The sequence below is a fragment of the Rhinolophus hipposideros genome (assembly GCF_964194185.1).
Source record: "Rhinolophus hipposideros genome assembly, chromosome: 8".
Lineage (NCBI taxonomy): Eukaryota > Metazoa > Chordata > Mammalia > Chiroptera > Rhinolophidae > Rhinolophus > Rhinolophus hipposideros.
The window spans coordinates 49,999,981-50,144,159 of record NC_138054.1 but is presented as its reverse complement, the minus strand read 5'-3'; the positions used below and the strand labels follow the sequence as shown (position 1 = coordinate 50,144,159).

The 144,179-nt window shown below is 36.3% G+C and overlaps 2 protein-coding genes across 8 annotated transcripts; both read left to right on the top strand.

The window, feature by feature from the left end:
• Window positions 1-22,792: 22,792 nt before the first annotated feature.
• Window positions 22,793-24,017, top strand: LOC308501503 (putative elongation factor 1-alpha-like 3; the record flags this gene model as incomplete). The annotated part of the gene is made up of 2 exons (XM_081058037.1): window positions 22,793-23,416; window positions 23,667-24,017. 2 exons carry the CDS (start codon window positions 22,793-22,795, stop codon window positions 24,015-24,017), a joined length of 975 nt encoding a protein of 324 aa, XP_080914163.1.
• A 20,272-nt stretch (window positions 24,018-44,289) lies between these two features.
• Window positions 44,290-109,216, top strand: ATG4C (autophagy related 4C cysteine peptidase). Of its 7 annotated transcripts, none has more exons than XM_081054865.1 (12): window positions 44,290-44,450; window positions 53,111-53,213; window positions 64,557-64,700; window positions 69,414-69,500; window positions 77,021-77,254; window positions 79,134-79,464; window positions 81,320-81,390; window positions 82,965-83,101; window positions 87,639-87,717; window positions 88,378-88,454; window positions 94,572-94,691; window positions 108,070-109,216. In XM_081054865.1, the coding sequence occupies exons 3-12, from the start codon at window positions 64,625-64,627 to the stop codon at window positions 108,235-108,237; spliced, it is 1,380 nt and encodes a 459-aa protein (XP_080910991.1). In that variant the 5' UTR covers window positions 44,290-44,450; window positions 53,111-53,213; window positions 64,557-64,624; the 3' UTR covers window positions 108,238-109,216. The 7 variants fall into 7 exon arrangements, with proteins under 7 accessions (XP_080910991.1, XP_080910992.1, XP_080910990.1 ...); XM_081054863.1 differs by having other exon boundaries at window positions 44,411-44,564; XM_081054866.1 differs by lacking the exon at window positions 53,111-53,213 and having other exon boundaries at window positions 44,379-44,450.
• The last annotated feature ends 34,963 nt before the right edge of the window (window positions 109,217-144,179 follow it).

The window sequence follows — 144,179 nt, the reverse complement described above, 5'->3', positions numbered from 1 at the left end:
GAATGGAATGGGGGCTAGCAAGAACGGATTGCAGAGAGGCGGATGCCGCCAGTGAGAATATAGTGGTATGACTCCCCTACTTACGGCTTCATGGGTATTCCTTTTTGGCCTTACCGTGTCCTGCATTCTTGGGCGGGGAGTGGGAGCTGAGACCCTGCACCACAAATGGCGCAGCGAGCAGGGTCCCCTCCACGACAGTCCTGAAGGTCACAATCCCTCTTGACACAGTTGGAGCAGGGGACTGGAAATCAGAAAGACTGAGATTTTAGTTCTGACTTTGCCACATTATTACTATACAACTTTGAGCAAATCATAACATTTTGGTGCCCCTTTTTTCTCGGCTATAAAATAAAGGTGATGAAACTAGATGATTGTTAAGGTAAATAAAAATTCTCTGTTATCAGTATCATATGGTATTGGCGCAAGTGTGAAAAAGAGTTGTAGAATATTATTTTTCTAAATATAATAGAGAACTGCATAACTTGCTCTGTTTGGGGACTACTAGATGTAGCCTTGCTTAAAGGTAGGGAGAAAGCAGATTACCCCTTAAGAATGCTGCCAAACTCCATAATTACGTGATTCTAAAATAGAACGTCATCCTACCCTTTAGCTTTGATATTTGCTGTTTAACATATCTGCAATTTGTTTTAAAGTTCACTGCTTTCTTTATTGTTTTAGCTCTGTAATATCACACAATTGTTCTACAATAGATGGGATATTCTATTGTTGGGGCCAAAGACAGGTACCCAAAATATCCCATAATGGTATACTGATTACTTTGAAATAGTTACCTGACAAGCAGCCAGTGCCAGAGCATACCTTGGCCCTCCCTTGTCTCTTTGAATACAGGAAATAAATCTGTCCTGTAAAAGGTGCCTTCCCTGCTCCAGGATCGTTGAGACAGCCTTATCACGTGGCTAAAGAGTCTGTATAAACAAAACTTATTGCCGCTTTATTAATTTATTTCCCAAGCCCAAACTTTGTGTAGATTCTTCACTAATGAATACCCAAACCTTGCTTAGATTCCTTTCGAATGAGCACATTTTTTTTCTGTCCTATCAATTCACCAAAATTTAATATTTCTCTGTTTAAAAAGTAAAACACTGTCTGATTCATCATTTCTCTGAACATCATTTATGATTCTCCTGTGAGTACATATTAAATTGTTTTTTCTCCTGTTAATCTGGTCTTGTGTCAATTTTATTGTTAGTTCAGTTGTAAGAACTAAAGAAGGGTAGTGGCAGGAATTCTCCCTCTTCCTGACACTAGTAAGACAATTTTGAATCAGATTCTGACTCGGCTTTTGTCTCTACTGCTGGCTGTAATAAATTACCTAATGCAATGTTGTTATTTATAAGAAATAAATATATATATGAAATAAATATATATGAAATATAGATATGTATTTATTTATTTATGCAGATGACCAAAATGTATTTCTCAGTCTTTATCTACAGTTCCTGGCTCATAACTCCTCAAACCCTTGCAATTTCCTGAGTGATAAAAACAATGGGAGCATCTTTTGATATAATATTTGGCCCATTATCCTCAGCTCCTGAAAATGTTTCAGAGCCATAAAGGTGAAATAGGTGTCTTGTTATTCTTGACAAGACCTTTCTATTACAACTGCGTTTATGTTAATGAAGGTGACTTTTGCAAAGCACCTAAGCATTGGGGCTTGTTTTTGGAGGAACCAACCATGAATAGAGGATTGGAACTTCCTGTCCCACCCATTGACTTATAGGGAGGAGAAAGGGAATAGAGGTTGAATCAATCACCAGTGGCCAATGAGTCAATCATGCCAATGTCATGAATTCTCCATAAAAACCCAAAAGGAGTGGGTTCAGAGAGCGTCCACATTGGAAAAATAGACCACTTTCACTTGCCACCATGCCGGGCCCTAAGCTCCACAAAGCCAGAAGCTCCTTTGTTGGGGACCTAGCCCTATACATCTTTTCATCTGGCTGTTGATTTGCATGCTTTGTAATAAATCGGGAATCTAGTGAGTAAATGGGTTTTCCTGAGTTCTGTAAGCCATTACAGAAAATGAATCAAACCCAAAAGGGGGTTGTTGGAACCTCTGATTTATAGCTAGTCAGTCAAAAGGACAGGTAACAACGTCAGCTTTTAAGTGGTGTCTGCAGTAGAAGGTGGTCTTGTGGGACTGAGCCCTTTGCCTGGGGAATCTATTTTTATCTCCAGGTAGACAGTGTCAGAACTGAGTTGGATTCTTGGACACCGTGCTGGTACCTGAGAATTCCTTGTTGGTGTTGAGAAGCCTAAACACACACACACACACTGAGGAATTGGGTCCAGGAAAGCTTTTCACCTAATATCACTGAATTTCACATTCTCTACTTCTCAAACAGAGATAACAATAGGTATTTATTACATATTTTGTGAAATAATTGATTCTACAAAAAAAATTGTTTAAAAACTCTAAGTAGGAAGAACTTAAATATTGCTGTAAAAGTTCACTTTTATTTGACATGTTTTTTTCAAAGTACATTTTTTAGTACAAGAATTACTCAGCCAGCCCCTTACAGTTGTCAGCTTTATAAGTTTGCGTACCTTTACTTATCCCTGTATAATGTATTTGTAAATCATAGACCTGGAAGGAAACTGAGAACTTATCCAGCTCAATTGAAGTGGAGCGAAATGATTTCAATTAAAACCATCCAGGATCTGGCAGAGCCAGGTACACAATGCAGATCTCTGTAGTCCATTCAAATGCTTTTTTCATGATTCCGTGGTATCCATTCATTCACTGACTTCTTCACTCACTGAATGAATATCTTTTGAATGTTCATGCATGGCAGGGTCTATGCTAAGGTATGGGATACACTTAATGAGAAAATAATCCTTGCTCTCCAGGAAGTTGATAGGGAAGAAGGAGGGAGGGAAGTAAACAAACAATTCTTTGATAAAAGTATGCACAGAATACTTCAGAGGGAACTATAACCAATTCTTGGGTGGGCAAGAAAAACTTCCAATAGGAGGTGATCTGCTTCCTAAAGGACAAGGAGAAACCAGCCAGGCAGAGGTACTAATAAGGGTGGGACTGGGCACCTAGGTAGAGCAAATAGCATGTACAGATGCACTGAGGTACGAGAGCTTTGCTTATTCTGTGTTCTATGTTATTTGAGCTTGGCATACAAGGTAGGGAATGATAAGAAGTGAGACTGGAGAGATAAAGCAGAGGCCACCTTAATAAAGGGTTGGTGTGCAGGCTATGGCGTATAAAGCACACACTGAAAGAAATGGCATGGGAAAGGAGAGGATGACAGGGAACAGTCTGATCAATGATTACTCTGACTTTAGTGAAGAAAACAGATTGAAGAGAAGTTAAAGGTGGGGGCAAGAAGACCAATCAAATGGCTGTTGTATCAATCCAAGGGTATTAGTCTATAGACCTGGTTACTCTAACAGAAACTCACATAACAGGCACAAGATAAAATTTTATTCCACACTGAGCCTGGGCATAAGCAATTCAAGGCTTGTAGAGCAGTTCCAGGTCATAAGGGATATATTTCCCTTTAAGTTTATGATGCGGAAGGTCCACATCACTTTGGAAGGTCCACATCACTTCTGTGCATATATCATTAGCCAAACTGAGACACATGACTATTGCCTTGCTACAAGGATAGCTGAGAAATGTAGTTTTTATCCTTTGAGGCCATATGCCCAGTTAAAAAACAGGAGTTTATGACCATCAACAAAAGGATAATGAATTTTCTGGAGGACAACTAACGGTTTCTATCATACTAAGTAAGAAAAGAAAAGGACCTGAACTAAGGTAGTGGTGGTGAAAATGAAGAGAGGTGGTCCAGTTTGAGAGGTAATTAGAAGGTAGAGTTGGCTCTTCTATTAATTGGCTATGGGAAACGAGGGACAGGATGGTGCTCGAGATGATACCTAGCTTTCTGGCTTGGGAAACTGGGTGGATGATGGTGAATAACATTGACTGAGTAAGTGCATATACGAAGAAGAAGAGATTTAGAGAAGAAGTAAAGAATTCAGTTTTGCACAGAGTTCAAAGTTGTCTGTAAGGTATTCAAGTAGAAATGTCCACCCAGTGGGCCAACTTTAGAATTACCAGAATCTACATGGACATTCAAGGTATGAAAGTAGATGTTATTTGAGGTGTGAGAGTAGAGAAAATTTGTCAACTGAGAGAAAGAAGAAAAGGCTGAGGGCAGAAACCAAATTTTTAAAAAGAGAAGTGGAGAAGGAATAGCAAGGAAAATGGTAGGAAGAAAGGGCAGTGGGATTAGGAGGAGAAAGAGGAGAAGTGATGTCATAGAAGCCAAAGAAGGAGAGCTTCCAAAGAAGAAGGAACAATAAAAATTATTCAGGGGCACTATGGTAGAAATTTCCAAGGAAATTGATGAGCAAGCTGGAGATTTCTAATAAGATGGTTTATCCATTATTTCCTAAAGTCAGGGAACATAAATGAGAGCAATATGGCACCTACTTTATAGACTGTTGGGAGGATAAAATTAAATAATTCAGGGACTTGACACTTAGCAAGTGCTCAACAATGTTAGCTATTTTTGCTATTGTTGTTATAATTATTAGTAGTATTATTTGGAATCTATTAAATAACTATTTGTTATCCACCTCCTATTCCATATCCCTCCAACCTCCTCCCCTCTCATTATTTCTCATTTTTCTTTATCACAATGAATAATGCCTAGTGTATTAACAGCACCGGGGAAATCTAAACTCTATTTGCAACCCTCTTGTATTGGTACATCAAGTCAGTGTATCTGGCTATCATTCAAATTCATATATAATAAAATCAACTACTACATATCAAGTTTGGCTGAGTAGATTCCAGCCATTTTAAAAGCTTTTCTCTGCTGAATCCTTGTTCTTTCTGTAGTTAGACATAGCTGTACTCTGAGTCCCCTTACATATTTTAAAAGACATCACATTAACTAGAGGATTTTATAGCATAATAATTAAGAACTTGGGGTCAACACTGAGACATTCTTGTGTTATCACATTGGAAATGTTTTTTTTTAATTTCACTAAAGTTCAGTAGCTTTATCTATAAAATTGGAATTATAATCACACAAGAGGTAAAAACATCATAGAGTGATACGAGGACTAAATAGATAATGTATATAAAGTGCTTAGTACAGCACCTAACACAGATGTTAGCATCTGTTACTGCTCTGATTCCAGCCTCCCCAACTCTCATTACAGTGTTTTTCCCTTTTGGAGTTCACTGTTCCATGTGTTGTATTTCAAATCTTTAAAGAAAAAAATTTCCCAAATTCTCTTGAGATAGAACAAATGTAAAAAATAACGTTCTCCCTCTCCATGTAGACATAGTTCTACTGTTCCATAAATGATGCTCTTTTATTGTGCAGATGACACAACCAACTTTTGGCGTCCTTTCTACATCTGAAAGAAAGATCGTGGATAGGAGTCTGAGTGGGGAGTTGATAAAATTGTATCTTCTGTGTGGATTAGTACCTGAGTTTTTCCCTTAATAATAATGAATTTGTACTGGTATATCCTTTCCCTTAGAACCTTTATGACAAAGAACACCCGTTCGAACACTACTACATGCTGTTATGTCGCTAGTAAATAAGGCTGAGTAGGAGAAAAGATCACCATAGACAGAATATGTAAAACTGAAAACTGAGAATAACTAGGAAGTTAGTCAGACTAAGCTGCATGCTAAGGCCAACAGAAAGGAAAGCAGAGTGGAGCAATAGCAAGACATACCTTCCTAATGCATTGTTTTAACCTGCGCTGTCCAATATGGTAGTCACTAACCACACACGACTAGTCAGCACTTAAAATGTGGCTAGTCTAAATTGAGATGTGCTATAAGTATGAATTCATGCTGATTCAAAAGATTTAATGTGAATAAAAGAATGTAAAATTTCTGGGGTGGCCGGTTAGCTCAGTTGGTTAGAGCACAATGCTCGTTAACACCATGGTTGCCTGTTCCATCCCCACATGGGCCACTGTGAGCTGTGCCTTCCACAACTAGATTGAAACAACTACTTGACTTGGAGGTGATAGGTCCTGGAAAAACACACTTAAAATAAATAAAAGTTAAAAAAAAAAAAAGAATGTAAAATTTCTCACTAATATTTTCTGTTAATTACATGTTGGAATGGTATTTTGGATATATTGGGCTAAATACAATACATTAGAAAAAATAATTTCACCTTTTTTTTTTGTGTGTGTGTGGCTAATAGAGTATTTTAAATTACATATGTGGTTCATATTTGTGGTTTTTTTTGCATTTATATTGAACAGAATTGGTTTGAGTACTTGCCTCCAGCCATGCCTAAAGTTGTCTATGTCTGACTAACGTAAGCCAGTAAAGTTTCATTTTTGCTTAAGCCATTTTGAGTTAAGTTTTTGATGCTTGCCACAAGAAGAGTTCTAATTAATATGTTCAGCTAAATAAGTTCAGTAAATATGTCATTCCTCATAAGGAGAAACTAGAGAAAATGCTAGAGACAAAGCAGTCTGAAAACCTGGGAGCCAATAAGAGAACATTTTGCTTAGGCAAATTGCTCAAGAGTAGGGAGAAAAAAATCACTTGATTTTATTATGCTAGTGTCAAAAATCAAACTGAATTCAATGACTAAAGTATCCCTGGTCATCTGAATTGACCAGATATATGTTTGCAGTCATTTATTTGATGCATTTGATGTATTCTCCTGACTTCCATTTTGGCTGAGTGCTCTCGTCCAAAAGAACGCCCTGTCTGCATAGCCTGGCTCCTTCTATGACCCCTCCATAATAGAATGCTAAACCATAATCTAGAAACTGCTCATTAGTGCTTTGCAAAAACACATGGTTTCCACTTGTGAGCACAAAAAATTTATTTCATTTTTTAAAATTCTAGTTTTATTTGTGCTGTTGCTGATGGGTAGATTTTGTTTAAGAATGATATAAATTATGAAAGCACTAACAGACAAAAGGAAAATTCTTACCTGCTTTATACCTAAACAATCGGTTTGCAGAGAAAATATTCTAAATATAAGCTTGCAGCACAGCTAAGAAAATATGAAAAGAGTATCCTCATAACAAATAGCATAATCTAAATTAAATCAATTTATGTTATTTTTCAGTAGAGTTATAGGTCACAAATTGATATAGGAGTTTTTTTATTTATTTGAGCTAAACATGAAAATCTCTAAACCTAATGAACCTTGGAAAGCATGCATCAGAAAAATAATAGAAACATATCTGGATTATTTTCATAAATCTCTTATCCAACCACAAAACACTCCACACCTTTGCCAGTGATGAATTGAAATCAGCAGAGATAGGCAAGGATGATAAAACTATGTTCAGAAAGATGCCTATGAGGGGAAAAAAAGCAAATATCTTATGTTGACTCACAGACAATTCCATACATGGAACATTAACTTTAAAAATGAGGGGACACAAATAGTCTACAGAAGTAACATGCCTGATTTGTTCTTTCCCAGCACTCCTCTCATCATGCCTGACTTAAAGGAAGACCTTATTACTAGCAAAGTTTTTCTCTACGATAATCAAAACTGATTACTAAACTGGAAATAACCACATTCACTCCAATTGTCCTCATTATCTCTCCTGAATTCCAAAGAAATTATTGAGTGACCAAATGATTTTAAAGCATGCAATGTTGTATATGAGAAATGAATTTTTTAGATAATTCATAAAAAAATTAAACATAAAAAGTTTAATGTTATCCTTAAAGAGATAAGTTTTCAGGAAAGCAGAAATACTTTTGTAACTATCCCAGTGTTGGGTACCCCAAATCACCACTACCATCATCACCACCACCACAACCAGTTACTGTTTATTAAATGCCAGTCATTGTACTTAGTACTTTACATATGTTATCTGTCATCTTTGCAATAGTACTAGACATAGTATTCTCCGGGTATCAAAGAAGAAATGAGATTTCTCCGTGAGTAGGTGTCTTAACTAAGACCTCACAGCCAGGATTCAAAATTCAGGGCTGATGTCAGAGCTTGGGCTCTTTCCATTGTCTTACATTTTTCTTTACTTAATTGTTGGGACAATTGTTACTTAATTTGAAAGGCCAATAATTAGCCCTTTTTCCTCATCTGATTTCTAAATCTATGGGAAAATAAGACATACGAGTAAGACAGAGGGAGTCAAAATAAATCACTTTTATTACGTATAAAAATTAGGTTGAGAGCTGATGTCTGATCAAGTGGGCTTCCTAATACTGAATCCAGGATTGTTCAGACGCACCAACCCAGTTGCAGGCAGTGCCAGAACTGGGCAGAACCCTCCTTTGCCCCCAGCATGAGCGTGCCTGTTCCTAGAAAAGCAGGGAGGTAAACACACACTCTCTCTTCAATTTCTTCAGCTCTATCCCAAGAGGAAGAAGCTGTGCTGTTCATGCACAGTTTCTTTTTACAAACGTCACCCCCAGGGTGGAATGAGGGCAGAGTTGGCAGGAGATCAGAAGCACTATACTGATATATATACTAATGGGCTCCTGTCAAATGGAAGAAACATCAGGAACAGGTAAGAAGTATCTTCAATAACACTAATAGCATACGCACAGGTTAAATACACCTATTTGTCTATCTAGAAGGTCCCAATTGATTGATTTATAGCTCTTTATAATATTCTTGATAAAAATTTATTTTTCCATTGCCTTATAAAGTTCAAAAATTGCTCTGCCTATACTCAGAGTTTTAATAGTATCATTACTTTATCATTACAAAGCAATTGTACTAAGCACCCACTTGTATGTAACCTTGAGATAGACACTTTAATCTGCCATTTTACCACTGCTATGATTTCAAGAGAGGACATTTATTTTAATAGATTATGAAACATGATAATATAGATGAGCTCAATACTAATGAAAGCTCCCAAGGGCCTTTATCTATCTTATTCAGCACTGCTCCCAAGCTTAATGCATGGCACATAAAGGGTCTCAATAAATATTTGTTGGATAAATGAATGTACTTTCTAAAAAGGAAAATCCCACATTTATTTAGATGGTCTATATCAAGTTAGCGTTTATAGAAGAGCGCTAATATTTGCAACAAAGTGTGTTCTGGAAGATTTTTCAAATGGGAAAATCCTTAGCACTGAATGGATATCTTAGAAGGAGAAGAAAGCTAAAAAGAGAAGAGGTAGTTAGAAGAAAAAGTATGATGCTCCTTTTCCAAATGGACATTTGCGCATCTCACTCTCCCCAGCATTGTCTATTCTCCACACACTGTTTTCCCCTTCTCCTTCTTTCCTTTCTTTGTACTGTGCTTCTGCTGCTGCTTTTCTTCCCTGCTACCCTTCTCTTCTTCTTCATGGAAAGAGGGGCAGGAGCTACAGATGAAAGAGTTGTACCTATTTAGAGAGACTGATCTGCATTAAAAGAGTCAGGGGTTTTCTGGACCAGGAATTTTGAGCAGATTGCAGAAGATTAAAGTTGCAGCTTTCTAAACCAATAGTTATATCAGTATTCTCAGCATACACCTTGTTCACAAGAGATAGATAAAGAATTATATTTAGGTCCATGATGGCTCCTACCAGGACCATAGGCAAAATTCACCAAGTAGGCAAACTTTGGTGATTCTCATTTTCCTTCATATTTGCTTCTTCACCCCTGCTCCTCCAAGGATTCATGTTCTTTATACTGCTGTTCCCCTGTCTAAGGTCTTCCATCCTTCCTCTGGTTTGTCCTCACCAAAGCACCATGATAAATACTCCCTTCTTTCTTCCTACTTCTATTAGTCAATGATATTAGATAGGCCATGTAGGAATATATTCTAGTTAGTTTAAGCAGAAAAGAAATTTATTAAAGGACATTAAGAACACGGAATCTTCTGGAAGGTGAGAGAACCAGGCTTGGAGGACCAATGCCCAAATGACATGGCAGAACCATCACAGCTTCTACGACTGATTCTAATCTGGGGCATGGACTCTCCAAGTAGAACCTCTGCTACTGTTCCCCAGGAATCCAAATGTACCTGCTTTGCTCTTGCTAAACTGGATCTTGCCTGCTTCTTTACTTCTCTAGCCTCCATTTCAAAATCTGGTGCAACTGTATTTGATTAGAGGAGCCTAACCGCAAGAGAGACTGAGAAAGTGAAGTTTGACTTCTATTTAATAGGGTAGAGAAATCATCAAATATAAGAAGAATATTCAAAGGTGCTGGGCAGCCAATAAGAATAACAAAAATATACTACTGTATTCCAGTTAACCTCTCAACTCCTGCGATCTAAGCCAGGTATTCAGCAGCTTGAAGTAATTCACACTGAAGTGTGGATGACAGATGGTTTTTCTCTTTGAGAGTTGACAATGAAAAAAAGAAGCTTAATAACCCAAGTAACCCCCCAGTTATTGAAATATTTATGTGGAGAAAAATATTTTTAAAATAAGGGAACATCTATGTAGCTCTTCCTTTCCATGCTGAGAGCACTCTCACAAATATGAAGTTCCTAAAACCTGCGGGACTATCTGTAAGAAATGTGGCAAGCACCATCCCCACAAAGTGATACAATATGAAAAGGGCAAGGATTCTCTGTATGCACAGGGACAGTGGCATTATGACAGGAAGTAGAGTGGCTATAGTGGGCAGACTAAGCCAATTTTCTGCCAAAAGGCTAAAACTACAAAGATTGTGCTGAGGCTTGAATGTGTTGAGCCTCGCTGTTGATCTAAGAGAATTCTGGCTATTAGAGATGCCAGCATTTGAACTGGGAGGGGATTAGAAAAGAAAGGGCCTGGTGTTCCAGTTCTAAACTTCATATTTTGTTTTATTATGAAGACAATAAAATCTTGAGCTTATGTTTAAAAAATAAGGGAATTTCTAGTATTCCTTTTACTTCTTCATTTAATACACTTTTTTCTTTTTCTTTTTTTGAGATTACAATGTGCCATATAGTAGGTTAGGAACTAAGGAGACCTGGGTTCATGACCTTAGAATATGATCGTCTCATTGGGCACAGATAAAAGTTAATAAACATAAAATAACACAGTCAATGCAGAAATGATGATGTATATACAGGGTATTATGTACGTATGTATATACAAAGCATTCCTATGATACAGAGGGTGCCAAAAAAATCTATACACATTTTAAGAAAGGAAAAAACTGTATTCAATATATACCTATAACAAAAGATGAATAAAGTCACGTTTGAATTCTGCAATAACAAGAGGTACTCAAAGTGGTTACCATCAGCATAATTTTAATACAGTTTTTTCCCTTCTTAAAATGTATATACATTTTTTGGCACACTCTGTATGTACAGTAAGGAATATACATTATCCTAAATGTATATGTTATATATAATATTTTCATATATTTGAAGAGAGGCAGTTAGGGAAGATTTCTCAAGGACAACATAAGCACAGATATAAAAGAAAAATCATTTGGTAGTGAAGAAGGGCAGAGAATGTGTATTAGAGGGAGTCTCATGCAATTTGGTCTCACTAGAGGGAAAACTAACAGGAAAGAAGGGGTGAAAGATGAAATGGCAGAGACATACGCAGGAAGAAGCTCAATAACCACTTTCATATTCTATGTTAATGAGTTTATATTCTATCTTGTGGTTGAGGGAAAGACTTTAAGAACTCAAGTTAGGGATAAGATGATCAAATTGGTGTTTTAAATGAATTACTCTGGCTAGTGGGTGGAAGATGGATTTGAAATGTTTCAACCCTAGAGACTTGAAGAATGTAGGTTGTTGGAAGTCATTCAGCCAAGAAATTTTGAGGGTCTGAGCTGTGACAGTGATTTTAGGAATGGAGAGAAGGGGAGTTGGCTAATAATGCTTGGCTTTGAAGAATGACTAGGAGTCAACCAGGCAAAGAAGTAAAATAAGGACATCCTTAGGCAGCTGTAGAGGCAGGGAGGTGTGGAAAAGCAAGATATGTTCTGAGAAGTGGAGAATAATTCAGTGTGACTACAACACAGGTGGATCACTACAGGGGAATGTCAAAGGAAAACCAGTGCTGGACAGTAGTTAAAGTGGTAAAACAGATTTTATTTAGGAACTATTGTGATAGGGGGGAAAAGACCTCAGTATAGAGCTGGGCTCAATTTGGACTGTAAGGAAAAGCGGGGATGTGTAGGCAAGGTGCAGAATGGAGTGGGGTTGGAGATAGGTGGTGTTGTCAGTCAGTGATTGGAAAATTACTAAGGGGGTAGGATCATTTTTGCTCCACTGATCTAATAGGCTTCTTGCTGAATGTAGGCCAGGGTGATCAGGTATCACCTGGGAGATGGTGACAGAAGAGGAATTTGATCAGACATCAAGGGTGGGGGATTCTCTCTAAACTGACTTAACAGGATTCTTGCTAAAATTGGGCAATGCAGGCCGACAAAGACAGACACTGAAGCCCAAGGTCAAGGACTAGTTGAGAAGAAGACTTAGAGGAGCATAACTAAAATTCGGTCAAGGAGAGCAGCTTTGTCAAGATGAGGCAGAAGGAAAAACTGTTGGTGAGTCAAAATTCAATTCATGAAGGCTCTTCCGTTTTGTGCTTAGGAGTTTGATCTACTTGCATACTATCCTCACCCACCTGTTTCTCCTTTGTAAGAAAGAGGCTCTGAAATCCATAGGGTGCAATAAAAAATCAAGGAGTTGTTCAGAGGAGGGCCATAGCCCCTCCAGAAATATTCACAACTATAATCAAGAATCCTCACCCTGGGAGGGCTTGTAGTTCCCTTTGTGGTTTTGTAACCCTCATAGCCTAAATTACCAGTCAGTACTGGCTGCCCTTCAAGTCCCTAATTTCATTGCATTGACTGAAGCTTGAGTGTGTCTATTGTTGGAAAAGGAAGCATTTGTTCCTCAAGTACAGGAAATCATCAGACAATCAACTTCCAGGGGCTCGTGCAGCCTGGGTCAAAGGCCTCAAAGTGATTGTCTTTGTTTCTTGTCAGGCTTATTGAGGAAATGTTTTGTAGGCCAGAATTTTGGCTTTAATGTGTTGCTTGAGTCAGTGGAGTCAGCTGTGAGACTTCAAACAGTGATAACTATAGCAGAATCTGAATATAGCAGTCAGAGGCCTGCCACAAGGACAAGATGTTTTCAGAGAGGCAGAGTTTTCTCTAAAATACATTGTAACTTTGATATTCAGGCTGGGAAGAACCACTTATGCAGACCAGAGAGAAACTGATGTGGGAAGAAAGGAAAAGGAAAATAGTTATTACATTTTGTGGCTGGGGAAGACTAACCCCTTGAGAAGCTGATGTGCGTTGGAGACAAGGCCAGCCTTATAACAGAAGCAGTTGAGGGGCACTAGAAAGACTTCCCTGACCCAGAATATGCCTCAGAAAGAAGTGTCAGAGATGGTCCCCAGAGGAAAGATAGAGAAGCACAAAATGCAGTGAGACGACAGCAAGGATGAGCTTCTACAATTCCACAATATGTTCCAAGAAACCATTTTGAATGGATTATTTTGCTAGCTGAGGAAAACCATATTTATACTCTGGGGAAATATTGTCTATTAAGAAGGTGGCAACTGATTATTATTACTGTTTTTCTTTTAAATGAAAAAGGTAATGGGAGCTAAGGGCATAGGCTTAAGATTAGACAGACCTGGGTACAAATCCTGGCTCCATTACATATGAACTGTCACATTTGACAAGTTATTCAACTTCTCTTATGCCACTTTCCTCATCTGAAAAGTGGGAATAATGACTCATCCATTCCAAAGTATTTGCTGAGCAATGCAGGGGAGGAAAAAATTTATTTTTCCCTCTACCTATCTTTGGTTTATTATGTTACAGGAGAGTGGGTCCTTTTCAGTGTGATGTCCAGGTTCTTGACACCTGGAGCAAAGAATTGAACGAGATACCAAGGTAAAGTAGTGAAGTAGTGAAAAAGCAGCTTATTAGAAGAAAACGTACACTTCAAAAAAAGTGGACCCAGGCCGGAAGCAATGGATGAAGGCCATTATTAGAAGAGAAAGTATATCCAAAGTGTTTGGAGCAGCCGAGCAAAGGCAAGGCTCAAAAAGATGTGGCTCACAGGAGCCTGTTGGGGGGGTCTTACCTGGGATGTGCTGTTCCTCTCCAGGTGTGGGACCACTTGATTGACACCTGTGATTGACAAGGGGCTATTACGTTCCCTCTTCAGACTGCGCATGTTCACTGCAGTTTGAAATTGTTAACTACAAACTGATTGGCCCTTCCCCCCTACACCTGAGCTGATATTTTTGATGGACTCTGCAGCTTGGATCTATTAGCTAGCTATTAATGTTATTTCCTCTGGCTTTGTTATGGTCTCCACCTTAATTCCCTCTACCACGGCCATTTTTTTGATTGCCTATAATTTTTCTATCGCAATTGGCTGAGGCTATATAAATTAGACTGAAAAAAGACAGGTTAACAAGGGCAAACAAGCAGAAGTTTATTAACATATGCATCATGCATATACATGGCAACACTCAGAGATAACTCAAAGAGGTGGTTAGAATTTGGGCTTATATAGCATCTTAACAAAACACCAATAATTTGTAGAGAAGCAACAAGACAAAGGAAAGGACTTAGAATTTTTTTTTTTAACATTTTTGGGGAAGCGGAACAGGACTTTTATTGGGGAACAGTGTGTACTTCCAGGACTTTTTCCAAGTCAAGTTGTTGTCCTTTCAGTCTTAGTTGTGGAGGGCGCAGCTCAGCTCCAGGTCCAGTTGCTGTTGCTAGTTGCAGGGGGCACAGCCCACCATCCCTTGCGGGAGTCAAACTGGCAACCTTGTGGTTGAGAGGACACACTCCAACCAACTGAGCCATCCGGGACACAGCTCAGCTCAAGGTGCCGTGTTCAATCTTAGTTACAGGGGGCGCTGCCTACCATCCCTTGTGGGAGTTGAGGAATTGAACTGGCAACCTTGTGGTTGAGAGCCCACTGGCCCATGTGGGAATTGAACCGGCAGCCTTTGGAGTTAGGAGCATGGCACTCTAACCGCCTGAGCCCCCAGGACTTAGAATTTTAAGGGTGACAAACTGTGGGAAGGCAAACATGTGAGGGAAACTAATGCAAGATAAGGGCTAGTTAGTAGTTTGTTAGTAGATTCTTCTGATGCCTCTCTGGGCTAATAAGAGTTATTTCCAGTAATCAACTTTTGTCCTTCTTGGGCGAGAGGGGAGGGAAAATACCTTTACAAATTTACAACCTGCTTTTAGGCAAACAGCTGGAGGGCAGAAATCTTTTCTTGTATCAGCTCCTTATGCATGACATAAAATTGTAACTGTGGTCTTGCTAGGTGCTATCTATCCTGTGGCTCACTTGATGGTTTTGATGAAATAATAAGTCACCATGTGGGAAGACCCACGTGGGAGGAACTGAGGAAAACCTCTAGTCAACAGTGGGAGGTGCTGAGGGCCTCTGTCCAACAACCTGCAAGAAAGCTGCCAACAATGATGTGAACTTGGAAGATCCTTCTCCAGGAGAACCTCAGGTGAGAGTTCAGCCCTGGCTGACAATTGACCACAGTCTTGTGAAAAGTCCTGAACAGAGGATTGAGCTAAGCTATGCCTACATTCGTGACCCAGAAAAAATTGTTTTATAAAGGAGTAACATTTTAAGCCTTTAATAAATGAATAATGTTTTAAGCCACTCAGTTTGTGATAATATTGTTACACAGCAATAGATAACTAATCAAACTAAGGTGTAGGAAATACCACATTTCATTATTTTCCTTGATTCAGTGAAATCCTTTGGGCTCTCACCTATCAGGGTTGGTAATTCAATAATAGCTATTGTTACAGGGCCCTAGCTCATTCTTCATAAGAACTCTGAGATGTATGTAATCCAGGAAAAAGGATGTAGGGAAGAGGTGTGGAGACAGTCCTCAATGCATTGATTTGCTGCGGAAACCCACATAGTCCAAATAGTCTATTCAAAGGTGAATAGACTGCCTCTGCTGAAGATAGTATCTACCCTCTTTGTGTCAAATTTGGCAACTGGGACCCTTCACTACAGAGGAAAGGTTGCAACTTAGTGAGCAATCCCCCCCCCCCCCCCCCCCCCACAAAGCCACAGCCCATCAACATTTCTATGACTTCCAGGCCACTATAAGGAAGCAGAGTGCAGAGCCCCACAGCTAGAGGGCCTAGTCCTGTCCACCTGCCTGCTCTGGATAATCCATCTCTGCTCCAGCTCTTCCTCTCTTAAAACGGGAAGCTCTCCCCCTTTAGGCCAATTCAACAAGTCTCGAAGAACTTAGATTTCAAAAACAACATTCTCTTAACTAGGTGAAGGAAGCCTAGACTTCACCAAACAGAACACATATAGTCCTGGCTACTTTCCCCTCTTCCATCCCCGCATTCCCCCCAGAAAGGGAGGAAAAATGGTATTTCATTCTTTTGTTCTAATTCTACAGCAACTGGAGAATCATTGACTTTGTCATTTAGGTTGCTAGCCACGCGGTCAGTCAGGGCAAGATGAAATACACACTCAATCATGTTCTCAGTAGGAAACAGTGAAAGATTGTTTCCTTAGGAAAAACAGTACTCTTCCTGGCTCTAAATCCTATAGGGGTTTTTTCTTTTTAAGAAATAAAAGGTTACATAAAAGGTTTAAGTTCTGGTCCACTTAAAGTCCAGATGTAAGGCAAATCCTCAGGCCAGTGACCCTGAGCTGAGCTCAGGTTGCTATAGGGTATAGGACCCAAACACATTATGTTTAAGGGAAGGAGTGGACTGAATAAGTGGTAGAAACCATATTGTGGAGGGACTTGTAGGAACCATAAAGAAGATATATTAAAACTGAACCACATGTAAACATTTATATTTTACAAGCTCTAAAAAAGATCTATACTATTTACCCCTGTGGTCTTGGCTGTTATGATTTCTGATGCTCTTTTTATTTTTTCCCTTTGAAATGCATTGAACAACATTCCAAATTATCTTCTTAACCAAATCTGGATTCTGCCACAGAAATATGAATTTAGTTTTTAGCAGTTCATGAAAAAATCCCCTCCACCTTTTTTTTGCCATTATCTCTGACAATGCTGTATTATACCTCCCACTCAAAAGCCAAAAAAGACAATCTAACTACTTCCTCCTCCAACATACTTACAAGAAAAATAGAAACAATTCTATCAACTCCAGCTGGGACAGCACAAATGCCAGGAAGCTTTTCTTAGATTTTTGAATCCTGCGTGACTCTCTCTGTAGGTGCTTTCCAACAATTTGGTTTTATTTTTCTTGAATTCTGTTCTTGCTGCAGAAACCTTCAATAGTCTAACGCTAGTGGCATTTAGTAATCTTTGCCAAGTTTAATTCCAATTCACTTGCTTGGAAGGTTTCAGTAACCTTGGAAGAAGGTTTTGTAAACCTCTTTGTTTTGTGCAGTGGGAATTTGCTCAGGAAGTATTAGTCAGGCTCCCTCCCAAACTATTTAGATTGATTTACTTCCTTTTATTTCAGGGTGCAAATGGAAGGCAAACCTAAAAATATGACCATCACTATTGCTCCTACCCCAGTACAAGTTAAATCTGCAGCATTGTGAGAAGCTGTGTTTGCCTCAGGAGGTTTACCTATCTCTGATAGTACCTAAGGTCATTTTAGTTGATAAGCAGGCAAATTTTTTATTTTAATAATTATGCATTCATTTTACTATGTATTAGAAGAAGATAATATATCAACCCATCATTTCATGGATATTATTGTTTCAGAATAGGCTAAACAGTAACAAAAAAGGTCCAAGATAAATATGAAGTAAATGATAATATAAATGGCATGCAAATATGGCCAAATCCTGAAAATAATATGTGAACAATTGTGTATAAAACAATTGATGTTTAAGAAACACTGTCACATTAAAATACACAGGGATTCATCTAACTCAGAACTATCTGGAATCCCAGTATTGCTACCTTAGGCTGTGAACTTTAGGCAAGTTCATAAATCTCTCTAAATCTCAGTGTCTTCATTGGTAATGTAAGAATGGCTCCTACCTTATAGCACTGTTGACAGAAACCAAGGTACTTGATTTAAAGCACTGTTTTGCACTAGGTTTTTTGGGCTCATTAAATGATAGACATCATTATGTGATTCCCTCTGACTCTGTTTATTGTCATTTATCTTCAGTAAAAATCTTGCAGCCACAAAGCAAGAAACCAGCTCTGCTGTCCAAAATTAGTGTCAGAAAATACGGGTCCCCCCGAGAAATAGGGAATCTAATGAATAGGGCACTGTTTTAGGACTCAGGAGATCTGGCTTTCACCCAGGACTTTCTGCAGCAAGTGACTTAACTTACAAAGCAACCATGAAACACAAGCCTTGTGACTGAAAAAATAAGCCATCCTTTTTCTCGATGTGTTTGTTGATCATGGGATGGCTTTTCAGAATTAGAAGAATATGATTCAAGTTCAAGTCAGGTCAGCAAACAGCTGTTTGCAGGACTTAATCTGTGTCAGGCACTGTGCTGGTTCTCGGATATAAAAATGAAGACGGAAGAGACCCTGTACTTTCAATCATTCATTCAGTAAATGTTTATGGAGTACCTACGGGGTGATAGAAACTGTGTGAGGCCTGGGGAATAAAACCAAAACAGTTACTGCCCTCATGGATTTTATAGCATAGGAAAAGTTATAGACAGTGGTAAATGTTTAAGAACTAGCTCTCCCAAAAATAAATCAAAAAGGTATGTGTGTGTATTAAATTTTACTAACATAAAGGATGTGTAGCACACAATTTATAAATAACAATATGTACTTTATTCTAAAATCATTATAGCCAATTGATTCTCACAGAATGATGTTGATTTTTGCAGAATTCTTGTATCCATGCCCAACCTACGGTTGCAATTGACAAATGCGTGTGGGTCTGACCTGAATGTTGGCTGATCTTTTCATTTAAAGAATAAGATGAAAGTGAAACAAAAAAGAAGAATATCAAAACTTCACTTTTTTCAGTGACTGAGTGATTTCTTGGCTGACTGAGAGAATAGTTTTCAAATAGTGGAAGAATATATCCTCAACTTTTTGTACTATTCACATTCTAACTGCCACAGACACAACACACTTTTAAGTTTAATTTGAATTATTAATATTTTTCTCCATCACTTTCCTAAGTCTAGACAATGAAAAGAATAATATCAATGTGTCACTTGTAGCTTTTCTTGATTTCTGTGGTATAAATACTCCCACTGCGACCACTTTCAAGCTACTAATATGATTTCATTGAACATGGAATTAGAAAGTGATATTATCACACATCATTACATAATATTACACTAAAATAATGAGGAAGTGATGAGTTTTGAGTATTTATTATTTTTGTTTTTAACATAATTAATTTCATTCCAAGGTTGTAAGCTATATAAAAAATTGTAAGGTTATTTATAATGGTTGTTTAACAACTGGGTCACAAAATTCCTGAAAATAAAACCATCCATTTTGTGAGCCAATATGAGCTGGTTTCTGCACTGTTGGAAATATTATAAGATAATATCCTGAGATATTAATATTTGCACTTTTTCTTTTCTCCATTCTTTGTACTTGATCTTTTCCCTGTAACTCAGAGGTATCCATGTTACCTTGAAACGGTTACATGTGGGAACTAATCAATGGTAGTGATTATACATGAAGGGTTGAACACGAGCATTCACCACAAAGTTACCCAAAAAAGGCATGAACCAAGAAGGACCAAAAGAATGAAAAAGAGGGCCAGCCCGGTGGCTCAGGTGGTTGGAGCTCTGTGCTCCTAACTCCGAAGGCTGCCGGTTCGATTCCCACATGGGCCAGTGGGCTCTCAACCACAAGGTTGCCAGTCCAATTCCTGGAATCCCAGAAGGGATGGTGGGCTGCGCCCCCTGCAACTAGCAACGGCAACTGGACCTGGAGCTGAGCTACACCCTCCACAACTAAGACTGAAAAGTCAACAACTTGAAGCTGAACGGCACCCTCCACAACTAAGATGGAAAGGACAACAACTTGACTTGGAAAAAAGTCCTGGAAGTACACACTGTTCCCCAATAAAGTCCTGTTCCCCTTCCCCAATAAAATTTAAAAAAAAAAAAGAATGGAAGAGAAAGCAACACAAAATTTGAAGCATGAAAGTAGATGAGTGAGAACTAATATGCTAGTGTAGATAAAGCTCAAATCTAAACTTGCAGAGCAGAAAGGTGAAGATACTTCTCAACTTATGATAGAGTTCTGTCCTAATAAACTCATCTTAAGTTGAAAATTTCATTAAGTCGTGAATGCAATGAATACACCTAACCTACCAAATGTCGAAGCTTAGCCTGGCCTACCTTACATGTGCTCAGAACATGGACAGTAGCCTACAGTTGGACAAAACCTTCTCGTTGCCACTGCCCAGCATCACAAAAAAGAGTATTGTACCACATATTGCTAGCCCAGGAAAAATCCCAAATTTGAACTTTCTACTGAATGTGCAGATTTTATTGCTTTCACACCATTGTAAAGTTGAAAATTCATGAGTCAAACCATTGTAAATCAGGGATTGTCTGTAACAACAAGCTGATTCATGCTGTGAATTTCCTAAAATCTCAGGGACTGGTAGATAAAATTGGAGGAAATCTCTGAAAAGTAGAATAAAAAAATAAAAATGTAACAGTGATGGATGGAAAATAGAAAACATCAGAAAATTAAACAGTTCAGAATCTAAATTATAAGAGTGTCGGGAAGAAAGAGTAGAGAAAACAGAGGGGAGGCGATTATGAAAAGTGTAATTCAAGAAAATTTTCCCAAACTGAAAAACATGACTTTCCAGCGTAAAAGAGCCCAAGAAATGCTAGCAAAACAGATTTAGAAAGATCCACACCAAGACACCGCATGGGAAGTTTTATTTAGTAGGAAAGAAAGAAGTTCCTAAACATTTCCAAAGAGAAAACAGAGACCACAAACAAAGAGCTAGAACTAGGAAATAATTGACTCTTCCAGCAATGCTCCATGCAAGACGACAATGGAGCAACGCCTTTAGAAATTCAAGGAAAATGATTTCAACCTAGAATTTATATTCAGGCAAACTTTCATTCTAGTGTGAGGCTAGAATAAAGATATTTTCAGTTCATGTTCTTAAAGATTGTACTTAACATGTACTCTTTCTTAGGAATTACTGGAGTTTGTACTCTACAAAGCAAGGAGGCAAAACAAGGAAGAAAGATAGAAGATCCAGAAAATAGGGGATCCAACACAGGGTGGAGAAGGGGATCCCAGGATGAGCATGAAGTAGATCCCAGAGAGGTACCTGCACAACATTTCTAGAGAATAATGTGTTTGTGTTGGGCCAAGGCGGAAGAGGGCTCCGTCAGGGATATTGCCACAAAATGAATAAAAATAAAAAACAACCAGATGTATCTGAAAATTATGAGAGGAAATTTATAATTCTGGAGGAATGTTTGAGGATGAATTAGTTACATAGAAAACTAAGCAAAGACAATTATTAATTCCAGAAAAAAAACTTCAATGGTTTTATTACAGTTGAGCTTTCTGAGGGAGAGATGGCATCTTGCTCTCATGGGGCCTGGCATTGAGGAGGTGATTCTTATTTATTTATTTATTTATTTATTTATTTATTTATTTATTTTAAGTTTTTTTGTTTTTTTTTAATTGGGGTAGGGGAACAGGACTTTATTGGGGAACAGTGTGTACTTCCAGGAAGTTTTTTCCAAGTCAAGTATGTCCTTCCAACCTTAGTTGTGGAGGGTGCCGTTCAGCTTCAGGTTGTTGTCCTTTCAGTCTTAGTTGTGGAGGGCGCAGCTCAGCTCCAGGTCCAGCTGCCGTTGCTAGTTGCAGGGGGCGCAGCCCACCATCCCTTCCGGGACTCGAGGAATCGAACTGGCAACCTTGTGTTTGAGAGCCCACGCTCCAACCAACTGAGCCATCCAGGAGGCAGCTCAACTCAAGGTGCTGTATTCAATTTTAGTTGCAGGGGGCGGAGCCCACCATCCCTTGTGGGACTGGAGGAATCAAACTGGCAACACTGTGGTTGAGAATCCACTGGTCCGTGTGGGAATTGAACTGGCAGCCTTCGGAGTTAGGAGCATGGAGCTCCAACCGCCTGAGCCACCGGGCCGACCCCTGTTTTTTCGTTTTTTTGTTTTTGTGTGTGTGTGTTTTTTGGCCCTGAGGAGGTGATTCTTGAGTGACCATGTTTGGACTGACTGGATGAATGAGCTAGAAGAAATTTTAAGGGTCATCTAGTTGAAGCCCCCGGTCTTATTTTATTACATATTGTATTACAAATATGGAACCTGAGATCAGGAAAGGGGAAGGTTACACAGTGACAGGGCAGAACTAGGGCTTAATTCTTATCCCTTAGGTCCTCAGACAAGGGGTCTTTCTTCTATAGAGAACGAGAAAAAACAAAAATATTGTACAAGAAAGGAAGTGTAATTGTATACTGCATAGGAATGTAAAGTTAACCAATAGTTATGGATAATATAATCATATAGGGAGAAATGGAGGAGGAAAACAGTGTATGTGAAAGTGTGTGTGATGGGGGACAGAGTGGGCAGTCTCGTGGAAAGCCAAAAGATATGAAACTGAACAATCTTAAAATAGCAGCAATACAAGGATGTTATTTATGAAAATGGAGGCAAGCACCAGAAGAATATTCAGCTAACATAATGGAAAAAATATTGCTTTTCAGAAGTGGGAATTGGGGGCTTTTTCGCAATAGGCTTGTGGCCAGAACACAAGTGCTAAATCTAAACCAAAGTGGGAAAGGAAGAGACTCATATCAACATTGTCATCATTGGATTCTGGCTAGTCTACCACTATTGGTCATTTGATCTACAAATGTGGTGGGATTGACAAAAGAACCACTAAAAATTTTGAGAAGGAGGCCGCTGAGATGGGAAAGGGCTCCCTCAAGTGTGCCTGGGTCTTGGATAAACTAAAAGCTGAACATGAGCGTGGTATCACCACTGATATCTCCCTGTGGAAATTTGAGATCAGCAAGTACTATGTGACCACTACTGAAGCCCCCGGACACAGAGACTTTATCAAAAACATGGTTATGGGCACATCTCAGGCTGACTGTGCTGTCCTGATGGTTGCTGCTGGTGTTGGTGAGTTGGAAGCAGACATCTCCAAGGATGGGCAGACCCGTGATCACGCCCTTCTGGCTTACTCACTGCGTGTGAAACAACTAATGGTTGGTGTTGATAAAATGGATTGCACTGAGCCACCCTACAGCCAGAAGAGGTATGTGAAAATCATTAAGGAAGTCAGCACCTACATTAAGAAAATTGGCTGCGACCCTGACACAGTGGTATTTGAGCCAATATCTGAGTGGAATGATGACAACATGCTGGAGCCAAGGGCTAACATGCCTTGGTTAAAGAGATGGAAAGTCACCCGTAAAGATGGCAAAGCCAGTGGAACCACGCTGCTTGAAGTTAGAGATTGCATCCTGCCACCAACTCTTCCCACTGATAAGCCTCTGCATCTGCCCCTCCGGACGTCTACAAAATTGGTGATATTGTGCTGTCCCTTAGGGGGGAGTGGAGACTCAAACCCCACATGGTGGTCACCTTTGTTCCAGTCAATGTTACAACGGAAGTAAAGTCTGTTGCAATACACCATGAAGCTTTGAGTGAAGCTTTTCTTGGGGACAATGTGGGTTTCAATGTCAAGAATGTGTCTGTCAAAGATGTTTGTCGTGGCAGTGTGGCTGGTGACAGCAAAAATGACCCACAGTCGAGGCAGCTGGCTTCACTGCTCAGGTGATTATCCTGAACCATCCAGGCCAAATCAGTGCCAGATATGCTTCTGTGCTTGATTGTCACATTGCTCACATTGCCTACAAATTTGGCGAGCTGAAGGAGATTGATTATTGTTCTGGGAAAAAAGCTGAAAAATGGCAGCAAGTTTTGAAATTTGGTGACACTGCCATCGTTGACATGGTTCCTAGCAAGCCCATGTGTGTTGAGAGCTTCTCTGACTACCCTCCTCTGGGCCGTTTTGTTGTTCGTGACAGGAGACAGACAGTTGCTGTGGTGTCATCAAAGCAGTGGACAAGAAGGCAGCGGGAGCTGGCAAGGTCACCAAGTCTGCCAGAAAGCTCAGAAGGCTAAATGAATATTATTCCCAATGCCTGCCACCCCAGTCTTAATCAGTGGTGGAAGAACGGTGTCAGAATTGTTTGTCTCAATTGGCCATTTAAATTAATAGTCAAAGACTGGGTAATGACTGTAAAGCATTGTAAAACCTCCAGAAGGAAAGGAGAATGTTTTGTGGACCGTGTGTGTGTGTGTGTGTGTGTGTGTGGCAGTTTTTTAAGTTATCAGTTTTTAAAATGATTACTTTTTAATGGAAACAACCAAAAAAATCTGTCACAAAATTTTAAGACCCACTAAAACAAAGTTTAATCAGGAAAAAAAAAAAAGTGAAATTGGGAGTTGAAAAGGAAGAACAGTGTACAGCTTTTTAAAAAAAATAATATGTTTTATGGTATTATTTAACTTTTTTTTAAAATTTATTTATTGGGGTGACAATTGTTAATGAAATTACGTAATTTCAGGTGTATAATTCTGTATTACATCATCTATAAATCCCATTGTGTGTTCACCACCCAGAGTCAGTTCTCCTTTCATCACCATATATTTGATATTATTTAACTTTTAAGTCTCTGTACAAAGATATTGTTTTAATAAAAGGGCAAGAAACACCCAATATTCTTTTTTTCTTTTTTTCAAATGATCTTTCAAAAATAAAGGGAATGCAGTGAAGAAAGTGATAGAGGTATGTAAAGGAAAGCTTCAGCCCAAATGGTTATGTGGTTAGTAATGGAGAGTGGTAATTACCATCCCTGTTTCAAAAATAATCACACCCATCAGTGTTATAACGAAAAACTGTAAGGAATCATGGACGCTTGTAATAGGGGAACTCATTCTCGTCAGGGGTTTATGAAGGGTTTCCATACAAAAGCTTGCGGGTCATCCAAAGAGATATAAGCGGATAATTTCAACACACGGTGGTAAGTAGAAATAATAGAAATACGCATAGTAGGGCTTAGAGCATGTGGGAGGGCATTTAATCCAGTCTGGATGGGTCAGGAAGGACTTCTAAGAGTAAAGAATGGCTAAACATACGCAGGAGGATCATGAAGGATGTAGAACAATAATCAAATGTTTCAAAAGATTTTGAACTTTTGCATGCATAGATTGGAAGTTACTAAACATAAGTTTTGACCTAACAAAAACATATCTGGTTTTAATATTTTAATATCTCTTTATAGATTTGGTGAAGACAGGGGAAAGTAAACCAAATAATAGTAATGTTTTTAAATAGCAGGTATAGAAAACCTTTATTTATTTGGGCCTTAACGTATTTCTTTCAAGTTATAGTTTTTGTCTTGTCCTGGAGATATAAGAAAGTAGGAGAAGGCAGGGGGCATTGGGAAATATTCACTCTAATTCTTACTCTTTTTTAAAAAAAATTTTAAAGCATTTATTTCAACTTCACTCACATATCATACTCCTTGAAATGAAATGTATACATTATTTACAAATAAATGCTTAATGCTTTAATTTACAATTACTGTATTTGTGGAAACTTGAAAATCATTCCATTAAATTAAAAATATACAAAATTATCTCTGTTACTCTTATAATTCAAAGTATATTGAAAATAACATTTTAGAGGGAAAGGGGAGGGGGATTCCATAAGAGGGTAAATGGGGTCAAATATATGGTGATGGAAAGAGTACTGACTTTGGGTGGTGAACACATAATATGAGATATAGATATAGATGATGTATTACAGAATTGTACACCTGAAATCAATGTAACTTTATTAACAATTGTCACCCCAATAAACTTTAATTAAAAGAAAAATAAAGAAAATAACATTTTTACAGCAGCTAAAACATTGAATAAAAAATTCAGAATGCAGTTTTATACGCTTAACAAAATGGCCACATTCTAAGTTTTATTATCTTGATAACTTTATCCTAATCTGATTAAACCAAGAATTTACAGATACTGGACAATAAAAAACAAGCTAAGGGAATTCTAGTCCTGTTTCTAACTATTAGCCAGAGCTCTCTAGGTTTGTTTCAGTCACCTTCTCAATCAGATCCATTAGCCAGAAGCTTCTGGCCTTTGTCTCCTCTTTCTGGCCATGTGTTTCATTGCCTCCTGGAATTGAGGATGAAATCTGCCTTCCTCACTTTGACGCTTGGCCCATAATCTCACTTATACTGGCCCCGTGGAACAATAAGGAAGAGATTTCATTCTGTTCAACCAGTCACCTGATCAAGTTTCTTTAAAGATAGTCTTTCGGGTCTACCCCCTACCTTCTCCTACTTTTTTATATCTCCAGGGCAAGACAAGAATTATAACTTGAAAGAAATACTCTAAGGCCCAAATAAATAAAGGTTTTTCTATATCAGTTGTCTAAAAACATTACTATAATATTATTTGGTCTATTTTTCCCTCTCTTCACCAAATCTATAAAGATATATTAAAATCAGATATGATTCTGATAGTTAGGTCAAAACATTTCTTTAGTAACTGCCAATCTATGCATGCAAAGGTTCAAAACCTTTCTGAAACATCTGAAAACTGTCCACAGTTTTCTATGTGGCAGAATTGTTAGTGATTTTTTTTCTTGTTCTAATTTTTCTCTAATAAACACAGGAAGAAGCAAGAGGAACATATCAAATCTGTATAAAGGGCTTCTGCCCTTTATATCCTCTTCAACCAAAAGCAGCTCAGCTTTTCTGCTTTATTTTTTAACTTTCATAGTAAGATGTTAACAAAGGATTCCTTGATAAAAACAAAACTTTTTAAATCGTTTGTATATTCAGTATTTCATTTAAATCTCAAAATAACCCATCAAGGCTGGTAGATCATTTTTAAAAATTCTACTTGAGAGATAAGGATATGGAAAGCAACAAAATTATTGACTGATTGCTCTTTTATAGAGCTAATTAGCTTTATAACTGGGACTAGAATACAACGTCAGAAGTAATTATGGTGCAAGTTGTCTGGGAATTCAAGTTGGTAGTTTCGTGTGGTTACCAAAGTATGAGCCCCTAATTAGATTTTTAATATTCACAACATTCATATCTCTCTCCCTGATCCTGCTGGAGTCATCAATAATACCTTACCCTACCTGAGAATTAATTGTTTCAACCCTGATGCTTTGGCGATCATTTTTCTAAATTAAAAATTTGGATTTGTAATCTAGCAAAAGATCTTTTAGTCGAATGCAAGAGTTATTAATAATTTACAGGGAAAACCTTCCAGAGACATAAAAGTTAAAATCCAATAAAGGAATGACCTTTGTTATGGAAAAACAAAGGAAAGAAAGAAATCAGGTCTTCTCTGGAAAATCTGGGACATTGAATCATTAGGCATAATGTGCTTACCCCTGGGGACATAGGTCACTTTCAATATTTGCCAAAGCATTAGATCATGCAGGCACTAGCAAACATTTCTAAACTTTAATAACTGAGCTGCTTCAGTGTGTTTTGGTAAAAATTTAAAACCTCTCTGGCCCCATTTTATTGAACATACGCCTTTGACTATGCAACGTCTCTCCGTTAGGATATTAGAGAGAGAATAACGATGTCCTTAATGATTTTTATTGTGCCTGTAGTATGTGTATAGTCAGTATGTTGTTATATTGTGAAATTGTAATGATTAGAGCTCTGGAAGAAGATTTGGAGAAATAGGAGAAATCTGTAATCTGAACAGGAAAAGACTTAATTATTCAACTGATGAAAAGTGTGTCAATCTCCTCTGCTTCGTAAATAAACTGAAAATCAGAGGTAAATTTTAGATCAAAAACAGAAACTCAGAGGTCAACTAAGGAGACAAGCATACAAAAAAAGAGCTGAAGGAAATTTGTTGTAGGATAATCAGAAAATACAGACACTTAAAAAAGAATAAAAAGTATAAAAAGAATAAAAAGAATAAAGAGTAAAATCTTCCTGAAATTCCACTAGTTAGAGATGAGAATTATTAAAATTTTAAGAGATATCCTTCCACACTTTATATGCACATATACACATGTACAATAAAAAGCTAGACATTCTGTTTTGTAATCTGCTTTTCAAATTCATCAATCTATCATAAACATATTTCTATGTCAAGTACGAAACTAAAATGTCATGTTAGTTACTGCATAGTATTTTATTAGATTAATTTATCAAAATCGGCATAGAAAAATCTTTAGTTTGTTTCTGATTTTTGACATTTATAAACATTAACAATGATAGATATTCTTTTAACCAAACTCTTTGGAATCCTTTGTTTATCCCTGAAAATAAACTCTGGGAAGTGAAATTATAAGGTGTATTGGTTAAGATTCTTTGGATGCAGGCAACAGAAACTCAACTAGAGCTACCTTAAGGGAAAAGGGAGAATTTATTGACTTATATTCATTCAAGAATTTTTTAAACTATCAGAGCTTTTGTTCATTGGAAACTATAATGACGTATTTATTTCCCAAGTTGGGACACAGATATGCTCAAAGATATGCTTTCTTTTCCACAGTTCCACTTCAGATAGTTCCTGCTTTACATGCTCTGATCAATACTCAGCTGAACAATAAAGGGGAGCCCTGTGCAGATCCAGAGCACTCTCTCTGTGCAGCAATCTCCTCTCTGGGATGCTGCTCTGAGAACTCTAGCTGTCTTGTCCTCCCATGACCCCAGCTCCATCTGCTCAACTCCTCCTGGGTTCCCTTCTTTGTAATACAAAGTCTGGAAACTCTCTCCAGACAGTAAAATGGGGTGATGACGGGACTTACTTCATTTATTTTCTTTCTCTCAGAAATCATACTGTTCTGTACTGTCTGATGTCCAATATCTAAAATCTGTTTTTTCATATAACTTGTATGTTTTTTAAATTATTTCAGACAAGAGGGTAAACATGGCCCCTGTCACACCATCTTGGTCCAAAGTGAAATCTGTATCTCAACAATTGTTTTTGAAGGGCCTATCATGTGACAGGCACGTGGGATCTTTGCTTTTGTAGAGCACATGGCCAAACTACAGAAAGGTAGAAGTAGAACTGGTTCCAGGGACAGAAGGATCCAAGAATATAAATGCTGCAAGAATTTAAGATCTCTGTCTTTTTGTCTCTGTCTCTGTATCTCTTTCCATATCTTCTGTCTATGCAGATTTTGCACACTGGTGTCAGTCTTTCCTGACATGAGCTGAATTCATAAAGAGTACACACAGGCAAAGCAACTTGAAATTGCATTTTTTCAAGCTTAGTTATTTTTTAGAAAAGTGAATCTCTTTTTCTCAGCTTCAGTTTGAAAAAATCCTTGGGAAGGAATAACAAGCCCATCCCTTGGATGAATCACTGTGGCTAGGGGAGTGAAGAACTTCAGCTGACCCCATCTGGATCATGTGCCTTCTTTTGTGACCAGGAATCTGGAATCTCTTACCAGACAGTCACAGGGGAATCATCAGCTGATGGTAAACTAGGGAAATCTTTTCTTATTCATTGACCCACAGCCAGGACGTTCTTAAGACATCCAGGCTATGTCACAGCCTGGGCAAGAAAAAACTTTAATCTTGGAGTCATCTTTGACTAATTTCCCTACTTTTAACTTTCTCAGCCAGTTAGTTATTGAGTCCTGTCCATTCTTTCAACCTTCACTGACCTCTCCTTATCCAAGTCATTCTTATCTCTCATTTGATGTGCTGCATAAGGTATCTAGGTGGCCCCCTGAATCACGTTTTGCTCCCTATAATGGGAAGCTGGTATTTGCTGTCCAGCACCCATTTCCACTTTTTATTTGTAGCCGTACCCAAACATCTACTTTTGTGGAAAATTCCTCTCCCATTCTCAACCATATAATTTAGGTGGGATTAGCCTCATCTTCAGTTCTAGAAGTAGGTTCTGGTTAGCATAGCTACTTAGTGAATTCCTGTTTAATTAGTGAATTCACCTACTCCTCTGACCATACTGATGACTTCAATGAAACACAATAAAATGTTTGTTGGGGCTTCTAGGAGCTAACTTCTATTCTTCCTTCAGTTCTCTGTAGAAATGTCATTTTCTCTCAGACAATTTCCCTAATTTCACAGTTAATCTACTACACATTCCCATAATTATGTTTTGTAATACACATTGCATTCGCAATCACTTGTTTATAATCTGTCTTCCTATTTTAAGAATATGTATTCCCTGGGTGCAAGCCTTTCTATCATGCTCATTGCTGTATTCCCAGAGTCCAGCACAGAGCCTGGGGCCAAATACACAGTGAATAAATCTACAGACCAAGAATAAACGCGAGGCTCAGAATCATAAGAAGTCAAGCAGTGTATTTCAAGAAGGAATGAGCATTCTACCAAACTTAGCTTAAATGTCAACCTAAAGCTAACTGATGTTAAAGAATCTGAATATCTTGGGTTAAATTGCAATTAAGAGTAGCCTAAGAGAGGAAATGTGAAATCTGAAAGACTAAATATTGTGCCTTTCAAGTCAATTTTTGACTATACTTTTATTACTTCATGTGCTCTGTGAACTAATCCATGTCTATGCATGTGCATTGTCTATCGTTTTGGTATTCTCTTTCTTCTCTCTCTTTTTTTTTTTGGTATTTTCATATTCATCAATTCAACAATTATTTACTCACTATCTCCTTCATTTATGCACTGCTATAGATAGATGCTAGATATAGGATGGATAAAATATCTTATAAGGAGGTTACAGTCTAATTAGAAAGATAGATGTGTAAACAAATCATAATGTAGCATTGAGGTAAGTACTAAAAGAAGAAAATAGTGATTATTTCTTTCTGCAAACATGAGGTGTTATTAATTAGGGACTTTCAGTTGCAAGTGACAGAAAGCCAATTTCAAATAGCCTAAGCAGAAAATGGACTCTGTTGGCTCATGTAACTAGAAATTCAAGCAATAGAGCTGAGTTGAGGGACTCAAGTATTCTTGTTGGGTATCTCTATTTCTTTCTGGATTTATTTCTTGCTGTTTAGGCCTCGTCTTCTTCTGAAATGGACTCTGAAGTTGGTTCTGCGGTGTACCACCTAGAGGCCCCCTGTAGGATGGAAGCACTGGTTTTCACCCACAGCTTTGGGGAGTGTTGGCTACTGATGGCTCAAAGCTGACTCTTTCTCGGGAAATTGCCCTTAGACAAGGGGAGGTGCCTCACTCAAAAGTTATGTCTCCTCCCTGGGAGCACCTTGCATCCAAAGACTGACCAATGAGTGATACCAAGGCCTAACCTCTTCCCTTGATTCAAGACATATATGAAAGGGCCATTCCAGCTTTAGAGCTACCCATGGGGTCAGTTGAGGAGTCTGAGGAACTTGAGAAGGTCTGACTCTTGTCGTATCTGTTCTATGAAGAGGCTTGAGTTAATTTTCTTATTCTGGATGTATAGGGAAGAAATGGAGAGAAGCAAAGAGGAGGAAATATGAAGTGAAATCAGAAGACTGTTTCAACTAAGGAAAAACCAAGCACCTCTCTAGGACCCTGCAATCTCCTTCAAGTGCTTGTGTGTAAGTGGGTTTTTTGTGAAAGCAGTGAAGAGACTGGGCTTCCCTCTAGGATTAGCCTAGGATGAAAGGGAACTGTAGAACACAGGTATATTTAGGAGTTTAGAGACATCATCTGAGGAAATAAGTTCTAGAACTTGGCAGAAACAGTGGTAGGGCTATAAACTCTACAGTATATAAAGTTTAATTGGTGAATACCTGGATATATCTTCCAGCAACAAATATCTTGGAGAATAAAGTGTAGATGTATTCTTTAAACATTTGAGCAACTAATAAATGCCAAAAAAATTCACAGCATGAAAAAATGAAGGTAAAATGTGGAGATATAAAGGTACTAATTGACCAACTAATTGATATAGTAAAGAAAAGATAGATTTTTTTTTTATAAGTCATTACTTAACTATGTAATGCAGAGAAAAACAGAGGGAAGAATTAGCCAGGTTTAAAGTTATAATGGAGAAATGAAATAGCAAGAAAAATTGGAAGTTAATTTTTCAAGGAATATTTAAGAAACAAATTATGTTCATCTGTCTATCATGACAAATAAACATAATAAAAATTCTAAGCTCCAACTAAAACTTTTTCAAAAATGTGTTCCCTTGTGTTTTATTAAAACTATCTCCCACCCCTACAAACAACTATCTTCTTACTCAAGGGTTTACTCAAATTTACTCAAATTACTCAAATTTTTACTCAAATTTAAAAATGAATTTACAACTGTGGATTGTAAATCATACCAGAAGATAGACAAATGAAATAGATAATTCCTGGAGAGCCATTTCTACCCTCTTACCCGGTTTTTTTTTTTTTTTTTTTGATGGTGTGACGATGCGTAAATGCATAAATCTGAACTGAAAATAAAATAGCAAATTAAGAGAGCCATCTACTGGCAGTTCATTGAAATTTGTTTAATTCATTGGATTTCTATGCCAAATACACTTCCAAAAGTAATACTGTGATCAACTTTCTGGATAAATTCTGACCAATGTTAATGCTATACTTTGTATGAAGGAGGATATCTGTAATATAATAGTTATAACTTGAAACATAGATACCCATACTTTGGAGTTATTCTTTGAAATTTAGTCAACTTGGCTATTACACTAAGAATGGTGATGACAGGGTATATGTAAAGTAAACGTAGAAAGAGCAGACGTTACATGTCTAGCACTGGTCCATGTACGAGATCTGACAATTAAGTTCATGAACTCATCCTAGAAAAAGTGCTACATACCTCACCGCTGAATATCACTACAGTCACCTTCGAAGTACTCCCGTTGGGAAGCTCTGCACCAACACCACTGCCTTGTCCACCCTTCAAAGCAATTTTGGAACTCTTTCTGGAATGGCCATCAGAGCTGTCGTCGTATAACCCTTGATGTCCTGAATGTCATCAAAATGTCTTCTTTTCAATATTTTCTTTGTCTTCGAGTAAAGAAGAAGTTATCGGGGGCCTGTGTGGCAGAGTCCTAGAGAGTAGTTTCCAGGCTCTCAATCTCACGTGGAAAGGTGCTGGCTCAGATAGTGGATGGCCATCAGCTGTGATCAGATGGCTATCAGCTGAAACCAGTTAGCCATTGGCCACCGATATAGCTGCTGTGGCTATGCCAGCAGGCGTGGATTGCAGCTAGCAAGTTGGGTAGTTGGTTGGCAGAGAAGCGGACGGCAGATTGCGGCTCCTGCTTTCTATGTCTCCAACCCAGCCACCAGCAAGAATATAGTGGTATGAACCCCCTATCCATGGCTCTGTTGGTGTTCCTTTTTGGCTTCACCATATGCTGTGTTCTGGTGTGGGGAGTGGGAGCTGAGTCTCTGCATTACAGGGCCAGATAAGGTGAGGAGGGAAGGTGTTTCAATACAGTTATTTGTTTACTGGCTAAAAACTCCCTCACAGACACTGTCGTGTGAGCTGATGCATTGTTGTGATGCAAGAGTCATGAATCGTTGGCAAAAAGTTCAGGTCATTTTCTGTCTAACTTTTTCACGCAGCCTTTTCAGCACCTCCAAATAGAAAACTCGGTTAATTGTTTGTCCAGTTGGTACGAGTTCATAATGAATAATCCCTCTGATATCAAAAAAGTTTAGCAGCATCATTGTGACTCTCGATTTGGACTGATGGAACTTTTTTGGTTGTGGAGAACTGGCTGACTTCCATTGTGCACTTTGACGCTTTATTTCAGGGTCTTATTGGTACACCCATGTTTCATCACCAGTGATAACACGGCCCAAAACATTGTCTTGCCTCTCCAAAAGGTCTTGACAAACTTCGACTCTCCTTTGCTTTTGTTCATCAGTGAGCTCCTTTGGGACCATTTTTGCACAAACCTTTCTCATGCCATTTTCAGTTAAGATTTTCCTGTTTCTCTATCGATGTTTACTTAGTATGCTTCTCACCGTCAGCCAATGATTTTGATGCACAATTCGATTAATTTTTTGCAATGTTTTCATCAGTCCTGTTCATTACTGGCCGCCCTGACCTCTCTTCATCAGTGACATATTCTCTCCCCTCAGAAAAACGTTTAATCCATTTGTACACTGCCGTTTTCTTCATGGCATTATCCCATAAACTTGGACTAACATGCCCTGATTTCACTTCCAGTCTTGCCAAGTTTAACGAGAAATTTAATGTTTGTTCATTGCTCTAATTCAAGCTCAAAAATTCTCGCAATAGCACACAAAAACACCCAACAACAATAAGGAACGCCACTCAGCAAGACACCGCCACACGTCAATACGAAACACAGCTGTGAGACACTGATATATCAAGGTTATAAAACCTTACCAAGCTGTTTGTACAGGGCTGCCAATGTAAGCTCACGGTGGCAAGTTTGCAAACTTAATTGGCAGACCTCGTACAATGCAATCAACTGAAGTCACATTGAAGAAGCCTAGTTATTAACTGGAAAATGTTCAAAACAAATTACCAAATCAAAATAATTAAGCTATAGTATTTTATCGTTTGCTATAAAATATATATATGTATACACAAATGCATAAATGTATGTATATATGGAAGGGTATACACAAAAATATTAACAAAAAGTTACCACTTGGCAACTAGATTATGATTTTTAGTTTACATTTTCTTTGTGAATTTCTGTTTTTGATTTCTGCACTGATTAGAAAGGTAATTTTTCTGATCTGTTCTCAAGTGCACTAATTCTTTTTTCAACTGTCTAGTCCACTGTTTAGCTTTTGCATTGAGTTTTTCATTTAATTGACTGCATTTTTTATTTCTAGAAATTCTGTCTGGTCTTCAAATCTATCTGGTCTTTTATGTTTTTCTTTCTTCTTTCCTTTATTTTTAAATAAAATTCCTATTGAGTAATTATATTTCCAGATATTCTTGGGTTTCTACTGTAAGTACTTGTGTTTGCTACCTCAGTCATGATAAATTGTTTCCTCCTGTGTTTGTAACCAGATTGTGATCACATCTTAAAAAGTATAGGAATCTTGTGGTGGCCTGACTTTAAGGCATGTTCCTTTAGGAAAGTTTTACAATTGCAGTTGATTCTCATTATTTGTGGATTACATATTTGCAAATTCAACTACTTGCTAAAATGTGTGACCCCCAAATCAATACTCATGGCTCTTTTTCTGTCATTGGTGGACACAGTTATACACAGAGCGGTGAAAAATATCAGTCTCCTGTGCACATTCCCAGCTAAGGTCAAACAAGATCATGCTCTGCTTCCTTGTTTCAGCTCTCATATGGTAAACAAGTGACCCTTTTGTGGTATATGTATTGCTACATTTTTCATTTTTCACATTCTTGGGCTTTTTGTTGGCAATTTTGTTGTATGAAATGGCCCCCAAGCTAGTTTTAAAGTGCTGTGTCTAGTGTTCCTAAGTGCAAGAGGCCACGATGTGCCTTACAGAGAAAATATCTGTGTTAGAAAAGCTTCATTCAAGGCATGACTTATAGTGCTGTTGCTCATAGGTTCAATGTTAATAAATGAATCATATATATATATATATAAGGTGTCTTTAAATAGAAATACACATAAAACAAGGTTATGTAGACAATGAAAGAGTAAAGTCATGTTAATGCAGAGTAAGTGTATGTGTGTGGGGAGGGAGAGGGGAGGTAGTTTCAGTGTAACTGTCTAAGCTGTAGGGGGTGGGGGGAAGATGTTTTGGTTCTTAGATCCATTTTACATCAGTTTCCCAACTCCAGGATCCCTGCCATGCATGGAGTGTCACACCAGACCTGAGTGAGGGCAGGCCCAAACGACAAATTCTGGAAATTCGTAAAATCTCCCCCTTCTTTTTTTCCTTCCCACATTCCAGAATAAGATACATACATTTACCCTTGGCTTTATTTATTTATTGTCTGCTTTTCACTCAGCATTTCTATTTTGTCGTGAGAGAGTTTGGGGTTTTCTTGTTCAAAAGATTACCTCTGTTACTTTTATACCTAGGAAAACAGATTATCAAGAGTCCATATGTACCCTTGACCACCCAGTTGAGGAAAGGTACAACAAATACTTCGAGCACTGTATTTTACAAATCAGAAAATAAGAGGTTAGGCATTCAAGCATTACTATCCTAGGAATATAAAGTAGCGGGAGAGACTGGGATTTGGAGTTAGACAATTCTAGATGCAAATTCTACTTCTTTCTTTTATACCTATGGGATCCTAAACAAATCAGTGAACTTCTCTCAGCTTCTAAAATAAGAACAACATGGAGAGCTGCGACTAAAATACACAAGTACCTGCTAAGATGTAAATGACTAAGAGTGTTAAGCAGTAGCTCTCAAAGTGTGGTCTGCAGACTTCTGGGGTTTTCAAAACCCTTTCAAGAAGTCTGTAGTCAAAACTGTTTTTATAATAATTATTATAAGACATTATGGTTGTTTTTTACTATGTCGATATTTGCACTGAAGTCTTGGGACTTAACAAATATGATCCTTCCCAGCTTTTGTGTTCCTGTAGAGAAGTCAAAAAGAATAAATATTAAGAGAAGTTCTCTTCTGGATACCTTTTGACTTTAAAAATACATAAATCTGTGCTCGCTTCGGCAGCACATATACTAAAATTGGAACGATACAGAGAAGATTAGCATGGCCCCTGCGCAAGGATGACACGCAAATTCGTGAAGCGTTCCATATTTTTGATAAGGGGAAAGATGAAGGGATTTGGAAGCAGCTGGTAACCACAAGATGGCCTCAGGGTTTTTTTGAAAATTAATTTGGGGAAGGTATTCTATAATGTTGTAAAGATTTTGTTGGGTATCCGATGGACATGCGTCCTATTTGGGAGACCACCTCAGGGATACTGTGGATACCTGATCATGGCATTGTACACCAGAAGCTAAACATTAATGAATGCCAACTATAATTTTATATATATAATGTGATGGTTCAGTGTGAGGTCGGAGGGATAGTGGATGGGGGGAGAGGGGTTCACAGTATGAGGGATATAAATGATGAACGTCTAAGTATTACCTTGTTTTGTACACCTGAAACTAATAAATAAATAAATTAATTTAAAAAAAATAAAAATACATAAATCTAATATTTTCATATATTTTTTTAAAAAACTACAGTTTTGTGATATCAAGATTTAATATTAATATCAATTTAATATTAATATTAAGTGAGTAGCCCCTTTTTGACCCTTCTTCCGATTGGAGACCTTGGAGACCCGATTGGAGTTGGAGACCTTGCTTTTGGTTCAAATGACAAATGACAAACTGTCAGTATTAGACTCTTTCCTCTTTCCTCTTTCTTCAATCTCACCGAATTCCTGAGTCTCCAAACGAGAGCAAGCGAGAGCGATAGCAAGAGACAGAGAGAGAGAGAGAGAGAGAGAGAGAGAGAGAGAGAGAGAGAGAGGAGAAGAGACTATTTTTAGATTCAGAAGAATCTGAAATTGGGCCAGACTGAAATTTAGATTAACTGAAGTAATGTTTATGAGCAGTATTTAACTTGCTGTCTTTCCTGGAAAGCAGTGTAAGGTAGAAAAAAGAGTACAGGTTTTTAAAAAATGTTAATGAATAGTTCATAATAACATGGGAATGTGCTTTATGTTTCAATGGTAAGTGAAAAGAGCTGGATAACAAATGATGCTTGTGAAACAATCACAACTCTGTCAAAAATCCAAATGAAAAAGTACACTTAGAAGAAAAGATATCAAAAAATACAGATCAAAATGTGAACAATGGTTGCCTTTAGATGACATTTTGAACGATTATTTTTTTCTTACTGCTTTTCTGCCTTAAGCACATCAGTTCTGTCACTAGCCCCAAGCAAGAGGAGCTAGTTTTCTGTCCCCATGCCTTAAGGGCCCTACATATAATATAGCCACAAAAATCATACTAAAAACACACACGAATATTTTTCTCATTCTCCCCCTCATTCTCAGCATGAACCCAGTGCAACCCCTCACCCTAAACATCCATTCTCATGACTAGCATTATTCTGGCCCCAGGGAAATGCTTCTCCACATCTTTTGCTCTACCAAAGGCATCTGTGTTCCAATGCTGTCATAATGGTTTGGGTTTGGGTAGTGGCAACCTAACAGAGAAACACTGCTTCAGAGCATGGAGAGGATTTGAGCAGCAAAATGTTTAGATAAGAAAAAAAAAGAAGTTTTGTCAAAACTTTTCTCTCAGAACGCATGAATGCAATAAATTCTTGCCTAGCAAAGAATCATTTCTCAGTAGAGCTAGGCATTCACTTTCTTACTTCTGTTCTTGTTCCAATTGGTGATTCCAAGGTACTTAGGAAATTAGCATGGTATTTGCAGCAATTGTATGTGGTCGCTGTGGTAGGTATTTCTAAAATGGCTTCCAGTGAATCCCACTTCCTTGTATGTATGCTCTTGTGTAATCATCTCCCCTTGAGTCAGGGCTAAATCTAGTGGCTTGCTTCTAATAAGTAGAATATAGCAAAAGTAATGGGAGGTCACTTTCACGATTGGATTTTAGGACTATGACTTCCTTCTTGTTGGCAGACTCTCTCTATTGCTTTCTTGGCTCACAAGCTTTGATGAAACAAGCTGCTGCTGCTATAAATGGAGAGGCCCATGTGGCAAAGAAATGAGAGTGGCTATGACCAATAGCCAGCAGGAAACTAAGGCCCTCAGTCCAACAACCCACAAAGAACTGAATCCTGTCAACAATCACTGAAAGAACTTGAAATTTCTTCCCCAGTCATGACTTCGGGTGGCACGGCCAACACCTTAATTGCAGCCTTGTCAAAGACCAGGAAGCAGAGGACCCAGCTAAATCATGCCCAGATTCCTAACCCACAAAATTTATGAGATAATAAATGTTCTTTAAAACTGCTAAGAGATGGGTAGTTTGTTATTAAAAAATACTTAACTAACACAATGGCTGAGAGACATTTTGCAGTTTTAAAATCATATATTACTCTCAAATGTATAAATATCTAGGTCTAAACATTCAAAATATATTCTGTCATAAAATATGATTACTTGTGCAACATCTTTTAATGTGCTTATTGGCCATCTGTATATATCCTCTGGAAAAAATATTCATTCAAGTCCTTTGCCTATCTTTTAATTGGGTTCTTATCTTTTTGTTGATCTGTAAATTCTTTATATACTCTGGATAGTAGATCCTTATCAGATTTATGATTTGCAAATATTTTTTCCCATTCTGTGGGTTGTCTTTTCACTTTCTTCACAGTGTCCTTTGATGCATGAAAGTTTTTAATGTTGGTGAAGTCCAATAGACCTATTTTTTCTTTTCTGCTTATGCTTTTGTTGTCCCATCAGAGAAGCAATAGCCAAATCCAGGTCATGAAGATTTACTTATATGGTTTCTTCAAAGAGTTTTATCATTTTAACTTTCATATTTAGATCTCTGATCCATTTTGAGTTAATTTTTGAATATGGTATGAGGTAGCAATCCAACTTTATTCTTTTGCATGTACAAAGGCAGTTGTCCTACTATTTGCTGATGAGACTATTCTTTTGCCATTGAGTGGTCTTGGCATATACTGCTTTTTGTCTCCAATTTTTTTAATTGTGGTAAAATACACATAATATACAATTTACTATTTTAACCATTTTAAGTGCGTATTTAATTATAGTCATATTGTTGTGCAACAATTAACCACCATCCATCTCCAGAACTCAGAATTCCTTTCACCTAACAAAACTGAAACTCTATACCCATTAAACAATAACTCCCCATTCTTGCTTCCCCAGCTCCTGGCAACCACCATTCTACTTTCTGTCTCTATGAATGTGACTACTCTAGTAAGTGGAATCATACAGTGTTTGTCTTTTTGTGACTGGCTTATACTGACACCTAGTATAATGTTCTCAGGATTCATCTATGTTGTAGTATGCATCAGAATTTTTTACTTTTTAAAGACTGAATAATATTCCATTGTATCTGTATACCACATTTTGCTTATCCATTCATCTGTTGATGGACTCTTGGGTTGCTTCCACCTTTTCGCTATTGTGAATAATGCTGCTATGAACATGGGTATACAGCATGTACTGTTTTTCATTAGGGAGAAAAACTTTTCCCAGAAGCTCCCCAGCAGATTTCCCCTCGTCTCATTTCCTGGAATTATGTCACATGTTCATGGCTAAACCAAGAGAATAGGCCACAATGTTTGATTTAGAGTCCAAACTTTAGGCAAATCATTAATTTATGCCTTGTAGGGTTTGGGAAAGTGTCCCTCCCCTAAAGTTCCTGGCTTTGAGGAGGAGGGAGGGTTCCATTATAAGAAAAGGAGGTGAGTGTTGTAAACAAGTCAGTTACACTCCCTGTTGCCAAGATCAGTGAAAACTTCACACACAGGTTAGGGTGAACCACAGATTTATACAGGATTTCTGTTTTGAAGCCTTGAGCCTGGTGAACACTATCTCGTATTCCTGTCATCTTTCATCATCATCTTTCTTTTTGTGTTCTCACCTGTGCTTTCTTTCCCATGACCCAATCTCCCACTCATTTTCTCCCTTCAAAATAATTTCCATTCCTTCTCTGATGCTCTAATTTGTACATCCTGATTCTCCTAACAGAATTTTTGCTTCACTTCCTGGTCTTCCCGCATATTGACTCTTCTCTGAAGATTCTGTCCCCCTGAACGTTCTTGAGTTTTTTGGTCTCATTATTTATGAACACGCTATCTAGAGATGAGTTCAGCGATCTCCTTGTTATTCAATGCTACATCTTGATCAGTAGCCTTTTGCTTTTATGTAAAAATCGTGTTCCTTAAAGGATTTCATGACAGTTGCCTACCTCCTCTCTGTCACATTTTGGCTTCCTGCTGACTAGCTCAGATTCCCACCTACCTGGTTCACATTCCAGGCCCATGGTTTCAGCTGTCATCTAAGACTGATGACCCCTCCCCCAAAGCTATATATTCAGCTCAACTCTTCCTCTTAAACTTCAAGTCTAACTGCCTCCTGGGCGTGGCAACATGACAACTTTGAAGCAGTCCGAATTTAACACACGGAAAGTAGAAAAAAAACAGAAACCTGGGAGTTTCGCTGGATTCCGTCTCCCCCTGACACCTCCTCTTAATTCTATTATCCTAATATTGCTGACCAATTTTTTGCTTTTCCCTCATCACTATTTCAGATATCCCGGTTTTTCTTAAACCCAAATTTTGAAAACAATCTCCCAATCGGTCTTTCCAGCCCAAGTCATTCTTCGTAATACTGCAACCAGCAGCCTAAAATGCAATCTAATTATATCATTCCCTAAATGGTTCCTTTTATAACTTTATAGGTTAAAGTCCAAGATTTTTATCATAGTGTACAAGGCCCCTTTATGAAATAGCCTCAGTCTTTCTAGCCTTATATTGTACCACTCCCCCACTCTCCTGTTCTGGCTGTAATAAATTTACAGGTTGTCCTAAACTGGTTAAATCTCCCTCTTCTGAAGCTAGTTAATAATTATTTTTATCATTTAAGTTATCTCAGAACTTCCTCCTCTAGGATCCCACAATTTGAAATTAACTGACACCCTTGTGTTCTTGTGTTGCATTTCAAGGCTAAGGTTTACTTTGTAGCACTTGCTGAAGTGTGGCTATGAAAGGAAAAGGAGAATGGAATAACATTGAATTTAGGAGGGAAGCTGAGTTCATCGAAGTTGTTTTCAAAATTGTGGAGATTTTGTGCATGTTTGTAAGCTGAGGCAAAGAGGGCAGTGGAGAGAGATTGAAGATATAAGAGAGGTAACAGAAATAAGGTCACTTGGACATGAGAAACGTTTTCACCAAGTTTTTCCTAAAATAATTTTTTAGCCTTTAGAAGTCTACAAGGTATTCATCTTACCAAGTCTGAGTTCAGTTTATCTTAAAATATCTTTGATCAGGCATTTATGGAACACATTTGCTTATTAAACAGAACCTTCATCTTTCCCTGGGTCTCGGAGGCAGATGGATAAGAAGGATTCTTGGTAGAAGTTAAGGATTAAAAGTTTACTAACAAAAATCTGGAGCTCTATTACAATCAATAACCCTAGAATGACTTATATGCTTTCAGAGTATATGCCTGGGATATGATGACATTTTAGAAAGGGCTTGACAACTTAAGATAAATATTATATATGGGGTGTGCCAAAAATGTATAAATATGACTTGTATTCATCTTGTTACCGATATATATTGACTATTACAATTTTAATACAGTTTTTTCCTTTCTTAAAATATGTATACTTTTTTTGGCACCACTGGTATATACATATATTGGAACACACAGTGGTAAATTGCTGTCTTTTATTGACTTTTGAATGTGTCATTCTGATTAATCAAATATTCTGGTTTTAATAGCTACTTTATTATATAATCTGAATTATTAATTAAAAAATAATAGTTTATGCTAAAACTGCAAAGTATGAATGAGAAGGGAGTTTCAGGGCCTCATTCATCACTGTGAACTCCCACAAACACTAATGGAGAGCCAATCACTCTGCACAAAATACTGTGCTTAGAGCTGAGAGACACACATGTTAAAGAATTGGTTGTTGCTGTTTAGAACATATACAAGCTATTATAGAGTTCCAATTAACCAGGTGTGTAAGTGATTATTAAAAGTCGATGTTACACATATTTTACTTTCTGTTTTCCATTCTGATAAATTTCTTTTCTTCTCTTCATTTTCCTTTCAATCTTTCCTAATAATCAAAACTATCTGTGCTTCGTGCCTAGGCAGAGTGTTTTGCATCAGCATAGTGTTTGTTGAACTGAAATGAACATCTTGTCCAATTGCAACTCTTCTGTGTTTAGCAAATGACTGAATTGGAAAGTCAAGACACATTTGGAGGAGAGAGTATTGCTGAGCACTGCAGCTGCAAGAATCTCTTTTAAAACCCTAAATTCTGTTACATAAATTATGTATTCTTTAAACTCTTTTCCACATTCATTTACCCAATTGATCACTGAAACTGCTTTAGAAATATGTGTATCAAATATTTAGAATATTTTTAAAGCTACCTTAATAACATCCCTAATAAGTGGATGAAATTATGTGTTTATTTACTATAAACACCTATGAATAGCAGACGACCTAATTATAGTTTATCATTACCTCTGAATCATTCCAAAGGAAATATTTTCTCTCACTGTGTTCATATTGTTTTGGTGCATGAATATGGAGAGCAGCAGCTTGTTTTCCATGATCATAGATTTTAAATATTTACTTGCTAGTGCTGCATAATTTAGCACACTGGAGTTTGAATGCAGTCTGTATGGTAGCTGAGGCCATCTCAGTGTTACAGGATATAATTTCCCTCTGTGACTTCTATGCGAAGTTTTAAAAAGGGAACTATTCTAATCCATTTTTTTCCCTACCAATTAAAATTTGATTTTCTGTAAACCCATAGAAAACCAATGTTTGTAATATACACACATTTCATTTTGTATAATTACCATGTAGTTTATTTTCAGAATCCAAACATTGTTTCTCAGGGCCTGTTAATGCACAATATCAAAAATGAAATATGTTCATCCTTGTAATCCAAGTCTTAATGAAAGTAACAAAAAGACATCCAGACAGCTTGTTAGATGCATATTATCTGTCCTAAGAAATCAAAACAGAGTTTTTGTGTTTTATAATGTGGAACCACACGCTAACTAAAGGCAATCAGTCACTTTGTTTGCTCTCACTAGTAAATGTTACATTTGTGATCTTGCTACATCCTTTATGTGATTGGTTACTTAGTTGCCCTACCACGTAATAGAAAATAAATATTCCAGTTACATGTTTTTGTGAGAACAATAAAAAAGTAATTCAAACCATTAAACACATTAAGAAGTTGAAAAATATTTTCAAATTTAATTTTGGACTTTTTATCTGTGTATTCTGATTTTCTTTCCCATGGGGTTTCACAGACAGGTAATACAGACAGTTAATATTTTTTGCTTCTAGCTATTACTACAATTTCCTATGCAATTCAGGAGCGTATCTGATAGTCCTTGTCCCAACACAATCTTGCAGTACAGCAAAATGACAGGATTACACATTCCTTGATATTTTGTTAAGTATTTACCTATAATCCCAACTATCGCTTGGCTTAGTTATCTTCACAACAGGATGGAAGGAAATACTGCTGTTTTTACCAAAGTGAGGCTTGATAGGAAGGTCAACATAAGTCTACGGGATTTAACGACTCTGAAATCGCTTTTGGGATTTGCGGGTATCGGGGGCTGAGTGAAGAAAGAGGGGTGCTCTGCATGCTGGATCTTGTAGTTCCTGCGACGAAGGAGAGGGTGTGGTGTTGCACGGCATGCTGGGAGTTGAAGTCCAATGATTTATTCAACAGGAACTCACGGTAGGCATCATGTGGTTTGTCGATTACAGTGCTTACGGATGGATACTTTCCCTTGGTTCTGCGCTTGCCGTAGTGATGACTTAGGGGCTGGGAGTGGCGAACCAGGAAAGAGGGATGAAGTCAGCCCATAGGCGGCTGTTATTGCTGCCACCAATCGAAAGGATTTAGTGCCCCGGAAGTGCCTGCCCCATTGGGTCTGAAGGGGAGGCCGTTCCTCCTACTACGGTGGCCCGGGGCTGGAGGTGCCGTGGCGGCGGCGCTGAGGTGGGAGCGTCTGCAGGGGAGCGGGCTGTGTTCGCGGCGGCCTGCGTTCGAGCCGGACCATTTCCCGGGGTGGTGGCTCCTGCACGTTCTTGGCACTTCTCCCGTTCTGTTTCGGTGAGGGGTCGACCTGGGGCTAGCGCAGTCAGGAGAAGGTTGGGGATGACCGTCTGGGTCCCCGAGAGACCGGGTTTCTTGCGGGGGTGGGGGGCGAGTGGGGGCCCCCCCGTGGCTCACCGTGTGGGCTCTTGGAAGACTTGGGCTCTTCCCCTCCCCTCCCTTTTAGTGTCGCTTGTCTCCTGACTCCTTGCCCTTTCTGGGCTGCAGAGCCTGCCCGCGGGCAGCTGTGCCCCTTCTCCTGGTGGCTTTTCTTAGGTGTTCCAGGCACGACCTCTCCGACCCTAAGATAGCGCATCCATTTAACTCCTGTTTCTTCCCGTTGAAAAAAAGTAAAAACAAAAAGAAAAAAAAAAAAACCCCAAACCCGAATCCCTTACATCTCAATATTCTCATTTCCCCCTATTTGGCCTTTTTTCTTTCTTTTTTCTCTCTTTTCTTTTTCTTTCTTTTCTTCTTTTTTGTTTTTTGTTTTTTACTGCTTCAGACGTTCCCACGCTCTCCTGAATATCTCAATGCTTTCCCATCCAGACATTGACGGTCAGTTACTTTGTTTTGTTCTCGTTCAACCTCAACTCTTCCACCTCCATCTCCATGCTTCTAAGGTCTGTTTAGATTGGAGGCTCGAAGGCATTCTTACGATGGCTGGTGAATAGGAAAGACGTCAGTGGTCCACTCAGCTGGACTCTGCGTGTTGAGTTTATATTAAGATTTCATTGGTTTACGGTTTCGTTTTGTATCCATTAATTTTCCCGCAAGGAGTTAGTTACGACCCTGTGGTTAGAGGAGAAAAGCTGGTCCTACATCTCGTGTGATTTGGATTGCTTACACAGGATTTTACCCCCCTCTTTCCTACTCAGGACATATGTCCCCAGTAGAATTTTGCAGTGATTTTCTGTCAATTACTAGCAGATAGACACAAGGGAATACTCTTTCCTCCTTGGTTGCTGGTGATTTGTAATTAGATTATGAGTCTTTGAAAGTACGCAGAGGGGTTGGAACGGCTTTGAAAGGTAAAGTCTGTGGATGTTCCCAGTTACAAATTAATAAAGCCTTTTTACTGAACAAGGAAGAGTTTCTTAGTCCAATAATCTGATGCTATATTGAATTAATTATCAGTTCATTCACTGTAAATAACAGTTTAAAGTTAAGAAGTAGCCAACATATGGAATTGTGTAGTTTAATAAAAGGTTTCAAAAACCATTTAACCGATGTTCTTTTTCTATAAAATGAATGCAAATATATTGAAAAATTTATTTGTTGTAATTATTTATGAGAGAGTCCTGGTAAATGATCTGGTAAAACAGCATTGTATACTATTCACTAATGTTTTGTAGACAGAAATTTTTGTACTTCCTTGCTTTTTGGGGACTATGTAACTCAAATAAGTTTGCAACTTCTATTCTGATTATTGCACGGTAGAAATTCTATTAGTAAAATTATTGTTTTGTCAAATATAATCTACATGTGTCAGTAAAATACAAATACTACTAATACTTATACCCTGTAAAATTGGGATTATTCCTAATTAATCAGGAATGGTTTCAGCCCTGCTTAATATTTGGGGCTAAATATAAATATTTCAGAATTAATTCACTTATGAAATTCTTTATTGGATAACTAATAAGAGGCTCGATATTACTCAAACTTTTTATATTTTTCCTGAGATTTTATTTAGTAGGCATTTATTGAATACTTCTTACTATTTAACTATTGACACAAAATCATCAAAATCTTTATTGAGACCATCCTTTTATACACAGGTCTGTACTAGATGCTATTAAAGCATTATTGCATTTAATTGTTATAACAACTCAGTGAGCTATTGAACATTATTTACATTTAGCAGATGAAGAAACTGAAGCTCGAAGAGTGCAAGTTATTTAGTCCAGTTCTTTACTTTTCCTATTGTAAAGATTGGCTTACACAGCTGCAAAAATTTGTTCTCTACCCTGGAATATATAAAGAGCGTTAATTCAATAAATATTTGCTGAGCAGCTATTATGTATCAGATATTGTAGGTGCTGGGGATATAACAATGAACAAAACAGATAAAAGCCCTGTTCTCAGGGAGCTTTCATTCTAACAGAATATATGAGATGTAAACCTTGCTTTCAAGAAGCATAAAATATAGCCAATATGCATTAGGTTTTATGTGTTCTAGAATGTTAAAGTTGAAAAGAGGTTAGGGAAAATTTCATGAAGAAGATGAGATTTGATCTAGAACTTAAGTAGCAAGTAGGGATTTGATAGGTAGGAATTGGGAGGAAAGTAATTCCAGCTTGAGGCATCAAATGAATAAAATTCTGAATTGTACGGGAGAGAGATTAGAAGCAGGGACAGGTAATTGGACTGCTTTATATCTTCAGTTTCTTGTACATCGTAGTTGCACATTGTTGGTTGATTTGAAGCAAGAGCTCAGCTATGAGGCAATGAGACATTAGGTAGATCTAATATTATTGTAGTGGAAATGGAAAAAAAGGAATGGATTTGATAGTTGTTAGTGAAAGAACCAGTAGGCTCTGTTAATTATGGAATGTTTGGTGCACGGTGGTTTCCAAAGGAGAAGAGAGGCTAGATTACCAGATTTGAACCGAGTGGGCCAGGTGTTATTACAGACTTTCCTATTTCATCAAATCATGAGATTTTTTTTTAAAATTCCAAGATGCATCATTATTTTATTAAAAACTATGAAAAAATATTGCTAAACAACATTGTCAACTGTATGATGTATTCAGTTTTAGAGTTAAAATGTAAAAATGTGTGACCCAGAAATGATGAAATAAGGTACATCTTATGATGGTTCATGAATGAGCCTTATAACTACTTTAGTTTTTGGACTATTTATAAATAAATCTGTAATCTTTGACGTGCATTCAATCATTTAACATTTATTTATTAACTAGGTGCTCTTCTAGGTCACAGTGATATAGTGGTCAGTAAATACAGTCTCGACCCTCATAGTACTTATTGCATAACAGGGGAAGCAGTCATAAATCATATATTCCATCAAAGAAATTTAAAGTTGCAGCAATTACAAGGCTATGAAAAAGTACTTGATGTAATATGGAGGAAAACTGATTACAGATGGGATTAGGAGTGTGGATGGGGACAGGCCAGATGAGAAATATTAATACCTTGGAAAAAGTGGTGGTGAAGCTAGATAGAAGAGGATGGGTTTTAGAGATATTTAGGAGGTGACGGGGTGATGGATTGGATATGAGGAATGAGGGAGAAGAAAGTGCCATCGGCCACCACTAGCTTTTTGGCTTATGTAACTGGATGGATTGTGGTATAGTTCACTGAGATAGAGAAAACTGTAAGTTGGCCAGGTTTGGCGGGCTTTGTTAATATTTTCTTTTTTATTGTGGCATTAGTGTTCAAAGTTAATTTCTTAGTTATTCTTTTTTTTTCTTTTATGCCATTATTTCAGTTAAGTGTATTTGAGGAATGGTGTACTTGAAATAAGTGTTTTCAGTATTTTTTTCTTGAGTGAGCAGAGATAAAGTTCTAGATGAAAGCATTTGGAAATACGTTGGTATTTGTTTTGAATTTATATGTAGCATTCAATCATATATAATATAAATAGGTAAGTGAGTAATACAGTATATTTTCATCTTTATTTTCACTTGTGATTTGGCAGTAAATTGGGCATCTGGTTAGATTTTAACCTTATTCAATTGGTGTATATGTAAATGTAAATCTGTATCAGGGAAAAAAGGCATGCTTTTGATTTTTCTTTGAAATGTCTCCTTTGTGTAATTTTTGACAGATTTTGAATCAATATGATCAGTTTATTATTTAAATTTTACATTTCATAGTAAAGCAGTAGAGTGTATAGAGCAAAGAGCATGGGTTTTGGAGTCAGACTGCCTGGATTAAAAGTATGTTTTGCTGTTTGCTAGCAGTATGACCTTGCAGAAGTTTAGTCGTTTTAAGCCTTTGTTGTTTCAATCTATAAAATGATGATAATAATAATACCTGCCTTATAGACTTGTGAGAATTAAATGAGATGATATATATGCATGTTAACAAAACTCCTGGTACAGAGTGTGTGTGTTTATTATTATAGTGATATGGGGTCTGACATCATCTGGAATTCTGTGCCAACCTTTTAATTTTAGAGTTCTCTATAGCTAATAGCTCTCAACTGGAGAAAAAAATCATTCGGTAGCCATATTTGGATTTGGAGAAAATATATAAGATAACTGTGCTTATTCACAGTCATGCTGGATGAGTCATCACATGTCATCTTGCACAGATTCTTATCAGAGATTATGTTTAGTCTGCACCTATCATAGGAAATTAATGTTAGATTGGTTTGTAATAGCTTATTATTTATTAAGATTATTACTTTTATTTTTAGCCAAACCTTTTGCTCTTATGGATAGGATGAAGGAGTAGTTGGATTTTATAATATAAAGTCTGATCAGCTGCTCTAAAGTCAACTTAATTCCCACCCTACCTTTTTCTCCCACCTTTTTTCATTTGCATGTTTCAGACCTATAAAACGTTGAAAGAGTAGTACAGCAATACTCTGTGCCTCACCTAGATTCACTAGTACTTAACACTATGCCTCATTTGCTTTCTCCCTTTTTCTACACACACAAACTCACACTTTTTTTTCTTTCTGAACCATTTGAAAGTAAGGTGGAGACATTATGACACTTCACTGCTAAATACTTCATTATGCATCTCCTAAGAATTAGAACATTCTCCTACGTAACTATAATGCCATTAGTATATCCACATAATTTAGCCTTGGTATTATAGTATTATCTAATGTATAGGTCATATTCAAAAATTAAAATTTCCCCAAATGTTCCAAAAATGTCTTTATAGCTTTTGTGTGTGTTTGTGGCTTAAATGCCTATTTTTTAAAAATTAAATTTATTGCAGTGACATTGGTTAATAAAATGATGTAGGTCTCAAATGTACAATTCTGTAATACATCATCAGTATGTTGATTGCATTGTGTGTTCAGCACCCAAAGTCAAATCTCCTTCTGTCACCATATATTTGACCCCCTTCTGCCTTTTCCCCTCCCTTCTTACCCTCTGGTAACCACTAGAGTGTTATCTGTGAGTTTTTGTTTGTTTGTTTGTCTTGTTTGTTGCTTTCAGTTTTATACTCCACATATGAGTGAAATCGTATGGTTCTTGACTTTTTTGTCTGACTTATTTCGCTTAGCATGATCATCTTATGATCCATCCATGTTGTCACAAATGGCAGTACTTCATCTTTTCTTATGGCTGAGTAATATTCCATTGTGTATATATACCACATCTTCTTTACCCAATCATCTATAGAAGGACACTTCAGTTGGTTTTCTATCTTGACTACTGTGAGTAATGCTTTTCAGTCAGCATTCTTTTACAGACTTTCTTCTTTCATCAGATTTGTCAGTCAGTGGTGGTCTTCTGATGAGGAATTATAGGTATTAGTTTTCTTTTATTTGAGTCCACCAGGAAGAGAATACATTTATGTAGCTGTTCTTTGGCACAGGTCAGTATAGTTGTTTTTTTTTTTAAATACTGAATCCTACCAGAGATTATGAATTGTATTTAGTTGTCATTTCTCTCTGTTTTCATTTATCTAGACAATCCCCATGTTTTCTCTTTTTCCACCTTTCTTCCTTCCTTTTTATTTATTTATTTTTTTGTGGTCTTTCAAGGCATTGACATTTTTAGAGTCCAGGCCAATTGTCTTGTAGAATGCCTCACAAAATGAATTTGTCTGATTGTTTCCTCATCGTTTCAGGTTAAATCATTTTTTTTTTCAAGACTGCAAGTATTGCACAGGAGATATTCTAAACATTTCATTTGATCCCATCAAGACTAATGAAATGGTACTTTGTCCCATTATTGGTGATGTTAAGGTTGATCACTTGGGTTAGCCAGATTTATGTATTCTAAAAGTATCTTTTTCCTTTTGTACTTAATTAATCTGTGAGGGTGATACTTTGAGATCATTGGATATTTTGTTTCCCAGCAATTTTTTTTTTTTTCTATTTAGTGGTTTTAGTAGCCATTGATGGTCCTTCCCTGAATCACTCATTGCACTAGTGGTTGCCAAATAGTGGTTTTCCAGTTCTCTAAATCCTTCTACATGTGTTTGCTGGCTATTTTCTCTAAAGGAGCTATTTCTCTTCTCTCCTTTTATTTTAGTATCAGTCTGTACCCAAGATTCTCTTTTTAAAAAAATTTATCCACTGTATTACAACACTTGACTGTATTTCTTATTGATGATTAAATTATCTCGTTTGGTTAGTCCCTTCAAACTGGTTCCTCTGGTCTTTGTATGTCCAGATATTGGTACCAAGTACCGTTGGTATTTGGGCACATTCTTACTTTTTGTACAATAAGATATTCCAGGCCCACTTTGCGTACTCCCTGCTTGAGACCTGGAATCAGCCATTTAATTTGGAGTCCTGGTTCCTTTTTGTGGTAAACGGTGCTTAGAAATCCAGATTTGTCATTGACTGTACTGTTAACCTTTGAGCAATTTAAGGGTTGGAGGTGTCGACCCCCATTGCAGTAAAAAATGCGCATATAGCTTGACTCCCCTAAAACTTAACCACTAATAGCCCACTAATTGTTGACTAGAAGCCTTACTGAAAACATAAACAGTTGATTGACACGTATTTTGTATATGTATTATATACTATATTACAATAAAGTAAGCTGGAAAAAAATGTTATTAAGAGAGTAATGAGGAAGAGAAAATACATTTACAGTATTTATTGAAAAAATTCGCATATAAGTGAGCCTGCACAGTTTAAACCTGTGTTGTTCAAGGGTGAAGTGTTCTCATAGTTACTGGAGTATCATTGCTTCTAGGCCCTGTCAATGGACACACACACACACACACACACATATCTTTGGGGTTTTTTTGAAGAAATCATGAGTTTATAGGAGATACCTTAAATTCAAATTCAGAACCACAGAGTTCATTTTTACCTTCTCTCAGTTCATATTTGTATATCCCTTTTTGTACAGGGAGAATTCTGTTTCTCAACCACATCAATATATTTACTCATCTAATCTGTCCTACAACACGCATATAAGATAGTTTTGGAATTACTATGCCAATAGTAACAACAGATTTACCAAGTAAAGATTTCTGTGCCATTTTACATCCTGAGAGTGTATCCCACTAACGATGTATAGTCAAAGTAGGTATTCAAAGTTTTTTGAATTATTTTTTTCTGTGTGATTATGTTATCAATTTGAAATATAGTACAGTTTCTACTAAACTACTTTTAATAGATCCTTTCTATAAAATCAGTTATCTGTAAAACTACTAAAGTAGACATTATAATTTAAGACTTTATATCATAATATATAGTTTTAGGGAACTCCAGAACGGTTGTATCAGATAGAGACTATACAGTTTTTATCTTTTTAAGGCTTTAAACTTGTAGCTCTATTTTCAAATTGATATATTATTTAAAATGAGAAATGATGAGAAAAATGATATCAAACAATTCCGTTTGTAAGCCAAAACAATCGTGTTTGTGAACATTTGAAACAATGTTCTTTTGACTGATGATACAATTCAAGCATTAATCTTTAACAATATACATAATTGTTGATCGTACTTTAACTCATTCCTGAGAAATATGGCTAGTTTCTTGTATTTATACCCAGAATAGAAAGATTTATGTTGTTTGTATGTCCTTTGTATTTGAAGAATGCCAGTTGTAACTGTGTGTTACCCTGTGATATTTTTTCATGTGTGAATAGTCTCATTGGAAAGGGGAAATATTTCTCTTACTAATTACAGCACTTTTTATTTCTATTGTGAGACATAACCATATACAGTCTTGAATTCTGGTTAGTTATAAACATTTTGCTTATTAGAATGTCAGGTTAATCAGGACAGGAACTGGATTTCATGGCTCATTGTATCTCTCATAGCACATTACGTAAGTAACCACTCAAATAGTACACGTACTTGATGAATAAATAAATGTGATCTTTTATTTATTTTTAAAATTTTATTGGGGAATGTTGGGAAACTGTATTTCTCCAGGGCCCATCGGCTCCAAGTCATTGTCCTTCAATCTAGTTGTGGAGGGCGCAGCTCAGCTCCAAGTCCAGTCTCCGTTTTCAATCTTAGTTGCGTGGGGCACAGCCCACCATCCCATGCGGGAATTGAACTGACAACCTTGTTGAGAGCTCACGCTCTGACCAACTGAGCCATCCGGCCGCCCCCTAAATGACTTGTAATTACTAGACTCAATAATATGGACATACCTTTTTCTTGGCAAAAGTAATTAATGGAATAGGACTTAGGAAAAAAGCTTACCCGTATTTACTTGTTACAAACCTCAAACTCACTGTGTCTCAAACTGAATTCTCCATCACCCCCTTAGCCTTTTCCTCTTGGGTTCCCTGTTTCTGTTGATGCCATCATTATCCTCCTAGACATCAGACCTGAAATCTCTGTATGTTAGCATATAAACATATGGATTTGTATGATCTCACTAGTTCTACCATCTCAGCCTGTTGCTTATTATCTCCTTATTTCTTATCCCTTACCAGTACCCGGAGTGAGGCCCTCATATATAACAGTCTTCTAACTAATTGAAGGAACTGAGAATATTTAATTTGGAAAAGAGACTGTGGAGGCGGGGAGGAGTAGGAGGTAAGTCTTTCAATATCCGACGGGCTATCAAATGGGAGCGGGATTAGTGTCAGGGCACAACCAGGATCTGTTCACGGAAACTAAAGGACACAGACTTTTGGTGCTAGGTGTCTTAGAAGCAAGTATAGTTGTTTAAAATTAACCGGTATCATGTCGTTATATGGATACTTTAGAAGAGTTACATTAGTAGAGAAAAAATACTTTAAAACGTTATCAGGCTTTCAAACTTCTAGCTGTGTTTTCAGCTCAGTACCAAGCTCATTGCGTACTGAGCTCCCTGTTACAAGTGTTGACGCAGAGGTTGGGTGAATAGGCAAGGATGGTGTAAAGGAGATCTCACTACTATATGGACGGGTACACCTGGGTAGTGATTACTGTGTCTGAACCAGAGGGCAGAGCAGATTCCTTGGGGATGGGAGTGATATTCTTTCAGTCTTTCACATTTACACATTTTCTTTTCACGCTCCTCCCTACCCCAAGTGATTACTGATGTTGTGGAGTGTATTGTGTGGGAAAATGGTCAAAAACTATTACTAATACTACTGCTTACTAGTTACTAGATGCTTTGGAAGTTCCCTTTCAACTCTGAGATTCTGACATCCTTCAGTTCTTGTAGAGATTAAGTTTATTTTGTTGACTAAATGATTTGACTCAATATGTTACTTCTTAAATGTAAACTGCATATTTAACATTTCTCAAACTTGGATTTTAAAATATGGAGTCAAATTCATAAAATCCTCTCTAAGACCAAGGTCCATAAGTTTAGCACTTGTGTTTTCTTCTATGTATTTTAATGTTTCAGGTCTTATAGTTAGGTCTTTGATCCATTTTAAGTTAATTTTTGTGTATGGTGACTAGTAGCAGTCTAGTTTCATTCTTTTGCATGTTGCTTTCCAGTTTTCCCAACACCATTTATTAAAGAGGCTTTCTTTTCTTCATTGTATGTTTTTGGCTCCTTTGTTGAAAATTATTTGCCCGTATATATGTGGGTTTATTTCTGGGCTCTCAATTCTGTTTCTTTGCTCTATGTGTCTGTTTTTCTATCGATACCATGCTGTCTTGATTATTGTTGCTTTGCAGTATAATTTGAAGTCAGGGAGTGTGTTACCTCTGGCTTTCTTCTTTTTTCTCCGAATTACTTTGGCTGTTTGGGGTCTTTTGTGGTTCCATACAAATCTGATGATATTTTTTGTTCTATTTCTTTAAAAAATACCATTGGGATGTTGATGGGGATTGCATTAAATCTGTATGTTGTTTTGGCCATTTTAATATGGCCGTTTTAACTATGCTGATTCTTCTAATTCATGAACATGGAATATCTTTCCATTTCTTTATGTCTTCAATTTCTTTTAATAACATCTTGTAGTTTTCAGTGTATAGGTATTTTCACACCAGTCTATAGGTATTTCACACCCTTTGTTAAGTTTATTCCTAGCATTTTATTCTTTTATTGCAGTTGCAAGTGGAAGTGTTAAATAAGTCAGATGGAAAAATTCAAGAACCATATGATTTTACACGTGTGGGATATAAGACAGAAAGCAACAAATGAACAAACAAGACAAACAAACAAAAGAATCATAGACACTGACAACAGTATGGTGGTCACTAGAGAGGAAGAAGGGTGGAGAGGAGGTAAAGAGGTTAAAGAGGGTCAAACATAGTGATGGAAGGAGACTTGACGTTCGGTGAGCATACAATGTGATCGTCAGATAAAGTATTATGGAATTGTACACTTGAAACCTGTATCATCATATTGACCAATGTCACCCCATTAAATACAGTTAGTAAAATTAATTTTAAAAATAAATCACAGAGGCTGTAAACATTCAGAGTTACTTTGGACTCATCAGAGGTTACTAAGATCCTGACATAATTAAAATTGTTCTATTTAACTATAGTAAATATTATGTTCTTAGAGATAAGATCAAGGAATGCTTAAGACAGCCAGATATCATTAATGATGCTGATTGTAGTTGTCAAGTAAATGATTGACGTCATTTACTCTTTATATCCCTTTTGGGTTGGTTCTGACAGCCTTACTTACAGTGTGTGAACATGTAATACTCAGTGCTGCACAAGTGGAGATTTTTGGCTGTAGGAACTTGATCGAAGGGGGTAAATGAATATCTTCTTAGTAAGTAGTTTATTTCATAGATGTTTTTACTTTTTAGAAATAAGAGAAAAACACAAATAGTACACTTTCTTTGAAACATCATTATAAAGTAGCTATGCATTGATTTAGTGTTTTTAAGTGGAGGATGTGAACCTTAGGAATTCTAACAATGTTTATAAGATGTATCCTTGAGGCAAAACTACTTTATGAGTCTTTTTGCTACCAGTTCTTTGTTCCTTTTTAAAAGCCAGGTTCTTACCATGTGCGTCTTTATCATGTTGCTGTTCCTTTTCTCAGTCTTTTTGTCTTCATCTGTTAGTGCCATCTACTTTGCCTAACCCTTAGCTCTGAAAGGGGGCAATCCAAATAAATGTTACCAGTGCTATCCTTTTCTCCGTACTTGCCACTTTAAAAGAAAATAAAAATGCCGGGTTTATAAACTGAACACAAAGTTCAGTGTGTGAAGATAGAAGATTGGCAAGTATAGGTAAAGAGAAGGAATAGAAATGGGTGCAACAATTGAAGTTTCTGTAAACAAAGAACTGAACTGGGGAGAAGAAATGCGAACAGAGATGACAGACCAACATGTTGAGAGACATTCGAGGTCAGACAAGGGATTGATATTTGTTACTAACAATGCAAGCAGGTAGAAAAGGTTGCAGTAGATGAAAAACTTAGAGCAGAACTCACCATTCACTTTATTGGATGGTATCGCTAAAAGCACATCAAAAATTCTAAATCAGTATCTATATTTCATCTTGCCGTAAATACCATTTGGGGAGGAAGCCCAAGCATACGCAAATCCTGGAAGTCTGCAATGTTTTTATCGGTTGTACTATGTGACAGATATATTCTCTAGAAGCAGTCCCTGAAGTTCTGTCTTTCAGGAGCTTTTACTTGGCTTTAAATCCTCAGTGGTTAAAATATTCCATCTATTGCCATATGGGAGAGGCTGATTACCTTCATCTGCCCTTCAAGGACATTGATAGGAGTACCCTTTAGATTTATCAGTTTATAATTTATTGACAGTCTTAATGTGTGGTTGTGGTTAGAAAAGTGACTCTCTGGAAATGACATCTGGCTCTCAGTCGATGATTTTCATATCAAATGTTCTAGCTCTGCCTTCCAAAAGGACTCTGCTTAATTCTCACATCATTAGCAATAAAGTTGAGTATAATAATAAACCTCATCTGGGAGCGTTATCTATGTTTACTGAGATAAAATAAAATAGAGTTTTCCCCTCTTTAATGCTATTATCTTTAATTAATAATGGATTTGTCACAATTGTAAGCAGTGAGCAGAAATGTGGAAATGGTGGGTGATAAGATTTGTTGTAGTGTGCATTAGTAAAGAAAGTTTACTTGAGAAAAGAATGATTAATTTCTCTAAAGTTTTAAGAAATAAACCATAAATCCCTTCTAAAAAGTGTTTGGAAATTGTGGAGAATGTTATTTTGATGACTTTCCAGACCGAGGCTCTGACATTACAAAAATAAACACAAGAAATTTGGTGTATCACTTTGGTCACTGGGGCAGTCAAACCAGGTATTTTAGGTACTGTAGAAGATTGAAGTATGCTGGGTAATGGGTAAATTATCACTTCATTTTATACTTGATAGACAATGCATTTTAATTTTTTTTTAATTAAGAAAGCTTTTGTAAAGGGAATTTGTGGATGAGGATAGCTTAGAATTTTGCAATGAGATTACTATTCATAAAGTTCATTGTAGTTTCTTCATTTGTGTTTTTTGCTCATTTGTAGTTAAACTAAAAATACTGTTGGTCTTGCCTTCCCTTGGCTTGTCTAACAGATATAAAGAAAATATTTTAATGGACTGGATGGACTCAAGTATTAATTTATTCTTTTTTCTCTTTCCAAGTCACTTGTTTTAAGGAGAAGCAAAAGTTATGAATTAAGGGATATCAGCCAAATCATTTTATTCAGCCAAAGTTGTTTTGGGGAGTTACATTGAGGAAGTTAAAGTTTTCCACATGACTAAATAGCTGAATCAAATGTCTTTAAGAACCACAAGAATAAAGTTGTTTATCTTAAAAAGGAAAAAGCACTTTGTCTCAGCATTTTTATATTTCTTATGGGTTGCTTAGGGATTTTGTAATAGAATGTCTTCTTGGCAGATTTCTTGGTCAAGCAGTTTTAGTTGTTTTGTTAGAATTTAATATAACCTGGGCACATTTGTAGTTTTGTGTATTAAATTTTTCATTTGAGCAGTTTATTTTTGAATAATTTTGTTATTTTAAAAGAGGCTCGAAAAAAGTAAAAATATTTCATCTCTTAGAAATTCCACTTTTAACATTATGGACTTCTAGACATTGTTTTATGCATGTCTGTGTGTGTGTGTGTGTGTGTGTGTGTGTGTGTGTGTGTGTGTGTGTGTGTGTCATATGTATATACATACAAAAATATGTATGCATATAGATGCATAAATCATATTCATGCTTTCTCTCTGTTTTTATTCTATGCCCTGGATAGCTTTTTAAAAAAATAATTAATAAACTGCATTTTTTTAGAGCAATTTTAGGTTCACAGCAAAATTCAATGTATACAGAATTCCCATATACCTTCTGCTCCTCAACAAGCACAACTTCCCCACTACTGTCCACAAATGATTCATTTGTTACAATCAGTGAACCTACATTGATACGTCATTATCACCCAAAGTCCATAGTTTATATTAGAGTTCTCTTTTGGTGTTGTGCATGTATCCACAATAATAGTATCATACAGGGTAGTTTCACTATTCTAAAAATCCCCTGTGTTCTGCTAATTCATCCTCTTCCATCCCCCCAACCTCTGGCAACCACTGGTCGTTTTACTGTTTCCATAGTTTTGCTTATTCCGGACTGTCATACAGTTGGAGTCATACAATATATATAACTTTTTAAATTTGGCTTCTTTCACTTAGTAATATACATTTGGTTTTCCATGATATCTTTTTATGCCTTGGAAGCTCACTTCTTTTTAGTGCTGAATAGTATTCCATTGGCTGGATGTACCACCTTTTATTTATCCATTCACCTACTAAGAGACATGTTCGGTACTATAGGATTGTTTTCAGGTTTTGGCAATTATGACTTGTGTGGATATAACTTTTCATTTCATTTGAGTAAATACCAAGAGTACAATTGCTGGATCCTATGCTAAGAGTATGTTTAGTTTTGTAAGAAACTTCCAAAATGTCTTCCATAGTAGCTGTGTCATTTTGAATTTCTATGAGCTGTGAATGAGAGGACCTATTGCTCTGCAACTTTGTCTGCATTTGCTGTTGTCAGTGATTTGGTCTTTGGCCATTCTAATAGCATGTAGTGGTATCTCGTTATTGTTTTAATTTGTTTTCCCTAATAGCATATGAGGTGAAGCATCATATGCCTACTTGCTATCTGTGTATCTTCTTTGGTGAGGAATCTATTAAGGTCTTCGGCTCATTTTTATTTATTTATTTATTTATTTAAAAAAACAAACACCACATTTATTTGTTAATTTCTTGCCTTTGAAGTACTCCTTGATGACATCTTTGGCCTGAGACTCTTTGCCATTGCCCTTATCCATCACACTAGTGCAACCAACCACTTTTCGGGGTTTTCCTTCTCTGTCAGTTTTACAGAGGCCGACCCATTCTCCTAGCTTCTTGTTGTCATCGACCTTTATGACGTTGATTTTGGTGTTCAGCACAGAGGGCCTCCACCATTGATAGGTTCATCACACTTGGATGTGAGCACACAAAGATGGGCTTGATGCTTGACTACGGCTTTGGCAGCTTTGTGAATTCCATGTGCTAGGCCCTCATGGATGAGGGCAGTCTTCAGCACGTCTTGTAAAGCAGTATTAACGTTCTTTATACCTCCAACAGCAATGCCTTCCTGGGCCGCAGTGGTGGGTTACGGGTGGAGACGAATCTTGCATGCATCCAAGACTCCGCCTCCATGCTACTCTTGGCAGCAGGGAAAGAGAGGGTCTTTAGCTCATTTTTAAATTGGGTTGTTCTTTTTCTTATTTTTGAGTTTTAAACATTCTTTGTATATTTTGGGTAACAGTCCTTTGTCAAATGTGTCTTTTGCAAAGATTTTTCTCCCAGTCTGTGGCTTGTTTTTTCATTCTCTTGACATTGTCTTTCACAGAGCAGAAGTTTTGAACTTTAATGCAGTCCAGCTTGCCAGTTATTTCTTTCAGGGATAGTGCTTCGGTGTTGTATCTAAAAAGTCATTGCCATACTCAAGGTCACTTAGGTCTTCTAGGACTTTAATGTTCTTTCACATTTAGGTCTATAAACCATTTTGAGTCAATTTTTGTGAAGGATGTGTGGTCTGTGTCTAGCTTCATTTTTTTTTTCACGTGGATGTCCTATTTTTCCAGCACCATTTGTTGAAGAGACTGTCTATGCTTTAATTATTGCCTTTACTCCTTTGTCAAAGACCAGTTGACTCTATTTATGTGGGTCTATTTCTGTGCTCTTTATTCTGTCCCATTGATATATTTTCCTGTTCTTTTGCTAGGTAATAAAATATTGTTGTGATTACTGTAGCTTTTTAGTAAGCTTTGAGGTTGGGTATTGTCAGTCTTCTAACTTTGTTTTTCTGCATCAATATTATGTTGGCTATTCTGGGTCTTTTTGCTCTGCATGTAAAATTCAGAATCAATTTGTCAATATCCACAAAATAACTAACTGGGATTTTATTGAGATTATATTGAATCTATAGAGTCAATTAATAAATAAATTTAAATAAGTTGGGAAGAACTGATATCTTGACAATATTGATTCTTCCTACCTATGAACATGGAAATATCTCTCCATTTTAGTTCTTCATTGATATCGCTCTTCAGAGTTTTGTAGTTTTCCTCATGTAGATCTTATACATATTTAATTTATACCAAAGTATTTCATTTTTGGGGGTGTTAATGTGAATGGTAATGTGTTTTTAATTTCAATTGCCACTTGTTCATTGCTGGTATGTCAGAAAATGATTGACTATACATTAACCTTGTATCCTACAATCTTGCTGCAATCATTTATTAGTTCCAGGAGTCTTTTTTGTTGTTGTTAGTTCTTTAAAAATATGTAATTAGTGAAGAAAGACAGTTTTGTTTCTTCACCATCTATATGCCTTTTCTTGTCTTATTTTGTCTGGTCTGGTCTTAGTGCATTAGCTAGGACATCATATACAATATTGAAAAATGGTGGTGAGGGGATATCCTTGCCTTGTTCCTGAGCTTAGTGGAAAAGCTTCTAGTTTCCAACATTAAGTATGATATTAGGTGTAGGTTTTTTGAAGATGTTCTTTATCAAGTTGAGAAAGTTTCCCTCTCTTCCTAGTTTGTTGAGAGTTTTTGTTATGAATGGGTGTTGGATTTTGTTAAATGCTTTTCTGCATTTATTGATATTATCATGTAATTTTTCTTTTTTAGCCTGTTGATATGATGTATTACATTAATGGATTTTCAAATGTTGAACCAGCCTTGCATACCTGGGATAAATCCCACTTGGTTGTGTTGTGTAATTTTTTAATACATTGTTGAATTCAATTTGCTAATATTGAGGATTTTTGCATCTATGTTTCTATTGCTTGATAGTTTCCTATTCTTGTAATCTTTTTGTCTGGTTTTGATATTAGGTAATGCTGATCTCATAGAATGAGTTAGGAGGTAGTCCCTTTATTTCTATGTTCTAGAAGAAATTGTAGAGAATTGGTATAATTTCTTCCTTAAATGTTTGTGAAACCAGTGAAACCATCTGGTCTGATGCTTTCTATTTTGGAAGGGTTATGTCCATGGGATCGGTAGTGATGTCTCCTCTTTCATTTGTGGTATTAGTAATTTGTGTTCTCTCTCTCTCTCTCTCACTCTTTCTCTCTCTTTTAGCTAGTCTGACTAAAAGCTTATAGGTTTTATTTATCTTTTCAAACAACCAGCTTTTGGTTTCATTGATTTTTCTCTGTTGTTTTTCTTTCTGCCCTAATTTTTATTATTTATTTTTTTCTGCTTACTTTAGATTTAGTTTGCTCTTCTTTTTCTAGTTTCTTAAGGTAGAAGCTTGGGTTATTGATTGTAGATTTTTCTTCTTTTGTAGTATATACATTCAATGCTGTAAATTTCCCTATAGGACTACTTTTGTTGCATCCCACAAATTTTGTTGTTATATTTTTATTTAGTAAAAAATACTGTAAAATTTCTATTGCGATTTCTTCTGTGACCTATTTATTATTTAGAGGTATATTGTTTAATCTCCAAGTATTTTGAGATTTTCCAGCTATATTTTCATTATTGATTTTTAGTTTAATTCCACTGTGGTGAGAGCACACATTGTATGATTTCTGCTTGTTCAAATTTGTTAAGGGGTGTTTTTGTCCCAAAATATGGTCAGTCTTAGTGAATATTTTATGTGAAATTGAGAAGAATGTGTCTTTACTGATTTTCTTCCTGCTGGATCTGTTCATTTCTGATAGAGGGGTGTTAAAGTCTCCAACTATTGAGGTGGATTTATCTATTTCTTCTTAAAGTTTTATCCGTGTTGCCTCACATATTTTGATGTTCCCTGGATATCTTTTTATGGTGATAAATATAGATTTATGTCATAATATATACAGTTTCTTACTTTAAACATTTTAGATTTAGAAGATTCAGGGTGGCTTTTTTATCCCCTTCGCCTCCCAACTCCGAGTCAAGCCGTTGTTCTCTGTCTAGTTGTGGAAGATGCAGCTCATTAGCCATGTTGGTATTATGAGCCTTGCATTCTACCCGGCTGAGGCAGTCGGTAGCCAGCCGCTCGTGGCAGCTCACGGCAGCCCATGGCAGCCCACGGCAGCTCATGCCGTCCTCTGGCTGCTCACAGCCGCCCAGCTCCAGGTCAAGCCATTGTTCACAATCTTAGCTGTAGAGGGTGCAGTTCACTGGCTCATGTGGGAATTGAACCGGCGACCTCAACGTTAGGAGCACAGCGCTTCAACCACATGGTGGCTTTTTAAAAATAAACTTTTTAACTTCTAAAAATTGCATATGTTCTTTGTATAAGATTGGAATAGGATGACAATAGTGATATAAAAACATTTTTTTTTGATATAATATGAGGAGGGCAGAACCCTTAGGAATCTAACCAGAGAAGGTGAAACTTTAGCTGGGTCTTAGGGACTCATACAATAAGCCAGTCAAAAAGTGACGGTGAGCAAGAAAGCATTCTAGGTAGAGGGAACAACACATGCAAAGGCAGGGAGGTATCAGATAGCATGTCAAGTTTAGGAAGCTTTAATATTAGTATTAAAAACGCCTTCAGTATATGGTGCATGTGAGGGAGTGGCAAAAGAGGAAGCCGAGTAAGTGGGCAGATGTCATTTCATGAAGGACCTTGAAATTCATCCTGAAGGCTGGGGGTGCATACACGAATGAGGAGAAGACCTGGAGAAACATGTTTGTAGCTCTGATTTTCTTTTGTACACCAGCCATCCTCAAGTTAATAGCTCTGGCCCAGACCTTTGAGCTCCAGATCTATATATCCAACGGCCTCGATAGCCTCTCTAGAATATATCTGTGTAGAATGTGTGGTCCATGACAGCAAGTACAGTAAGTCCTCACGTCATGTTGTCAGTAGGTTCTGTAACTCGAAGCGAAATGACACATAATGAAACCAAGTTTCCCATAGGCTAATTGATATAATAAACAAGAGTTACGTTCCAACGTCGCTGAACGAGACTACTTTGTTTGAGAACCTGCTGTATTTCACTGCTTTGTTCTAAGCTTTATCTGCATTGCCTAGAATAGTGCCTGGCAATAATTTATTAAATAATTAAATAAATAATAGTTCTTTATCTCTCAGAGACGTCTTAAACTCCACATCAATCAAATTCAGGATCTTCTCTCTTTAACCGGCTCTTCTCCTAATTTTTGCTATTTCAATGATTGGCACAATTTATTTAGTTACCCAAGCCAGGAACCTGGGTGTATCCTTGACGTAGCCCTGTTTCTCACCTTCCACATCCATTTGTCACCAAGATTTACTGAATTTTTGACATGTTTCCTCATGTGTCCATATCTTTCCATCTCTACTGCTCCAGTCCAAGCTATCATTTCTCTCTTAGTCTTGTGCAATAGAAGTAAACCCTCAGCACCTACTCTTGTCCCTTTTCAGTCTATTCTCTTTGTTGCTCTTGGAGTCAGAGAAACCCACAGAATCTGATTCTGGCATTTCTATTTGAAACCAGTTGCTCTTAGGATTAAGAAAATTCTTAGCATGGCCTACAAGGCCCGTGTGCTCTAGCCTCTGTCTACCCCTATAGTCATATTTCATGCCACTGTTTTTGGATTTTCTGTGCTTTTGTCACATTGGCTTTTTAAATTCTTCCAATGTACCATGTTTTCTCCTGCCTCAAATCTAATGGATAATTAGTAGGTTTTAATACATATTATAAAATGGAATGTCTACTGTTAGCGAAACGAATACGTCAATACTTTTAAGTAGATATTTATAACCCTAAAAGGGTAATGTTCTGTGCAGCATTCTTTTCTTGAAAAGTAAACTGTCTGTGAATTATTGCAAAAAAGCTCAAGCATTTTCAGTTATAATTTGTTCCTCTTTTAGGTTGTATCACACAGCTCAATTTTCCCTCAAGTCAGTTATAAAACAAACACCTATGAGCTACATTTGTTCTTATTTTAAAGTAAGAAAACATTTTCTGCTGTAAATTTAAGCCATTCTCTTTAACAGCAACAACAACAAAATACTGCAGTATTGAGATAGGAAGGAAACGTACAAAATGCCTTAATTTAAAAAATAAAACAAAATAATTAGGTCTTATATGAAAGTAGTGGCTTAATCAATATGAGTGGAAGCCTGCATTTTGAAGATAATCATCACTTTTTATAAGATTTCAAATAACCTTCTCTAATTACAAATAAAACAAATCTTGGATATTTTCACAAGCACCAAAGCTGAGCTGTGTTACTAAGTTAATTTATTGGTTTTAATTGTGAGTACCTGGGTGAAATTATTGTTTGGTTTTGTGTGATGATTTGTAGATTTGGTATTAAATCTTGTAATTTAATAATAATTTTGGTATTAAACCTTGTAATAAAATTTTGTAATTAAAGTATTTATAGGCTATATTCTGTTCTGTAAAATGAGAAATTGTTTTGCTCATTTCGAGTTCAAATTTTATTTAATCACTTAAATAATTTAGCAGGTATTATACCATATAATATGTACTTACTACTTCTTTTTCTTTTAGTCAGTACGAAAGATTAAATTCTACAGAAGAATGTAGTCAAGTGATGGCTTTTTCTTTAGAATTTGAATATGGAGGCCACAGGAACGGAAGAAGTTGACAAGCTAAAAACTAAATTTATATCTGCTTGGAACAACATGAAATATAGTAAGTATCATGATGTAAACATTGTATAAATCCAAAAGAATAATTGAAGAAGTGTCCATCTCCCTTAAGTCACTGACAACTGCTTCAGGTTTTTGTTGAATGAAATATTTCTGTAAGGAATGGAGATAAGAATATTTTCTGAAGAAAGAGCCAAATATCACTATAAACATTGCTTAGAAACTCAAGCAAACTATGTGGTCCTTTTTGTTTTTTCAAAACATTCCAAAGCGGATAGAATTTATTCAGGTGATGGTAATACTTTCATTTTGAGACTCAGTTTCAGGTAACCGAATGTATGAACCAGGAAGCAAGCAAAATAGACTCCTGAACAGACAGTATAAAGTTCACACACTGATACCTAGAACTTTCTCCTAGAAGTACCCTCAGACCCTTATTTTTGGCTTAATTACCCTTGGTTTGCAAACAAATGTAATAAGGATCATATGGTAGTTTTGAAGCCTACTTTAGATTAGAAACAAATTGGAGATGAAGAAGCATGTTGTAAATAATTTATGTACCTTGTCATTTAAGTTTCATATTTTTCTGAGATAGATATCTTTCTGAGATTTAAATCTCATATCTTTCTGAGGTATTCCTTTTTTTTTTTTTTTGTAAGTTAGAAAACTGAGATTAAATGACATATTAAAGGTTACATATCTAGGTAAGTCTTAAAACTGGTATTTAAACCCAGTCTCTCTTGCTCCCCAGTCTTACTGTTTTCCAAATACAGTGAGCATAATTTAGGACTTTTTTTTATCAGTGTCAATATTATACTATGATGAAGATGGAACTCGAAATGGCATAGCACTTAAGATTGAAAAGATTTTGGAGTTTCTTGAAAAAGTGTTTAATTTTTGCTTTCTTTTTTTCTCTCCCTTTATTGTTATTATTTTATGAGGTATGTAAACTTGAGTTCCTTTTAAAATATTAATAAGTAAATCATCTTTCTGGGTGTGTCTGATTCTCCAGAAAATTATCATCTCTATGTTGCTGTACTCTTTGGCTTGTTGCATCTTTGAAAGCCTTATTTGTGATTTTCATATCACTGTTTTAATGGAATATAGGTTTTTATGGAACATTCTGTTTATGGTAGTTAGTCTCCAAAGATGGTTCTCAGTGAATCACATCTTGTGTTGTCTCTTTTTTCTAATTGAATCTGGACTGTCCTGTGCCTCACATTAACCAATAGCATGAAATAGAAATGAAGTCTATCAATTCTAGGCTTAGCCACTGAGAGGCAACTTCTCATGCTGTTTTGGAGCTCTCTACTGTCACACCGTGTTTCCCGAAAATAAGACTGGGTCTTATATTAAGATTTGCTCCAAAAGATGCATGTCATCCAGGGGACGTCATCCTGAAAAATCATGTTAGGGCTTCTTTTCTGGTTAGGTTTTATTTTTGAGGAAACACGGTATAACCAGGTTAGGTACCCTGCAGGAGAAATCACAGGGAGAGGCCACATGAAGAAGAAAGACCCTGAGACTGCGTAAGAGAGAAGGGGCCAGCCAACTCAGTGTCTCAGTTGAGCTTCTCTATCTCATTTTCATTACGTTAGAGACTCCAAGCACGATCAGTTGGAGAACTGCTCAGCTGAACCCAATCAACCCACAGAACTCTGTGATATAAGAAACAAAGTTGTTATTTCAAACTATTAAGTTTCTGAGCGGTTTGTTCTGAGTGGTAAATAGGAATAGATAACTAAAACACTGTCCTAGTTCATCTCTTAATTTTTTTTTTGTAATTGAGGGAAAATTAACAAAGTGCAATAAATAGATCTTAAATATACAATTTACAGCGTATGCCACATATATACACCTATGAAACTAACAATCCAATCAATATATAGAAAATTTCCTTCACCCCAGAAAGTTTCGTCATGCTTGCTTCTGGTCAGTGCTCACTCCTCAGACAATCACTGCCCTGTGTCAATTTACTGGATGGCTTGTTTTCCAGATTTGCTTGCTTTTCTTAATCTATTTAGTTTTATTTAATTAGTTTCATTTAGAAATTATGACAACATTTAATTTATTTCTGTCCCACCTCCCTGTTGCTATAGATTGGGATTTGGAGGTGAAAAGCAGGAGGGATTGAAGAACAGAATAGAAATACAGAGGGTGCCAAAAATATGTATACACATTTTAAGAAAGGAAAAAACAGTATTAAACTTGTAATACTCAATACATACCAATAACAAAAGATGACTACAAGTCGTGTACACATTTTTTTGGCACCCCCTACATATTATTGAATGTGGAGAATTCAAAAGAATATATTCTCTTCAACATGTAAGAAGGACTTATAATAATCCTTCCTATTCATGGCTCTTTCCTATCTATGCCTAGGCTTTGTTATCCCATGCGTCTATGGGTTCTATATCGTTCATTTTCCCCTCTCTCTGCACCATAGTTTCTTGGTTCAGCAGCAACAGCTGGGACAGAGATAGTGGCACATTTCTTACAGTGCTTCTTTTTTTTTTAATATTGGGGTGACATTTGTTAGTGAAATTACATAGATTTCAGGTGTACAATTCTGTATTACATCATCTATAAATCCCGTTGTGTGTTCACCACCCAGAGTCAGTTCTCCTTCCATCACCATATATTTGATCCTCTTACAGTGCTTTTATAAAGATAAAATGAAAACTGATCAACTAAAACTAAATAATTAAAAGAAAATAAGAACATTCTATAGATTAGCCATTTGGCATATTGCTCTGATTCAGCTTTGACATGCTTGTGGAAAAAGAAAAAACAATGACTGGGCCTTGTGAGAAGCCCTGGAGTATTGCAGAAAGTTAGTCTATTATGAGGGGTGAGGCCCTGCCAGGATCTGCACAGGAAATAGAAAAGTAAGCGAGAATGTGCAACTCATGAATGATGGTTGAACTTTGAAGCACTATAAATCTGTGCTCGCGTAAGATGTGGACACTTGCAGTGCCGCAGGCTCTGACCAATTAGATTCACAACTTTTCTTGAGGAAGGACTGGTGACTGGCAAGAGGGGGTGGGCAGAGGGTAAAGCATAGGGAAAAAAGGGAGATGTTCCTCTTTAAAGGTTGTTTCTTTTTATTTGATGTTGTTTTTATGAAATTCTTAGGATTTGCTTTGGAAATACGGCCTTTTGGGTGGAGGAGGTTGTTACAGTTTTGGGGATTAGAATCATTCTGGTACGGTACTAATAATATTTCTAAGAGATAATGTCTGTAAAGCAGCTAGCCTAGTTACTGGTATACAACAGGTGGCCAGTAAATACTAAGTTCAGAGAAGAGAATCAGAGCGAGGTGGGAAAAGGAAAATATGGCTTCAACGTGCATGTGTGAACCAGAAGAAGGATTTAGATGAGCTGATATCAGGGAAGACATTTTTGTCATGGAATAGTATGAGTCAAACAGCAAAGCCCACTTTGAGTATAGGTGGAAAGTAGTGGAAAAGATAACAGAGAAGTTTGTAATAAATCTGCTAAATAATGAGTCACTGTGGATGGCTTTTGAGCAGAAGAGTGATCTAATCAAAGCTGAGCCACAGGGAGATGAACTTGGCAGTGATATGTGGCATGTGCTAGAGTGGGGAAAGACTGATGGCAGACACCTTTTGGAGTGTATTGCAGTAATCCACGTGAAGCTTAATGAAAGCCTAATTAGTATATTTGACTTTCCATTGTTTCTTTTTCACCACAAAATTCAGATACTTCATTATCTCTATTATAAATACATATTTTTATTTATTTGTTCTTTATATTTATTTGCATTATAGTACTTTAGGGACCACTTTCATAAAAATCACTCATTTTAAATTTTGTAAAAACTCGGTTAAATATAAATGGCAGGTAGTCTATTTAAGACTAACCCTAATTCTGTTGGCTCCCAATTTTAGATTCTTTCTATTTATATGCTCTTGTATTTCAGGGGCTGCTTTTAAGCCAACCATTGGCAGTCAGGAATTTCAAATACGTACTTGCCACTTTTCAGGAATGTAACGGGGCTGCTTTTCTCAGGAAATTGAGAACTATTAATGAATGGCACCATAAAAAGCCAAAAGGATACTCACTACCTTTCAGACAAAAGGATACTTACTATCTTTCAGACATAGAAGGTTTTGTAGGGAGAAAATCAGAAGAATTAGAGTTTGCAACTAAAGCTGGGGATTGGGCATTGGGAGGTGGAAAACTGAGATGAGGATGTCTGAAAGCTTTATACACCACTTTCAGAGATCCTCATTTGGTGAGCATGATGGGGTTATAACAGATTGCCCTGGGAAATTTAAGAGATCAACTTTTATCTTAAGCCTAGTGCACTGTGTGATCTTTTACCTAAATTACTTCCTAGAATATTCAAATCTTTTAATTGTCTAAGGTGGAAGGAAATACAAAAAATTGATAACATTTGTTGTTTTTGGAAAAAGAGGTTGGTGTCAGGGAAACTGGAGTAGAATTTGTACCTTTTAAATTTTATACTCTAAGAACATTATGACATGTTTGAAAATAAATCAAATTTTTTCTCTTACGTTCTTTAAGTGGTTACAATACTTAACTATATTTGAAAGTAGTATAAATAGCCTATATTTCAGTTCATTGTCCAAATATTTTGCTACTCTTTCAAAAAATGCACATCCATAGTTGAGAATTGATGATGTGAAAGTAAATAAAAGAAAATGCTCCTAGACTTTTAGTCTGTAATCCTTTCATTGCAAAACAATTTTTCTCTTTTCTTGTTTAGGTTGGGTGTTGAAAACAAAGACATATTTTAGTAGAAATTCTCCTGTATTATTGCTTGGAAAATGTTACCATTTTAAATATGAAGAAGGTAAGTGCTAAATTTGTAATGCATTTAAAATCTTGGTAGAAATTTATTGTGTAACTGTTTTCATTATTTTATTTTCAGATTAATCTACTTTTGGCACATTTCTTTTGTTTTTTTACTTTCAATTTTAAAATACTGCAGTTAAAGGCACATAACATAAAATGTATCATCTTAACCATTTTTAAGTTTAAGTTCAGTGGTATTCATACATTCTTCAGGTTGTGCTACCATTACCACCACTCATCTCCAGAACTCTTCATCCTGTAAAACTGAAACTCTGTACCCATAAACAGTAACTCTCATTCCTCCCTTTCTGTCAGCCCCTAACAACCATCGTTCTCCTTTTCATGCCTGTATTTTGGCATATTTTGTTTTTAGAACCTGTATTTTAAATGCCACATAATATGCTATCATATGGTTTGGGTTTCTTGTGTACTTATTGAGGACAGGATCATGCCATCTTTTGTTATATCCCACATAGTTTTGGACTTTATAGTATGAATGCTAAGTAAATATTATTTGAATTGATAGCTTAATATTCTTTATCAATTTCTCTGATGATAACTTAAAAGTATATAAGTAATTAAAAGTATTACCTCAGTGAACCTAAAGTAGTAAATTTTCCAATTCTTAACGATGCTCCAATTTCTGAAATTACTTACTGACTTTGATGTTTCTGAATGTCCACATATGCTCATCCTTTCAATAATGATCATATATTTTCTTGTCATAATTTATGTCACTATTGAGTGCCTGTTATGTCAGCATCATGCTAAGCTCTTTGCGAAATGTCTTAGTTCTCACAACAAGCCTAGAAGGTAGATTCAAGTATCCCTGTCTTGTGCATATGAAAGCAGAAGCTTAAAAATGTTAAATAATTTGTCCATAGTCACACAAATATTAAATGGCAAAGCTGAAATTTAAAGCAAGACCACGTCTCACTTTATTTATTTACTCATTTTTAATCAAAATGTAATTGACATACAATATTTTATTAATTTCAGGTGTACAACATAGTGATTTGACATTTTTATTCCTTATGATGTGGTCATCACAATAAGTCTAGAAGAACTATCTATTGCTATACAAAGTTATGATAATATTGACTGTTTTCCCTATGCTTTATATTATACCCCAGTGACTTTTTGTTTCCCCTAACTGGAGGGTTGTACCTCTTAGTCTCCTTGACCCTTTTACCTGCCCCCCCCCCCACCCCCCCCCCCCGTCTGCCCTCTGGCAACCATCAGTTTCTTCTCTGTATCTGTGAGTCTGTTTCTATTTTGTTTTATTTGTTCACTTGCTTTGTTTAAATTCCTCATGTACGTGAAATCATTTGTCGGTCTCTGACTGAATTTCACGTAGCATAATTCCCTCTAGGTCCTCCACGTTGTCGCAAGTGGCAAGGTTTCTTTCTTTTCATGCCTGATTAATACTTAATTGTATACATATACACCACAGCTTTTCTACCTTTTCATATTCATTCATCTATGTCTTGCCGTAATACTGGCGTTCTTTATGCTGTACATCTTTGCTTGGTGTTGTGTGTATGAGTGTGTGTTTTGTGTATGTATGAATGTGTGTGACAGAGAGTCGGAGGGACGGAGGGACGGGGGACTGTGAGCATTTTACTCATTCTTGTTGACCTATTTTGGTATATCATTTATGAACAATTTTCTACAATATTGTAAGTGGCTTCTAATAATAACAGCTAACATCATGTATATATAATATGCTAGGCGGGCTTTGAAGTAATTTACATGTGTTAACTCATTGAGTCCTCACAACATTCTTGAATGATGAGTATGAAATTGATGGGGAAAGAAAGGATGCATTTTAGGTCAATAGAATGGCATGGCAAAAGCACCAGCAGTGAGATATTAGAGCGTCTATCTAGGAAACAGAGATGTCCAGTGTAGTTTTGGTGGGCAAGAATTCTGAAAAGGATCAAAGGAACATCTTGAATGCTATGCTGAAGAGTTAGATCATTTGTTTACGGGTAGAGGAGTGCATGGACTTTGGGGTCAGACATATGTGGGTTTGAATTTTTGTTCTTTTTGCTTATTAATTGTCACTTTAGACATGTTATTTAATCTCCCTAAGTATTAGTGACACTTATTTCATAGGTGTTTAGTGTTGTGCAAGGTATATGGAAGCATTGTACACTATATTATTATTTATGATACAAGGAATTTGTGAAGAAGGTATTAGAATTCCTTTTAAGAATAGCATATATTTTGGAATAAATACTTTGAACAGATCCTTGTAGTGGGCACTTGAAAGTCCTCAACTCAAGAGATGAAAAGTAAATGATGTAGGCGATCTGAAGAAAACAAACAGAAGACTATTGTGGTTTGGACTAGGAGTGGGACTACAGGGAAGGAAAAGGGTGTGGGGGTTGGGAAGGAGAAAGGACACAGAGCCAGAAAGGGGTGTAGGGCTGCATGTCCATTGAGGTGTTTCCTTGTTGACATCCCCTGATCTCCAATGAAGTCTGTCATGCTCATGTGGAGAATTAGCAGAGATCTTGGGGCCACTTTTGGATTTCTGAATGTCACAGAATTTTTGGTTCACGTTTTCTGAGTTTTCAGAGAGATGAGGGTGGGGTACCCAGCTTCTTAACTACAATGGTTATTGTTATTCTACATTATTGAGCAACAAAATGCCAAATTTCATTTAATTATTCATTGATCATGTATTGAGTACATGCTGGCTAGGACATTGATCCTGCCCAGAGGAGCACATGATAATCATAACTAAATATATGAAATACCTGATAGTAGAAAAATAACTGATAGCAGTGTAGGCGAATGATCAGAAGTCAGTGTTTGCACATAATGGCTTTTTCTTCCTTGATTGCTTTAAATATATATGTATGTTTTATCACTGGTTTGGAGCAATTTGAGTATGATGAGCATTGGTGTAGTTTTATTCTTTTTTCTTGTACTTGGTTTTTGTTCAACTTTTTGGACCTGTTGGTTTGTAGTTTTCATTGGATTTGAAATTTTTTCAGCCATGTTGTCTTCAAATAGTTTTTCTGTTTTCTCCTCTCTTCTCTCTCCTTCTGGGTCTCCAATTACACATATGTTAGCATGGATGAAATTGCGCCACAGCTCACTGTCATTCTTTTTTTTTTTTTTTAATTCTTTTTCCTCTTTTTTATTTTGGATAGTTCCTATTGCTATGCCCTCAAGTTCACCAATCTTTCACTCTTTTCCTTAGCAATGTCTAATCTGCCATAAATCCCAGTCAGTGTATTTTTCATCTTGGAGAGTGTACTTTATCTATATACAAGTTCCATATTTTAAATCTTCCTTGTCTATACTTACCTTTTCGAACATATGTAACATAGTTATAATAACATTTATGTCCTTGTTAATTCTAGCGTTTGTGTTAGTTCTGGGTCAGTTTTGATTGATTGATTATTCTCATTTTGGCTTGTGTTTTCCTGCCTCTTTGCATACTTAGTAAGTCTTGATTGGTTGCCATACATTGCGTTACTTACCTTGTTGGGTGCTCAATATTTTTGTATTCCTGCCAGTGTTGCATTGTGTGAATATGCCACACTTTATCCATTCTGTTCTTGGCGGGCATTGGATAGTTTTCAATTTAGGGCAATTGTAGAGCCTTGATGTGATTGTTCTAGCACATGTGCTTTAGTGAACAAACGTGTATAGATTGTCTTTCAGTACATATACTTAGAAATGTAATTGCTTGGTCATAGGGTATTCATATGTTCAGCCTCAGTATACGCATACTACTAAGTAGTTTTACAAAATAGTTGTGCCAATTTATATTCCTATCAGGTGTGTATGAGAATTCTGCTTGCTCTCACCTCACCAATACTTAGTATTTTTCACTTTTTATTAGAGCCATGTTTTTACTTTAATTTGCATTTTTCTGATAACTAATGAAAATGATCATGTTTTCATAAATATTTTTCTATTTGGATATGTCTTCTATTAGATTATCTGTTTTCTCTTACTGATTCGTAGGTTTTCTTTACATTTTCTAGATATGAATCCCTTTTTTGGTATAGCTATAGGAAATGCCTTCTCCTATTTTTTCACTCTCTTTAATGTTATCTTTTGAAGACTACAATTCTTAAATGTAATATAGCCTCGTTAATTTTTCTATATCCTTAAATGGTTAGTGCCTTTTATGTTCTGTTTAATAAATTTTTGTGTACTTTAGGATATGAAGTTGTTTTCTCTAGTATTCTGAATTTGTCATTTCTTTGTTTTTTCTTTCTGGTTGTTTTTAAGATTAGCTCTTTGTTTTTGGTGTAGATTTCATTATATTTTGCTTAGAATTCATATCTTTATTAAATTTGAAAAAATGTCAGCCACTGTTAATTATTGCTGTCCCCCATTTTTCCTATTCTTGCTCTGATAAATTCTGTATCTCTGATAAATCTTTCTGTTAGATTTTTCTCCATGTTTCTGAAATTCTTTGGTTTTTCATGTTTTCTATTACTTTGTCTCTCTGTGCTGTGTTCTGAGTAATTTCTTTAGTTCTTACTTGGTTCCTTGATTATTTCCTGAGCTGTGTATAAATTTCTGTTTAATCCTATCCCAAGTTCCTGTTTTTAGTTATTTTTCATTTCTAGTAGCTCCATTTAGTTTTCTTTCACATGTGCCTGGTCAGTTTTCATGGTCTGTTTTCTATAAGTGGTCCAACTTTCAATACCTTTCTATTTTTTTAAACATGCACATACTTATTTTATCCCATATCAGATAATTACAATGGCTGTACGCTTTGAAGCTTTGTTTTGCAACTTGATTTACTTTTGATTATTTTTCATATTAGCTTGTTTAATGTGATTTCTGATAGTGATACCCTTGACTAAGCCCTCCGTACTACCAGCAATTCTCGTCTATTTCCTTAATCAACTTTCTTTCTCATTCTTTGTAGTTCTTTCAGACATTACCATTTTTCTTAAAACTCAAGTGTCTCCTGTCATAAAAAACAAAAGCAAAGCAAAACAAAATATATAAAACAAACAAACAAAACACCTTTCTCCTTTGGTTGCATATCTACCATGGACTGAACTCTGTGCTAGATGCTGAAGACTCATGGGTGCAGAAGATAAACATAGTCCTCCTCTAGAGTACTTGAAATCTGCAGGGGAGGCAGATGTAGATAAAAAACATTATATAGTCTCGTGCCCCACATAACAATGTTTCAGTCAACGATGGACCACATATACACAGTGAGTGGTCCCATAAGATTATAACGGAGCTGAAAAATTCCTATCGTGTAGTGACATTGTAGCCATTGCAATAGTGTAGTGCAATGCATTACTCATGTGTTTGTGGTGGTGCTGGCATAAACAAACCTACTGAACTGCCAGTCATATAAAAACACAGCACATACAATTATGTGTACTTGATAATGATGATAAATGACTATGTTACTGGTTTATGTATTTACTATGCTATATTTTATTATTTTAGAGTGTACTCTTAAAACTTAAAAAAGGGATCAAATATGCGGTGATGGAAAGAGAACTGACTCTAGGTGGTGAACACACAATATGGATGATGTATTACAGAATTGTACACCTGAAATCTATGTAACTTTACTAACAATTGTCACCCCAATAAACTTTAATTTTTAAAAAAAGAAAATAAAACTATCACATTTCAGCTCTAAAAAAAAAAGAAACGTAAAGAAAAGTTTGCTGTAAAACAGTATGCGATGTTTCGCTGGCACCAACCTCATACATCTTGTATTTACTTTGTCTCTTGATTGCACTATTTTTTCTTGCACTTGATTTAATCTCATGCATTGTTCTGTACGGTAACGTGCTGTACAGACTTGTAACCTAGGAGCAATAGGCTGTACCTTTTAGCCTATATGTGTATGTAGTAAGCTGTACCATCTAGGTTTGTGTAAGTGCACTGTTTGGTGTTTGCATAGCTATTATACAAAATTGCCTAAGGATGCATTTCTAAGAATGTATTCCCATCAGGTGGCACATGACTGTAGATATAATTAAGATTGTGACAAAGGAAAGCCAGTTAAATAGTGGAATAGGAGGGACAGTATTATAGTGGAAAGTCAGCAGAACAACAAAGTTCTTTTAGTATTAGCAGTTTTTCAATAATATTTAGAGTAAATATTAAGAGGAAACTAGATCTTGATATGTAATTAATTACTTCTTCTAAGTAGGAGATGAGGAGCTATATGTTTGACAAGCCACAGGATGAGGTGTGAGACTTATACACTATTGTATTAGGTTGGTGCAAAAGTAATTGTGGGTTTTGCAATTTTTTAAAACCTTTTAAACCGCAATTACTTTTGTACCAACCTAATGTCAAATTTTAAACAAATCTAAATGTCTCTAAAGTGGAAATTTTGGACATATTTTTAGTGCCATGTTCAATTTCCAGGCATTTTTATTTGTAATTAACTTCAAACTCTAATATTGAGAGAAATTCATTGATAATGGGGCAATGGCATGCATTCTTATTATGATCATTGAGACTATATGCTGCAACTTAGCTCCATTAAGCTGAATATTTGGGAAGTTTGGGTGACGGTAATTTTTTCAGAATGAGCTTGAAAAGGGATAGGTGCAGGAAGCAGAAGGAATAAAAGCATGATAAAACTTTTTGAACATCCTCTTGAAGGGTAGTGGAAATTAAGCTCCTTGGAATTGAGAATTGTAGGCAGATTTATCTACCCACCATCCACCCACCCAAACCAACCAACATTTATTTGTATCTGCTTGTGCTAGGTAGATACTGTGCTGCAGGCCAACATTGTAAAAATTATTAAGACCCTCTCTCTCTGGGAGTAATCAAGGAATGTTAGTTCATTTTGAGCACTAGTGTTCTCTAAATTATTGGGCGAACAGTGATCATAGTTTTCACATAGAAATTGTATTAGCGATAGTCAGTTTGGAAAAACCTTTAAAAATGATATATGTGAGTGGCAACAATTTTTTTAAAAATTATATTTCCACGTAAAAGGATAACTACATATTTAAGAATTTCATATTTTTGCTCTTTAGCTTGTTAGTTTTGATTTTATAATTTGAGTATAAATATTCATGACAGTAAATACAGTGTGCACATTTTATTTGATTTTAAGAACTAGTTTATATACATGTTTACATATTGACAATCCTGATGTTATATTTGCAGATCTCATTTTAGAGAGTACTAATAGCTATATCCTGAGCCAAATGAGGCAAAAAGAAAAGATATTTTTATATTATTCCCTCATAAAGAGTTGATTATATTTAGAATACAGGCGATTATTATTAACAACACTATTACTGATAATACCTTATATTAGTGACTGCTAGAATGTATAAAAAACATTTCAGCATTCATTCTCATTTGATTTTCATAACAGCCTGATTAGGCAGAATAAGATTTATCTTCATTTAAATAGAAAAAAGGGATTAGAAAGATTGTGATATACTCTGTGTCTTATGGACAGTAATGGGAACATAATACCATTATTGACATTTCTTAGCACTTATTTAGAATATAATTTATATTTTTATTTTGTAGATGAAAATAAATTGTTACCTGCAAGATCAGGTTGTACGATAGAAGATCATATAATTGCGGGAAATGTAGAAGAATTTCGTAAAGATTTTATTTCAAGAATATGGCTGACTTACAGAGAAGAATTTCCTCAAATAGAAGGCTCAGTTTTGACCACAGACTGTGGTTGGGGCTGTACATTAAGAACTGGCCAGATGCTTTTGGCTCAAGGACTTATACTACACTTTCTTGGTAGAGGTAAATCAAGTCTCTGTTTTTTGGGGGACTGGGGGTTTGTTTTTTTAATTTGAACTCCAGCTTGCAAACTGCATAAAATATCCTGATGTTGATTTCTTGACTCCCTAATGTTTCTCAAATTGAAGCTAATCTAGCATATTGCATCTTTATTGAATCGGGTCAGGTACGACTTATATGAAACTTTCATGATTCCCTTTCAAAAATACAGGTTAAACATACCTATTATTCTTGGCTACCACCATGAATTAAGTAAGTTCAATTTTTAGTAGCCTTGTTTTTGTTGTTGTTGTTATTTATTTCTTTTTGATTGAACTCTCTGGAATATCTCCAGTTCGGTAATTCCTGGGCAGGTCAATTGCAGTGACTTTAAGCAAGTAGTTAGCATTTTTACATTATTTAAATGTTAAGTAATTTTACACTGGTTTATTTTTTTCCCATATGTAGTTTAAAATTATTTTTATATTTATAAGTATCATTATAATCAGTTAAATTGATTTGGCATATTTTTAATAAGATCATCATATTAATCTTTTAGACTCTTAAAAATGTCATTGATACCTTACTTACATCTATCTTTTTCTAATGTGCCACCTTTATTACTATTTCTATTAGTCAGTTTTTTATAATGTGTGTATTTGTAGGAGAATTTTAGTTTACCATTTTAGGCTATCATATCTGGTTTTTACTAAGTGTTAAGCATTTTTTTAATTGTTAGTTTTTCTGAATGCATGACAAATATTTAGTAACCTTTCTATAGGGATTATTGATGAGATCATATAAAGAGAATGTTTATTCACAAGTGGTGTGGATAATGCAAGGAAAAAGAATTGAAATATTTTTCATAGTCCTGCTAGATGTCTAAATCTGTGACTCATTTTGTTGACTTAGAATTACATGTATGTTTTGGGACTGTCTTGTTATTGAAAACAATGAAGTTGTGGAAATAGTTAACTTTTTTGAGATCTTTGATTTTTAATGACTTCATATGTTAACTTTTCATTTACTAGATAATTGATATTATTCCTTAAACAATGATTATGTTATTCTGAAAGGAATTGTGTGACAAAAACCATTTTGAAAAGACATTTAATACTTCCATTGTCAGACTTCTATTTTACCATATAATCAAAACAAAATCCACTTTCTGAAGTTATTATCCTGTGAATACTTTTAACATTAGTGAATGTTTATTATGCCTTTGGGTGGTCCAGACTAGATGTCTGATAAGCAGTACTAGTAATAGAATGCAAAAGTCTTTCCTCCATCTCAGCACTGTCAAAGGAAAGAAAAGAAAGAAAAGCATATTTCAGAATTGTCCATTTGTACCTGAGTTTACTGTTTTTTTCTTTCTTTTTTTTTTTTTTTGGTCTTTCATTTTGGTAATTTTTTCATGTTTATATGTAATATTCCTATTTTAGAAATTTTAGAAACTATAGAAGAGTCCACAGAGAATCATGTTACCACTCAAAAGTAAACATCATGATATATTGGCATATTTTCTCTACTCATACCTTTACTTACTTTTTAAAGCAGCTTTATTGAGATATAATCTACATATCATAAATTCACTCAGTTAAAATGAATGATTTAATGGTTTTTAGTATATTTACAGAGTTCTGTAACCATCACCATAATCTAATTTTAGGACATTTTCATCATCCCCAAAAGAAACCTCATACCTGTTAGTATTTACTCCCAATACCCTCCCTCCCCGCATATGCAATCATTATACTTTCTTTCTCTATAAATTTACCTCTTTCTGAGTTCACTGTTTTAATTTAGTAACTCATATGAGTTTGGAGGTTACATACTTATTTTAGTATTATTGTTAGTGTAACTATTTAAGACATCTGAACACCTTGCTTTGGAACTACTATAGCTTGGACCTGGCCTGATGCTTTGAACATTGAAAATTCAGACTCTGAATCATGGACTTCCCACACTGTAAAAAAATTCACTGCATCATTTGAAGCATCGCTTTCAGGGGAAAGTGAACTCAAAACCCCAACAATTTCTCTGAAGGAAACAATTGGGAGATATTCTGATGATCATGAAATGCGAAATGAAATTTATCACAGGAAAATCATCTCTTGGTTTGGTGATTCCCCCTTGGCTCTCTTTGGCTTACATCAACTAATACAATATGGAAAGAAGTCTGGAAAAAAAGCTGGAGATTGGTATGGACCGGCTGTGGTTGCTCACATTTTAAGGTAAACTTGTTTTAAAATCTTTCACTTATGACAGAGATGTGTTCTTAGGCTCAGAGATACTGATTTTTGCAGTGTGGATATGTAATTAGAACTTTTAAAGTCTAATTGTATGAGAATATTCATAAAGGAGCTTTTATTTGCTAATAGGGAGAAAATAAGACATTTTGCAACTCTAGTTACATTTAATTTATCTACTGACAGATTTTTCTTCTTTTGCTTACAGATGTAAATAAATATCCAAGATCTTTTTCTAACCAGGTTTTCATTCGACTACCTTACTGAAATTTTCTAAAAACTAACATCTCTTTCAACCTTGGAACGTTACAGTTTTTTTTTTTTTTTTTTAACTAGTATAACCTGGGGGCTGTAATGTACTGATAGTGTAATGAAATGTCAAGAGCTAAAATTGATGTTTCCAGCATTTCTTTGCACATATCAAATTCTTGTGAATTGTAAATGTATGGAACTATTAATATTATAATTATATCATAGTAAAAGTAAAGAGTCTGTGACATTCAGAGTAGTTAAAGTCAAAAGTCAGATTTCACTATACCTCATCTTTTTTTTATGTGTGCCATTTATTTGTATTCTACTTAAGTTTTTTTTAAAAAAATGTTGTATTTGTTGTTTGTCCCATTGTTATTATAAACTGAATCATTAGTATGTCATCCAAGTATAATACGTTGTAAATTTACTCCATTTAGAATCATATTAATTTGAAATTATTACAAAGTTCTTTGCATACTGTATTAAATTGCTTTTAGATTTTTATAGGCCAGAGGCTTACAATTGAAAAAAGTATTTGTATAATGTTATTAAATGGATTGGTAATAATAATATCAAGTCCAGCTTGGTATGACATGTATAAAAGCATAGTTTCTATTCTTCAAAATGTTATGTTTTATACCTCAGGAATCAGAAAGCTTTTCTTGTAAAAGACCTCATAATAAATGTTTTAGGCTTTGAGGGTCTTATAAGGGCTCTATTGCCCATTTTTCTTTTTCTTTTTTTTCCTTTTTCAAAAATAATCCTTTAAAATTGTAGAAACCATTCTTAGCTTGCAGGTTGTGAAAAAACAGGCCACAGGTCATATTTGGCCTGTGGGCCATAGGTTGCCAGTCCTTCTTCTGTACTAACATATGCAAACATGCATAATAAGACATGTTAAGTGAAAAAATTATAAAGCTACAGTTAAAATGAAAATATTTATATTTCCATAATTTATGTAATTTCCTTCTACAGATATTGTCATGTTTTTTTCATATCATGTGCAGTGTTGAGAATGTTATGATTAGAAATATGTTTCAATTTACAGTGTTACTTGCGGAATTCTGAGATGTGAAATTAGGAAATTCATTTGTTCAGGTCATACAGATTTTTCAATGAAGGAAGAAAAGTTATGCTATCGTTTAAAGAAAACAAAAAACAAAAAACTTTCATAAGTGTACCAGAAGACAATCAAACAGTAATTCACAGTAATATAAGTTCAAATGAAGCAAACCTTGAAGCATATTTTAATACCATTGGTTAGTAAACATTTAATATAGCAAGGTGAATGATTGAGAAAAACTGTTTTGAGAGAGCAGGGTTTATAGCTTTATACCCAAGATCTTTTTTTTAACATATTTTGTAACTTAAGTTTTAATGTTCTTTGAATAATTTAGTATAATATTCAACTTTGAAAAAATTGGCCTTATTTCTGATACCATTCAGATGATAGTTTCAAAAGCTGACACTATAGGTTAAATAGCAATGTCAGGAAAATGACGGCTTTCTTTCCTCTTAAATTAAATCTTTAGTTACCAACGGGAAATATTAGTTATGATTTTAAAGAATGATGCTTGTTGTTTTTTAGAAAAGCAGTTGAAGAAGCAAGACACCCTGATTTACAAGGAATAACTATTTATGTTGCGCAAGATTGTACAGGTAAGGAATGTATATAATTCTAATTTTTATCTGTTTATTTGGTCAGACTTCTCATGTATTTAGTTTATCTCAATTCTATTCTAAATTATTATGAAGGCAGGCAGGGACCATGTCTTACACATTTTTGATCCTTCCTACATAGCACCTTATACTTAGCAGACATTTATTAAATATTCCTTGATATACAATGAATTATTAGTTGCGATATTAAAATACACTCCTAAAGAAAATTCCTTCTACCTCCTGTCCATTCCTTCAAAGTCTCCTTTGTTGATTTTTTCTTATCTCCCTGATCTCTAAAATCATTGGTATGTTGTGCTCATCTCTTTTTCTGTGTACACGGATTCAAATTCACTTAGGCTCATGGCTTTATAGTACCATCTGTTTCTTGTCAACTCCCAAACTTATAGATCCACCCTCTCCCCAAATCCAGATTTTTATATCTGTAACTGCCTACTCATCCTCCCTGCTTGCATGTCTAAAAGATATCTCAAACTTAGCATGTCTAAAACTGAATTCCCAATCCCCCTCCTATATTTCCCTCTCTTACAGTCTTCTGTGTCTTTGTAAATGGCAGCTTTCTTACTCTGTTTATACCAAAATCATGCAAATCACCCACAGTTCCTTTTCCCCCCCCTCTCACATCTTACATTTTATATATTAGGGAGTTCTTTGTTTTCATAGTGATCACTTTTCACTCACTCTGTGTGACCATTCCATTATCATTCCCTTTCTTCATGATTACTGCCTTTGTTCAAGCCACCATCATCTCTTGCTGGATTACTGCAGTGGCTTTCTCTTACCCCTATGATATGTTACCAATATAGGAACCAGACGAGTAAAGTATAAGTCAGATCAGGGATTCTTTTCCTAAAAAAAAAACTTTTCAATAGCTTTCCATCTCACAAAGTAAAAACTGAAGTATTCACAATGGCCTTTAAAAGTTCACATAATCTGTCTTCATTCTCCACCAATCTGTAACTTTATCTCTTTACCTCATTTTCTACTACTGTACCCCTTGATCACTTCCATTCAGAGGCACTGGCCTCTTGTTCCTGGAACATGCTAGCTATGCTTCTGCCTTAAGGCATTTGCACTGGTGATCTTTCTACTGGAATGCTCTTCTCCCAGGTAGCTGCAGTACTTGGTTCCTTACTTTCTTTAAGTCTTGACTTAAATGTTAGTTTCTCATAAAACCTTGCCTACCACCTTATTTAAAATTGCCTCCCCTCAGCATTTCCTATCCATCTTTCTCCCTGTTCTTCGAATCACCATCTGTTGTGTCTTATATTTTATTTATTTACTGTCCGTTTCCTTTTATTAGAGTGTATGGTCTGTGAGGGCAGGGATTTTTCTCCGTTTTGCTCACTACTGAAGACCCAGTGCCATATAGTAGCAACTCAATAAGCAGCTATTGAATGCATAAATGGGGTAGGCATTTTTAACTCGTTGAGATCTTAATAGCGATGTCAGAGATAAGATGACTGGCCAATGTGGGAGAAATGAGGGTAAATGTGTTTCTGAAAATAATTTTTGTTTTAAATTTAATGCATGTTCATTTTGTTTTTTTTCAGTTTACAGTTCTGATGTAATTGATAAACAGTGTGTTTCCGTGGCCTCTGAGAATACAGAAGACAAAGCTGTTATTATTCTCATTCCTGTTCGACTTGGTGGAGAAAGAACCAACACCGATTACTTAGAGTTTGTAAAGGTAGGAACTGAGAGCTCAATTTTTTTAAGGCAATGCTAGCTTATATGAAAACTACAGATTTGCAGTATTTTTTCTATGAAATGAGTAGTGATGATTTTATAGTTGCTTGGTTATCAGTTTGACATTAGGATTTTAAATTTCAGTATTACCAGATCAGATGTGATTTGAAGAGTACAGTGTTCTATGACAAAATGAAAAGACATTTATTCTTTGTAGTTAATTAAGGAACACAGACGCAGCAAAAATCATAATTTGTCTACAGTTTTCGTTATCCTTATTTGTGATTTTTTTTTAAAGTGTGTACCTTTGTTTATTCATAAAACCCACATTAAACTATATTGAGTAATTATTGAAGCAAACTGACTTTTCTGTTACTGCTGCATTCTCAGTATGTTTCCTGTGCCACCATAAATAAGGTCAATAAGACGTTAGAATGATTATTTATATAGATAGACATGATGAAGACAGTGTGGGGGAGGTTCCAACTTTGTTTTCTTCATATTAACCAGTTAAAAATCTGTTCTCGGGTGGGTGATGAGGGTAAAGGGGATCAAATATATGGTGATGGAAGGAGAACTGACTCTGGGTGGTGAACACACAACGGGATTTATAGACGATGTAATACAGAATTGTACACCTGAAATCTATGTAAATTTACTAACAATTGTCACCCCAATAAAATTAATTAAAAAAAAAAATCTGTTCTCTTTCAGAACACACAATTCTTTTTCTCTAAAAGAACCTGTCTAATTATGTTATCTTGTTTTGGGCACCAAGACATTCAGTTGTCACAAAACTTTAACTTTTGAAATAGTTTCTGGTTAAGATGATAGTATTTATATTGTTTTCATATTTTTAATAAAAATTCTCATTTTTTTCAAGGCCAGAGATGGAATTCCTTTTTAAATGGAGTGTTAGTGGATATAGTAATCTTGAAATAAAGTCTAGGTTTGTCTTTTATGATTCAGTAACAATTTGTTCCCCACATGAAGCATTAATCCCATATTGTGGTCCCTACGTATCTGGTGGAAAATATATCCACAGGCTAAATTGTGCTGATTCTAAAAATCTAGAGTACTTGTTTTCAATACATGGTACATGGAAGTCTTCTAGCTGGTATGTTGACTTTTAGTAATAGTTGTTAAAATTTTGCAGGCACACTTGTTACTAATAATACCAATACTATAATATTTATATTGGTAATGTATGAATCCTCTAGATAGCAATGGGGTTTTGATTTTGAACACATTGGTTCTTTATTAGTGTTATTGGTGCAATGTAAGAAGTCCTGAACCATTTCATGTAGAGAATCCATTGAGGGTTTGAGACTTGTGGCAAGTTGTTATGGCTTAGTAGGTTCTAACCAAATCTGAACTGGATTCCCTCTACCTTTTCTACTACCACGAGATTAGAAAATGAGGCAACCTTGGAACTGACTCTTTTAGCCAAAACCTATTGCTTGTGCAAAGGGCTGCAGATGGCTTTGAGGCGTTTTCTATCTGGCTGAGGTCTTTGCTGTTTGGTGGTACTGATAACATTTATCAGATGGCAGACTGCCCAATGCTCTTGAAGCCTGAATTGTGGTGAGCCTGAATTGTGGTGCCTGAATTGGAGGCTGAATTGTGGAGAAACGAACCATGACTAGATGTTAAAGTGATCCTCAGTACCTAGTGTATAGGAGTTGCTCAACAAGTACTTGTTAACTTTAATATTTGTATGACATTTGCACTACAGATTTATCTCATTTGCCCTCACAATAGCTAGGAACTGGATTGTCTTTACAAAACAGAAAAGACAGAAGTGAAGTGATATGTTCAAGTTTAGATAGCAAATTGGTAGCGGAGACTAAAACTTTTGTTTTTAATGTTTTTCCTTAAAAATATGGACTTTTAAAAAATGTAACATTTGTTTCAGCTTCTACTGATTTAATTTATACTATAATCCACTAAAATGAGAGAGCGGTGACTATTGAGACAGTTACTTTTTCATTTATCAGATAAAAATAGCTGAGTGAAGTAGATTATGCTGCTAGGTGTTATGCCGGGTCAGGGATTGGGTCAAAAGCCAAAATGAGAGCATGTAAAGAATCATTCACTTAGAAGTGAAAATATAGTGTGTCTGACAGCCCAAAAAGAAAAATAAACTTCTTCCTCTCCCTCTTCTTCCTCTTCTGTTTCCTTTTCCTCTTCCTCTTCTCTCTCTACCTTCTCCACCTTCATTTTTACCCCATGCCTCTCTCTCCTTCTTCCCTCCCCCTCTATTTCCTCCTCTGTCTTTGATTGCAGTTGTATTTTTCCCTGCCAAACTGTTGTACATAATACTCTCTAAAATTCACCATTCAGTTGTATTTTTCAAATTTATTAATCAAGGTAATTCCACAGTATTTCAGAGATGGTACCTTCTCCTGCTACATTTTGTGAAAAGAAAGAAATTTGGTGTGGTGCTTTACCAGCCCTTACCACAGGAAGTTTATTTATTTATTTGTAGCTTTTTAAAGGACCTGGAATGAGGAAAATCCAATATGTTCTCTTTCTTCAGCAAGACAAATTAGGACTTTCCTTTTTGACTGATTACTTCAGTCTTATTTATTGCTTCATGGATACAGCTCAATAAATACTCACCAGTAGATAACTGTGAAGAAGCTTTTTTAGGAGCTGAAAAGTGTTTCAAGTTTCCAAAGATACAACCTTTTATATGTAACGGCATTCCAGCTCCTAATCTGCTTCTAAGTGTTTATTGCTAAATCTACTATAGTCCGTTGCAAATGAAATGTAGATGTCAAGAACCAGAGTCTTTCTTCCATTACTTGGAATCATTCTTCTTCTGAGGAGAATCAGTCCTGACTGTTGCTATATATTTTTTTCTTTCTTTTCTCTTCTGTGAGGGCCTTAGAACTTTAATTTCCTCCCGGGGCCCTATGTCATACACATTGTGTTTCAGCTGATCAGATTACCTCGCTATCTAATTGTGTTAAGGATTTTTATTTAGGGGGAAAGCAATAGACTCATTTATGGTAAATATCTTTATCATCAAGTGCTTTTTTTTTGTTTAGTAATTTAATCTTATTTTTTAGTTAGCTCTAAAATTTTAATCTAATATGCCTTCTCTATTTTTTCTGTTGCTGTTCTCCATTCTGAAAAAACCTCTATATTTTCACAAAACTAAAAATATACCTAGTTGTTTTTTAGAAGGTTATTTATAACAGTGAGAACCTGAAAACAATTTAAATATTTACAATGGAGGTTTTAAAGCACATTTTGTCACCTTCATAAAATAGACTATTTTAGTCACTAATGTAATATAATATAAAATATAATATAACACAGATCGATATTTATTGATAGGAAATATTTATGACATAAATGACAAAATTTACAACAGCGTACATTGTATGCTGCCACATATATAAAGTTGTGTTTGTAAATCTATAGATGAAGATAGGTAATACAGATATATGTTAACGAGGTTTAACCCCAGATCTTATGTGAGCTCTGAGTATTGAGATGTTGGGAAATTTTTATTGTGTGTTGTTATTACAACAACCACATACTACTTTTGAAAAAATAATTAAGCTTAAACTGCTATGGTTTGATTACTTGTTAAAGGAATAAAAAGCATTTGTTTATGTATTCTTTATTTTTATATCTTCTGGATTTCAAAACATCCTGTCATTTATGAGAAGGAAAGTTTAACTATTGTTTAATACTTCGGGAGATTTATAACATATACTTTACCATTATTAGTGTTTTCTAACAATGTATACTAAAATGAATGCAAGAACTATTGACAAGACATTAATTGATTCCACTGGACATGTTTTTAATGACATGCTTTTTTTAAAGGTATAGAGTTATTTGGCCCAGCTTAAATAGAGCTCTGCTTAGAATAGATGCTGAGGGGCATACTAAATAATTTATTGAGGTATCCCTGATATTTTATGATTAGTAAAATAAATCAATTTTAAATACAATAGTAATTATTATTTTCCTTGGATTAAAATGTTTTCATTAATCTTTATATTTATTCCAAATGAGGTAGCATAAAAAAAAAATCTGTCAAATAAAACGCCATTGAGATGGTATTTAGTTTGGATTCTAAGACTCAAAGGTTCAATGAAAACTAACAAGGTCAAAGAACTATTTCTAGCATTTCAAAAAGCCTGGTGAGAATACTACATTGATCACAGTAAGGCTGCCCCAGCAACTGAAAGGCCAGGTGTTTGGGCTTTGGCAGGAATTTTATTGCCTTTATGTGGTAATGTTGTCTATCTCTATATCTGGTGTATAGTAGTTGTTTAATGTTGTTGAGTGACATGCTGATCAGAATATTTGATTTAGTCATGCTAATGTTGAGTGACTTAAGGAAGAGGGAGGGTAGTTTGATAGACAAAGGATTTCAGAACACGAGGGTAAATGTAATACAAATAAAACTGGTGGTGAAAAATTTCGGAATGACTAATATTGGGAATACAAATTTGGTTGTTTTGAAGAATTACCATTAGTCTCCTGACTCAAATCTGAATTAATTTCTTTGGCAGGGCATTTTAAGCCTTGAATACTGTGTGGGAATTATTGGTGGCAAACCAAAACAGTCATATTACTTTGCTGGATTTCAAGGTTAGTGATTTAGTAAAATATATTTCCTCGTTGTTTTCTTTTAAAAGTCAGAAAGTTAATATGGGATCATCTGGAAGCAGGATGATTAACAGAGCAAAATGAGTACCTTATAAATTCATCAGCCCTCCCATAGCCACTCATTTGTCATTTGGTCCACAACATAATTGGATTCTGTAAAATGTATGTTTAATTTCTGTTATTGCATAAACAAGGCATAATTTATTGGTTTCACTAAACTTCAGAAGACATTGCTTTCACATTCTGGCAGTTGCTATTTACATATTTACTTTCTTACCAGGTTTAGTGGTGCTAGTTGATGATAAAATGACAAGCAATATGTTCTTCCTGTCAGGATAAAGTAGTGCAATACATTTTTCATGTGCAAACTGTAGAATATAATTGTGTGTTTGTGAAAGTAATTTTATCACCAAAAATTAAATGACAGTCTCATCACTTTATAAAAATTCTGCTTATACAAGCATATTTGATTATGCGAAAGTTAATCTGTCCTGTGCAAATCTATGTTTCAGTCAATGAATATCAGTTTGGCAAGCTGTTACTCCCAGATTTTTTTCAGCTATTCTACATAGAAATTGGATTGTAAGCTGTGTAATAATAAGGTGTTTTTTGAATTACTTGTCTTCTGTTTTGCCCTTGTAGATGACAGTTTGATTTACATGGATCCTCATTACTGCCAGTCTTTTGTAGATGTCAGCATAAAGGATTTCCCTCTTGAGGTACTATGGATTAAGAGCTGTTTTCTTATCAGATGATGCAAACCCTGATTATTTAGAAATGTGCTAGGCAGCTATGCTTTTATGATATTACAACTACAGGTTAATGATCAATATTTTACAAGTTTGTAAAACCATAACCCATACCATGGTCAAAGGTTAAATAATTTGTAGCTGAATTTTAATTTATGATATACTTTCTTTTCCATTTATCTTTGTCTCTAACTTGTTAGATACCCTAGCCCTACCAAAATAAATGATCAAGCCGCCAACTAATTTTGTAGATAATGTAGCTGAACAGTGCTGAAGAATAAAAATGTTAGGCATGTTTTAAAAAAGAAAGGGGAAATAAAAGAAAAATAAAGAAGATGATGGAGTTGGGTTAGAATGATAAGATAACTTAAGAAGACTATCTGCTAAACTATTTTGCATAGTAATTAATTATTTTGTATAGTAATTAAATCTTAGCCTCTAGCAAAGAAGTTTTTAAGAGCTTAGTTGGGTTTCTAATATTTGTTTTAGCTTTGATTTCTTAACAACTTCTTTTCTTTTGTGTTGGTCATTTTGTGAGCCAGTATTTTAATTCAGAAAATTTGCGTGAGACATAATTATTACATTGTTTTGGTTCTTGTTTTCCCAGTTGATGCTTTTATAGAGTTTTAAAATAATTTAAATCACTTGAGTGGCATAGATTACTAATAATCAAGGGCTTGACAAGTTCGAAGTATGGTTTAGTACTTTTTGTAATAGCTTGCTAGCTAACAGTAGTACCTAATAGTATTTCATGGGTAGATTATGAAAAGCTCAACTGCAAGATTAAAATCTGATTCAGAAAGATGCATTATAAAACACTGTAGTATCCTTTATCAGCTATTACCTTAACGAAAGTGCAAGCATCTTGAGGCTAAAGGTCAGGTTTGCTTTCTACTTTCTTCCTTCATAGTATCTTGCATGTGAACCTTAATAAATATTTCTAGTTGACTAATTGATGCCGCAAGGAGGTACTAGCGAATTGTGCTATGTGAACCACACTGTAGTTCTTTTTCTACTGCAATGTGGTCTTGTGACGCTGAGTCCTATGTCTAAGTTACATTTCTAGTGTGTATGTGCCAACTTGACTCCTTAAAAAAGTAGATCCTTGAAATTCAGATGGAAAATTATTTCGTAGTGTTCTACTATTATATAAAATAGGCAAATTAAAAGATTATTGGTGTTCATTATTTTGGCCAGTAGAGAGAGACTAGTCATCTGATATTTTGAGAGACTACCAAGATGCCAGGTGAATGAATATTCTGGTTATGTCTACACAATCAGTATTAGAAAGATTGCTGCTCATTATTGGGAGGTTGTTGCAACACTTTACAAGTGAATCAATAAAAGCTTGAAGTAGCGTGGTGGTAGTGAGAATGGAAAAGAATTGATTTTAAGAGACTTTCTAAAGTAAAATTTGGTGGAATTAGGTAACTTCTTAAATGCGTAGAAGCATTTATTTCTTATGCATTGAGACACCAAGGAAGTAGATTTAGATGTTGCATTTTAAAAATGCTGCTAGAGGTACCTCAACCTGTCTGGGTAATTCTTCTGGACAGTTTTTCATTTTTCTTAAATCAGGGATTTATCTCAGATTATTAATTGAATAGTATCATTTATTTTCCTATGAGAGTACAATATAAAAAATATAGCAAGTTATCTATCTTTGTACAGAGATATAATTTTACTTTCTGCTTTTTATCATATTTTAAGCTTAACAGGCTCCAAGTGGAGGTTTTTTAACTACCCTATATTACTAACCATCCTTGCCTTGTTATATTGATTGTGTGTTTATGTGCTATTGAAATTTGCTGTTGTTTGATGTAATGAATTATATGCACATTCTAAAACCACCCTTATACCTCAATTATTCAAATTATTTTTGAAAGCAACATTTTTTTTGGATAAGTACTTCTTTTGGTCAGTCGATGGAGAAATTAAAAACTTAGACCTTTTATCTGATTCTGTGTATAATTATTGCTATGAATAATTTTAAGTGAGCGTCCTGAATCCAATAGGATTAAGAAAATTTTAAAAAGTAATATATCAGAATATTTGAGATTGAAGAAGAGATTTAGCAGGTTATATCCTGTGTTGTTGTTCTGACATAGAATTCCTGTATGTCTAGAGTTGAATATTTAAAAATTTGAAACCTAATCAGACCAAGGTATTTCTTTCTTTTTAAACTATGATTTATTGAGTTCATTCTATGTGCAAGATACTGTCCTAAGCACTTTGGAGTCCTCTTGAACTTTTTCTTATCTGTAGTTGCAAATGCTTTGATTATATACATTTGTATTAATTTTTAATTCTTGTGACATTTTCCTATAAAAATATTAGTATATATACTATTGGATTCCTATACTTTTATGATAATCTTCCTCATCTTTAGTTATCTTCACTGAGTTTTTAACACTGTGAAGTGAATGTAGTCATATTTACATCATAAATTGAGCAGTGGGGATATGCCAGGGCAATCCTTGGTCCGACTGAGGAATAGAGTTTATGGTTTAATGCAAGGACATATTGTAATGTGTAAACTCATACTCTATGATTTTCAGATAGAGAATGGGGTTCAAAGATGCAGCATGAACAACCTTAAAGGAAAAGTCATGAAAGGACAACATGAAATTAGAAGGGAATGAGAAGAAGAACTCTAATAGGCCTTAGCAATGAGGGCGCTTTGACTTGCAACCTGCATTGTCAATGGTTAGGACAGGCAGAGTTGTAACTGTTAGGCCGAGAGGACTAGTGAATGTATATATTTCAATTCTATAAAGTATATATGTATTTACATACATATATAAAATATATTTTTATTTGTGTGTATATGCATTTAATAAGTTAAGATTTCATAAACCAGAGACTATTGCTTCATGTTATTTATGTGATACTTTGAGAATGACCAGTTTAAACTCCTACAAATACCAAATTCTATTCTAGTATTAAGATAATATTCTATTACCGTAATATTAATATTCTATTAATAAGGTAAGAAAAGACTCATTAGCTGACATGTTAGTCTGTTCTAATTCCTGGACCCCTAATTTCAAGTTTCAGGTTTTAGAAAGTTCATACAGTGGTGACTATTTTAATCTAGTGAATTTAATCCTAGTATATTCAGAGACTAGTGGCCTTAAACTATTAGAATGATGTGATGTGATTAGATAGATGGATGAGTGAACTCATCAGTGAAAGATGTACCCTTTATGAATTACACATGTGAACTGCAGTTATTAATAGTAGGAAGTGCTTATTAGTAAGGGACTCTTTAACTAAGGAAGCTTTATGTAAATTGCCACACCTAAAAGTATTTCATTATATTTGTATGTTTAGGTAATAGAATCCACTATTCCAAATAATACGCTTATAGCCCTGCCTAACATTTAGTAGGTGCGTAGTAACTATTGTTGAGGCAATGAATAGTATTTTGAAACATGAAATAAAGGAGAATTCAATCACTTTGACCAGTTCTTTCAGAAGTGTGTTTCATTGTCACAGACTTGTATCTAGTGAAGTCTCCCTAAAATGTGGGTGTGAATTAGAAACTGCTAGCCTTACCAATAATTAGAATTTTCAAAATTAAAAAAGAAATCATAAGTGCATCGCTCAAAGAATGATCACAAACTGACCATAGCCCAGTAATACCACTTGGGAAAATATTTGGAAGTCTAACTTGTTCTGCAATAAACAGAAGTGATTCTGAATTATAAATTAATGTTGGTTTGAATTCAGAATCTTCATGGGTGAACAAAGGAATATAATTTTAAGTTTAAATGATATCAAATGCCTCTGTAGCATGAATCCTTGTTCGTAACACCCAATAACAATTTCAGTTTTCAGTGATCAAAGATTTATATCTGTGTTTTTGTGAATAGTTAAAAAAATTCTTTGTAAATACCAAAACAATCATGAATAACAATTTAGTAAGTTTGCATTACCATCTATGATAATCGAAGCAATACAGTGGAATACTGCAAAGCCTATTCTGGTTTATTCTTATTGTTTCTTACATGAAAACTTTAAGCAATACTTTAGAATAATATAGGGCACCCTTGTACATGAGTTAAAAAATATTTTTTTGGACCTTGTACAAACTTTTGACCCTTCTTTCTTATCCCCAAGTAGTAAAAAACTAAATATATATTCCTTTTTACTGGCTTTGGAAGGAGTTGGGCAAATGACTGTTTTTAGATACCTTGTATAAAGAATAATTTTTGTAAATATTAACCTAGAGAGCTCTGTGCCTTATAGACCAGTATACTCCTGTATATTGTTAACTAAGAAGTTTACTTAGCTCTTCTATGCCTTTCTAGATCTGTTTTTAATATCCCCTTATAAACAAAACAGATGAAGCAGTGTTAGAAAACGTTCAGCTAAGACAATACTTGTGTTGACTGATACCCCGGAGGTTCCAGTTTAGCTAGTTGGATCTCACTATATAAAGTAAGTGTTAGCTAAGCATTTAGTAGAAGTCATAGTTTTGAAAACATATTTGTTGGGTCTATATTTACTCCCATGATGTTGGATTTGAATCTTATGTATGATTGAACTATCCATAAGGGAATAAGAAGCTGCTTGGACGTATGCATGTTGCATATCCTCTGGTGTTAACATGGGATACTAAGTGGATCAGTAGGACGTAGAGGAAGAGAAAAGATGATTTTGATTGATTCACCAGAAACACAGCAAATATGAAAGCCTGCATTTTCCCATATCTTGATAGGTAGTTTCAAGTGAAAATCCCTTAGTTTTAGGCACCAAATGTAGAGAAATTTTAACTTTTTAAGTTCAAATTCAGCCTAGATTGTTTCTTTCTTTTCTTTTTTTAAGGAGGGTGCAGCTCACAGTGGCCCATGCGGGGATCGAGCTGGCAGCCTTGGTGTTATTAGCACCTGGCTCTAACCAACTGAGCTAACCGGCCACCCCAAGGTTGTTTCTTAATTGAGCTTGTTCTTTAATTCGAAAATATAAACTATACAGCAAAGAGTTTCCCACACCTGTCTCTCATCTGCCCAGTTTTATTCCTCTCCCTTAAACTTGTTAATTTTTGTATTTCCTTACAGAATTTATGCAAATATAAACAAATATGAATATATATCGTTATGGCTCTCCTTTTGTCCATAAACATCTTTTTTTTTAAATACATACAAAAAAGACTTGGTAGCATCAGTGATTTTTAGGGAAAAGATATATGAGCATTCAAAGAGTAAAAAAAAAAAAAAAAAAAAAATCTTTAAAACAAAGTACCAGATTGTGGTAGTGAAGAAAAAAAAGATGGGAATCATTAGCTTTGTATTCTGCGCTTTTCTTACTTTTGTATTGTCTAAAGATTCATACTCTACTAATAGCCATATCCCAGTAGCAAGAGTAGAGACTAGAACTGCCCCCCCAGCCCATTCATATCTGTGGCGCTGTGACCACTTGGGAAAAGAGAACTAAAGGGACAGGAGGGCAGGTAAGAAGCAGAGCAAGGACCGTAATAGAGCAGTTTTCACCTGTGTCCTGTTTGGGAATGAACATGAACTTAACGTGCAGTAGAAGAGTGGGTTGGAAGAATGTGCAGTTATGTACTAATTGTGTCAATTGCCAAAACTATCAAGTTGACTTCTTTTCACTGTGGAACATTTACATGAATCTGTATATTTGTTTAAAAAGTCATAATATCCTTATGAAACACATTAAAATTTTTTAAACAAAACAGACTTAATTGTACTTTCATAGAAATGGCTAACTTGATTCTAAACCTTTTATTTGCTTATTCATGTCTCTTTCAGTAGCACATTTTTCTTCCTTTTTGCAAGTGTTAGAAATGCATACTACTTTGACACACACTCTTTTACAGAATGGCACAAATGTCACATAAGGTGGAGGTTTGATTAATTGAATAGAATGGTGCTGGCTGTCATATTTTACAGCTTTGGAAAGTAGGAAGGACCGTCTGCATTGGATAGACTAAAACACTGTTTGAAAAGCATGTTTATAGTTTTGAAAAAAGCTAGATGGCAAATTTTAAATGAAGTAATCTTGTAAGTACTTATGTCCATCAAATAAAAGTAAATTAATCCTAAAGAACTTTTAAAATTACAGACATTCCACTGTCCTTCTCCCAAAAAGATGTCATTTCGAAAAATGGATCCTAGCTGTACAATAGGATTTTACTGTCGAAATGTTCAGGACTTCAAACGAGCTTCTGAAGAAATCACTAAGGTACTGTTATTTAAAATATTATAATAATGTTTGTAAATGACCTAATTTTTATTAGAGATAGCCTATAAAAAGACAAAAATCTGTAAATTATGATACATTTGTAAAGTTACCCTTTGGGTGTTAATATTAGGATTATTGTGAACGAGAAAATAAAACTATTTGGGGATTCCTAGCCTCTGATACTGATGAAACCACCTACGTAGTAGTGACCAGTTGAGAGTATTGATCGGTCCACTAGGTGGCACTGTTGAAATAAAAATCCCTTTGCAAAGGCATTATGTTATATGGGCAAGCAATTTGGTTATATTTTATTTGAAGAAGATTTTAAAAGGGCAGTACCTTAGGGGGTAGAAAAAAAATTAATGAAGTATTTGATCAAGCCAAATTGTGCATTATTTCTTGTTAGTTCAAGTGCTTCTTTGATTTTTTTAAAAAGAAAAATGGTATTTTTGGATTTCTCAGAACTGCTTTATCAAATGAGCTGTGTTGTTACCTTCCAATAAGCTTGTCTAATCTGATCTATTCTACTTATAGGATCTTTGAAATAGGTTTATTTAACTCCTTCTCATTATCTTTAAACTTCTGCATTTTTCTGCTCCTTGAGTACAGTACTGCTGAAACATTTATAGAGCCTCAAGGATTGTCTATATTTTTAGTACTTTAGAAAGTCAAAAAGATTACTTATTTGGGAAGTAAGCATAACTGGATGGGCTGGTTTATTAGTAACAATAGCTATAGGTTACCATTTTATGGGTAAGTAAAACCAGTACTAGAATCACTTTTGGGAATTTTAAACTTTAGCTCAAAGATAATAGTACCTTACGACTACTTTACTTACAGTTAATTTTTTCAGGAAAATAGACATAGTGGGTTGAAATTTGATTTTTAAAATGCAAAAATAAAATGAAAAAGTTAAATAAAAAGTTTCATGTAAGCTAGGTTTAGTTTATTTGACCTAATAAAGTAAAAGTTTAGTTTACTTGACCTAAAAGAGGAAATTTAACAGAACCATGACAGAAAAATAAATGAGGAGAGGAGAAAATGAGATATATGAGAACCTTTCTTTATTTTTCATTTCTCACACTTGTCGTCTTTTTCAACCTGGAAGGCCAAGTGAACATAACAAAATATGTATCTTCTACTTTCCTGCTCTTTTATTACTTAAAATTAGTAATAGTTGTATATTTTAGTTTGATAATTCTGTGTCCTTATAAAATATTATGGATGTGCTAAAATATACAAATCTAAGTGATGTTGTAATATAGATTAATATTGATGAATATTTTCCATTAAAATTTCCATTTTTCTGCTTCTATTAATTTATTTTCTATCTAGGTTAAAATAAGTCTATTTAGAACAGTAAAGTGGTCTACTCCTGAAATAGAAACAAATTATTATAACCAAGTTGAAAAAACAAGATTCACAAATGAGTTGCATGTTGATATTTTCTGATTAAAAACAGATGGTTTTGTGGTTTTTACATGGATAGTTATTATGATTTTTACATTGGAAAAATACTTAGAAATCATTGCTCTTGATGCATCAGAGTAATATGCAATATGAAAGCAAAGAGAAACAATATTGAAATATCATTTGGAAATACTGAGAATTTTGCCAGAGTCAATTAACTTTGCTTTAATAAAAGTGTTGTTCTTAAGTTAATTGCAGCAGTATCAAAAACTGACTTTGTCAATTAATAACTTGATCATTAACTTATGCTTGGAAGGTTGTAAATTAAGCAGTTTTTCTTTGCTTCCTAAAAAATATGAATTTGACATTTTTTAGTAAAACAGTTATTTTTTTTCTCTTTAAAAATGAAAACAATTTAAACTTACTTGTTTGTAGATAAGGATGTATTTTGAGTTTTCTTATTTTGAAAATGAAGCTAGATAGTGTAGATTCTAATGTTTAATTTGTAAAGCTATATGAATGAGTATTCTAAAGCCTTAACTACGTGATTTTTAAAATGTTAATAAAAATTGTTAAATTAATTCAATTTTAGCAGAACTCAGTTCAGCAAGGATCTGAGTAACTATCATATTGAAAGCATAAAATGACCAAGACATAATCTTTACTTTTTTTTTAAACTTTATTAATGAATCCAGTGTTTTTTGTTTTGTTTTTTAAAAATTTTTATTGGGGAATATTGGAGAACAGTCTGTTTTTCCAGGGTCCATCAGCTCCAAGTTGTTGTCCTTCAATCTAGTTTTGGAGGGTGCAGCTCAGCTCCTACTCCAGTCGCCGTTTTCAATCTTAGTTGCAGGGATTGCACCCCGCTATCACATGGGGGAATTGAACCAGCAACCTTGTTGTTAAGAGTTTGCACTCTAACCAACTGAGCCATTTGGCTGCCTGTAAATTTCAATTACATATGTAATTTTTTTTCTTAAGCTCAGTGGTAGCACATGGGTATTCTTATGTTATTCTTTGTATTTTTGTATGCTTGAAATGAATAAAATCAGCATATTGTTAAAGTACAAACTTCTTCAGCTTGGCATTCAAGACTCTCAAATATTATTCCAACCTCTTTTCTAGCTTCATCCTTCACTAGCTCCTACAGCAGTGTTTCTCAAGCCTTGGACATTTATATATATCCTTCATTATCTTTGCTATGTATGCCATCTCAATTATGATTAATGAATATTTTCTTTTCATCATTTTAAATTTATATAGCCTTGTACAAATCAGTAATAAATAGGAAACTACATATATGATACTACAGTTATATTTTTTCTAATATGAATATAAACATACACTCGTAAGTATTAAAGTATTTGTCCCAGTGCCACCTAACAACATCAGCAGTGGTTCTCAGATTTGATGTGCAAGATTACTTGGGAGGCTCATTAGAAATGCAGACTTCCTTCCGGGACACACCCCTAGAGATACAGGCAGTCAGAGGACAGAAATCCTGTCCTCTGTGTATCCTTGGCACCTACCAAATTGGACTATTTGCCATTCTCTAGACAAGCTCTACATTTTTCTTTTCTGGTACCTTTCCTCTTCTTACTTCCTCTGCTTGAAGTACACTTCCTGCTCCCTAAGCCAACAGAAATTAAGCCTAAACTTTCAGGCCCAAATTAAATATCACCATCACAATAAAAAACTTTGACTTGGATGAGATATCCCTCTCATTTCCACATCCTTCCTTCCCCTATCAATTTATTTCTATTTCTATGGTGGATGCTTATCATAGTCAAGGTAATATATGTCTACTGGTCTTATTCCCCTCCTGAACTATATACTACTTGAGGGCAGAAGCCTTATACGTTGATCAAAAAATTAATTAGTCAACAGATATTTGAGTGATTTCACCCCTACCATTTGGCCAAAACTCCTTTTCAGGGTCACTGATGACCCCACATTGCTAAGTCCCTTGCTCACTTCTTAGTCTTCCTCTTACTCATCCTGACATTAGCATCTCACACAGATGAAAGTCCCCTGCACCTTTCATACACCTTCTTCATTTGGCTTTCAGGAGCAAAACTGTCTTGGTTTTTCTCATTCTTCACTAGTTATTCCTTCCCAAGTCTCCTTTGCCTGCCCTTTTCCCCAACCTCTTAATGTTGAACTACCCCAGGGCTTAGTCTTTGGTTCTCATATCTTCTTTATCTTGGTGACCTATCTCATCTAGTCCCATAGCTTTAAATATCAATTATAAGTCAATTAAAACCAAGATCGTTACCCCAAACCTCTCTTCCAAACTATAGATTATATATGTCCAAATGCCATTCAGCACTCTTTGCATGTGCTGTGCATATCCAAAATCAAATTTCTGATTTTCTTTTTAAACCTGTTCCATTCATAGTTTTCCTCATCTCATTTGAGGGCAGTTTTGTCCTATCTGCTCAGGCCCAAAGCTTTAGAGTGATCCCTGCTTTCTTTGTGTCTCTTATATCCCATAACCAATTATATGTTCAAAGTATATCAAGAATCAGACCACTTTTCATGCCTCCCCTGCTACTATCCTGGTCTGAGCCACCGTCATGACTACAGTGGCCTCCTAATTAGTTTCTAAGCCCCTCTCTAAACTATACATTGATGTAGCAGCCCAGATAATCCTTTTAAAACATAAATGAAATCAGACCATTCCTCTCCTAAAAACCTGCCTGGACTTCCCAGTTTACTTAAAAGTAACGAAGTTCTCACCATGTTCTCCAAGGTCGTGGAGGATCTGTGTCTCCAGGCCCTTCCCCCTTATCTCAACCTCTCCTCTCCCATTTTGCCTCGCTTTCTTTGTGCTTTCACCATGTTGGCCTCCGTACAGATCCACTAACCCAACAGGCAGACTCCTGTCGTAGAGCCTCTGCCCCAGACTGGAATGCTCTTCCCTCAGATATCAGCATGGCTGACACCTTCACCTCCTTTAAGTCTTGGCTTAGATGTCTTCTCCTCAGTGAGGCCTAATCGGACCATTTTGTTTAAAAATGCAGTTTTCTCTACCATTCCCTCTTACTTTTTTTCCCTTTTTCCTTACACTTGTTACTTTCTAATACACTGTACAATTTACTTATCTATTACGTTTATTATTATCTGTCTTCCCCAGTGGAATATAAAGTACACAGGGGCAGCACTGTTTTGCCTGTTTGGGTCACTGATGTAGCTCAAAGCTCTCTTCCTCTCTCTCCTTCCCACAATGTCTTTAAGTTGTTAAATCATGTTGTTGCTTTTGTGTTCCTTTTTTTGGTTCCTGCATAGTATATATGTGATAAAAAGTTTCCAATTGTGATTGTAGCTTTGTCCATTTCTCCTTTAAGTTCTCTTTTTGTTATATGTATTTTGAGGCTATGTTATTAGTTACATACAAATTTAGGTTTGTTTGGTCTTCTTATTGAATTTACTTCTTTTATAATTATATGACCGTCTAGCTTTAGTAATATTTCTTTTCTTAAAGTCCATTTTTTGTGCTTTGTTGGAATATATTTTAATCCTACATATATTTTAAATTCCACAAGGCATTGTGTTTTAAAGAGTCAATATTACCCTTTCTGGTGTCATTTATTCTTTCTTATATTACTCTGCTTCATTCTGGGATCATTTTTCTTCTCTCAGAAGAGCTTCCTTTACTATTTCTTCTATTGCTGTTTTCTGGTGATAGATTCTCTGTTTTTGTTTGTTTGAATACATCTTTATTTTGCCTTCATTAAAAAAATTAAAATAATTACAACCTTACCAGAGAGTTGTAAATAGAGTACAAATAATTTTTTGTCCTGATCCCTTGAGAGTAAGTTGCCAACCTGATGCCCATCACCCTTGAATAACTGAGGATGCAGGTCCTACAAAGACATTCTCCTACCTAACTATAATACACTGTCAAAATCAGGAAAGTAGCCCTGTATGTAATCATCACGTAATCATCAGAAACTAGTCAAGTTTTTCTAATTGTCCCAGTAATGCTCTGCATAGCAAGAGGATCCTATTCAGAATAAATATGTTGTGTTTATTAATCTTGAATCCTTTTTTAATCTAGACCAGTTCCTCATCTTTCCTCGACTTTCAAATGACCTTGATATTGTTGAAGATTACAGGACACTTTAGGGTTTTTTTTTTTACAAGATACTGTGGAAAATTTTGTAGTATGTCCCCTCGGTGTTTTGGGTTTGTCTGATGTTTCCTCATTATATTTTCAGGTTATGTAGATTTGTCACATATATCACAGCAGTGATACTCTGTGTTCTTCCTGCACCCTGGTGGTTGGCACCTGATTTCAATTTGTCCCTTTATTGGTTATGTTAACTTTGATCACTTGATTAAGGTGGTTCCAATCTGGCTTCCACACACCCAGTAGACCAGAATGACTTTCCTACCCCATGGATGCTTGTTTCTCTCTAGCCTCATCTAGTGGCTTTACAAATGAATTGTTTGGGAGGGGAAGGGAAGAGGAAAAGCTTGCCTTTATTGTTGAAGGATATTTTCACTGAGGAGAATTCTGTCTTTGCAGTTGTTTTGTTCAGTACACTGGAATAAAAGGTGTTTATTCCATTGTCTTCTGGCTTTTATTGTTTCTTTATGTTTGTATCTCTAAGATTTTTCACTTCTTAAGATGAGCTTGTTTGGGTTGCTCTCAGGTGCTTTCCAATAGTTGCTGGCTTTTTCTGCTTTGTTTCTTATAATTGTTCTTGGTGGCAGGATTAATCTCATCATGACCCTCTAAATAATTATATTTACAAAATACTTGTTTTAGCTATTTTTAAGTTGTAAGATGTGACTATAAAATTAAAAAGCCCCATTTTAAAAAGCAACGTAAAAATTAGTTTTATTTCTGTATTTCATTGGAATCTTACCGCAGGAGTACTGTTTATAGAAAGGAGCATAGTTTTATCTTATATCCATACAAAGAAATGTTGTTACTAAAGTAAATTATAAAAGTAAAATAAAGTAAACCAAGTGAAAATAATTTAGTTACTCTCCAAATGCAACTCCGTTTTTCCATGTACTCAGTGTAAAAACTCAGTACTCAATCCGGATACCTTGCTCTATGTCTTATTCCATGTCCAATTCATCAGCAAATTCCATCACCTCTCCTTTAGAATATATTTAGAATTTGATAACTTCTTACCACGGCCAGTATAACCCTTGTCCACCATCCTAGCTTCCTTGGGGTTATCGCCCCAGTTCTGCTTCCTCCTAGCATCTGGTGTTTCTGTTGAGAAGTTTGATGTCATTCTGAATTCTTTTCCTCTCTCAAAGTTTTTGGGTTTGAATTCCATTACCACCACCCCATTCATACTCTTGGCCACATTCCTCAACCTCTTTGTACATCAGTTTTCTTATGCATGAATAGCTACCTCGCTGTGAGGCCTCACTATGAGGAGTAAACGATTTTCTAAGTGAATGTCTGATTTATAGTAGGTACTATATAAAGTATTAGCTATTATTATCTTGTACCTAGTATTCTGAAACTTCATGTGACTTGGTTTGCATTCTTTTTCATCAATTGTCCTGTTTCCTTCCATTCTGGGAAGTTTTCCTTAAATTGAAAAAAAGAAAGCCAATATTATTTCCTCTCTTGTTTTCTTCTTTCTTTCTGGAACTCTTATTATATAGCTGTTGGACCTTCTGAATTGTTCTCTAATTTTCCTTTTTTCTTCTGTTTTCCACGTCCCTTTTCATTTTGTACTGGGTGATTTCCTCTACTTTATCTTATAACTCTTCTATTGTCCTTAAATGTCAATTATGATATTTAAACTTCTAGGAGTTATTTTTATTTTTCTGTTTTTTTCATAGTATTCTCTTATTTTTGTAATGAATTCATTGTTTCCTCTTCTCCCCAAGGAAATTAATTATAGTCATTTTGACGTTTTCTTCTCCTTTTACCATTTATGTTTATGGACTCGCTTTGTTTTTATTTTGTTTTAATCTTCCATTTTTCCATTAGATGCTTTCCCTCAAATGGCTGGTCATCTGTGTCTGTTTATATTTGAGTGAGGGACTAAGAAGCTGAGTAGAGGTTCTGTGAGGCACTAAGAAGCTGAGTAAAAGTTCTGTGTGTTGAGCTTTTTAGCTGGTGAACTTGCCTTTTCATTGGGTGACCCCCAAATCTTAGTAAATGGTGATCTTTCTTCTAGCGTTGCTTAATTTTTTCAGAGAAAGGTTCTTCCATCTGCCTGTAGAATGTATGTTGCCTGCTGGTTCTCCAGGAATAGGGAGTGAAGGATGTTGAGGGCCCTACAGTTTAGTATTTTAGACTGTCACTTAATTCCTAATCTTCTGTAGTCATCACTGTGCCTGGTGTGCTGGAGTTTATAGCTTTATTTGTTGTTTTCCAAAGAATAAATCTTTATTTTCCTGTGTGTAGGATGACTGGTGGGCAGTGAAGAGGGGTACTGGTTACAAGGGGGGACCTGGGAATTGAGTCTGTATGCAGGCTTTCAGTCACTTTCCTTGTTTTCAGTTTGTGTCTCACTCCTGTTTTTGTGCCTTTATGTACTGTTCCTCTCCAAGGACTGCAGGATGAACTTGCTCATCTTTCACAGGTATCCTTCCAACACATATCCCTCCTAGGCCCTGAACTTAGATTATATCTCCTCTGCACGGCTGTCTTGTAAACGGCCTGATGTTCTTTTTTTTATCTTATCTCATACCCCTTTTCTTCCTCATTTTATCACTTGTCACCAGCCTAATGATTATCAAATAAAATACCCCTGTTCAAAGATAAACTTATTATCTAATGCTGGCATTGGAGGCCAGAAAAATCTCATATAAAAATGTATTAGGAAGTTAGTCATTTCGTTATGGAATGGATATCAACACAGGAAAAAATATTTACACGTGGCCAGTTGTCCTATAGCTGCAGAACACAATTTATATTACAGCCATTGAGTCCTAGAGATTCAAGAGATCTTAGAGGTTATTCAATCCAAGGCTAACATTTGTTGAGTCCTTTTCAGACTGTGCTAAGCACATTATATATATTACCTCATTTAATCTACACAAGATTGTTGAAGTCAGTAGGTATCTTCATTTTCTAGATGAGGAATCTTACACTTACAAAGGTTCAGTAACATTTATAAAAGTTACAACTAATAAGTGGCAGTGCTGAAGTTCAAACCTCAGACAGTTTTAGCTTGAGAATATGTGCTCATAAGCGTTATTCTATACAGTCTCCTATTGATACCTCAATCCCTGGTCCAGACAGTTGACTATCTAATCTTAATTTTAGGTAGTAATGGTGATCTAGTTATTTCCCTTGCAGTTTTTTTCCCCCATTTTTGGACAGACCCTTATCTTTAAAGAAGCTTTTCCTGTATTGAGTTGGAATCAGCCTTCCATGTAACTTTTACTCCTTTGTCTCCTAAAGTAAGAGAGTAAGTTGGCTTCCTCTTCTAAGGCAAAATTCCCATTTTCTCCAATGGTACATAATTTCCCATACCCATCGCTATTTTGCTAAAATGTCTTTTTGAAAACACTTGAGTGTTTCAGGTCTATGTTCACGATTATATTTCCCCTCCATCTAGTTCTGTATTTTCCAAGTGAAATCTGAAGGACATTTTTCTTTCATAGGTTTTTTTTTTTACCTCTGGGATTTGATGATAGCAACTCTGATTTCTTTTAAAATCTTCAGGGACTTAAAATTTAGTTGGGAAGACATGAAATGGATACTAAACTGACACTACAAAAGTATATTAAAAATGCCAGAAGACTAATATTATGACAATAATATCAATAATGATAATAGCCAATATGTAAGATGCCAGCCAATCTTTTAGTTACTTTACATGTATTACCTGACTTAATCCTCATAGCAACTTTGTGAAATAGAGGCTATAACAGTGACATTTTACAGCGAAGGAAAATGAAAGTCAGGTTAAGTAACTTGTCCGGGATCACACAGTTTATAAGTATCAGCCAGATTTTGTCTGAGACGAAGTTCCACGGTCCATGTTTGTAATCCTTACACTACACTAGAAAAATCTATAGGACTTCGGAGACAGGAGTAATCACAGTGGACCAATGTACTGATCAGTGGAACTTTGGCTGAAACTTTAAGGACTGATAGAGTTTGTGCAATCAGAAAGGAAGTATGAAGGGCAGCTATGTGATAGAAGCATCATGAGCAGAAACACTAAGGCAGAATGTCACGGGAAGTTTATGGTAGAAAGTGAAGAGGTGGAATGTTGAAGGGAACAGTGGAACTTAAATCACTTGCTAATGCGGTGAACTGGGGCCTCTGTGATCTGGCTTCTCTATACCCCTCTTCCTCTTGTCCTCTCCTCGGAGCCACACGAGCCTTCTTTCTGTTCTTTGAACGTGCTTTGTGTGCTGGCGTCCTAGGCCTTTGTACCAGCTGTTTTTTTTGCCTGGAGTGCTCTTCTCCAAGAACTCTGCTGTCTGACTCCTTATTGTCTGTCATTCAGGCCTCAGCTTGGCCTTTTCTGACCACACAACCTGCAGAAACCTTTTGGTCCTTTCTTACCACAGTGCCCTGTTTTATTTTCATGGTGGCTCTTCTCTCTGAATGTTGTGCAAGCGCTACCAGTTATCCATTCAATAGCTACCTGTGTTTCTTTTTTGCTAAGAGAATCCTGATTTTATTTGGGATCACAGCGTGCCCACCCAAATTCTCATTTTTCTTGGGCTGCCTTGTATTTAGATACAGTTTGGCTAGTGAAATATAAGTGGATGTGTGCTGGGAGTTCCTGGGAAAGCTTTTGCTCTTCTGATGGAATGGTAAATATGGATGCAATGCTGTCACTGCCCTTCCATCCACCGCCCCGCCTGGAATGCAAACTCAACACCTCGCATTTCAGCAGCCCTTTGTGATCGTGAGGGAAAGGCCCAGGGAATTGTAGAAACTGTGTAAGAAACTCAAGTAGCAATGTCAGACTTTCTCTTATGTGATAAAACAATTTCTGTTACTTAAAGCCATTGTTAATTGTTTTTATTTTGTTCTTGTTTGTCATTTGGCAACAAAAACCATTCCTAATTAATATAAATTATGTTACCTGTGATAGAAATAGGGAAAACTGGAAAGGAGCTAATTTTGGAAGGAAGAAATGGTAATTTTATTTTGGTATGATCAATTTGAGTTGATGTTGCAACAAGTGTCCACTTACTGGAGGAGGCGGTATAATATAGTGGATATAATAGAACCAGGCTGCTTACGTTTAATTCCTGGCTCTGTCAGTCATTAGCTGTGTGAACTTGCACAAGTCACTTAACCCCTCAATATTTCAGTTCTCTCATCTGTAAAACATGGCTGGTAATAATGCCTAACAGAAAAATGGTTGGAACTGAGAGTAGATAATATTTTTAAGAGAGAGAATATAGAATATATAGAGTCAAGGATCAATAATTGATTAATATCTGCATTTTGGAATGGGGAGTCAAGAAGGAGAAAGAGAAGAAATAGGTCAGGAAATAGGAGAAATCTGAAAGCAAAATGTTACAGAAATCAAGGGAAATAAATATTTTTGGAAAGATGCTCAGAAGTATTGATTCCTATAGAAATATCAAGAGAATAAGCACTAATAAAAGGCCTTTTCATTTTCAGACTAGAAGAGAGTATTTTCAGTATAGTGAGGGGTAAAAGTTGGGTTACAGCTTTTAATCTTAAATCTGTAAGGCTTTATAGATTTAAGATTGAGTAGTGAGGAGAGAGAATGGAGTTAACATCACGTGTATATCTAACTTCAGCTTAACTACATGAACTCAAAATAAAACAGGTAATGTATTTTTCCAGTGGTACTCTATTACATACTGTACATTACTATATTCTGTACTGTATTACACATGTGTACATGGTACTGAATAGGGTTGTATACACATAATTATGCATAGCGCCTTTTAGACAAATTAAAGGCTTTTTGAAGGTGATTTTGATTGTATTGATTTTACCTATCTTTATTTTTTGTGTTATGATCTGAATTTAGAACTTAACCCCTACATTCAATGTAGCTTCACTGTGGTGAATGTAGACCACATAGGTATAGCCTTCTCTGGACTGGGTGTAGTTTTACATACGTGCTGTCAGAGACTAGTGGAAAAGGTCTGGCCTGGGAAGAAGTGCTCATCTCCTGGTCTATTTCTGTTCTCACAACTGCTAGCATTATGATGGAAGAAATTGTTTACCTTATGTTCTCCAGCTTTTTCCTTTGTAAATTCTGAAACCTGTCAACTTAGTATATAGGGAAAATGTAATAAAATATTTGGCCTTCTGAAAAGAAATCTATGATTTGTCTTTTATGTAATAAAGCTGTTTCCTGTATCTCTGACTATATTATTAAAATAGAACAGAGAACTTGCCTATTCTAAAGTTATTGTTGAGCAAACCACTAAAGCCCCTTTTGGAAAGCAACTATAAGATAGTAAATTTAGTTATCTTAAATTTTTTAAAAAAGAGTTCTTACTGTTCAAGAAATACATGTTAGAAAGTTTGGAATGTAGAAGTATAAAAAAATCACTAATTCTTTCATTTAGAGATCACTTATATTTTGTTGTATTTCCTTCTAGTTTTTTGAAAATACATATTTAAAATTATTTCAACATAATTTAGTTTTTATATATAACTTTATATCCTGTTTTTTCTCTTAACATATAATAAATACTTCCCCAAGTTATTAAGTAATTTTATTGTATTTTTTGGTATGATATCTCATTTGATAATACTCCTACGTCATATACTGGGGATGCCGAAAAAAATATATACAAGTGGACACTTTGGTCAGTGTTGCTCAAGCAGTAGTTCGCCGTAATCAGAAGTGTCTGGACACTGATGATAACCACTTTGAGCACCTTTTGTAATTGCAGAAGTCAAAAGTGACTTGTATTCATCCTTTATTATCGGTATATATTGAGTATTTCAATTTCAATACAGTTTTCCTTTCTTAAAATGTGTATACATATTTTTGGCACCCTCTGTAGATAACCTAATTTGGAATTTTTTTTCATGTCGATTTTATATTATCCATTATAGAGGGACTTTAAAGTCTTGACAGTGTATCTTTTCTTATCATATAAAAAAGAAAACTAAAGTTTTCACTTTTGATAAAAGTTTCAGAATCATATTTTCAAATAAATGGTTCTTGTTTTAATAAGAAAGTCTGAAAAACATTCTTGATACGGTGCTTAGAGCTGTGAAAGGTGTATGAAAGACATGTTGATAAATCATTAAGTTCTAATATCCCAATAATTCATTATTCATTTATCTCTTTTTGTTGTTGCTGCTATTGTTGTTAAGTCATCTTGGGAAAGTAATTTAAATCCTTTGGCTCTCAATTTTCCCATTTATAGAATGAGAGTGAGTTAGATAATTTCTAAAGCCTCCTTTGGCATTTCTATTTTTATTTGTCCTAAAATTATTTCCTCCCTCCATGATTATGTACTGATATGTTTTCATTTAACCTGATTGTTCAGCTCAATTGTCCTTTAATATGTATATATTTTAATAGACGTTATTTTTAGAATGGTTGTAGGTTCATAGCGAGATTGAGTGGAAAATACAGAAAGTTTTCACATGCTCCCTTCTCTCACTAGCAACATCCCCACCAGACATTTGTTACAATTGATGAACCTACATTGACACATCATTATCACCCAGTGTATAGCTTACATTAGGGTTCACTCTTGGTGTTATACATTTACATGGGTTTTGACGAATGTAGATATTTGTCATGTATGATGATACTGTAATGACATGTATCCACTTAATTTTTGATGGTCTAGTCCTAATGAAGAAGCAGGTATTTGGCTGTAAATAAATTATACAATGCTGACCAACTTTTTGTCTTTTAGCCAGGACAGTAAAGCAATTGCACTGGATAAATGTAAATGAGAAAAGCTATTGAGCGATACAGGGCTGAAACATTAGATTTCATCATGTGGTCCTACTGTGCACTATTGCATTCAATAAGAGATTCTTCTGTACTTTCTGTTACAGATGCTGAAAATTTCTTCTAAAGAGAAATATCCCTTATTTACTTTTGTAAATGGTCATTCCAGAGACTATGATTTTACATCTACTACAACCAATGAAGAAGACCTTTTCTCAGAGCATGAAAAGAAAGGATTACAAAGATTTAGCGCAGAAGAGTTTGTCTTACTTTAGAAGATGAGGACATTTGTGCTTGATGAGAAGAACTTGAAGCAGGAAAAAGGAAAAGAAACAAGTATACTTGAAACTGGTTTATTTTCACAAATATCTTAATTTTATATGTTCTTTAAAAAAGGACATTTGAAAATATACAAGTTTTAAAGGTATTTTTCTGAAAAAAATGATTTAATGAATCTTGATTTCTAATAAATGACAGATGATTCTGTCTGCATTCCTATTTCTCTGAGATCGTCTAATGATAACTCTACCTTAACTGCAAGCCTTCCATTCTTCAAATTCTTCTACCTGAGGCCACTAGTCTCATGAAGGTTTTGTGATAATAGGCCCCAAAATCGGGATTACCAAATAGTTGCAAAAGCTTCAGTTTATACTAATGACAAGAAGACCAGAGAATGAATCTTCCTTGCTGCCTAGCCTCCTGATATTAATGCAACCAAAGGACACTTTTGTATGTATCTTGATATGTTAAATAGTAATTGTTAGCTGTGATATGCATACAATTATGTAAGCAGAATTGTGAGTACTTAGCAATATGATTCTATAATGGCTCCTCATTTTTCTTGCTGTTGAATCTTTTCTGAGAAGTGAATATAAAGTATTGGTTTTTTTCCACAAATTTAAAGGTTATGTTATTAATAATAATAGCATCCAATCAGATCAGAGAAAGGCAATATTAAGGTAGGAATAGTGTTTGTTTCCTATCTCAAAAATAAAATTTTATGGGAACTCTGTTTACTATGCAGTTTTTAGATCTAAAGAAAAGAACCAAGAAAGATATCAGTAGATGATCTATGTGATTTTTCTTATGTGTATAAATCACTGTAGTGGTATTTAGAAGCTGAGGCCGTTTCTAAGGTAAATCTGCCTTAAAGTGTATTATATGTTACTTAAAGGCAAATTTGTGACATAAAAGTACAGGAGTCATTAAGTCAGGATTATAACAGAAATACTTTAATAAAGATGTGAGAACATAAAATGCCTTTGTTTTGGTTTTAATGAGATTATTTTAATCCTTTCATTTGAAAAATCATTGGTTCAAATGAATTGTTTATTTATAATGAAGGCAAATGATAATTTGCTCTGAAAGCCAAATATTAACTTATTTTGTGGAGATTCCATGTTTCAAGGTGGAAAGGTGACTTATAAAGACATAACATTGGGGGCCGGCCCCGTGGCTCAGGCAGTTGGAGCTCCATGCTCCTAACTCCAAAGGCTGCCAGTTCGATTCCCACATGGGCCAGTGGCTCTCAACCACAAGGTTGCCGATTTAATTCCTCGAGTCCCACAAGGGATGGTCGGCTGCGCCCCCTGCAACTACAACGGCAACTACAACGGCAACTACAACGGCAACTACAACGGCAACTACAACGGCAACTGGACCTGGAGCTGAGCTGCACCCTCCACAACTAAGACTGAAAGGACAACAACTTGACTTGGAGAAAAGTCCTGGAAGTACACACTGTTCCCCAATAAAGTCCTGTTCCCCTTCCCCCCAAAAATCTTTTTTTTTTAAAAAAAAAAGGACATAACATTGTGTATCATTTAAAGTCATTGATCTCTTCCATCAGAAAGCCTGTTTGTTAGGTTTAGAGTTGCATGCAAAGTGGACACAAAGTGGACAGATTGCTTTTGTATGCCTGATGAGAGAAATCAGGTTTGGCATTTCCCAGGGAGGATAGTTTATTAAATTGAAATAAATAGTCTGAAATCTCAAATGTTCCTGTATCCTAAATAAGATCTGGACAAATGAAGTCCAGTACTAATTTTCCTAGAAAGTCAAAGCAGTGCAGGAACAGGAAGTCAGTGGTAGGCCTGATTGTATACACTGTAGTCCCTTCCTCTAAATTATTGCAGTTTATTGTTCCTGTACACCTACAGTATTTGCAGGATTCTCAGCAAGCAAATCGGATGAGAGCACCCACACCTCCAAATGAATCAGGATTAATTTTAAGTGTTCTCTTACAAGAACTCTGGAAAAGTTTAGAGTTATAGGATAGCATTCTGTTCTCTTCTGAGCATATTTGGGGATCGTATTTACGTAGGATATTGGAATGAGACAAAATTGTATCTGGACAAAGTTGAGGTGAGAGGAGGCAGAAACTTTCTTAACATTGAATTATATTGAAAATACTCAGAATATTGTATACACAAATAAATAGTACAATACAATCATCCCTATGATGGAGAATAAACATTTAGAATCAGAAATTATCAGCATAATATGCACATAAAAACTATTTAACAATATATATGAGTGGATGTATGCATTCGTGAAAATTGACAGATAGGCTGATGGAATAACAGGTAGAGAAAGCCTACCTGTTATTCAACTTCAGCTGAGGACCAGGCAAAAAGTTGTGATAATCTTTCATTGGAAAGGCAGCAATAAAACTACATCATTATAATTAGAATAGAGGTACTGTATATTCTGGTTTCAGACTTTTTTTATTTTATTGAGGAAGGGGAACAGGACTTGATTGTGGAACAGTGTGTACTTCCAGGATTTTTTCCAATTCAAGTTGTCCTTTCAATCATAGTTGTGGAGGGCACAGTTTTAGCTCCGTGTCCAGTTGCCGTTGTTAGTTGCACAGGGTACAGCCCACCATCCCTTGCCGGAGTCGAACCGGCAACCTTGCGGTTGAGAGTCCACTGACCCATGGGGGAATTGAACCAGCAGCCTTCTGCATTAGGAGCACAGAGCTCAACGGTCTGAGCCACTGGGCCGGCCCCAGACTTTGTTTTGAACACAGATTTTATTTAAAGTTCTGACAGCCAGTGAAACTCAGTCAATAAAGCTTATGGATTATCGTTTTCAGCCTGGAATAAAGGAAAGTAAAAAAGGATAAGATTCGAAGATGGGTGTTCTGTCAGAATTACGATAGGAGGATCCTCCATTTGGACATCAATATTAAGATACTAGATTTTGCCATTAACATTTCAGAAATGAATTTTTAAAATTTTTGATGTGACTTTTCATGGTGAAGATTTCTTTCCTATCTTCTTCATAAGAATTGACACTTTGAATTCCATTTTATCAGTGTATTAACCACCAGCAGGCAATCCTGAGAGTCATCATTTGCTGAATGAGTGAATGAAAACATCCTTCAGAGTATAAGTATATCCAAAAGAATTTCCCTGTGGTATAGATTTTTCTGGTTTTACATTAAGCTGACTCCATTAAATCTGTATTAGTGAGAAGACAACTTTAGCAAATTAAAATTTTAGGTCACTTTTGTGTTGTTAACCTTAGGACTTAACATTGTCCAAGAGCAAACATATCTAAAAATACATATGTTAATTCTATCTTATTTTTAGAAGAATTAAAGGAACGAAACAGCAAAAATGACTTATCTGTATAATCCAATCGTAGATCAGAAATCTCTATTTTTTTTTAAAGATCTCTAGTTACTTTATAGTATTCCATGCCAGAAAGCACTGTATTTCTGGTCAAACCTTACTAATCCAGGTTTGTTTGTTTTTTTTCTTTTATCTGCTAATTTTTTTGCTACTGAAAAATGTTTCATTTTCATGAATTATCACAGGGCACCTTTGTAGCTTGCATTGTATACCTAAGTCTTTTTGACTATATATTCATATAAACCTTATAAAAACACCATAAAAACATTATGAAGGATTTTCCAAATGGGAAACAAGAGGAAGAACAGATAATGAGAAAACACTTTAAAATATTAAATAATGATATGAATTTCTATTGAAACAGACATAAGGTAAGAAGAAAACAGAATTTAAAATAATAGTCAAATAGAAGCAAGATATCCAGAATATATTGATAGAGGCAATTTCTTGGAAAGGATAAGGGATTATTATTTTCTATAAAAAAAAGAGCAAATGTCTTTTTAAAAATTTTAGGAGAATATATTTCATATATTTATTATAGTCTCAGTATTGTCACTCAACCACAATTCAGTAGTACTCTATTCAGTTGAGCTTTTAGACCAAATATCTTGAGATTCTGAATTGAAAATGTGAAACATCAGACCAGGAAAAACTGGAAACGTCCTATAGCCAATTCCTTCAGAAATTTAGAAACTCAGTCTTCCCCTATTTTAAGTCAACAGTCCAGATACTGGATGTCATTCCAGAATGAATCATAAAAAATTCTATAGAAATTGATTTTCATTTAAAGTATTGAAAATTAAATTGATAATTGTAAATATATTTATATTTTTACTAACATAAATTGTTATAATTTATAATTATATATTATAATTATAGTAATAAAAATTGCGAATTCATGGGTTTCAAAAAATGTATCTTAGGGGCCGCTGGTGAGCTCCGCTGGTTAGAGCGTGGTGCTCTTAACAACAGCGTTACTGGTTCAATCCATTCCTGGGCCACTATGAGCTACGCCCTCCACAACTAGATTGAAACAACTACTTGACGGAGCTGATGGGTCCTGGAAAAACACATTTAAAAATAAATTTAATAAAGTTAAAGAAAAAGTATTTTATAAGCAGGAATTGTAAACAAAGGAAAGTTAGAAATTCAATACGAGTCTGATAACAAGAGAATGAAAGAATGATTGACAGCAAGTTTTGAGTGTGTCTAGGCAAATGTACCATAGGAAACTGACACAGATAAAAGCATATGAATTGAAAAGGTTTGCAGATTGGGATGATTTAGTAGATTATATTATAGTTGTCAGCCGGAATAAGTGCTTCAAAAGTAAGATTTTACATATTCACTCAATACTACTAGTTTGGAAAAAATTATGACTTCTTATATTTTGGGAAAAATAAATATTTCTCTGTTAAGCTCCAGTGTTACACAGTGAAGATGGCATTCAGAAACTGGTTAAACTGGAGTTGGACTGGCTTTGCTCAAATAGTGACTTTTACTAGCTACATGGCCTTCAACAAGTTATTTAATCTCATCTGTAAAATAGGGATGATTGTAACTATCACGTTGGGCTATTATGAGGATTAACTGAGGATCACATTGGACATGCAAAACCACTTAGAAAAATGCCTGGCACAAACTGAGTACTCAATAATTGTTAGCCTTTAAAACTGTTATCAAGACTTCATTCATCTGTCTTAAGATTTGAAAAGGTTTTAAGAGTATGTTTGCTTTTTTTTTGAACCGACATTGGAGAGCAAGAATTAGAAAAGGACAAAACCAAAACTAAACCCTCTTAATTCCATTCCAATATTGAATGTCTGTAAGGCTCTATAGAATACATTGAGATAAAAAGTGACACTTTTATCAGGGGGCCTAGAAATTTACTTAAGGGTGGGGAAAATACACACAAAAGAACCTGTCACACTTGGTAGGGGAAGAGAACACTTATAGGAGAAATTCTACAAAGTAATTAAAATATTTGGTTTCAAAAGAGAGCACCCCCTGGTTATGGGGACGAGGGTAGTTTTCATGGAAGGCATGGCATTTGAAATGAATCCTATAAGTCTGGTATGATTTATATACAGGCAAGGAAGAAGTATTTGGATGAATAAGAAGGGAACAGCACAAAGACCCAGAGACAGGGTCCACACACATGTTTTTCCAGGACCCAAAACCAGTGCATGTGGCTGGTTTTGGTTGTTCTACTGACTAGGGAGCACTGCTGGCTTTTAGTAACGGGTGATGATAAACATCCTGCAATTATGTGGATAGAAGAATGAGTGGTAAGGATGAAACATACGTCGTTTATTACTGAGGGCCTTGAGTGTCAGGCTGAAATTTATACTTGTGTAGGTAGATGCCTGGGAGAGAGACAGGGGAGGAAGGATGCTATAAAGGAAGAAACAAAGGGTATAGAAGTCAGAAGAACAAGGATTTAGTTCTAACATTTAAAAATATGCAGATTTCACATTTCTCAAGCCCTGCCCTTAGAGTCTGTTTTATTTAGATGTAATTCTATAGAGTCTATGAATGAACTTAATAAATTTAGATGAGGCTGGGGAACAGCAGGTCATGTAGTGTAGAGGTTTCCTAAACTGATGGACACATGAGTAGAATTCAAGGGTCCATGAATTTGGATGCAAAAAAATCTTTTTTCACTAATCCAACTGAAATATAAGTACCCTGTTTCCCTGAAAATAAGACCTAGCCAGACTATCAGCTCTAATGCGATTTTTGGAGCAAAAATTAATATAAGGCTTGCTATATTATATTTATTATTTATTACATATTAAATTATATTAATTATATTATATTACATTATATTATACTGGGTCTTATTGTAAAATAAGACCGGGTCTTATATTAATTTTTGCTCCAAAAGACACACTAGAACTGATGGTCCAGCTAGGTCTTGTTTTCGGGGAAACACGGTATTTCCTTCCACTAAGAATGTAGGCAACAAAGTATCGTAATATCAGCAGTACCTGGGATGTTGTCACTGATAGAAATCATATTACTTTCATATCATAATGCCATTATCTTGAAATATGTACACTGCTATGAAATTATGGATATGACTTGCTGCTAGGACTTATTAATGTGTTTAAAGCAAATATATTACTATATATCACAAATTTAAATAATATTTTAAAACCTTTCCTTTGTAACCATATGCATTTCATTTACATTTGAAAACATTTTAATAAGAATGGGTCCTAATAAGAAGAGACTTTACCAGACTACCAAAGGATTTAAAAAAGGCGGAAACCAGAGCAATAGAGTGATTGAAGCTTGTAAGAATGAGGGGCAAGGCGGAAGTTCAGGCTGAAATTGGAGCATTTTGAGTGTTTGACGTGGATGGTATGAGCGTCAGTAAGAGAGGGTGTGAAACGATAGAGCCAGCACCTGGACGTGGGCAGGCAACGCTGCCCCTCTGAATCAGAGGGATTTACTAAGTGGAAGGAGGAGTCTCTTTGCTAGTTGAGTCTAGGAAAGAATTAGGATTGTCAGGAAAAATCAAGGTTTGAGTCACTGTGAAGAGTTAGAGGATGAATGACTGCAGTGATCATACCAACGGCAATAACTAACGTTTACTGGGCACTTACTAAGTCTTTAATACATATTTATTATTTAGTTTAATCGTCACAGAAATCCCAGGAAAAATAGGTATTTTTTATTGTCTCCATTTTACAGATGAAGAAACTGAGGGTCAGTTACGGTAAGGTGACTTGCGGAGTTAGCACAGTTGATAACTTGGCAGATTCGGGATTTAAACCTCTCCTGATTCCAGAGCCTGTTCTAGTCTTCTCTGCACCATTGAGTTAGAGATTCCAAAGGTGCTAGCGAAAATATCCCCGAGAGTGCAGGAGAATGGCGCTGCGTGGGGACAAAAGCAGAGTGACTGTGCAAGGGAAGTCTTTGACCTAATGTAGCCAGAAATTTGGAAACCAGGCTTAAAGACATGGGCAGTTTGGTTAGTAGACTGGAGAGGTTGAAGAAGAGATGGCACTTGACAGATTTACCTATATTTTACTGGCATTGAAAATCAGGTTCCCATTGTTTTAGAAACTGCTAGATGGATGGGAAGTTTATGTAAGATGCTCCTTTTCTCTCTTCCCTTTGCATAATACATCCTGCCCATTCTGAGGTGAAGAGTCTGATCTTAGTAGCCTTATGAGGCGACATTTTGAGCCTTCTCTTCTTTGCCTGGCCTTCGACCCCAATTTTCCAGAGACCACGATTGAGAAAGACCTTTTGTTGTTGTACAATAAAGGGGAAACTCCCAGTGCTGTAAAACAGACTGAGGACTTTGCAAAATATAGCAAGTTCATGTCTGCTAATATGTTAAGTTATTTGGCCTTCCTAGTTTAAGTAGTGATTTGTTGTTTTCATGCTAATACAAATTCTTGTATTAATAGGAGCATGGCCCTGGGTTTCTTCATCCGCCTGGGAAAAAATTACTTGTTTGATGGTAAACAAAGAACAGAAGAATCAATTCACTGTCCTCGTTTTAAAAAAAGATGGTATGAAGCAATAGTGGAATAATTTTAATTGTAACCCTCTAACACTTGCAATCAGTAAGATCATTTGTGTTCTGTTTTTAGGAAGTGGACTATTAAAGAGTACATAGTGCATTAGAAATGCAAAACATGACCGCATGTTCTCAGGATTTTGTCAGTGTTACATGAAAGAGCACTTGTGTCGGGATGCGCAGCTCTGAGGGTATGCTCTGTTCAGTGTGTATTTACAGAGATGTATGAATATTTGATTAATGAGTCATGGTCTCTGGAGAAATTTAATAACTGTGTTGCTGTACAAAGCCAGGCCCTTAACTGTTAACACAGCTGCCAATAGTGTCATTGACACTGCAAGCCCTTTCTGAATCTAATATATTCTATGGAGTAAATTCCTTGGTCCAAAAGGGATCTGTGAGCGACATTATTCAGTTATCTGTTTTGAACTTGGCTCAATTTACAGGCTCTGATTTGTCAAGATTTTTCCAGTGAAAACAAGCAGTGATACAGAAACTTAAAAATGACCGTTTGAAAATGATTACTTTCTCCAGAAATGAGTTGAAAAGATCATTGATAAATAAAAAGCTGTCAATGATCCTTTTCAAGATTTTCTGTTAGGGATTTAGTAATATTTTTTTGTCTAGCTTATCATATAAGAAATATCCAAGAGTAGTAGAAATATGAGATATATTCGTGATTTAGATATCAATCTCACATCTATTTGAATGCCATAATTGTACATGCTTATGTATAATTATATATAATGAGTCCATTATTAAATATAATTTAATGCTTCTTCAGGAATTATTGAAGGCTACTTTATCCCTTCATCTATTTTTTTGGTTTTGTTTTTAATATCTATGGAGAAATCAATTCTAACCTTCAAAGTTAGGTGGGTATTTTAGTAATGTTACCTCATTTAACTGCTTGAGTAACAGGGAGAAATGTCAAAAAAAGATAAATTTAGTGCAGGAGCTTTGGCTGGAAGCTGTAACTGCAGGTTAGAATTATCCATGCTATGCAGAATTTCCTGCAACACTTCTCCTTAGGGCCACAATGCATTACAGCAGACGTATAATGAAGCTGCTATAAAATCTCTGGTAATTAAGGGGGATTTGACAGTAATTGCAACAGTGAATCAACTTAATTATTACCTGCTTCAAAGAGAGCTAACCTGATGTTATAATCTAACCTTTTCTACTTTTAAAACGGGAGATTAAACAAGTATATGTAGCATTTAAGAATTAAATCTGTTGAGATAGAATTGTATTAATATACTTCTAATATACATTTTATGCACATGTACACATCAACTTCTCAAGAAGAACTAGGGTGAGGCTCACTATGATCCATTAATGTTATTTGGTGTCCTCTGGAAATTGAACCAAACCCACGTCTCTAATTCAAGTCAGCTTCTCCTCAAGCCACAGACAGGCCTTTACTGTGGTTTACTTGATTTCCACAGCGTAAAGAAGGATACTCTCTTAATATTAGCGTGTAGAAAAAAGAAACACCCAAATTAGTATCATTGTTTACATTTAGATAGACTAGCTCTTAGAATCTTAAAAGCTCATCAAAATCTACAAGCAAGCTGACGTGAAAGTGAAGATGTAGAATCAGCTGAGGGCTTTTATGTAACTTGTACATCCAACCCTGAGTACAAAGAACAAGATACCTAAACATCAGCCTGAGTCCTGTCTGTCGTAATGCTTCTCATAAACTATCCCCTCCATTTCCTATTGCGTACGATCTTCCTTCTCACAGGGGTGGGAGTGGACAAATACAGAATACCAGTGTGTTTTGCTATGAGTTCATGTCATGTACCATGGTTTATCAGGGACCTAGAACATTTAATGCCAGCTTCCATATTTGTGGTTTGGTCCCATCTCTAGCAGATTTCCCTAACTCTCTTTTCTCCTTTTAAGCCTTATACTTGTGTCTTAATTGACTTTAGCTTTACCAATAACTATATTTGCTCTCTGTAATTATAGAAAGATTGGCCTGCAGTAATTTTGTTTTGGAGTGTGAATCTACTTTGTGTTTGCCATAGGTAGAGACTCAGTGAACTGGCTCATTTCACAGATGATTGATGAGGCATAGATTTGGTACCATTTGGGATGGCATAATCTCAACCAATGTTTACCACACAAAAAAAGAACGTTCATATGAAGGTGAATCAGAATTGATTTTTTATCCAGGGCAGGAGGACCCCTGGGCAGGCTTTGATCATTGATTTTTATAAGATTTCTTCTAGTGTGTTGCAAATTCAGCCTAGATTCTCTGAAGAAAGACTGAGAACATACATTATACACCTGTTTTCTGTTGTTGCTTCATACCACTAATCAAATTCTCTCTCAGTATAGGATGCAAATAAGTATGGTCAATAATTGAATGATGATGAGGGAAATGAAGCAACGTGAATTCTAATTTTTGATTTGGTCACTGACAGACCTAGGGCAAATTGTCTAGAACCTCTTTCTATTTTATATCTCTACCGGACTGAGTTACAACTACTATGCAGGAATCCCCTGTAACAATTCACTTGCTTGTCTGTGAGAAAACTGTCACCAAAGCAGAAGCTCACCAAAGTAGTGGCTTTTGTAAAGGTAGTTAGCACAACTTCCAAAGTTACCTATTTTGTGCTAAGGGATTTTCTTATTTCATGTGAGCCGTTGTTGTCATTAGTTCATACTTATAACTTTTAATTTAGCAGGGATCTGTGATCTATGTAGGGTTTATCTCTCTGGTTTTTGTCTTTTAGATGGTCATTTTTTGTTAGTATTGAACAGAGGACGTTAAAGGCCTGAAACTCAAACCAAGTGATTTCTACCTGATGAACAAAGCCGTGGAAAGAGGTTGGAGCTGTTGTCCAGAGTACAACAGCTTTTACTTCCACAGCTTATCTATGTACTTAAGATAGAAAGGTAAAGGAAACAGTCAAGGTTCCTGCTCTCATACAGCTCACATTTAGTTGTAACTTCTATTTACTGAGTCTTACTATTCTAGGCACTTTTTATGCATTGTCTCATTTTTATGCCATGAACAGAAATCTGTACTTTCTAGGGAAGGAACTTGAGACTCAGAGAGATTAATCAAATTGCCCAAGGCTACCCAGCAGGTATTCTACCTCAGATCTACTTGATTCCTAAAGGGTTGAAACTACTAAATTTTGGAATTGTCGTGGAATTAATAAACCATATTATCCCTAGATATTATAAGTGAAAACTAACTTCGCCATATTTACCATACCAAACATTTATCATATTTTACTATAATAATGCAATGAGGTAGAGAACCCTAAGTCTTTATTTTTGCTTATTTGTTTTTTAATTAGACTTGTGTGACACATTAATATCTTGTTTCTTAAACCCAGAAATTAGCAAAGTTTCATGAAGACTCCCTGAAATACAACAGAATTTTCAGCGGCAGCGTTTTCAATGTCAGACATACCATAGGAATCAGTGAGTTTTGAAGCTACCGTTTTTTGTTTCCCCGAAAATAAGACCTAACCGGAAAATAAGCCCTAGCATGATTTTTCAGGATGACATCCCTTGAACATAAGCCCTAATGCGCCTTTTGGAGCAAAAATTAATATAAAACCCAGTCTTATTTTTGGGGAAACACGGTATTACCTTCTGTGTTAAAGCTGCTACCCTCTCTCAGTTCCTCTCAGAATCTTCTCCACAAGCAAAACATGTACTAACTTCTTATGGACTTTATAAAGAATGGGTATACATTCAGAGGACTGCATGCTAAAGGCAAACTGTCATACTTCATTGTTCTTGTAAAATGATGGAATTAAAAAATTAGGATTATGCTTTCTGAGAGAAAGTTAATTACATAATCATCTCAGTTATTCAGGTGTAAAATATCAGATTAAGGGTATATCCATTCCTGCCTTCGACAATGGAGAAGTACTGTGGGGACAGTCCCAAAGAGCAGTTTCCAGGCTCTCGACCTCATGTGGAAAGGTGTTGGCTCGGGTAGTAGATGGCCATCCACTGTGACTAGCTGGCCATCGGCTGTGACTAGTTGGCCATTAGCCACTGATATAACTGCCGTGGATGAGCTAGCAAGCGGGGATTGCAGTTAGCAAGTGGGTTGGTTGGCAGAGAAGTAGGTGGCAGATTGCATATCGTGTGGCTCCTGCTTCCTGTGTCTCCAACCCAGCCGCCAGTGAGACTATAGTGGTATGAATCCCTATCCATGGCTCTGTTGGTGTTCCTTTTTGGCCTCACCCTATCCTGCATGAGTTCTTGTGTGGGGAGTGGGACCAGAGACCCTGCATGACGAGGACTTTTTAGTTGACACTAATGCTATCACAATAAGGGGTTAAGAGTGAGCTGGCATCCCTTGAAAAATGACATATATCTTTGAAAGGCAGCAAAGTTTTAAGGGACCTTGGAGATTATCTAGTCCATTGTCTTCTTTTTAAAGATGAGGAAACTGAGACCCCAAAAGATAAAATTATTTGCCCGGTTACACAGCTAATATGACAGATATGATTAGAATCTAGTTCATTCTTTTAGCTGAGAGAAGATTTATTTTAAATAATTAGTGTTTGGCAACTTATTAAACAGCAGAACATCTCCGGATGTTTTTTAAAGTCTATTCAGATTTAAGTAAATTGAGTCGTTCAGTTGACTTTCAAGACCAGAGTTCTGGAAAGGGATAGAGTTCCTGTCACAGAAACTGCCTTTCCTTTTTGGCGTCCACTTTGAGCATTGTTGTAGGCTTGGGATATTGAGTGAAACTAAAGAGAGAAAGCAGAAAACTAATAAGCAGAGGGAATCGGTCTGAGCTCCCTTGTAAAAATAATTGTACCCCCTCCATCCCCAATTCCTATCTTGGCTTGTTGTTTTATTATTATTGGGTCACTTCTTCTGCAAGAGGCATAGGAAGATACATGTTGATTGTCAGTTGGCATAATTTCAGAAGGAGGGTAGGACATGAGCAGAAAAATAATAGAGATTTTTATGATAAAATCTCTGTTTCCGTTACCTATTGCTGTGCAGCAAATCGTCTGAAAACTTCGTGGCTTAACCTAATACGGATTTGTTATTTCTCGTGGTTCAGTGGGTTGATTGAGCTCAGCTGAGAGGTTCTTCTGCTCCACATGGTGAAGCTGTAGTCACTCATGCTCGCTGCTTTCAACTGGGAGCTTTTCTGGGGCTGGAATATCCAAGATGGTTTCTTATCTTCCAGGTGACTTCTCATCAACAAGTAGTCTATCCCAAACTTTTTTTTACAACTGGGCAGCCGACTCCTAAGAGAGCACAAAAGCAGTATCTTCTAGGCCTTCTCAAGGCTGGGGCTAGGCTTTTGCACAGTCACTTTTGCTAACTTCTACTGAAGAAAATAACTTGTAAGATCAGCCCAGATTCACGGGTAGAGGAAATGGACTCCATTTACTGATGGGAGAAATGGCAAGGAATTTTGTGGCCATCTTTAACTACCATCTCAAATTTTTAGAATTTCAATTTTTGTTTCTCATCTGATTTATTAACATACGTTAACTTTCTTACCGCTTTAATGTTCACATCCAATATTCAACAAATGCCAGTATTTCCTGAGCTCATACAATAACCTATATTTTTTCTCAGTTTCCCCCCAAAGACAAAGAAATTCGTGGACTTAACGTGACTCAGGAAAATACCAGGATATGACTTTGTGAAAACGTAGATTTCAGAGACTATCAAAGGATCCCTAATTATCTGTATCAGAACTGAGGTGGATTTTTCCAGCCCCTTCTACTTTTTAGGGGTAGAAAAATAAGGCCTCAAGTCTCAGGAAATTTAAATTTTGGAATAAAAAGAAATATGAACATGTGACGGTGAGCCAGAGAGAATTTTGGCTGGGAATTTAGATGTATAATTTGGTTCAGCAAGAAGACCCAATCCATTTTCCCTTTGGCTGCTTAATTCTGATTTCTCTAATAGAGTCTGAATTTAGAGAATCATCTTCTCTGACCACGTACTCTTCTGCCAGACCAACAGAAAGTGCCAAGCCGCCTCGGCAGTGATGGCCAATTCGACATGGAGACGTTGTAAAATAGGAATGAGGGATCAGCTTTGATTTCCCTAAACTTTATTTTGTTTAAAATACTCACAAAGGCACTACACACAAGCCTTCAGATCTGCTCCTCTGCTGAAAATACAGTGACCGCCCCGCTCCAGAAGCATTTACACAATGGTGGGAATGGGCGTTATGGAGTGGATGACATATAAAGACAGCAGTATGATTTCGAGTCCCTTTTCCCTGAAGGTACCAGCAGATTCACCGTGAGGCAGCCTATTCCTTCTCCAATGAGATACAGCAGTTTATCATGTCAGACTACTCCACGGAGGGTGAAGGCTATAGGGCTTCTGTCTGTCAGGAGCGGGATTTCATCTTGGGGCCCCTCAGGCCATATGGAGGAAACCTAAAAACTTCACTCTGCCTCTTCCATTGTCTGGCATTCTGTCTCCTTTCCCTATCCCGGTGTCCTCTTGACCAACCTTATAGCCCCAATTCCAAATCATGTGTGTGACATAAGCATCAGAAAATTTTGCTCTTAACCATTAAGAGAAGCCTCCCAAATTGTATTCAAATCAATTTCACAAAAAGAAATATCAAAGAATGGATGCTTTTGATTTATAAATTTTAATGTTTCTACAAACTTGGGAAACTGTCTTTGAACATTTGGAAGAATTCTGTGAAAAGAATTTGAAATTATGTCTGCCTAATAGAGATGCAATGTATGGAGGCAGGCTCATGAGATAAAAATAATACATATGTAATTCTTCTGTGGAGCTACAATATTAAGATTCTGTTCACAGCTCCTATTAGAGTTCATCGCCACCTATTTCAGGTTTTGCACACAGTAATTGTTTCATTGTAAAAATCTTTTGTCTGTTTTCTGAATTGCTACGTTGTCTATAAATATTTAGTGATAATTCATGATTGGGTTGTATTTACCCCTGTAGTTATGTATTACAAATGAAATGACAGCATCTGCTGAAATTAAAAGTGGCCACATTTTCACTGGAGCTTAATTAAATGCCAAAATTTATCTACATTAACAACAAAGTAGTGAAATTTATTGATCAATTCACATGATATAAGTTGACAAATGGCTTAAGCAATTTCCATAATTTTCTACACGTGTTAAAATTTGTAATGAAAAAGAACACTATATTAACATTAAATGAGAAATGAAAGGGAGGTTTTGTACTGGGGCCAGTGCCCTGGAGCAGTGTACTTTGTTTTCCGGGCCCTGTCCAGGCTTGCTGTTTGAGCTGTGTACAGATGGGTCTCTGACAGTCCTACAGCTGTTCTCCTAATTGTCCATTAAGTGTTCTATTGATTCTCTGATTCAAAGTACATGTCTTTCAGCTCAAGCTATCGTGTGAAGTGGCAGACACATTCCTTGTAGAATGACAGAGCTGCTTGAAACCTAAAAATGTGGTCTGCCAGTTTCAATTGAGGATCCTGCTTTCAAGGAGAAGGCTTGGTTAAAGGCGCTTTGTAATAGCTGGTTAGGTTTTATTTTCTAAACTTTTAGCATCAATCAATTAAAGCAGCAGGCGCACGAAGAGTTTTAATTCCTGGTTAAGCATGTACAGATTGCACCTGGCTGATGCCGGGCAGGGCGAGGGGATCAGTATTGGTAACAGAAAATCAGCCTTGTTTAGCTGTATGCAGATTTTTCTCCCTGTGCACCTGACATGCGCAAAGTCATTTTCATTTGACTTGCAAGTTCACTTTCAGCATTTTTTAAAAAATTGAGATCACCTGCGATTCCAGATTATGCCAGTCAGAAACCTGTTTAAAATCATCTCTCTTTAATCTGGAAAGTGAAAGATAAAATGCATATCTCTTGCGAGGACCATAAATCTTCAGAGAAACAAATAACCATAGGTAAAACTGTAAAAGTTATTTAGTTCTCCACCGAAAGAGGTTTATTAATCTAAAATTTCCAGTCCATTGTGTCATGATTTGGTTAGCATTCTGTATCTCATTTTGTGCAATTGTCCCTCAAGCAAAGAGCTGATCGCTTCAGTTTGAACTTTATCAGTTGTGTAGTTCTGTTATAATGTAAGTACAAGGAATAAAACAAAAGCCTCTATCAAAAAGGTCCAAAACGATGGTTTAGGTCACCCCAAATAGCATTTGCTTTCTTTTTTTAATGAGATGACACATCCTAATGTTTTTACCATTTAGGTTTATCTCTTAATTACTTTGTAGTATAATATTTCAGTAGAAAACAGCCTTATTCCCTAGTAATCTTTCAACTATAAATGAAATGAATAAATAATGTTTGTTGCCTCCTGTGTATCAACTTAATTAGGAGCTATCCCCATGGCCCCAATCACAAATGAGGAGCTCTGATGTGATTTTAGCTATCCAATAAGTTTCAGATGCATCTAGATTTTCAAAGGGAGAAAGGACGATCAAACACACATATTTAAATGCGTTCAGTGTATTACATATACACAGTTAAATGTACAAAATGAAAATTATAGATTATAGTAAGGAAAATCACTTTAAGGGAAAGATTAATTAAAACGGCTCTGTTTCCCACAATTAACTATTCATTCTGTCTGTCTCTCTCTCTTTTTTTTTTTTGTATGTCTCCTTTGTATCTTCTCACAATAGCCCCTTTTGAAGATTACTCTCTTTTATTTTCCTCTCATTATTGTTGGATAAAGGAGCATGGCCACTAAACTAGTGTTCCTTTTGTCAAAAGCAAGTGATTTGTCTTCTGATGCTCTGTCTGGGGTATGATGCCCTTTATTCTGACCCGCCCCGTCTATAAGCCTCCATGCTGTAGCGTCCTTCCTGCGGTAAGAGTTGCTGCAACAGGGAGATATAATTTGTGTACTTTCGATTTCTCTCTCGTGTAATGTATTTGGTATTTAGAAGCCTTAGGAGTTATATAATCTATTTGCTTTAAAAAATATTTGTTTTGAAATTACATAAAATACGTGAATGAATGAAATACACGGGTATGTATTATAGAATCTAGTCTGAATTTAGGGCTTTTTGAGGGGGGGCAGAGGGATGTGGAACTTTCAGCCAAAATGTCCTCTTACCAAAGGATGATAAATTCTCCCTATCTGCTTTTCCTTGGGAAACAAGTGAAAAATCTATTTCTAACATAGTAAGAGAGTATATATTGATACCTGCAAAACATTATGTGAATCTACTTAGATGCCAGCACTTTCAATTACACTGTTAGCCAGTTTTTAAAAAAGATTTTTAGAAGCTTTCAACTGTAGACTTTTGTCTTGTTGAATGAACTTCAGCTACACTAAATTTTAAGTAAATTTGTGATGACTGAGCAATATACATTGGCTGAGCTAGAATCCAATAACCCACAGGACAAATTAATTTTCAACAAAAAGGGCAGAAACCTCAAGTGCCATGACTATATGGAGTCTCATTCTATCTCTCTGGAGCCATTTTTGCAAATCACTACAGCTATTCATAATCTAAATCAGTCTCCTTTAGCAGCAGAAAGATCTTTTTTCATGACAAAACAGAAGATGACATTCATTAGTGCCTAACTTGCATAAGCTACCTTAAATTTATTGGTGCTCTTCTACTTATCTGAGTAAGAATTCCTTTGTCTACAGCTATAGGAAAATTCCAGTTGTACTACTTAAAAATATAAATTGTCACTTTTATCAGAACTTTTGGCAGTTTACTTTATTTTAGAAGTAAAACTGGTGGTTAAGATTTTAAGACTTCCAATGGGCGTTGTTTCAATCATAGTTAATAGGTGCCTAGGATAGTGATAGGATTATGTATAAGCTTCTCTGAAGAAAGAAAAAAAAGAAAATCCACATTGTCATCCATGTACTGCTGGGAGGTTTGTGAGGAAACCAACTTTTGTGGTGGTGGATATCACTGAATGCATCATATGTCTTGCCAACTGTGGACAGACTTAAAACCACCCAGCCTGTTTGCTCAGTGTACTCAAGGGCTATGTGTGATTTAAAAGGGGGCAAAATGCTTATAGGAAATCATTTTGAAATGTTCCATAAGCTATTCTGCATCTTTCTACCCCCCAAAAAGAGCCTAGTCAGGGGAAACTTAGTCATATTATAGTCATAATATTCTGATTAGAACCTTTCTTTTGTTGGGCTCATTTTTCTTTCCAGTTGGTAAGAACCAGCCTTGGATCCATTTGGAAAAATGTTTAGAACCTGAGTTTTGCTTCCTGTTTTCTCCTATCCCCACATATGCTGGTTAAAAAGAAATAAGGAAAAACTGAATATGCATACATTTTGCAATGATAGTTTTGTTTGTTTTTATTCCTGACAATCAGATGCTTTGCCTGGTGAGACAGTGAAGAGAATTACCTAGAAGAGTTATTTCAGCAGGGCAAAATGGCACCATGGTGCATCTGTGCAGAGCAGGAGAACTTGGGTGAGACCTTGATCGAACCTGACTTGGCTGTGCTAGTATCAGAGAGCCAGATCCTGAAAGAATCTTTCACTAAAGCTTCTTTGTTCTGTCTAGCTAGCATCTCTAATGCCTGAGTTCACATTTCTATCTGTTGCTAGTTATCATTTACCATAGGTAGCAACACTGAGGCAAGCCTTGGATATGATGGACTGAAGGAATGGTACCACAAGTAGTGTGGCCCATGAACTGGAAAAAGTATTGTACTCTGATTACAACAAAAATAAACAGTTAATGAAACTGTGGAAACTGGGAAATTTGGGATTAAAGAGAAATAAGAAAAGAGAGCTACAGATACATTTTAATTATATATTTGCATGGGAATTTCAGAGCAGTGATCAGCATACTCTCAGAAGTAACCAGGCTTGACAAAGATTGCCTAGTGGTCAAAACATGGCATCCAAGTTAGTGAGTCAACATGTAGAATGAAAGTGAAAAGTGACCCCATATAATTATATCAAGTATAAAGTATCTTATAAATTTCTCATTATCTCCAAAAATGGACATACAGTAAATCCATGTGGGCAGAACTGAGTTTGGCCAGTAGGTCTAATAAACATGGCAGAAGCCAGGGCATGATTACCTGAAGAATGAATTTACTGGGTCAGGTCTTGGAAGTTTAAATAGTGATTGACACCCAGATGTTTTTATCAACTAATATCCCCTGCCCAAAGTCTTGTAGGTCACAAACTAGGTAATGCTCCCTCAAAAAGTAGAGTTGATTTTAAAAATTATGTAAAACATTCAGTTGAAATTTCCTTTCTTCAGATTTAGTCAAAGAAATCCCAGATTCTTGCTAATGATTTATTCAGGTTTGATCTGTGTCTGATTGGTTCCAGCCTATAGTCTATCTCATTTTTACAAAGAGCAGCTCTTTACTCTCCAAAATATAGTCATATGGGTTTACAAATCTGAGCTGTTGAAGATGCTATCATTTTGTGGAGATGTGGGCACAATAAACCATTCATCTCCTCAGGTCTAAAAAAGAAAATAACATGTCCTTTGAACAGGAAAGAGGTCTACTAATACCTTGGCAATAGAACACATACCATAATTATTTTTTCCAGGAGATGAACTGCCACACTGAACCTGCATACAAGATATTTGTCCAGGGAAAAAGGTGTAAGACATAGTTGCTCTGGGTAAACCTGACCGGTTCACGTTAAGGAATGCATCTGCACCCCTGGTGTCAATCATTGTGACCTAACCAATCGAGCTAATCAGGCTAGTCACAGTTATTAAATGAGCATCTACAAAGTCTCTATAAAGGTGGACTTTTAAAGTCAATCAATGCCATTTTTTTCCTGACTTGGAACAAAATGCTCTACAATAGATTAAGTCAAGGAGCAGGATCGGAAATAGAGCTTCAGCATAATAGGTTCAAAATAACATTTTAGGGGATTTTCTTTACCATTTAGTCAACTGCCCATAAAATGTCTCTCTCCTGTGTTTCCGATTTCCCCAGGCAGGATGTGCTCCGGAACTATACTGTCTGGGTTCAAATACCAACTCTGCCACTCTCTTGTTGTGTGACCCTGTGCAAGTTACTTAATCTTCTTGTGCCTCAGTTTCCATCCCTGGGGAATACTAATAATTTCTAACAGACAGACTTGCTGGGAGTCTTAAATGAATCAGTACTATTGGTGTCCGCCTACTTTTCTTGAGTCCGTGTTGTTGAATGCAATGATCAATCCTAGTTTTCTTATTTGACCCATCAGTGCTGCTCAGCACAGCTTATCTCTTTCTCTTCCTCGAAACGCTCTTCACTGGGTTTGCAGGATACGTTACTGTCCTGGTTTTTCTCCTCCTTCACTGCTCCTCCTAAAGTTCTCCTCATCTCTCTAGTCTGTAAAGGTTAGAGTGCACTAGAGCTTAGTCCTTTGTCCTTTTCTCTTCTCTTCTGTCTTTATATTCCTTTGATTTCCTCCAGATTCATGACTTTAAATATCATCTGTGTGGTGGCTACTCCCAAATTTATAACTTCGGCTTGAATTCTCCCCTTAACTAAGTGCTTTTACATCTCCAGTTGGATATCCAGTATGCATTTCAAATTGAACACGAAGTTAAACCCCTGACCTCTCCTCCCCACACCTACACCCTTTCCCCCACAAAAAGCTGCCTCCTCCACAGTCTTCTGTGTCAATAAAAGGCAATTCTATCTATTCAGTTGTTCAGGCCAAAAACCTTGAAGTCATCCTTGACTCCTCCCTCTTTTTCTCATACCTCGTATCAATTCCATCGACAAATCCTGCCGTCTCTATGGTATCTACATATGAATTTAGAAACCAGCCTCTCCTCAACACTCCACTGCTACCATCCTGTTCTCAGCCTGTCATTTCTCACCTGGATTATTGCAATAGCTTCTATTGTCAGTCCTCGCCCTCCTACAGTCTATTCTCAACATGGCAAGCAGAGCGATCTTTAAAAATCATGTCAAAATCATTCAGTGGTGTCACTCAGCACAGAAATCAAAGTTTTCATAATGACTTGCAAGGCCCTTCATATTCTGGTCCCTGATCACCCCGCTGAACTCATCTCTTCCAACTCCTCCCATCACCCAATGTTCCTCAGCACCCCCTGGCCTCCTAGTTGCTTAAACATGCCAGGCAGTCTCCTGCCTGGGTCTCTGTACTTGCTTTGCCCTCTCCCTGGAACTCCCTTCCCCAAGATATTCTCAAGGCTTGTTCCCTTGCCTTGCGTCTTTTAAGTACTTGCTTACCCATCACCTTCTCATAGATGTCTTCTCTGACCCCTCACATCCACTTCTTCCTATTTCCATTCTCTGTTTTACATTTCTTCATTGCACTTGTCGTGATTTGGCATTCTATGTGGTTTGTTTGTTTGTTTGTTTATCTTCCTCTAGAGAATGCAAACTCATAGAGAGCAGGGGTTTTTGTGTGTTTTGTTCACTGTTGGATTTCTGGCACCTAGTTCATGAAGATCCCTTTGCCTATAACATATTAGACCTCAATAAATACTTGTAGAATGAGTGATTCAAGTGCTTGGTGTGGTTCCTAGCAGATAATGAGAACTCAACAAATAACTATTATTTTATTCCAATTATAAAGTTGTCATTGTGCATAGTATAAGATAACTCTAAGCAAAGAATCTCCATATGCATATTAATAACCCTGTAACTCTATATAATAAAGCTCTTTTACTATTTCACTTTAGCCTCAAAATATCCTTTTTGGATTACCACAGTGCTTACTTAGCACCATGTTTTGTACATCGTCAGTAAATGTTTGTTGAATCGAGAACCTCCCTTTCAGAATGCCAAGATTAGAAACCCAATGTTCTTTGGACCAGCTCCCCAATTAAACTTTTTTTTCAAGACAAAAGAAACAAGGGTGGTAGAAATTTATGGGTTAAAATTTCCCCTGCTTCCAATTTAACTCCATTCTTAGCCTTGGGTCCTTTTCATTTAACTTAAAATCATTGGGCAATTTCAAAAGTTTAACTTTGTTTTCCATTCTAGAACTTGGTGTTCATGTGTACTATAATACAAAGTTCAGCATCATAGCAAATGATAGACATGTTCATGAAGATCCCTTTGTCAGGTCAGTAACAAATACAGACATCTACTATATGCTAAGTGCTAGGGATTTATAGAAGAATCTTATTTGGTTCTGCCTTTTAGGAGCCCAAGAGCAGTAGAGAAAACAGATATATAACTAATTACATTTCAATATAGTGTAATAAATGCTGTAATAGAACCACAAACAAAGGTACAGAGGTAGCGTATAGGAAGGAATGATTAACTTTGGGAGATGGTATCAGTTGAGAAGGAGGTTAAAAGAAGGCTTTATGGAAGGTTATACCCAAGCAAATCTTATATATATATATATATGAAAAAGTATATGAAAAATGTATATGAAAAAGTATAAATAGGAAAAAGTATATGAAAAAGTATAAATAGGAGTTATTCTGGTAAGTAAGGTAGGGGTGAAGGCATTTTAGGTAGAACAGCACATGCAAAGCATAAAGATGTGTAACAGCACAATGTGTGCAGGAAATTACAAATACTTTGGTATTATTGAAGCACAAAGTGTGTGTGTGTGTGTAGGGGATTGTGGAATCATTTGTGAGCTCCCATTTCTGCGGGAGAAAAACATGAGGCTGCAGGGCTCTCCATGAAACATTAAGAGCTGGTACTATTCCATGTGGTCAGTGAGAGGCTATTCCAAACAGAAGCATCTCTAAAAACTACTCTGCCTACCCTAAAAAATGTGTACTGAAAAAGAGTGGAGGTAAGGCATCTATTTAGGTGGCTATTGAAAAATTCTCAGGTAAGATGATGATGGCTTGAATTAAGGCAGGGTTACTAGAGATGGGGAAGAAGAAAGGACTTTTGAGACATTCTGAAAACTTAGGCAAAATTAATTTGATTGATTGCATTTAGGGGGCATGAGGAAGACAAACAACTACTCGCTTCATAAAAGTACATTTCCTGTTCTCAGATACTGAATAGGTCGGAGCCTCATCAGTTGCTGAGAAGGGGCATCCTGAGAACAGAAGCTATGGCAGGGCTCTACACTCCACAGGTCCATGGTAGATGAGGGTCTCTTCAACCCCAGAACATGGTTGGTATCCAAGGCAAAGATCCCTAACGTGGTCTCTAAGAGCTGGAGTGAGTCTCAGAGGTCATTGAGCTCAAGCTTCTACCTAATGCAGAAACCATTTTTGGAGTATCTCAGATTGGCCAGATTCAACATGAAATCCACTTTCAGTGATGGAGATTTTGCTGCTCCTTAAGGCCTTTGACCAGCTCTATTAGAAAGTTCTCCTCTACATTGAGCCAAAATTGGCCTCTATTCTTTGGTTCCAGTGGTATATCCTAGAGGGCCACACAAATGTGATTCTATTTCAAGAAGAAGAAGAAGTCTTACTTGGGAATTAACAACGATGTTTAGATCTCCCCAAATTTCTTTGGTTCCAGCTGCCCCTGTGGGACTTGTTTTTTGGACCCTTATTTTGGTCATACTCCTGTGGACAAGCATGAAGTGTCAATGTTCCTCTTCAGATGCAACACCAACAACCTATCATAATATTGCACACGTGGTCTGGCCACAAAAGCCCAATGGTCTGGACATGTATTTTCATCAGTGTAGCCTGAGGTTCTTGGATTTTTTTTTTAAGCAGCCAAATCATTGGCACCTGCTGAGTATCTGGTCACCAAAACCTCCAAGCTAAGTCTTTCTTTTCTTGTCATATCTTATTCTTACCCTGTCAATCCTATCCAGTTCAACTGATTTTCAGAATCTATGTGCAGGACTTCACGTAAGTTCCTGTAAAATTTCAAAAATTTCTCCTTGTTGGGTTTGTAGGCCCAGAGTTTGTCCGTGATGAACGTTTACTGATCTAAGACTAAAAATGACCATATTAACCACGTTTTTAGTTTTGTGTCATCTGCAAATTTGATAAGCTTTTCCTGTGGTTTATCTCTAATTGTATCCCCTCTTCACCTTCATCTGTTTATATTTCTTTCTTGTCTTGATGTTTTCCTGATCCCAGAGTAGCTCAGGAACTTTAATTCATGGTTTGTTCTGCTGCAGCTGCTGAGGTGGCCCCACACTTCTTTGCCCCTTACCCTCTGTCGTTGCTGCCGCTGCCCTGCTGTCACTCCTGGTGATGGGAGCGACGGGGTACATCTTTGGGGTTTGCATCCCTCTGCTCCCAGTTCGCTCCCACATTGTTGCTGATGTTATCATTCATTTCGATTCTCATCATCCATCCATTCCTGTGCTGCGGGAGGCCCTGCACTCAGATGGGGAAAGCCCTTCACCCCCAAGAAATACTTTAATTATATGTCACAGTGGAAGGCCTCACTGCACACATGTGCGTGCATGTGTGCGTGTGTGTGTGTGTGTGTGTGTGTGTTAGTACCCACTTCCCACCTAGCGTTACAGACCCTATTTATTTCACCTTACCTTTAGGTTTTTGTAACAGGCTGCCTAACTCTTCACAGGATTCCCTCAAGGCTGGAACAAAAGACAATGGAAGTTGTAAGCAACAGTCAGGAGCTCTGTTGAGCGCTTGGCACTGAGGGCTCAGTACCCACAGTGCAATGCCCCAAATCATCACTTCCCACTAGCCCTCCAACAAGTGTCCCTGGCTTGAACTGATGACTTTCCACTGGCTACCTAAGATGAAATCTATCCCCTGCCCCTACTCTCTCCTCTCCTTTCAGAGCACTGCATGAGGAATTAGAGAAAAACCTTTGTCCCCTAGAGTCAGGCCAAGAGTCTCTGTCCTAGAACTGAAAATCAGTTCTAATCTTTATGTTCTGTTTTTGGAGTATTGCCTCTTCACACAAACAGAATCTATAGAGGGGCTCTGTGGGGACAGAGTCCCAGAGAGTAGTTTCCAGGCTCTCGGCCTCACGTGGAAAGGTGCTGGCTTGGTTATTAGATGGCCATCCGTTGTAATCAGGTGGCCATCCTCTGTGGTTGGGTGGCCGTCAGCTGTTACTGGTTAGCCATTAGCCACTAATATAACTGCCGTGGCTACGGTAGGGGGTTGGCTGGTTGGCATAGAAGCAGACTGTGGATTGCAGCTAGCAAATGTGGTTAGCAAGCAGATTGTGGTTAGCAAGAGCGGATTGTGGATGGTGCAGATCATGTGGATCTTACTTCCTGTGTCTCGTCCGGCCACCAGCAAGACTGTGGTGCAGGAAGACCCCTTGTTGGGGTATTGGCAGATGTTTGCTTCTTATGTCTTGACCGGCCGCCACCAAGACTATAGTGGTATGACTCCCCCATCCATGGCTCCATTGGTGTTCCTTTTTGGCCTCACCATATCCAGTGTTCTTGTGTGGGGAACAGGAGCTAAGACCCTGCATTACAGGCTCTCATGTGCCTGAAGTCAGAGGCAGATTCCCAAAATGCCCACTGCTCCTATCTATGATACTCCCATCTCTCTCATTGAATGCGTGTGCTTCATCCAGCCTAAGAAACTTGCGTTTGGAGGTTTTCCTTTTCAGATTTGGCCCTCGTCTGTAGAACTCTTTTCACCTTGACGGTTATAACTTAACTTCCCTTAGCATAGTTACCTCCTCTATAAAATAAGGGCAATAATACCCTTTCCTTCCTCACAGGGTTTTTTCTTCAAGGATCCAATGAAATACTACATATAAAATCATTTAAACATTCTAAAGATCAAGGATCCAATGAAATACTACGTATAAAATTATTTAAACATTCTAAAGACCTGTGTAGGTATTATTATTTACTAGACTCATCCATGGTTCAATTCAGCTCTAAGAGTCTAACTCAGGCAACTAGAAAAGATGTGACCAATGGAAGGAAGGAAGTTAGTTCCTTGGGGCTACGAGACTGTCACAGGGTCAGAAGCACCAAATTTTAGAATACGATGGGGCCTAAGAGATCATTTGGTCCAACCCCCTCATTTTGTCAATGAAAAATCAGACCAGAGAGGAGCAGGCGACTTGCCTTGAGATTTCCTTGGGTCAGAGGACGTGCAGAGCAGTAAGGAGCAATTCCAAAGCTGGAGGAGAGAGGACAGCCAACAATCCGAAAAAGTGTCTTGCCTCTCCCTTGGTCAGGGAAACTGTCGACCTTTCTACCAGGTGGAGGATTTGTTAACCTCTTTCCTTAGCTTGAGAGCAAGCTCAGGCTTCCTCTGGCTCACAGGCTCCTCGAAGACTCACCGGTGTCCTTTTAGTGAATGGATTTCCCAAGCAAACACAACCATGTTGTTTGTCTCTCAGTCGCTCTGCTGTGCGGGGAGGGAATGAGGGCTCCACTCTTGTTCAGCTGGGGACTCCAGTGCCAAGCCTCTGATATATAGTGCAGGGACCGCAGGGCATCCGAGTTGTAACAAGAACACGAGCTTGTGGCCTCAGGCTTCTAACCTGCTCCTCAACCCACACTTCAAAGAAAGTTATTACACAAGAGTTAGACTAAATCAAACCAAACTGCAATGTTTGCACACTGTGGCCCATTTTCAGACCTCCTTGTATCTCACCACTAGTCCCTCAGAAACTCAGTTGGGAGCAGAACAAAACGACCCAATGATAATTTAGTTGTAGGTCTTTAAAAATGAGCCAAACTGATTTATTTTGAAATTTCAGTTAAGCATGATGTCAAGAAAATCTCTCTGGCTATTTATCATCTTTTTTTCCTCTTGCATTGTCCGGGTAGGCAGAATAAAATTAGAAACTGGCTGTTCACATGCTTCCAGTTTTTTTGTTGTAGGCTAATATTGTGTTTTAATGATAATGTTCTGCCAAAAAAACCCACTCACCATGGCAAGGGAGGCCTTTATTATGTCATTAACTTCCTGTTTTAAAAAATATTTTTGTTAAAAAACAGCTAACATACAATATTATATTAATTTCAGGTGTACACAGTAGTTATTCAACATTTCTATACCTAAAGAAGTGATGACCATGATAAGTCTAGCAACCATCTGACCCAATATTATTGACTAAATTCCCTGTGCTGTGCATTACATCTCCCTAACTTATTTGTGTTATATCTGGAAATTTAAACCTCTTATTCCCCTTCACCTTTTCTCCCCTTTTAAAAAATTTCAATGGCAGTTGACATTCAGTATTATTTTATATTAATTTCAGGAGTACAGCGTGGTGGTTAGACATTTATATAATTTAAGAAGTGATCCCCCTAGCTAGGGGGATCAAAGCCCAGGGAAGAGTTATGGTCTGGGTTTAAAGAAGAGAGGGGGACTCTTTTGGCTTCTGTGGACTGGACACCACCTGCAGGAGTGGATTGTTTTCATGGTTACCTGCCCATATTTCTATTTATTGCCTCAGTATTTGTGTCCCATCCTTAAATATCAGAATGAAGCTTCAAGTTGCTTTGCTTTGGAAAAATTAAAGGCTGAGATGCTGCTGAAGAGTTTCTCACCATCTGCCCTGGTCAGCAACCTAGCACTTTCTGTGGAGGTGCTGCCATTTGTCTTTGAGGCAGAAGGTTAATCAGTCCTTCACCTGGTCCTTCCTAACACCCTGTGCATCCTAAGTCTGGGAAGGTACAAGGAGTGTCACACAGTCATTGCCCTTAGGGCAATCTTAATCAGATGATTCAGGAGATATTAGCATCTCAAAATTATTTGCAAATTTTCCTGTCTATGGGAGTGTCTTTGAGAAGAATCAGAGAAATATCTGATTATCAGAGGGGTCCACGACTCAGAAGAGGTGAAGATTAGTTGATCCAGTTGGAGAGACAAGACTAATGTACAGAATCAGCAAACTAAGAACAGTGTATAACACATTTGTGAGATCAAGGTGTGTCAGCATGAGACCTCTTCCAGAACGAGGTGGGCTTTGTAGGTGTGTCTTGAAGGGTTGACGATGTCTGGATAGGTAGAATGGAGAGGGTAAGTGTGTCTAACTGGGAGAATACAGTGGATTGGAAACTAAAATTGATTTAATAGAACATCTGTTATACATTAGGCAGCTTACTACATGTGGTCTCATTTAATCTTCACAACAAGCCAGTAAAGTGAGGATTGTCATCTCTATGTTACAGGTGAAAACAGATTCAGGGAGGCAAGGTGACTTGTACACAATTAGGAGATTGGCAAAGCCAGTCATTTAAAACCTTTGTTCTTTGTTCCCCACTGCCCTGCAGTAGCTGTAGCATAAACAAAGCAACAACGAAGGAATGAGCATGGCACACGTAGATGAAAAAGACGAGATCTATTTGATTAAAGTGAAGGCTTCTTGCAGAGTAGGGCTTATATTATAACAGTTGAGCTAGGTCCTATCAGGCTAGGATCATAACCAACCTTGATTGAGCACTTAATATAGGCCAGTCACGATACTTAGCACTTTATCTCATTTAATCCTCAAAATAACCTTATGAAGGGGATACGATTATTATCCTCATTTTGCATTTGGGGAACCTGAGGTAACAAGTTCACACAGACAATGGATAGCTGCACTGGAATCAGCTAAAATCAAATCTAATCTGTTTGACTTCAGAGTCTGCGCTCCTGAAACATGCTAGAAAATTAACGTTTTGTTCATGTTCTCAGTGTGCCAGGCTCTGTGCTCAGGGCTTTGCACGTATCATCTCATTTCATCTCACAGAAATCCTACGAAGGTGATACAATGTTGATTTCCTCTGTTTTACAGATGATAAATGAAGTCACAGGTGAACTGAAGCTCAAGAAGGTTTAGTAACTAGTCCAAGGTCACACAGTTCAGCAGGGCGGAAGTCGAACCCAGGTCCGCTGGTTTGGGAAGCTGGAGTCAGAACTCTTATGGTACATTGTATGCCCAAACCAGGGATTTTGGGAGTGAAGACCTAAATGACACTTACCTATTCCCTCTCCTATCACTACATTTCTTATTCACTGTTAAAAGAAAGCCTCGGCTAGATGTTTTTTTAATGTTATGCGTTGAGATAATGTGATTAAGACCTCATTTATTCATCAAACATTTATTGAGCCCCTCCTAAGGATTGGTCAGGGTACTGGGAATATAGATACCCCTCCCCGCGAAAAAAAGTACTTATCTTCAAGGATTGCACAGTTTTATGAAGATAATAGACACATAAACTAACAATTAAAATGCAGGGTAATAACTGATGTGATAGAGGTAGGCACAGAGTATTATGGTAGGGAAATACCTACCTCTGATATTACTCTGAAGAGTAATATCAGAGCATAGAGAAAGGACACCCAATTCAGAAAAGGGAAGAGGGCATGGGTGGGAATTGGAGAAGATGTTCCAAAGGAAGTGACACATTTCTATTAACTATTTTTGAACTCAGATTTTCCTTTTAAAGATGGCTTTAAATTTTTTTTTTCCATTGGGGAATATTGGGGGACAGTGTGTTTCTCCAGGACCCATCAGCTTCAAGTTGTTGTCCTTCAATCTAGTTGTGGAGGGCGCAGCTCAGCTCCAAGTCCAGTCACCGTTTTCAATCTTTAGTTGCGCAGCCCACCATCCCATGCGGGATTTGAACTGGCAACGCTGTTGGACAGAGCACGCACTGTAACCAACTGAGCTATTTGGCTGCCAGAGCTCAGATTTACTTGTGTGCTCTTTATATCCACGAAGCTGTTTATGACATTTTGAAGCTGTTAGTTCAAGATGGTCAATACAATATCACTTGCCTCCACTCTCTCTCTCTCTCTCTCCCTCCCTCTCACACAATCTTTCTCGCACACTATTTTTAGTCTCTCATTGCACAGCTACTTTCTTAAACTTAAAAAATCAACACAAAGACAGTGGTTCGTGAAGACAATGTTGGCTGCTTGTAGGGCTTTTGCTCGTGACATCAAATGTGCTGTTCTTCGGAATAGCTTTCAATGCGTCCCTTAGTTGACCAAAGCAGCAAGCTCAGATGATGAAACACTGAGTCGAAGGTATCTCTCATCACATGTGACTTTTAGACCAAGAGATAATTCCAAGGTCTTTCCATATTTCTTTATTATTTTTAGATTTTAAAAAATCAACTTTATTATAATATAAATTTACGTATGATAAAGTTCAATTTTAAGTGGACAGTGTGATGAATTTTGATAAATGTATACCATTGTGTAACTGCCCGTACATTCAAGATACAGAATATTTCCAAAACCCGAAAAAGTTGCCTTATGCTTTTTTATAGTCACTGGGTTCAGTCAGTAGTGAGAGCTGTAGTGAGCAACTGTTAATGGTCTTAAATGGCTGGAGAGTCTAAGGAACTAACATTTACTTAGTACATTCTAGATACCTTACCTAAGTATACGCATAGATTTATTTATACCCCCTGTAAACCCTGCAGGGGAAGTATCTCCATTCTACAGAAGAGGAAACTAAGGCCCAGAGAATTTAAATAACTTGCTCAAGGTCACTGAGCTAGAAGTGGTGGTGATAGAATTCCATCCCAGTTGTTTTCCACATTACCTTCTCACTACTAATATATTGGGGAAAAGACAGAAAGAAATATGGGAAGCCAAACACAGAAGACCGGATACTGTCTGATTCTATTTATATGAAATTAAAGAAAAGACAAAACCAGTGATCAAAAGCAGATCACTGGTTACCAGGGATGGGGGAGAGGATTAGCCGCAAAGAAGCATAGGAAACTTTTTCAGATTATGGAAACATTCTCTTGATTGTAAGGGTAGTTATGTAACTATATACATTTGCCAAAGCTCATCAAAATGTATACTTACTATAAAATGAATATTATTACATGCAGATTATATCCCAATAAAGCTAATTTTTTAAAAATCTAAAAAGAAAAAATATAGAAAGACCTTGGAAAGGTCTCTTTCTTTAAAGTCACAGCAACACTGTCACCTTTAAAAATGTAACTTTTGTCATGTCAAGTAATAAAAGTATAGAAATATTTTTTATGTAACTTGATGCTAAAAGTTGAAAAATCTGGCAGAAATTAGTGCTCACTATGACTTTGAAATTAAATCAGCACACTCTATTTTCTTGCACTAAATGAACAATTTAATATACACATTTCTGAATCCATTGCAAATGTCTGGTGAATAGGGGTCTGATTAAGCATGATCCAAAAAGAGCTTGCAAGTAGGACTGTTTACTAACATTTCAATTTCTATGCCTCATTTATTAGACTTGGAATCAAAAGGTGAGAGGGCTGTTTGGGATTGTCTTTAACCTTGATGATATTTCCACTGAAGCAGCATAATGGCTCTTAATTGCTTAAGTGAAGAGAACGTGTTGACGTGTCCTTCTTTGGGCTAAGAGCTTAGAGCCTAAACCATTATGCTAATTCATGCATTATATACACCAAAGTATTTATGGGACTGACACAAGTGATGTTGCAGGCAAAGGGCTGTGAAATGGTCTGTAAACAGAGAGAATTGATTTGAGGCCCAAAAGCAGCGCTGTTAAAAGTCACAGCCATTGAACAGCCAACCCTACAATTTCTATCCAGATTGTCAAACTGGGTCAGACTGTGTCAGCAGGGCTGCCATTAGAGATCATATGGGTGGTTTAATAATATGTAAACCAACCACATAAACAGGTGATTCTCAGGGTAGAGGTCCATACCCATCTGGGGTGTGTGTGTGTGTGTGTGTGAATTTTCATTATGGAAACTTCACAATGCCGTATTCAGTCAAATGTTAATGCACTGATTTTTGACAAAAGAATAACTTCCAGAAGGTACAAGTTAGACAAGAGAGCAGCAATGCAACGTAAAGACATCTAGGGAGAATGAATCTGCAGTCATACAAGGAGAGATAATCAGATCCTTGCACTTGACCTTCTAGGCTTTCGACATCATTTGTTTTTTTATGTGTCTCTTTCTATAATAGGACTGCACATTTTTGAGCGAACCCCAGAATAATTATGTAAGGCTCCTTGCCATCTGAGTTACTAGCATGCCTCACTTTGGACATTAAACAAGTACAATCGATTTTTTAAAAAACTAGGTTCTGTTTATATAGTCTCCAAAATGACAACTGGATGGCTTAGTTCCATCTTTCCTTTAAATCTGTGCAAACCACAATTATCCAATTGTTTCGTCTAATTTTAGAAGACTGTGATGGAGCATTTCCTTCCATCCCAGCTTAAAGGCAGAGGAAAAGATCATGGTTCCCTTCCTCCTTTCCCAAACAGAACAAAACAAAAATCTGTAAACATATTAAGAGGAGTAGAACATGATAATGAAGACTATGAACTTTGAGTTCCAATCCCTACTCTGCCACTGACTGACTTTGGGCAAGTTAGGTAACTTCCCAGTGCTTCAGTTTCCTCCTCTGTAAAATGGAAGCATTGACCCCACAGAATTATCGTGGTTATTACTATGTAAAACATGCCTGGAACCGAGTAAGCATTCAAAAATGGTAAATATGACTGATAGATATTTGGGTCTTATAAACTTTTGATTTATGCCTGATATAATTTACGTCTAAGTACAATTTTTTCTATTCTTGGGAGTCACAGAGATTATTAACATTCTAGGGAGGGAGTTAGAGGTGTAAGTATGGTATTTAAAAACAAAACAGCTGCTCACTCCTTTTTTCTTTTCCACCCCACTGAAGGTTTGCTGACATAAGGTTAGGTTCTACCACAGGAGCACATATTTCTCATTGGATTTTAACATTGATGCTGCTTAAGGTGGCCCTCAGCATGAGTGGAATAACAGTGACATCCTATCCTAATTCATACGGATTAGTTAAATTCTTCAGGCTCCTCTTTTGGGCAAGAACCTCTAGGATGCTTTTCCTCTTAGTAGATTGGCATCTTATGTAAATTTGCTGCCATTTCAAGCCAAGCTTTTAATGTAGAGCTCTGCTTATATTGATTAATAGTTTCAATTAAAATATCTTTTTTATGGTATATACCTGCTCAGGAAAATTTGATGAATTTCAGAATCATGAATGATTATATTTAAAATTGACACAGTATGAAATTGAGACATGGTTTAACCATCATATAATTTTACTGTCCTTTTAATTGTCTTTCTTTAGAATGTGCATTAATGAAAAGATAAGATTTGGGTTTAATTTTAATCAGTTAGCTGATCAGTTCTAGGGGGGAATTACATTACGGTATTTTCTAAGGGCTTAACATGTGGGATCATATCGGGGTTATACAGTTTCCAGTTACTAAAAAGTCTCTGTTTTATAATTTCTAAAGCACTACAAACATAGATTTTTAGAAAATATTTTAAATGCACATATGACATCCCTTAATTGTAAGCAACAATTTTTTTCCACTTTTTGTCACAACATTTTTGAGCTAGAGGTTTCTTTGAATCTTTGAACACACATAAATTTGTTTCACAGAGGCCATTATTAACTCTGGCTGGGGAGAAAAATCCAATAATAGGACCAGTGATGATCTCTAGAAGTTATTTTCTTTTAGTCCTTTCCATAGGCAGGTCTGTGCCCAGTAATTCTGGACCAATAGGGATCTAGCTTGTTTATAAAGGTATCTCAAAGGTTTCATAGCCTCACATAGTAACCCATTCAGAGATGCTATAATCCAGGCCAGCAATTCTTCAATAAAGTTTAAACCTGGTCCCAAAGAACAGCTTTATAGATTGCTCCCCTCCTGCCCTCTTGGCAAAGTCACAGAGATGTACAAACAGCCTGAGCTTGTTCTCTGGTCCCCTTAGGCCACAGAGAAAAAGCCTGTAAGTCTATCAGGGATGACAAATAGATTCCGCATGAGTGTCAATTCTAATGGATTAGTGGTAGTTGCCTGGAGCAAGGTGTTTGAGGACTTGAGGCCCTGTCCCGGATCAGCAGGAAATTGTGCCATGATCTATTAGCAATGTCTGCCATGGTGAGGGGATGGAAGATGGGAGGACGGGCTACATTTTTGCTAAGATTTGCCGTCCAAAGTTGTATGTTATATGTTATTCCCTGTTGCCTGTTTTTCCCAGTTGAAGTTACTTTAAGGTTAACAAACCAGTACTAGTCTAGGTTAATACAAAGCAGATATTCTCTTCCACATGGTTTATGTTTTAAGATTTTCATATAGATTTAGAGAACATCCTGAGTTTTCTTTTTTTCCCCCTGAAAAAACTAAAGAATAAGAATATCTTCTGAGAACCTGAAACTTTTACTTCACTGAACAAATACATTGAATACCCACTATGTGCTACTGTGTTTCTCCGAAAATAAGACCTAGCCACACAATTAGCTCTAATGCATCTTCTGGAGCAAAAACTAATATAAGACCCAGTCTTATTTTACTATAATATTTTATTATAATATAATATTTTACTATAAGACTGGGTCATAATATAATATATAATATAATATAATATAATATAATATAATATGATATGATATGATATAATACCAGATCTTATATAAGACCCGGTCTTATTTTAACATAACATAAGACCCCATCTTATATTAATTTTTGCTCCAGAAGATGCATTAGAGCTGATTGTCTGGCTAGGTCTTATTTTTGGGGAAACATGGTAGGCATATGCCAGGGTAAGCATTAATGGACTATTTTATTTGTTCAAAAATATCTTTCTAAGTAAGTTAAAGTATATGAACCTCCCTTAAAATTCCTAGAAATGTTTCATGCTCAATATATCTGAATTATCCCTCCTTTATATTTTTTATATTCAAGGTTTAGCTAAACATACTTGGCCTCTCAGCACCCCTTCACACCTCTCGCAAGAGGATACACATCGAAACACCTGACTTGGGAATTGAGAGATCCGATCTTTTGTCCTGGCTCCATCAGTAACAAGTGGTGAAACCTTGGGCAAGTCCCTCCACCGGCCTGTGCCTCCACTGCCCATCTCCCATCTGTAAAGGGGAGCACTGCTGAAATGTTGTGAGGCTGGTCAGGTGGCAAAGGGAATCACCCGGGACAAAAAATGTCTTATGCCAATGCTTTCTGTGACATCAGCAAGGAACCTCGAGTATTGTTTAAAATTGAACAAAGAACAAACACAGAGATGTAGAAAAAGATCACACCAAGTTTTATCTAAAGCATTTAAACATTACTTTTTAAAGTCTTGCAAACATTGGTGGTGCAGAGGAGAGGGGACAAGCATTTGGCCCAAGTCTGGATATATTAAGAGTGAAATAGGACTGAGTTCTTGCGTGGCTTCTGGCACTTACACTTTCTTCAGAGAGTTATTTCACCTCTTCTAAACCTCTGTTTCCTTATCTGTACAGTGGGAACAATAACAGCACCTGATTCAGAAGGTTGTATATGGGATTAAACAATGATGTAAAAAGCTGAGTACACTGTCTGGGATAGAATCAGACTCAAATACATTTTAACTACTATTATCTTGCTTGGCAATGCTATCTGGGTAACACACAAGAATATGATGTTTTATTATTTGTGATTATAATAATTCCTCACATTTGTTAATGACTACCCCATGCTATTACATAGCATCCCAATAACTTGCACAGCCAGCATTTGGGAGACTCCTGGTAAATACCACCATTTTCTCATTTAATCCTCACGGAGACTGTAAGATGCATGTATCTATCACAGGGAAAACACTAAGACCTAGAGAGGTTAAGTGACTTGTCCACAGTTACAAAGTTAAGAACTGGCCTAGTCTGGAACTGGACTGAGTGCAGAGCTACTGACTTCGATTTTGGTGAAGCACTCATCTCATGATGACACATGTCCTACCTCACGGTTCTCTCACTTAATGTATTCTTTCAATAGTATAGCGTATTCTTGAACACTTATTGTTTAGAGTCTGGCTATAACACAACATTCAAGGGAAAAAGGTCTATTGTTAAAAATCAATAAGCAAAAATGTTTCAGACCAACCTAATGAATTAGAATGTATAACTATTTCCTTTTCTTGTCCTGATTTTTGGGAAAAGACCATTCAAATTTGGCCTAAAAGTTAAAAACAAACAAACAAAAAACAAAAGGCATCGAATGGGTGTGAGTAGAGACAGTAAAGTGTCCTCATTATTTACCTATAAATGTTTAAATATATAGGCCCAGAAATAGTAAAAGATCCTGTTCTCTCAGGGTCTCCTTGCCATCGGCCCCTTTCTTTTTCTTTCAATGGTCGGCACACCAAGGCATATATACACATGAACACGATGAGTAGAATTAAAGATTGTTGTCTCCACTTTAATTTTCAAGGTGATATTATTGCTGGCATTCAGGGACGACCACCTTCCTATTCTGACATGGTG

Bases quoted from the DNA above. Each gene is read 5' to 3' on its own strand.
- ATG4C (XM_081054865.1), top strand. From the start codon at position 64,625: ATGGAGGCCACAGGAACGGAAGAAGTTGACAAGCTAAAAACTAAATTT. The intron at 79,465-81,319 runs GTAAACTTGTTT...GTTGTTTTTTAG, and splicing joins GTGGTTGCTCACATTTTAAG to AAAAGCAGTTGAAGAAGCAA. The intron at 81,391-82,964 runs GTAAGGAATGTA...GTTTTTTTTCAG, and splicing joins TGTTGCGCAAGATTGTACAG to TTTACAGTTCTGATGTAATT.